Consider the following 101,019-nt stretch of genomic DNA (forward strand, 5'->3'; position numbering starts at 1 on the left):
AAGAATGGGATCTCGCTATATTGCCCAGGCAGGTCTGGAACTCATGGGCTCAATCTGGCCTCCCACCTCTGCCTCCCTAAGTGCTGGGAGTACAGGCATGAGCTACTGTGCCCGGCCAGAGCAAAATATTCAAAGCAAGCAGGAAGGAAATAGACAACATATAGAGGAACAAAGGGGTGACAACAGATGTCTCGTGCAGACAATACAAGCAAGAAAATATTGGAGAAGTAACTCTAAAGTGCTGAAAGAAAAAAACTCAAGCCAGAATTCTAGATCTAAGGAACATATCAAATATGAAGGCAAAATAACGAGTTTTCATGTGTACAAAAGCTGAAGGAAGCATACCAGCAGACTAGCACTACAAAGTCCTCTGGCAGAAGAAATGATACCAAATGGAAATGTGGAACCCCATCAGGGTTTCTCCCCTTTGGCACTGGCGACACTTGGGGCTAATAATTTATTGTGGGGGATGCTCAGTAGTATAAATAGCCTCACTCACTACAGCCCAGAAGCACCACAGCTCCTGTTATGGCAACAAAAATTGTCTCCAGATATGACCAAAGGACCCCTGGAGGGAAAAATCACCCCTGCTTGAGAATCATCATATTCGATGGATGATTTTATTTCATATTTTCCATCTCTATCCTTTTGAGCAATAATCAGAGAATTCCTAGGGCCAGTTCACGAATTCACTCCTCAGCTATACCTATTCTGCTCTTCAACCCACCTATTGGGGGGTTCTGAAAAAACAATAAACCTTATTTTTTAGGAGTTTTAGGTTCACTTGAAAATTGAGCAGTTACCATATATCCCCTGCCTGTGCACATGTACACAACCTCCTGCACTATCAACACCCACTGTGGTACTTTTAACAACTGATTAAACTTCATTGACACATCATCACCCACAGTCCATAGTTTACATTAGGATTCATTCTTGGTGTTGTATCTTCTGTGAATTTTCACAAATATATTACATGTATCCACCATTATAGTATACAAAATAGTTCATTGCCCTAAAAATTCTGTTCTCTGCCTGTGCATTTTTTCCTCCCCCAACACCTGACAACTCAGTGAGTTTTTAAACTTCAATTATTAATGTTCAGTATCTCTTTTCACTGTTTGTTCTTGTTTCATGACTGCCTATTTTTTTAAAAATAAAATACCCATTTGTCTCAAGACCTTGCTCTATCGGAGACCTACTCTGATAGCTCTATTAACTTTTTCCCTTAGGTGAGAATTCTATTTGGTGCATGTGCTATTGTGTCCGGAATTGGTGGGTTCTTGGTGTCACTGACTTCAAGAATGAAGCCTCGGACCCTCGCATTGAGTGTTACAGTTCTTAAAGGCGGCGTGTCCAGAGTTTCTTCCTTCTGATGTTCAGATGTGTTTGGAGTTTCTTCCTTCTGGTGGGGTTCGTGGTCTGGCTGGCTCAGGAATGAAGCTGTGGACCTTCGCCGTGAGTGTTACAGCTTTTAGGGCGGCGCATCTGGAGTTGTTCCTTCCTCCCGGTGGGTTCGTGGTCTCGCTGGCTTCAGGAGTGAAGCTGCAGACCTTCGCGGTGAGTGTTACAGCTCATAAAGGCAGTGTGGACCCAAAGAGTGAGTAGCAGCAACATTAATTGCAAAGAGTTAAAGAACAAAGCTTCCACAGGGTGGAAGAGGACCCCAGCAGGTTGCCACTGCCGTCTGCGGCAGCCTGCTTTTGTTATCTTATCTGGCCCCACCCACATCCTGCTGATTGGTCCATTTTACAGAGAGCCCAGGGCTCTGTTTTGACCGGTCGCTGATTGGTGCGTTTACAATCCCGGAGCTAGACACAAAGGTTCTCCAAGTCCCCACTAGACTCAGGAGCCCAGCTGGCTTCACCCAGTGGATCCCCCACCGGGGCCGCAGGTAGAGCTGCCTGCCAGTCCTGCGCCGTGCACCCGCACTCCTCAGCCCTTGGGCAGTCGATGGTACTGGGTGCCGTAGAGTAGGGAGCAGTGCTCGTCTGGGAGGCTCGGGCTGTGCAGGAGCCCACGGTGGGGAGGCTCAGGCATGGCGGGCTGCAGGTCCCGAGCCCTGCCCCGCGGGGAGGCAGCTAAGGCCCCGGGAGAAATCGAGCACAGCGCCGGTGGGCCGGTACTGCTGGGGGACCCAGTACACTCTCCGCAGCCGCTGGCCCGGGTGCTAAGCCCGTCATTGCCCGGGGCTGGCAGAACCGGCCAGCGGCTCCGAGTGCGCGGCCCGCCAAGCCCACGCCCGCCCACCCGGAACTCCAGCTGGCCCACAAGCGCCCTGAGCAGTCCTGGTTCCCGCTCGCGCCTCTCCCTCTACACCTCCCTGCAAGCTGAGGGAGCCGGCTCCGGCCTTGGCCAGCCCAGAAATGGGCTCCCACAGTGCAGCGGTGGGCTGAAGGGCTCCTCAAGTGCCGCCAAAGTGGGAGCCCAGGCAGAGGAGGCGCTGAGAGCGAGCGAGGGCTGCCAGGGCTGCCAGCACGCTGTCACCTCTCACTATCTTTATGGAGATGGCATTCCTCAAATGTCTGGCCGCTATGGGGCACTTGTGTTCGTATTAGACACATCTTGGTAGGTCATCTGTTGCATGTGTGACCAGTATACTTGGAATGGTGGTAGCTGCTGCTGCATGTTGCACCCTAAACTGTTTTCAGCTGGGCTACCTCAGCACCTAGGCTTCTATATGTTTGTACTCAATTCTTTCTGGGCATCACCAGCCACGTTGGACACTATCTTGTCTGACTCCACCACTACACTCACTATGTTCACCTGGAAACACAAACCTTATTGCTGCCTAGGTGGCCCAAGGAGTGCTTGGGATGAATCGTCACCTTGTCCATTGTCCTTGGGCTCCTATCCTTACAGCCTTCCAAACAGATTTAGAGAATGAATTCTCCCCATGCCTATCAACTTCCCTAGCCACCTTTACTCTTAACTTCATCCCCTATCGTCTCCTCCAGGACTTTGGCTTCTCTTTCTTGCATGTCCTGTTAGCTACCTCCCTTTAGCCTATGAACATGTTCAGTTTCTATTTGCTCTTAATCTTCTTCTTTTTTTTTTTTGAGACGGAGTCTCACTCTGTCGCTCAGGCTGGAGTGCAGTGGCATGGTTTCAGCTTCACTGTGTAACCTCCACCTCCCGGGTTCAAGTGATTCTCTTGCCTCAGCCTCCCCAGTAGCTGGGATTACAAGCATGCACCACCACATTCGGCTAATTTTTGTATTTTTAGTAGAGACAGAGTTTTGCCATGTTGGCCAGGCTGGTCTCGAACCCCTGACCTTAGGTGATCCGCCCACCTCAGCCTTTCAAAGTGCTAGGATTACAGGCGTGAACCACCACGCCCAGCTTGCCTGTAATCTTGTACGCCTTTTTAATTCCTCCTTTCTCAACCATTTTAAGAGTTGACTGCATTCTTGTTTCATATCCCATCTTTGCATTCTAACTTCCATGCCTCTCCCACAACTGAGACTTCTCTCGCTAGTTTATCAGTGCCTCCTAATTGTTACGCACAGTATACTTCGGATGGCCTCTCAGCCACACTTTACACTATTATCTGTCTTCTTGGCTTTTTTGACATTCCTTCTCAATTCCCTTTCCTCCTCTTTTGACTGTTCTCATGCTCCTGTGCATCCATGTGCTTCTTATATGTTAGTGGGCCCTTTGCTATTGGCTGCATTTGGCGAGAAATGAGCTGCGTTTATAGGGAAGAATGAGAGAGAATGAGTCCAGAAATGTGCAGATTTGCTGTGCTGGAAAAGTCAAGTTATTCTGGACCCCAACAGGACATAAAATAGAGAAAGCCAATGAAATCCAATTAAAATTCAACCTCTTGGCAAAGCATGCTTGAAACCGAACTTTGGCTCCAGCCACTACTTGTGTGAACTTGGGCAAGATGCCTTTCTGTGTCTTGGATTCCTCATATATAAATACCTACCGGACTGGGTTAATCATCAAGATTAAATTAGTGAACACACGAAAAATACCTAGAACACTGCCTGGCATAGTTCAAGGCTCAATTAAAGTTAGACACTATTATGCCAAAAAAAAAAAAAAAAAAACAACCAAAAAGCAAAAAAACAAAAAAAGTGACGGTAGGATGGCTTCATGAGAGTTCAGGGATTTTTGCTCATTTTTACCACTTTCACAACTGACTTTTCTTAATGGTTAGCGGGACACCTGAATGGTGGATGTTTACACTTGTGACTGTCTCACATATCCAAAGCTCAACTGTCTCAACATGTCCAAAGCTCAACCCATCATCTTTCCCTCTCCCGTGTTCCCTCTTACCTAGATAAAGGCACTAACATCTTCCCAGTCACTTGTCTAATAATCCTTGCTTCCTTCCTGTCCCTCATGCCCCAATTCCTATTTAACGGCCTAAACAGATCTTGAATTAATCTTTCCTGCGTTTCCACGCCCACTTAGAGTCCCTCATCTCTTGCCCTATTTTCTCAATGCCCTCCCATCCTCTACTGCAGATCCCCTCAAGTCCATCCTCGATGCGTGACTCTAACTTCACGCCATAGGGGACCTATGGAGCCGCTGCGACTAACGCAACAGCGGACCTGCTCATCACTGTCCAGGGCGGCCTGCGACAGACCCCCGGGGCCCTGGCCCTGCTGCCGCGGTCCCAGCACTTCCCCTCGAGGGTTCGCGGCGAACAAGGCCGCGCGGCCCCGGCTTTCCCGGAGCGCACGGTCCCGCGCTCATGCGGCTAGAGGGAGGCAGCCGCAGGACTGCCCAGCCGCCTCTGCTCCTCCGGTCCAGCTCAGGCCCCGCCTGCTCTTACGCCGACTAACCGGCCGCGGCCCGATGGCGGCCCTGCCCCAGACAGCCAAGGTCACGGGGCTCCCCCGGAAGTGAAAGTGCGGGGATCCGCGGGCCCAGGAAACGCCGCTCCCCGCACCCCGTTCCCGGGAAGCTCTTGTGACGCGCTAGGCCCCGCCCCCACCCGTCACCTGACCCCGCGCAGCCCCGCCTCCTCGCTGGGGGCTCGGCGGCCCTGTGAAGCGGGTGGATTGGCTGGGAGTGCTTCGCTCAGCCAATCCGGGCGCGCCCGGGCGTTGCGGCCCCGCCTCCTCTCCGGCGCCCGGGACTGGTAGCGCTCCGCGGGAAGGAGGCTGGAACCCCGGCAGCAGTGGCGCGGGGATGGAGGCGGCAGTGGTGCCGGGGAGGGATGCGCGGGCACCCGCGGCGAGTCAGGCCAGCGGGTGCGGGAAACACAACTCGCCGGAGAGGTGCGTGCCTTCAGGGGAGGGCCGGGGGGCGGCCGGCGCCCGTCGCCGTTTGTCCCGCGCGGGAGGACGAAGGGGGCTGCCGGCCGGCAGCTCTCGCGTGGGGCGTCCCGCGTGGGGATGTCCACGAGGTCGGCCTAAGTCAGGGATGCGAGCTTCGAGGAGGAGCGGGTGCGAGCTGTGGCCCCGGAAGGGCCCACGGAGAGGTGACTTTGGGACCGAAACCCGAGTGACTTCTAGGGGTGAGGTTTGCAGGTTCTGGAGAAGCAGAGCCTGCCAGGAAGACGGCACAGCAGATGCGAAGGGCAGGGGACTTGTCGGAGGTGACCCGGCAGAGCCCCTGAGCCCGGGAAGAACTTTGAGGTTCATTCGGAGCCTTATGGGGCCTGGGAGGTTGATCACGGGGCGATGCAATTTAAGTGTTTTGAAGGAGTCCTTCTGGCTGCTTTCTAGAAAGTAGGGGCGCGGGTAGGTGTGGGACGAGAGGAAGCCGGGAAGCCAGTTGGGGATCTTGTAACAACCTAGGAGGGAGATGTGTGCGCCCAGAAACGGGTGCGTTGGTAGGAAGCTGGTGCACTGGGGCAGGTGAAAGGGAATCAAGGGTTCTCCCAGGCTACTGGCCCAGCTGCAGGAAACGGGATGGCCACCGCTGAGAAGCGCGGAGACCTGGAGCACGTGGTGTCCACACTAGTTAAGTCCGAGAAGGGCAGGAGGCAGGGATATGAATTTTCCGGTTTGTGTGTCTTCTCTTTCCAGACCCCTCTTTTTCCTTTTTGTGAGCTCATTCGCTACCCATGCTTAGAATATGAGGGGTCCAGGCCTAAAGCACACACATTTGGCATTCTCCCTTGGTTGGAACAAAGTGAAGGGATCTGGGAAAATATCCCCTAGGGAATCAGTGGAGCGGGATTCCCAAGACTTTTTATTTTTTGGTTATGAAGCTAACAAAGTTGAGCCTGCTCATCCAATACTGATAGCATTTTAAGGAAGCAGCAAATAATGAAGCAAAGGAATGTGTAAAGTATTAATCTGAAATTCGAGCCATAGATTTGTTCAGCCCAGCAGCAGATTGAAGAGCTATAGTCGCTCAACAAACACTAGCTAGCCTAAGGTACTTTGGATGCTTATTTATAGGAAAGAAAAACAGATTTAAAGACACAAGCAAAGTCAAGCCGGGCTGGGGGATTCCTGGGACTATTAATACTAGTACCAGAGTGGTAAAGATTGGCGAGTCAAACTTGTCAAAGCCTTGTACCTATTGAGTGATTTTTTTTTTTTTTAATTGAGATGGAGTCTCACTCTGTCACCTAGGCTGGAGTGCAGTGGTGCAGTCTCGGCTCACTGCAACATCCACTGCCCGGGTTCAAACGATTCTCCTGTCTCAGCCTCCCGAGTAGCTGGGATTACAGGCACGTGCCACCACGTCCAGCTAATTTTATTGTATTTTTAGTAGAGATGGGGTTTCGCCATGTTGGCCAGGCTGACCTTGAACTCCTGACCTCAGGTGATCTGCCCGCCTTGGCCTCCCAAAGTGCTGGGATTACAGGCGTGAGCCACAGGGCACAGCCTGTTGAGTGATTTTGAACAGAAAAGATGCTTCATTACAACTAATGCACATTCTGTCCACACTCAGTGGCTTAACAGCCATAGTTAGTCATTGTATCTGGGTTTTCATGTGGATTGGTGTAAGCACTGTTTATTTAAAAACTAGGTAAATTAATATCAGGCAGGACTACTACTACACATTTTTCTAAAGGCTTTCGAAGGTTTTGGGTATTAGTAAAAAGATATACCGATAAATTTTACTTAGTGAGGGATCTTTCAGGGAATTTGTACTTTCTGTGGCATTTATTTTGTCATCTTATAAAAATCAGGCCCCTGCTGTGTGGCAACCATGGGCTTCAGCATTGGTGACAGGGCAGTGAGAAAAACAGAGCCCCCATGCCCATGGAGCCATACTTCTGTCACTCTATTAAGGTAGACAGTAAGGGAACAAGTCTAGTATGTCAGATGATGATGCTGCCCAGAAAGGAAGGAGGGAAGGGGACCTGGAGGCTGGGGAGGGAGGGACATAGGTGGCTGCAGTTTCGTGGGTTTGTTTGTTTTTTTTTTTTTTGAGACAGAGTCTCACTGTGTTGCCCAGGCTAGAGTGCAGTGGCATGATCTCAGCTCACAGCAACCTCCGCCTCCTGGGTTCAAGCAGTTCTCCTGCCCCAGCCTCCCTAGTAGGGCTAATGTTTGTATTTTTAGTAGAGATGGAGTTTCACCATGTTGCCAGGCTGGTCTCAAACTCCTAACCTCAAGTGATCCACCTGCCTTGACATCCCAAAGTGCTGGGATTATAGGCATGAGCCACCACACCCAGCCAGCTGTAGTTTTAAACAGAGCTGTGAGGCAGGGGGTCTCACAAGAGGACTAAGTTGGAACAAAGACCTGAAAAAGTAAGGTGGGGGCAAGGCATGTAGTCTTTCTGGGCAAAGAAACTGAAAGTGCAAGGTCTGGGGCCAAAGTTCACCTGCCCCGGGGAGAAGCCCAGGTCACCACGAGCCCCACAGGCCATCGCAAAAATGGGTGTGGGTAAATAAGGCGAACCTCTGATGAAGTTAAAACAGCAGACAGGAAAGTTCCCTTGGGAATGTGCAGCTGTTCCGCTCCTTCCATAAGGAAGAGGCCAGCGATCTGCCCTTTACAGCAGTCAGATGGGTAATCTGGGCCCAACAGACCATTAATCCTACCAAGGGGTAGAAAGAGTGTTTGTTGTTAGAGACTGGGTCTGGCTGTGTTGCCCAGGCTGGAGTGCATTGGCTATTCATAGGCACCATCATAGCTCACTGCAGCCTCAAACTTCTGGCCTCAAGAGGTCATTCCGCCTCAGCCTCCCCCGTGGCTGGGACTACAGGCACGATCCACTGCGCCTTGCTAGAAAGAAATTTTGAAAACCTAAATGAAAATCCAAGTCCTATCAATTATAAAAGAAATTGACAAAAACTAGATTATTAGAAATTATGCATATATTTTCCATAAGTAGAAATTATGCATATATTTTCCATAAGTAGAAATTATGCATACATTTTCCATAGGTAGTGCAGATCTGGAGATTCCCATGTGCAGCTTGTGGATGCCTGCAGTGCTTATGCAGAGGACTGCCGTGCCCTTGACATTATTTGCTCCTGCCGATGGGATAGACACAGAGCAGCCGTATTTCCCATATGCCATCTCCTTTTCCTTAATGGGTGTCTTTGCTTTCTTTCCTTCAGGAAAGTTTATATGGACTATAATGCAACCACTCCCCTGGAGCCAGAAGTTATCCAGGCCATGACCGAGGCCATGTGGGAAGCCTGGGGAAATCCCAGCAGCCCGTATTCAGCAGGTAATTCTAGAAGATGCATGTGTTCACAGATGGGAGATAATGGGGATGGGGTGCTCTTAGAGAAATTGCACACCCACATGTGACGGCTTTGTTTTGAATAGGTTTCTGTTAGCTGCAAATCTTTAGCTGTAATTTTTGATAGTTTCTTTTCTGAGAAGTCCCCATTTGTAAGCTGAGCCTTGTCGATACTGTAATCTTTAACCTTTAATGTTTAATCTTTAACATGCTGTCCTGTCACCCTTTCCCAGATGAGAAGGGTGTCTATTGAGAGTTCCTTGAAGTAGCAGTCAGTACCTATGGAGCACTTCACAGATCTAGCTCAGTCAATCCTTACAGAATTTGCAAAATACGTCTTTTAGGTCATCAGGATAACATATAATCCTGGCCCTTTTTAAAGATGAAAATTACTTTTTCATTAATTACTTTAGTTATGAATATTCTTATTTGTTTCCAATTTATTCTTATTGTAAGGTAGAGCATTAAATTGGAGGTTTTGGAGAATAATTTGCTTCAAGTCAGTTCTATGACAGAGTTACATTCTGTTTTTCAGACAGATGAGCAAGCTAAAGTCTTACCTTTCTTATTTAATGTCTATTAGGGATAATTAAGATAAACTATGTTAACTGTGGATTATGATGAACTAAAATAACTTCAAACAGAATATTGCCAGGCCATATGATTTAGTAACACTTGTGTACAATTTACAAGTTTAATATGTTCTCATATCCATTTGCTTATTAAACATTTCACAGCAACTTAAAGCCCTTCAGCTCAGATACTAGTCATTCATTAACTTATTTGTTGGCTTATTTGTTGATCTATTCTGGCTAATCTTCTGCACATTGCCTTGTATCCAGTCTCTCCTTTAGTAAAATTGAAATTTCTGACGTATTAAACTTGAAAATATGGAGAATAATTAAATGCCGATGACAGGCATTGTCTCCTGAAAAAGTCTGGGAATCGCTCTCAGGGAGAAATCATGTTCTGGACCTGAATGAAGCCTGGCAGTGGCTTTTAGGTTTCCTTGGTAGCTTTTGTTTCCACAAATTAAGAACCATAAACTCAAAAGTGTTGCAGTTCACTTTCTGTTGCTACTCAGATAGAAATGCAAAAGAAAAAAAATCAATTTATAGAGTGGTTTAATTATTTTCACAATATTGTTATTTAAACATTCTTTAATAATATTTAAATATTATTATTATGATGATGATTATTATTATTATTATTATTTTGAGACTGAGTCTCGCTCTTACCCAGGCTGGAGTGCAGTGGTGCAATCTCGGGTCGCTGCAACCTCCACCTCCCAGATTCAAGCGATTCTTCTGCCTCAGCCTCCCAAGTAACTGGGACTAGAGGCACGCGCCACCATGCCTGGTTAATTTTGTATTTTTAGTAGAGATGGGGTTTCACCATCTTGGCCAGGCTGGTCTTGAACTCCTGACCTTGTGATCCACCCACCTCGGCCTCCCAAAGTGCCGGGATTACAGGTGTGAGCCACCATGCCCGGCCTAAATATTATTGTCTAAAGTCTTTGAGGGAAATTTATTTTAAGGAAAATGTTGAGGATGTGGGGAAAGATTTTACATACCTAAGATATTTATCACAGTCTTGCTTATAATAGCAAAACAAACAAACAAAAACCCTGAAAATAAGCTCAGCATTCAAGAATTTTTATGAAAAATAAACTGTCTTCGGCAAAACAGAAGAAACCTAGTGAGCGTTGCACTGTTGTGCATGTGGAAGTCTCTTTACTGCCTGTTGCTGGAAGATAGCTGGTGCTCAGACCTCCCCTCCAGCCCACTGCAGTCACTACATTTTAGTAACGGAAGCCTCTGGAAGCTTCACCATATACCTGTGAGAAAAGGACCGTGAAAAAGGCAGTTCATCTCTTAGTATCATCATGAAAACAGTTTTGACTTTGTGGACCTCGTGAGAGGGCCTTGGGGTTTTGGAAACCGCTGACGTAAGCAGCACTGACTGAGCACCAGCTGTGTACTCAGCACCCTGCTGGGGGAGGGATGAAGCACAGTGCCCAAAATGTATTTGAGTTTTCGAGGCATTACTTTGTCCACTATGTGGAGAAGGGACCCTGGTGGGGGCCTGCTAGGAGAACATCACAGCGGTGGCCTTGGCTTGGCTGGTGGCTGGGCGGTGGAGAGGCAGAGTCAGGTTTGGAACATCTTTTGAACACAGAGCCTACAGCATTTGCTGGTGGATTAATTGGCGGGGAATGAAAAGGGAAAGAGCCCACGCTTTTGCCCTGGGCTGCTGAGGGATGGAGTTGCCATTTCCTGAGTGTATTAGTCTGTTCTCATGCTGCTAATAAAGATGTACCTGAGACTGGGTAATTTATAAAGGAAAAAGGTTTAACTGACTCACAGTTTCCCATGGCTGGGGAGGCCTCACAATCACGGAGGAAGGCGAAAGAGGAGCAAAGTCACGTCTTAAGTGGCAGCAGAGAAGAGTGTGTGTGCAGGGGAGCTCCCCTTTATAAAACCATCAGATTTCATGAGACTGATTCACTATCACGACAATAGCATGGGAAAGACCTGCCGCTGTGATTCAGTTACCTCCCACCGGGTCCCTCTGATGACGTGGGAATTTTGGGAGCTACAATTCAAGATGAGATTTGGGTGGGGACACAGCCAAACCATTATCACTGAGAGAGGGAAGACTGAGAGTGAGGGTGACAGTTTATTACGGTGACTTTTAGTGTCACCAAGAAAAATGATGGAGTTTTCCTAAACACCACTTAGGTGTTTAGGAAACTACTACTAAAACTGACATCTATACAGTAGCGTTAAGGAGCAGCAGAATTACTTTGCATATTTATTTTACCTCAGCTTTTTATATTTCTCTTTTTTATGATGTTTTGTAATAGTATATGTTTTAGTGGAGCCTGCTCAATTTTTTTTTTTTTTTTTAAATAAGACTGAATGGTCAAAAAAGTTTGGGGACTCCTGGTGTGTACACTAAGAATGGTCACTGAAACTTTCGGAATTCCCATGCCAGAGCCTTTCTTTCTTTGCCCCATCAAGCATGGTTGCTGTGTTTTCCTTCTAGCCAGTGAAACTGGGTGATGGCCGGATGCATAGCCCTGTTTGAAAGCAGGTGTGTCCCTGAGACAGTAACCTTTGTAGCCCAGGTACGCTGTGGGCGACATGCAAAATGAGATATGGCACTGGACTTCGTGTTGAGGTGTCATGAGTTCTGTTTTTGCTTATTTTTGTTGTTTGCAACTCATTTCATCCTTTCATTCTCCTCTCTTGATGAATGGGAAGCAAGGCAGATGGCCACAGCTTCCCTCCCTCTAGCATCCGGTAAGAAGAAAGCCACATCTTGGGGGATGTCCAGGTTCTTAGCCAGGCTCCCGTACTTGTTTCTGGGTCTCATGGAGTTAATAACTCTCAGTTTGGTCCCTGGTTCGTTTCTGTCTCGGCCGCCCCTTTGCCGGGTTGTGTCTAGGTTGTAGCATTTTGCTGTGCTCACATTAAGGGGCCAGGTTTTGTCTTAGAATGGCCCACGCAGACCTCTTATTCCTTTGTATTTGGTTGTCCTTTTAGATGCGTTGATTGAGCTTGGTGAAGCAATGTTAATGAATTTCCTTTTTGGTCCCTCAAGGAAGAAAGGCCAAGGATATTATAAATGCAGCTCGGGAAAGCCTCGCGAAGATGATAGGGGGGAAACCTCAAGATATAATCTTCACTTCCGGGGGTACTGAGGTAAAGCTTCTGAACACACTCACATTCTTTTAACTGTAAGTTATAATAAAATACACAGAAAGTGATTCCCTTTTGCTACATTTTCATTTAAAGAAAGAGTAGGCCAAGTGTGGTGGCTCATGCCTGTAATCCCAGTACTTTGGGAGGTCAAGGCAGGAGGGTTGGTTGAGCCCAGGAGTTTGAGACCTCCCTGAGCAACATAGGGACAGTCCATCTCTACAAAGAAAAAAAAAATTAGCTGGGCGTGGTGGTGTACACCTGTAGTCCCAGCTACTAGGGAAGCTGAGGTGGCAGAATCATTTGAACCCAGGAATTCAAGGCTGCAGTGAGCTATGATCATGCTGTTGCACTCCATCCTGGGCAAGAGAGTGAGACCCTGTCTCAGAAACAAAGAAAGAGTAATGTGTGGTCTTGCTATATTGCATACTAGCTCGAGATAATTAGTATATATCCTTTAAGTAAATTCCAGGTAGCCAATAGGATTTTTGTAATGTAATATGTAAAGTAACCTGCTTTGCATTGTTATTTCCATAAAGGTTTCCCCGTCATTGTTGCCCTGGAATCATTCCTTTTCATCCCTAATTGATAGATATTTAAGGACTTTCCAAGGTTTTGCTGTAACAGACAGTGCTGCACTTAATAAATATAAATAACCTTTATACACACTATTCTGTTTCACTGTGAATGTAGCTGTAGGAAAAAGTCCAAGAACTGGAATTGCTGGGCCACGGGGCTCATTTGGTAGATGTGATAAATGGCCCACAGTAGAGGTTGTACCAATTTATATTCCCACCAATAGTGGGTGGCTGGACAAAATACTCTTTATGGCAGATTTATAAAATGTAAAAATTCATAATATTCTATGCATATAACCAAACTGCACTTATACCAATACATTTATATAAATTCTTAAAAATTAATAATACTGCTTAACAATAAAACAGACATGATTGACTGGAAATGAATCTCATGTTTTTGAATGTTGGAAAACCCCAAATCTTTCAAAAGGTCCAACTCAGGAAGTTGAATTTCTTTGAAGCTTTTTTGATGTTAGCCACAAAAGAAATTAAGTAACAGAATTTGTTGCTCTGACCCTTACCTCAGCACAGTTTTTGTAAATGCTTTTTTTGCTGTATCTCTGCAGTCAAATAATTTAGTAATCCATTCTGTGGTGAAACATTTCCACGCAAACCAGCCCTCAGAGGCACACACAGGTGCGCACCACAGCCCAGTGAAGGGGGCCAAGCCCCATTTCATTACTTCCTCGGTGGAACACGACTCCATCCGGCTGCCCCTGGAGCACCTGGTGGAAGAACAAGTGGCAGGTGAGTGAGTGCAGGGTGGCCCCGGGACCAGCCTGCTGAGCTCCAGCTGCGAGGCGGGAAGTGGCCTGCGAGCAGAGCCCGGGATCCGCTGCGGAGATGTAGATTCAGTGTGCCACTCACTGTAACTCACTGGTCCTGATGGGGAGGCAGGCCCTGGCACCTTGGTGAATAGTTGCCCCTCACTGCACTGGGCTCCCTGGCTGCCCCTCTCGGTGCAGAGGCCAGTTGCCACAAGAGGGTCGGCAAGTGTGGCCAAACTTTCCCTTAGGAAAAACATTGAGAATGAATATGTAGAACTAGCCATTTGTATAACTGAGTGATATTTGAAACTTGCATACAATAAATATTTAAACTTTAAATAGTACGCCTGCAAATAGGCAAATGATGCTTGTCATTATTTGGTTTTCACCATAAAATCTCGGCTCCCACTCCTCTCACATGAAGGAAAAGGATGAAATAGACTTAAACTTCAGGTGTGAAGCCTGGAACAAGCGAGCTGCCGAACCTTATCTCAGCACCCATGACGCGAGGCCTCCTGCTGTGTGTGGAGAAGCGGAGTGAGGTGGTGCCCAGGTGCAGCAGCAGGCGCAGGGGCCCTCAGGGAGGAGGAGGCTCGCTGCAGCAGCAGTGGCCTTGTGGCTGTCACACAGCAGGGACAGAGCCACAGAGTCATAGGAAGTCCCAAAAGGGAGTGACATGTTCACCAGGTGTAGACCATTAACTTGTAAAAATGGGGCAGCCAATTAATCAACACTATCCTTGAAACAGATTTTCTTCTCAGCCTGAGTTTTCTTGTGTAATCTGTCTGGAAACCTGCAGGTGAATAAAAAGAAAATATTTTTATCTTAAAGATTAAGGTACTGTGGCCAAACTGCTTGGTTTGACTGTGAAGCCTTTTTTGGAAAAAAAAAAATTTTTGGCTGGGCGCAGTGGCTCAAGCCTTGTAATCCTAGCACTTTGGGAGGCGGAGGCGGGTGGATCACTTGAGGTCAGGAGTTCGAGACCAGCCTGGCCAACATGGTGAAACCCCATATCTACTAAAAATACAAAAATTAGCCAGACATGGTGGTACGTGCCTGTAGTTCCAGCTTCTGGGGAGGTTGAGGCAGGAGAATCACTTGGACCCTGGAGATGGAGATTGCAGTGAGCCAAGATCCATTGTACTCCAGCCTGAGAGACAGCAAGACTCCATCTCAGGGGGAAAAAAAATTTATAACATTCTCTCTGTGGTCTTACTTGAATGCTTGCCCATAGGTAAACATATTCACGTGAAGGATTTAGATCCCAAGATTTAATTTTTTACCACTTAAAAAAATCTAATTTTCTTATTTAAGTACTGTTAGTTTTTGGTACCTTTTTTTTTTTCTTTGAGATGGAGTCTTACTCTGTTGCCCAGGCTGGTGTACAGTGGTGTAATCTCAGTTCACTGCAGCCCCTGCCTCCTGGGTTCAAGCAATTCTCCTGCTTCAGCCTCCTGAGTAGCTGGGATTACAGGCACAAGCCACCATGCCTGGCTAATTTTTATATTTTTAATAGAGATGGGGTTTCACCATGTTGACCAGGCTGGTCTTGAACTCCTGACCTCAGGTAATCTGCCTGCCTTGGCCTCCCAAAGTGCTGGGATTACAGGTGTGAGCCACCTGAGCCCGGCCAGAGCCCAGCCTCTGGTACCTTTTTTTCCCTATCTTACCAATACAGAGAAGGGCAACTTAGTATACATTATTATTAGTTACTGTTATAATTAATTAACCTTTTGTTTAAAATTGTACAATTTAAAAAATGTATAGACATGCACGTGATGGAAATAGTTAAAATATTATAGAAAAGTATAAAGTAAAAAGTCTGCCAGGGTGCGGTGGCTCACGCCTGTCATCCCAGCACTTTGGGAGGCCGAGGCGGACAGATCACTTGAGGTCAGGAATTTGAGACCAGCCTGGCCAACATAGCAACCCCGTCTCTACTAAAAATACAAAAAAAATTTAGCCGGGCGTGGTGGTGGGCACCCATAATCCCAGCTACTCGGGAGGCTAAGGAGGAGAATCACTTGAACCTGAGAGGGGGAGGTTGCAGTGAGCCAAAATCGCACCACTGCACTCCAGCCTGGGCGACAGAGTGAGACACTATCTCCAAAACGAAAAAACAGAAGTCATTCTCCTGCTGCCCCTAAACCTCTGCAGCAGCAACCACTGTTACAGTTTGCCTTGAGTTTTTCTTGTGGATATTATCATTTTAACCACTTCCGGTTTAAGCTAAATAACTTAAAAACCTAACCCCCAGTTCTTGGTTTATCAACACAAGCATCCTCAATGTAAAAATGAGGGCTTGGACCTTCATAAGCCTTCCTCACGCTCCCTCTGTCTCCACACATCCCAGTGGATTTCTTGTATATCGGCTTTAATGAGCTATCATTCATCCACTGAAAGTGTACAGTTCAGCAGTTTTTAGTGTGCTCACCAAGTTGTGCAGCCATCACCACTGTCAGTTATAGAAAATTCTCACCAGCCCCAAAAGAAACCTTGTACCAGTTAACTGTAAATCTTCATTTCCCTCAACCCTAGGCTACCACTCATCTACTTTCTGTCTTTACAGATTTCCATATTCTAGACTCCCTTATGAATGGAATCTTATAATGTGCTCTTTTTGACGGGCTTCTTCCATTTAACATAATGTTTTCAAGGTTCACCCATGTTGTAACATGTATTTAATTCATTTTTTACAGATGAACAACATTTCATTGTCTATCTGTACCACATTTTATTTGTCTGTCAGTTGATAGACATTTAGATTGTTTCCATTTGTTGGCTGTTATGACTAATGTGACATTTGTGCATATGTTTTAGTGTATTGGTATGTTTTTATTTCTTTTGGGTTTATACTTGAGTGGGATTGCTGGGTCATGTGGTAACTATCTGACAACTGTAAGGTAACTCTGTTTAACCTTAAGCTTTGTTTTCCAAAGTAGCCGCACCACTTAGTACTCCTATTTGCAGTGTCATAGGGTTCCAGTTCCTCTATGTCTTTGCTGACATTTGGTATCTGTCTTTTTGATTATTGCCAGCCTAGTAGGTGTAAAGTGGTATCTCATTTTGGTTTTGATTTACAATTCCCTGATGGCCAGTAGTGTTGAGCATCTTTCATGTACTCATTGGCCATTTGTATATATCTTCTTTGGAAAAATGTCTATTAAAGTCCTTGCTCCTATTTTAATTGGATGACTTGTCTTTTTATTGAGTTGTAAGAGTTCTTTATATATGCTTAATACAAGTCCCTTGTCAGATAGATGATTTGTAAATATTTTCTCTCATTCTGTGGGTTTGCTCTCGCTCTCATGGTATCCTTTGAAGAACAGAAGCTTTTCATTTTGATGAAGTCTACTTTTGTTGTTGTTGTTGTTCCTTGTGTCATATCTAAGAAGATTTTGTCCTGCCCAAGGTCATGAAAATGTACTCATATTTTCTTCTAAGAGTTTTATAGTTTTAACTCTTACATTTAAATCTGTGGTACATTTTGAGTTAATTTTGTGTGTGGTGTGAGGGAGGAGTCCAAATTTACTTTTTTTGCATGTGGACATCCAGTTGTTCCAGCACATTTGTTGAAAAGACTCTTCTTCCATGGATGGTCTTGGCACCCTTATTGAAAATCAGTTGACCATAGTATGTGAGGGTTTATTTCTTGACTGTCAACTCTATTCCATTTACCTATATTTCTGTTCTTAGATTGGTACCAAACTGTTATGATTACTGTTGTTTGTAGTAAGTTTTGAAATAGGAAAGTAGGAGTTCTCCAAATTTGTTATTTTTTAATATTGTTTTGGCTATTCTGCATCTGTTGAAATCTCAAAAGAATTTTAGGATCAGCTTGTTAATTTCTGCAAAAAAAATCCAGCTAGGAGTTGATAGGGATTGAATTGAATCTGTAGATGAATTTGGTCAGTATTGCTACCGTAACAATATTGTTTTCCAATCTGTGAACATGTGATGTCTTTATAGTTACTTTAATTTCTTCCAGCAATTTTTGCAGTTTTCAGGATTAAGTTTTTGCACTTTTGTTAAATTTATCCTTAAGTGTTTTATTCTCTTGATACTATTGTAGATGGAATTGTTTTCTTATTTCATTTTTGGATTGTTCATTGCTAATGTATGTAAATGTAGTTGACCCTTGAACATCATGGGTTTGAACTCTGTGGGTCTACTTATATGTGGATTTTCTCCTATCTCCACTGTCTCTATGTCATCAAGATCAACCCCTCTTCTTCCTCCTCCTCCTCAGCCTACTCAGTGTGAAGATGATGAAGATGAAGACCTTTATGATGATCTGCTTCCACTTAATTAATAGTAAATATATTTTTTATTCCTTATGATTTTCTTAGTATTTTTTCTCTAGCTTACTTTATTGTGAGAATATAGCATATAATATGTAATATACAAAATATGTGTTAATCAACTGCTTACGTTATCAGTAAGGCTTCTAGTCAACAGTAGGTTATTTGTTGGTTAGGTTTGCGGGGAGCTGGCTGGGTGTGGTGTCTCACATCTGTAATCCCAGCACTTTGGGAGGCCAAGGGGGGGGATGGATCACTTGAGGTCAGGAGTTCGAGACCAGCTTGACCAACATGGCAAAACTCTATCTCTACTAAATATACAAAATTAGCCGGGAGTGGTGGCACATACCTGTAATCCCAGCTACTTGGGAGGCTGAGGCAGGAGAATCACTTGAACCCAGAAGGTGGAGGCTGTAGTGAACTGAGATGGTGCCACCACACTCCAGCCTGGGCAACAGAGCAAGACTCCATCTCAAAAAAAAAAAAAAGTTTTGGGGGAGTCAAAAGTTAGACACACATTTTCGACTACATGAGGGGTCCACATCCCTAACCCTCACATTGTTCAAGGATCAACTGTACAGTTGATTTTGTATGTTACTCTTGGGTTCTGCAACTTTGCTGAATTTATTAGTTTTAATTGTTAGTTTAGTTTAGTTTAGTTTTGTTTTTGTGAGGCAGTTTCGCTCTTGTTGCCCAGGCTGGAGTGCAATGGAGTGATCTTGGCTCACTGCAACCTCTGCCTCCTGGGTTCAAGTGATTCTCCTGCCTCAGCCTCCCAAGTAGCTGGGATTATAGGCATGTGCCACCATGCCCGGCTAATTTTGTATTTTTAGTAGAGGTGGAGTTTCACCATGTTGGTCAGGCTGGTCTTGAACTCCTGACCTCAGGTGATCCCCCTGACTTTGGCCTCTCAAAGTGCTGGGGTTACAGGCGTGAGCCACCATGCACGGCCTAATTGTTAGTTTCAGTTGGTTCTTTAATGGATTCCTTAGGATTTTCTGTATAGAGGGTCATATCATCTACAATTAGAGATAGTTTTACTTCTTGTTGTCCAACTTGTATTTCTTTAATTTTATTTTCTTGTCTAATTGCCTTGGCTAGGACCTCTTGTACAATGTTGAGTAGAAGTGGCCAAGGTGGATATCCTTATCTTGCTGGTGATTGTAAGGGAAGGTATTCATTCTTTCATAATTTCATGTAATGTTAGCTGTGGGTTTTTTGTAGATGGCCTTTATCAGGGTGAGGAAGTTCCCTTCTGTGCTTGGTTTGTTGGGTGTTTTTATCATGAAAGGGGTGTTGGATTTTGTTAAATGCTTTTTCTTCATTTATTGAGATGATCATGTGGGTTTTTGTTCTTTATTCTGTTTGTAATGTTGTATTACCTTAACTAATTTTTGAATGTTAAACCATTTAATCCTTTTCATATGTTTTTAGATTTGGTTCACTAGTATTTTGCTGAAGATTTTTCTGTGAATATTCATAAGAGGTATTAGTCTGTAGTTTTCTCGTGGTGTCTTTGTCTAGCTTAGTGTCAGGGTAAAATTTGCTCCATATAAATCATGGGAAGTGTTCCCTCCTCTTCTGTTTTTTGGAAGGGTTTATGAAGACTTGGTTTTAATTCATCTTTAAATATTTGACAGAGTTTGCCAATGACAACATCTGGGCCTGGGCTTCTCTCTGTGGAGAATTTTTAAGTTACTGATTCAGTCTCTTTACTTTTTATGGGACTGTTCAGGCTTTATCTCTTTTGAGTCATTTTCAGTTGTTCGTGTCCTTCTAGGAATTTGTGCATTTCATTTGTTATCTAATTTTATTGGCATACCATTGTTTATAGTAGTCTCTGGTAATCCTTTTTTATTTCTGTAAGATTTATATATCCCTTTCATTCATGATTTTAGTAATTTTATTTTTTTCTTTCTTGATCAATTTAGCTAAAGATTTATCTTTTTAAAAACTCTTTTTAAAGAACTAACTTTTAATTTTCCTGTGTTATTTTTGTAGTCTCTATTTTATTAACTTCTACACTAATCTTTATTAACCCATTTATGCCAGAGGTTGCAAGTTTTTTTGTGTGAAAAATCAGACCTTGGCAATAACCTTGAGCAGTAGGATATAAATAACTCCCACAAGCTTAGCGTTCCAATAATGGAACACTAGGCATAAATGGGTTCTTTCTTCCTTCTTGTTTTAGGTTTGGTTTGTTCCTTTTTTTTACATTGTCTTAAGGTGGAAGATTAGTTATGATTTGTATTTTTTTTTTTTTTGAGACAGAGTCTTATTGCCCAGGCTGAAGTGCAGTGACACAATCTCAGCTTACTGCAACCTCCACCTCCCAGATTTTAGCAGTTCTTGTGCCTCGGCCTCCCAAGTCACTGGGATTACAGACATGCACCACCACATCTGGCTAATTTTTGTATTTATAGTAGAGACAGGGTTTTGCCATGTTGGCTGGGCTTGTCTCGAACTCCTGACCTCAAGTGACCCACCCACCTTGGCTTCCCAAAGTGCTGGGATTACAGGTGTGAGCCACCATGCCCAGACATTTTCTCTTTTTTAATGTACACATTTAAAGATATAAATTTCCCTCTAAGCACTGCTTTAACTACATTCCACATGTTTTAGTACGTTGTGTCTTCGTTTTCATTCATCTCAAAGTATTTTCTAGTCTCCCTTGTGGTTTTTTTTCTATGACCCATTAGATATTTAAGAGTGTATTGTTTAATTTCCATATGTTTTTTAATTTCTAAGATTTCTTTCTGCTAGTGATTTCTAATTTTCTTCCATAAGAGCTAGAAAATACTTTGATTTAAATTCTTTAATTTTTTTTATTTTGTGGCCTAGCCATATAGTCTATCCTAGAGTATATGTCAAGTGCACTGGAGGATAATGTATATTCTGCTGTTGTTGGGTGGAGTGTCTCGTAGATGTCTGTTAGGTCTACTTAATTTGTAGTGTTATTCAAGTCTTCTGTTCCCTTGTTAAAATTCTGCATAGTTGTTGTATCCATTATTGAAAATGTGATTTTGAATGATCCCACTATTATTAATCAGTGGTCTGATTAATAGTTGATCACACTATTAATCAGTTTCTCCCTTCAAACCTGTCAGTTTTTGCTTCGTGTATTTTGGTGCTCTGTTGTTAGGTGCATATACATTTATATTTGTTATATATTATGGATGAACTGGTTCTTTTATCATTATAAAACGTCCATCTTTATCGCTGGTAACTTTTTAAGTCCCTTTTATTTTATGTAAGTATAGTCATTCCAACTGTCTTATGGTTGCTGCTAGCATAAATATCTTTTTCCATTCTTTTACTTTTAATCCATTTATGTCTTTAAATCTGACATGTTGTAATACACTGTAAGAGACATATTGTGGCTATGAGATTAATGATAGCCATAAGGCCCATGCAAACATCTTGCAGGGCTGACACTATGTGTCAATTAGCAGTATGACGCAACATGGTCTAGGGATTTCCAACCCTGGCTTGGTAATTTCCAGGAGGTAAGACCACCTCAGCATAGATGGAACTCTCATAAAGCATAAATACAAAGCTTACCCTTACCAAAATAGCTTAACTCCCTTATGGAAGAAAAACCTCGTAACTGACCTGGACTAAATACAAGATAAGAAAGGGGAAGAATCCCCAAAAATCTGAGAATGTTCTCTGGACAGAGACTTTCCCAGCCAGGCAGTCATCTGATACCTGAATGTATCTGACCCTTGGCACCTGCCTGTTCCTGCTAGCTATCTTGTAAGAGCACTGCCAGAATAAACTGCCTGAACATCACACAGCATTGAAGACTTATCTTTGATGTGAATAATACGAAAAGGGAAAAGTCACCTTTGGGGAAGGTTAACTAGGCCCACCCCAAGATCCCTGAACAGGACGCATGGGTCTCCTGTGGATTTTCTTTTTTTTTTTTTAGACAGAGTCTCGCTCTGTTGCCCAGGCTGTAGAGTGCAGTGGCACGATCTTGGCTCTCTGCCACCTACACCTCCCAGGTTCAAGCCATTCTCCTGCCTCAGCCTCCCGAGTAGCTGGGACTACAGGCACCCGCCACCGTGGCTGGCTAATTTTTGTATTTTTAGTAGAGACAGGGTTTCACCAAGTTGGCCAGGCTGACCTTGAACTCCTAATCTCAGGTGATCCATCCACCTTGGCCTCCCAAAGTGCTGGGATTACAGGCGTGAGCCACTGCACCCGGCCAGTTCTTTTTAAATCTAGTCTGACAGCCTCTGCCTTTTTATTAGATTGTTTAATCATTCACTCTTAATGTTACTATTGACATAGTTGGAGTACCACCTATATTTTCATTTTTTGTTTTCTGGATGTCTCATATATTTTTTGTTCTCTTTTCCCCCTTTACTGTTTTCTTTTGCATTAACGAATATTTTCTAGTTTAACATCAAAATTCTTTAGTGCTTTTTTCACTTTTAAATTAGTTATTTTCTTAGTGGTTATCAAGGGCTTACTATATATGTATAAACTTACCAGTATTTACTTCAGATTTTTACTAATTTAATTCCAGTAAGATGTAGAAATGTTACTCCTATACAGTTCTGTTCCTTCTTTTCTGTGCTTTTATTGTTATGGGTATTACATCTATATATGTTACAAACTCAACAGTGCATTGTTACAAATATCTTTTTTTTTTTTTTTTTTTTTTTTGGAGACAGAGTCTTGCTCTGTCACCCAAGCTGGAGTGCAGTGGTGCAATCTTGGCTCACTGCAACCTCCACCTTACAGGTTCAAGTGATTCTCACACCTCAGCCTCTCAAGCAGCTGAGATTACAGGCATGTGCGATCAGGCCCATCTCATTTTTGTATTTTTAGTAGAAATGGGGTTTCTCCATGTTGGCCAGGCTGATCTTGAACTCCTGGCCTCAAGTGGTCTGCCACCTTGGCCTCCCAAAATGCTGGGATTACAGGCATGAGCCACTGCACCCAGCCACAAATATTATTTTAGTTAATTTCCTGTCTTTTCTTTCTTTCTTTCTTTCTTTTTTTTTTTTTTTTTTTTTTTTTTTGAGACAAGATTCCACCCTGTCACCCAGGCTGGAGTTTGGTGTCATGATCACAACTCACTACAGCCTCAACCTCCCAGGCTCAAGTGATCCTTCCACCTCAGCTGCCCTAGTAGCTGGGACTACAGGCATATCCCATCACACCTGGCTAATTTTTTATTTTTTGTGCAGATAAGGTGCCCTTATGTTGCCCAGGCTGGTCTTGAACTCCTGGGCTCAAGTGATCCTCCTGCCTTGGCCTCCCGAAGTGCTTACAGGCATGAGCCACTGCACCTGGCCAATTTCATGTCTTTTAAGGAAGCTAAGGGAAGAAAGAGCAAGTATAGGTTTATAGATTTTGTTTGAGTAACCTTCTTAGTTGCCTTTTCACATTATCTTCATTTGTTCCATGGATCTGAATTATCATCTGGTGTCCTTTCCTTAATAGACAGTTCTGCTCCCTTCCACCTCCTTTGTGCTATTATCATGAAATATTGTGTGTTATAGCCCTACAAAATAATTATTTACATGTTATACAGTTGCTTTTAAATCAGTTAAGAGAAGCAATATACAGTTACACTGCCCTTTTTTTCCTTTATGTTTTTGAGACGGAATCTCTTTTGCTGATTTCGCGATACTTTCTGTGTCTTTGGCTTTCAACATTTTCATTATCATGTGTCTGGGAGTGAATGTCTTTGTGTTTTATCCTACCTGGAATTCATTGAGCTTCTTGGGTATGTAGATTAATGTTTTCCATCACATTTGAGACGTTTTCAGCCATTATTTTTCAGAGACCTTTTCTGCCACTTTCTCTTGCTCCTGCCCTTCTGCTACTCCTGTTTTCCATATTTGGTGCCTTATGGTGTCCCACATTTCTCTGAGGCTCTGTTTATCTTTCTCATGTTTTTCCTCTCTTATATTTGGATTTCATAATCTCTGTAAATCTACCTTCATGTTGACTAAATGTATTTTCTGCCAGTTCCAGTATACTCTGGAGCCCCTCCAGTGAATTCTTCATATCGGTTGTACTTTCCAACTCCAGGATTTCCTTTTGGTTCTTTTTCATAATTTCTCTCTCGTTTATCTTGAGGACTCTCTATTTGATGAGCCATTGTCATCATACTTTTCTTTATCTCTTTAAGTACAGTCGCAGGCAGTTTTTATTGCTTGTCTTTTTTCCTGCTTTTCCACACGCTGAAGATACCAGTTAGAATTTTTTTAGTTTTCCTGTTCCTGGGATTGCTTCTGTGTGATCTAGAATCAGTCATTTACCTGTTCATCCTGGTTTTTCCTCAGGCTTGGGAATCCTGGATTGTTCCTGTGGATGGATGAAGCATTTCATTGTTTGATGTAGGGGCTAGGGAGGGCTCATCTCCAATTCTCAATGCGTTTCCCCAGGAGGTGTCTCCCAGGAAGGGAGGGCCCACGGTGGGCTCTGCATTAGGTGGTGGCAGCAGAGCCCAGCAAGCCGCGTGGACCCCGCCCACTTTTCTCTGTGACTTCCCTGGACAGAGCTGCCTTTGCTTTGCTCCTCTGAGTCCCCTAGCAGATGCCTCAAGCTCCTCCCCCTTTTCTAGATCCTTCCCCCTTCCTGTGAGCCTGCCTTGTGCCTCTCTGGGCCTGTGGTGCTGTCTCAGCCTGAGGCCAGTGCCTCTGCCGCTGACTTGGTGTACGGGAGCAGGGAGTGCTCGGACATTGGGACACTGTCCTCTGCCGGCCTCAGTAGCTGGCCCTTGCCCTGCGCTTCCCGCTGTCCACCCTGAACTTGGGCGGCCACTGGATCCTTTCAGATTGGCCTTTAAGTGTTCTTTTCCCTGTTAATCTAATGCCATCGTCTTGCTACATTTTAGGGACTCCTCAAAATTCCTAGTCCACATACCCCACCCCACCCCTTTTTATTTGAGACAGTGTGTTACTGTGTCAGCCAGGCTGGAGTGCAGTGGTCTGATCTCCCTATGTTGCCAGGCTGGTCTTGAACCCCTGGGCTCAAGCAGTCCACCCACCTCGGCCTCCCAAAGTGAGCCACTGCGCCTGGCCAGATACCCTTTGTTGGTGTTGTTTTGATTTGATTCTTATTCGGAGAAGTAGCTGTTTTCTCTTTCATTTCAGTAGGATCCTGAGTGGGCAGTGGATACATTTGTTTTTCACCATTTTAAACTCAAAGGACTAAAGCTAAACAATGTAGTCTCCTCTGCTCATTTTCCATCTGCAGTAGTGAGACTCTCAGTGCCTGGGGCAGCCAGTGCCTGGCGCGTAGGAGCGGCTTCATCAGCACTGGCTTGGTGCCGAATGCGTGGCAGTGAAGTGCTGTGCGGCTAGGACCCTCCCCAAAAGCAAGAGCCTGCATCCCTGTTTCCGCTTCCCCTTCTGTCTCCATAGAAGCAGAAAGGCACATAGGTTCCACGACACCGATTCACTCACTGCAGCCACGTTAAAGACGCGTTCACACTGAAGCACCTGACAGTGACGCTGAGCCAGTGATGATGGGTGGCTTATATTCTTCTTTATAGTCTTCTGAACTTGGACAACAGTTTACTTTTATAGTTGTAGAAAACTGTTAAGCTCTGTTGGAATGCAGTTTTGAGAGGAATCAATTTGTGCAGCTCAGTTCAGTACTCATGTTTGTTTCCCAGCGGTCACCTTTGTCCCAGTGTCCAAGGTGAGCGGGCAGGCAGAGGTGGACGACATCCTCGCGGCAGTCCGCCCAACCACATGCCTCGTGACCATCATGCTGGCCAACAATGAGACTGGCGTTGTCATGGTGAGTCGGCCTTTGTTTCTCTTTAAGGAGAGCTCATGGGGAAGAACAGCGGCTTAGACTCATGGCGTTTCAGGTTTCCCAGCTCTGGCCTCTCCCGTTTCTCTGTTCACTTTGATGATGTTTGGCCTGTGCTCACTACTCCTGATTTCTGTCATTCAGTTTTCATCAGATCGGAGCAACATACTCAACTGTTTCCTTTCCCCGTCAGCCTGTCCCTGAAATCAGCCAGCGCATTAAAGCCCTGAACCAGGAACGGGTGGCAGCTGGGCTGCCTCCCATCCTCGTGCACACGGATGCTGCACAGGCCTTGGGGAAGCAGCGCGTGGATGTGGAGGACCTGGGCGTGGACTTCCTTACAATCGTGGGGCACAAGGTACGTCTGCAGAGGCTTCCTCCCTCTGTGGGCAGAGCCTGCTGCGCAGGTGGCTGTTTACTCCTCGGTCCGTAAGCCTCACTGCCCACCATGAACCAGGCCTTGGGGGCACTGCGAGGAGCAACATGGGATCCCTGTCCTCAGGAGCTTTAAGAGGGGAGCCCCACATGGCCAGCATGCCAGGACGAATGCCATGGCAGGGATGATGGGGGTGCCCAGCCCACATGGGGCAGGGTGGGGGCAGTAGACCAAGCTAGGGGAGGAGACATCAAGATCTCAGGGAGAGTAAGGCAGGGGGTTCGGCCAGGCAGTGAGTGTCTCTGCAGCGGACAGAGCATATGCAGAGGGTGTGGGGTGGAAGATGTGGGGACAGGAAATTATTGCTTTCTCTAATGTGATTTCAGATGCGGCTCCTCAGCAAAAACTTTGCAGCTATCTTTAAGGTGGGAGTATGGGGAAAATAGTTAACAGTGAAGACCCTTCTGAAAATTTTGCACATCTTTCTGGCAGCTTACCAGGGCCTGAGCTATTTTTAGTACTCAATTTTGAAGCACAGTCCTCAGCTGGTTTCCAAAGGAGTATCTGTGCTGGCCTGACACTGGCACTCCAGAGTTCTGCATTGTGTCAGCTGGAAACATGGAATCATTTGCAGGAAAAGCCCTGGCCAACCGCTGGTTCCAACCCCTCTCTATTTATGTGTTCTCTTTCTTTTTTTTTTTTTTAAACCTGTGATTCGTATGACTTGAGATCCTTTTACAAATTGTATCACATGATGTGCAGGGGAGAGCTGCCTGCCACAGAGCTGGGCACGAGAGTCTAGCACCTGCGCTGCCTCCTAGGTTGGGGTTCCACCCTGCCCCGAAGGCTTTTGTGACTCTGCGTGTCAAAAGGGGTGGCACTCAGAGGCGCCACAAGGAAGCAGCAGGACTGTGCATTGCAGAGCATTTCTCCTGTGTGCCCCTAAGCACGTAGCATGTATACAGAGTAGGTCCTTGGAAAGTTCTTGTTGAATAAATGACCAACTTTTCCTTCCAGTTTTATGGTCCCAGGATTGGCGCACTTTATGTACGAGGACTTGGTGAATTTACCCCTCTCTACCCTATGCTATTTGGAGGTGGACAAGAATGGAATTTCAGGCCAGGGTAAGGCAGAAAGTTAACAAAGTCTCTGACCTACTGACCGTGTCATTTGTAGAGCAGTGACATTGTAAAGAAACATGGCGCCGTTTCTTGGTCTCATGGAGGCTCTGTAGCATGTCCACACTGCTGCTCTGTCAGAACTGGCTCCACTGATTGATTTTACACTGAGGGCTCACAGGACCTGCAGTCTCTTTGGGAATGATTGAAAGCAATGAAGGAAATCTCTGTTTCTTTTTACTGCTCCAACGCATCCAATTCCCCTTGTAATTTTGGCCCAGACCACTGAAGAGATAACTGTTGGACCCTTCATGGCTGAGGCCTGCTGCTGTTTTAACTTCGGGGATCAGCAGGACCACACAGAAAAACTGGTCTCCTTTCTGATAGCTCCCGTGTCCCCTCTGTGTACAGTGACGTGTTAACTGGGAAATTAGTTGTTGCCCCCACCACACCTTTTGTTAGAAACTACTTAACAAGAGAGAGAAACAGAAACAGCGTGGTGGTAAGTTCCCCGGGTTTTCTTTTCACCTTGTGTATCCCACACTTAGTGCTGAAGAAGCCAGCAAACCTGATATGCCAGTAAGGGCAGACACAAAAATGCCCCAACCAAAGCCTGTCCTCTCTAGCCAGTGGACCAGGAAAGGAATGGCCTAGCAAGACAGAAAACTTTGAGACAACACCTGCTTTACTCCAGCCAGATGCTGCGGGGGAAATTGTGCTGCCACGCCTATCCACGCCTGCAAAGATGGAGTGGAAAACCCAGACTTCCACCAATACAGGCTGTAACAAGGCATCCCACACCCCTGCCAGGTGTGTCAAGAAGGCCAGGTAGAGAACCAGGACTTAGGCACCCCCACCATGGTGTCAGTAGAGACCATATCTCGGGATCTTGGACCCACACCTGTCAGTCACAGGGAGCGTCCTCCCATTGGGTGTCAACATCAGCCAAGTAAAAAATATAGACGTTGGCCAGGCACAGGCTCATGCCTGTAATCCCAGCACTCTGGGAGGCCGAGGTGGGCAGATCACTTGGGGTCAGGAGTTTGAGAGCAGCCTGGCCAAGATGGTGAAACCTTGTCTCTACTAAAAATATAAAAATTAGCCAGGTGTGGTGCCACACGCCTGTAATCCCAGCTACTCGGGAAGCTGAGGCAGGAGAATTGCTTGAACCCGGGAGGCTGAGGTTGCAGTGAGCCGAGATGGCAACACTGCACTTCAGTCTAGGTGACAGAACGAGACTTTGTCTCAAAAAAAAAAAAAAAAAAGAAAGAAAGTCAGGCACGGTGGCTCACTCCTGTAATCCCAGCACTTTGGGAGGCCGAGGCAGGCGGATCACAAGGTCAGGAGATTGAGACCATCCTGGCTAATATGGTGAAACCCCATCTCTACTAAAAGTACGAAAAATTAGCCAGGCGTTGTGGTGTGTTCCTGTAATCCCAGCTACTCGGGAGGCTGAGGCAAGAGAATCACTTGAACCCAGGAGGCGGAGGTTGCACTGAGTTGAGAGCGCCCCACTGCATTCCAGCCTGGGTGACAGAGAGAGACTCCATCTCAAAAGAAAAAAAAGAAACCTAGACTTCTACTTCCACTTCCACTTGGCAGTAATGAGTGGCATACCCCTTCTCCTGCCAGCATAACGTCAGAAAATGGCAGCCCAAACAGGAAGGTTGAATAAGATCCAGATTCTCATAAAGTAAGGCAAAAATGTCCAGGTTTCACGTGAAAATCATTCATCATACCAAGAACTAGAAAGATTTCAAATTGAATGAACAATAATAATCAATATACGCCTGCACTAAGATGATGATGTTAAAATTATCTAACAAATATTTTACAGCAGACACAGTAAAAATGCTTCAATGAGAAATTGTGAACACACTTGAAACAAGTGAAACAAAGGGTCAGCAAAGAGAAGGACAACATAAAAGAAGAACCAAATGGAAATTGGAAATTGTAGAACTAAGAACAGCAGCAGCCAAAATATAAAGCTCAGTGGATGGGCTTAATAGAAAAATAAGAGGACAGAGAAATCTATGAGCTGAAAGACAGAACAATAGAAATCCAGACCACAGAGAAGAAATAGAGTGGGTCTTCGGCCGGGTGCTGTGGCTCACACCTGTAATCCCAGCACTTTGGGAGGCTGAGGTGAGCGGATCACAAGGTCAGGAGATCGAGACCATCCTGGCTAACACAGTGAAACCCCATCTCTACTGAAAAAAAAAATACAAAAAATTAGCAAGGCTTGGTGGCACACGCCTATAGTTCCAGCTACCTGGGAGGCTAAGGCAGGAGAATCCCTTGAACCTAGGAGGCAGAGGTTACAGTGAGCCGAGATCATGCCACTCCAGCCTGGTCAACAGAACGGAACTCTGTCTCAGAAAAATAAAAAGAATGGGGTTTAAAATAGAGCTTCAGGGGCCTATGAGATGATAACAAATGATATAACATTCGTTTCATTGAAATCCCTGCAACAGAGAAAGATAACAGCCTGAAAAAGTACTTGAAGAAATAATGGCTAAAAAATTTCCTGAATTTGGCAAGAGACATAAACATACAGAATCAAGAAACTGAGCAAACCCCAAATAGCATAAACCCAAAGAAATCTATGCCAGAGACATATGATTAGACTTCTAAAAATGAAAGACAGAATTCTCAAAAGCAGTGAGAGAAAGATGACACTTCACCAGTAAGGGAAAAAGAATTTGGATGACAGTGAATTTCTCATCAGAAACCAAAAAGACCAGAAGAAAGGGACGCAATTGTTTTTCTTCAAGTGCTCAAAGAAAACCGTCAAGCTAGAATCCTGTACCCAGTGAATATATCTTTCAGGAATGAAGAAGTAATCAAAACATTCTCAGATGAAGGAAAACTAAGAATTTATCACCAAATACAATAGGCTTTCCTTCTCCTTTAGAGTTTTCTGAATTACGTTTGATAGCAGAAGCAAAAATCATAGCAATATCTGATGTGGTTCAAAATGTACATAAAGGACATATTTAAGATAATTATAGAAAGGTAAAGGTAAAGGAACATAAAAGGAGATGAGGTCTGTGCTTCACTGGAACTGGCAAAGGGACAACACAGGCTGACACGGTGGCTCACACCTATAATCCCCCTGCTTTGGGAGGCCAAGGCAGGAGGATTGCTTGAGGACAGGAGTTCAGGACCAGTCTGGGCAATATAGCAAGATCTCATCTCTAAAAAAATTTTTTTAATTAGCCGACATGGCAGTGTGTGCCTGTAGTCGCAGCTATTCAGGAGGCTGAGGGGGAAGGATCACTCGAGCCAAGAAGTTCGAGGCTGCAGTGAGCTATGATCACGCCATTGCACTCCAGCCTGGGCAACAGAGCAAGACCCTGTCTCTTTAAAAAAAAAAAAAAAGACAATATTGGCCAGGCACGGTGGCTCACGCCTGTTATCCCAGCACATTGGGAGGCCAAGGCAGGTGGATCACCTGAGGTCAGGAGTTTGAGACCAGCCTGACCAACATTGAGTAAACCCCATCTCTACTAAAAATACAAAATGAGCCGGGTGTGGTGGCGCATGCCTGTAATCCCAGCTACTCGGGAGGCTGAGGCAGGAGAATCGCTTGAACCTGGGAGGCAGAGGTTGTGGTGACCCGAGATCGCACCATTGCACTCCAGCCTGGGCAACAAGAGCGAAACTCCGTCTGAAAAAAAAAAAAAAAAAAAAAAAAAGACAACATTAGTTGGGCGTGGTGGCTCACATTTCTAATCCCAGCACTTTGGGAGGCCAAGGCAGGTAGATTGCTTGAGGCCAGGAGTTCAAGACCAGCCTGAGCAACATGGTGAAATCCTGTTTCTACAAAAAAAAAAAAAAAAATAGCTGGATGTGGTGGCACAGGCCTGTAGTCTCAGCTATGTGGGAGGCTGAGATAGATGGTAGGATTGCTTGAGCCCAGAACAGACCTCTAGCAAGACTGACCAAAAAAACAGAGAAATTACAACATCAGGAATGAAACAAGGAGTGCCACTCCAGTCCCTGCAGCCATCAAAAGGATAAGGGAATGCCACAAACAGCTCTACACATAGGAAGTTAACAACTTAGATGAAACTGACCACTTCCTCAAAAAACACAAACTACCACAACTCACTTGATATAAAATAGATCATTTGAATAGCTCTATAACCATTAGGAAATTGAACTTATAGCTTTAAAACTCCTCAAAGAGAAGTCTTCAGGCCCGGTGGTTTCACTAGAGAATTCTATCGAAGAATTGTTTGTTTAAGGAAGAATTAACATTTCTATACAGTCTCTTCCAGAAAATAAAGAGGAAGGACAACTTCCCAGTTCATTTTATGAAGCTAGTATTATCCTGACACTAAAACCAGATAAAGACAGTACAAAAAAATCCTTTACACACCAACATCCTCGTGAATTTTGATGCAAAAAATATTTAACAAAATGTTTACAAATAGAATTCAGCAATACATAGAAAGAATTATACACAGCTGGGTGTGGTGGTTCACGTGTGTAATCCCAGCACTTTGGGAGGCTGAGGCAGGGGGATTGGGATCACTTGAGCTCAGGAGTTCAAGACCAGGCTGGGCAACATAGTGAGACCCCTCTACAAAAAATAAAAAAATTAGCTGGGCATGGTGGTACACGCCTATATTCCCAGCTACTTGGGAGGTTGAGATAGGAGGATTGCCTGAGTGAGCCTGGGAGGTCAAGGCTGCATTGAGCTATGATCACACCACTGCACTCCAGTCTGGGTGACAAAGTGAGACTCCGTCTCAAAAAAATAAAGAATGATACACTGTGACCAAGTGGCATTTATTCCACAGATGCAAGGCTGGTTCAATATTCAAAATGCAATCTAGAGCCAGGAGTGGTGGCTCATGCCTGCAATCCCAGAACTTTGGGAGGCCAAGGTGGGTAGATCACTTGAAGTCAGGAGTTCGGGCCCAGTCTGTCCAACATGGTGAAATCTCGTCTCTATTACAAATACAAAAATTAGCCAGGTGTGGTGGCGGACGCTTGTAATCCCAGCTACTTGGAAGGCTGAGGCACAAGAATCGCTTGAACCTGGGTAACAGAGTTTGCAGTGAGCTGAGATGGCAGCACCACACTTCAGCCTAGGCAACAGAGCAAGACTCTATCTCAAAAAAAAAAAAAAGAAAGAAAAGAAAAAATGCAATCAAGGCAGGGCACAGTGGCTCATGCCTGTAATCTCCCAGTACTTTGGGATGCCAAGGCGAGAGGATCACTTGAGGCCAGGAGTTCAAGGCCAGCCTAGGTGAACTGCAAGACCCAGCTCTACAAAAATAAAAAAATTCAATCAATGTAATCTACCATATTAACAAGCTGATGAATAAAGAAGATACCATGATCATATTTGATGCAGCAGAAGCATTTGACAAAATTCAACCGTTCATGTTAAAAACTCAGAATAATAGGATTAGTGGGGAACTTTCTCAACTTGAAAAAGAACATCTACATAAAACCTACAGCTGACATCATGCTTAGTGGTGAAAGCCTGAACGTTTTACTACTGTGGCTGGGGAACAAAGCAGGGATGTCCACAGTCACCACACTTATCCAACATAGTGCTGGAAGTTCCGGTCAGCGTAGTAAGGCAAGAAAAGGAAGCAAAAGGCATATAGATCAGAATGGAAGAGGTAAAATTGTTTCTAATCAGATCACACAATTTTCTATAAAGAAAATCCCAAGGAATATACAAGAAAACTCCTAGAACTAATAAGTGAGTATAGCAAGGTTGCAGGACACAAGATAAACATGCAAAAATCTATCTTATTTTTATATAGTGGTAATGGACAGTAGACAGTAACATTAAAAATATAATACCATTTACAATGAAACAAAATTACTCAGATATAAACTAGCAAAATATAAAGGACTTATATGCTGAAAATAATACAATGTGGATGAGAAGAAGATCTAAGCAGAGACACATGCCATGTTCATAGATTGGAAGATTCTTCATACCAAAGATGTCAAAGATGGATATACAAGCCTAACAATTTCTATCAAAATCCCAGCAAGTAGATCAATGGAGGAGAATAGACCCAAACAGAAATAGGCCCATATGAGTTACGGGTGCGGATACAACCACAGGAGACGCAAATCAGTTCAGCCGATGAAAGTTAGCCTTTCAACAGATCGTGCCAAGGCAGTTAGACATCCATAGGCAAAAAATGAACCTTGACCCAAGTCTTACACCAAGCTTGTCCAACCTGCGGCCTGCAGGCTGCATGCAGCCCAGGGCAGCTTTGAATGTAGCCCAACACAAATGCATAAACTTTCTTAAAACATTGATTTTTTTTTTTTTTGCGATTTTTTTTTAAAGCTCATCAGCTATCGTTAGTGTATTTTATATGCGGCCCAAGACAATTCTTCCAGTGTGGTCTAGGGAAGCCAAAGCATTAGACACCCCTGTCTTACACCTCATAAAATAGTGTCTCAAAATAGATCATGAAATTAAGTGTAAAACATAAAGCAATAAAACCGTTTAAAAATAGGAGAAAATCTTCAAGTTCCAGGACTAGGCAAAGAGTTCTTAGACTTGACACCAAAAGCATCCATAAAAGGAAAAATTGATAAATTAGACTTCATCAGAATTTAAAGCTTTTGCTCTGGGAAGGACCATATTAAGAGGATGGGAAGATAAGCTAAATCTAGGAAAAAATATTTTCAAATGGCATATCTGACAAAGAAATGGTATCTAGAATATATCAAGAACTCGCAAAACTCAACAGCAAAAATAATATAAGAAATTCAATCAGAAAATAGGCAAAAAATATAAACAGACATTTCATCAAAGAGGAGACCCAGGTAACAAGCACAGGAAAAGATGTTCAACAGCATTAGTTATTGGGGGAATGCAAATTAAAACCACCAGATATCACTAACACCTATCAGAATGGCTAAAATAAGAATAGAGACACCACCAAATGCTGGTGAAGGTGCAGAGAAAATATCTATTGGTAAACAAGCAATAGCCGGGTCCAGAGGTTTAAGAAAACTTTGTTCAGGCAAACTTAAGAAATTAATGGGCCGGGCACAGTGGCTTACGCCTGTGATCCCAGCACTTTGGGAGGCCGAGGCGACCAGATCACGAGGTCAGGAGTTCGAGACCAGCCTGACCAACGTGGTGAAACCCTGTCTTTACAAAAATTAGCCGGGCATGGTGGCACGTGCCTGTAATCCCAGATACTCTGGAAGCTGAGGCAGGAGAATCACTTGAACCCGGGAGGTGGAGGTTGCAGTGAGTCGAGATCCACTGCACTCCAGCCTGGGCAACAGAGCCTGGGCATCTCAAAAAAAAAAATTAAGAAATTAATTATTAAGTTAATTTTTTTTCCTGAAAATAGGATAATGAATTCTGTTTTTCGGTTTGTTAGGTCAGAGTATGCAAGCCATTGTTTTTAGGGGTCTCTTGCCCATCTCCTGTGTGTGCACACACCCACACACGCTCACACGCACACACACACAGACACACCCCTCTTGTTTGCTGATGCCTGAAATGTTGAGAACAAAGAGTTCTCCCCTGTTCCATACTATACTGGTTTGGCAGTGAGGACTAAAGAGAGCTGTGCCTTGGGGCCTGCAGGAGGCAGAGTGCTTGCTTTGGATAGGAAAGGGGTCCAGATAGAACTGTCACAGTGAACACCCAACACGTCACCCACAGTGGGCCTCGTTGACCTTCACTGGGCCAGGGCAAGTGAAAACTTGGCAGGGGAAGTTTCTGGGGCCTGCAGCTGCCATTGAGATAGCCACATGGCGCGTGCTTAGGAAAGATGTAGCGTGAGTTTGTTTTTATCTTAACACAATGACTTTCATGGAGACAGGATTCCTTCCTGAGACATTTGTTTATTCTTGCTTAATCCCTTGTTTCTTACAGGACAGAGAACACCCCAATGATTGCCGGCCTTGGGAAGGTGAGCCCTGGTGAGCTTGAGGAGACGAGTTGATTGCTTTGTCATCAGTGTCCCCAGCCGCTGTAGTAGGAATCTGGGGCTTTAGGGAGATCATATTCGTGATCTCATAAGCGGACTGACGAGAAAAAGCCTAGAATCTGATTTATCAACCTGGAGAGCTGTACTTTTTCAGATCTGTGGATTAGTGGCACTTGTTTAGCATTTAAAAGGGAAAAACTCCTTGTCTCTGTCTCTTCTGACATGAGAAACAGTGATACTGTTACAGCAGAGGTGAAGCGTCAGGCCGCAGGTTCACCACTCCCAAAGGCGTCGGCAGCCCCCACACCATCGACGTTCTGTCCCCGACTGGTCTGTGGGGTGGCCAATCCAGCACCTGCCACCAGCCCTCCACTGGGGCCTGTCCTGCTTCTGCGACAGTAACCAGGCTCAGGTTTTGCTGTGCGAAGGCAGAGGTACTGGTCACACCTCAGCGTGTGCAGGCTGCTCCCTTACTCTGCAGGCTCTGCTCAGAGGCCACCACCTTCAAGCAACCCTCCATGAGCCACACCTACATTGGTCCTCCCATGTCCCCTGCTGTCACTCTCTATCCCTAACACTGCTTTATTTCCCCTATCTGATGTTTCTCTGTAGTGTGTTCAGATGTATGCGCCACCTCCTGCTTCCCCGAGAGCAGGGGCTTGGCCATGTCGGCCTCAGCATCCCCAGTACAGAGAAAGGGCTTGGCGCCCAGGAGGCCGGGCCTTGGGAAGAGTATGAATGGATTCCCTGTTACTTAGAATATTCAAAATTATTAATAGTGATAACTAAGGCTACATTTACTAGAAGGAAGAGTGTGTATTTGTTTGTTTGTTTGAGATGGAGTCTTACTGTGTCACCCAGGCTGGAGTGCAGTGGCACAACCTTGGCTCACTGCAACCTCCACCTCCCGGGTTCAAGAGATTCTCCCACTTCAGTCTCCAAGTAGCTGGAACTACAGGCATGCACCACCATGCCTGGCTAATTTATGTGTTTTTAGTAGAGACGGGGTTTCACCATGTTGGCCAGCTGGTCTCGAACAACTAACCTCCGGTGATCCACCTGCCTTGACCTCCCAAAGTGCTGGAATTATAGGCGTGAGCCACCGCGCCCGGCCGGAAGAGTGTGTTTTAAGTGGAGTCCAGTACCTGCTTGTGTTGACCTGAATGATGAAGTAGTGGTGCAGTCCACAGGCTTTGAAATACCCAGGGTTCAAATCCTGGCTCGAAGCTTCACTCACCATGTGCCTTGGGTCAGGTCGCTGGAACTCCCTGAGTCCTGGCTATCCCCCCTGCCAGATAGGAATCATGGTAACAGCTTCCTAGATAGAGCCTCAGCTCACAGTGCTTGAAGACCCCCAGCCCCAGCACCACACCCCCACTGGTTCTTCAGCTTCGCCCAGCCCAGACCCCAATGCTACCAGTGCTCTAGACAGCCCCCCTCCGCCGCCCAGCCTGGACTCCATCCTGCACATGCCCTCCCCAGTGTGCTTTCCCACACCCATTCCTTTCTGTCTTGTTTGCATGCTGGCAGCCCTTCCCTGCACCCCTTGTGGATCTGTCTGTCCGTCCCGTCACTGTGATGCTAGCCTGTGCTCCTGCCTTTGAACTTGACATCTCTGCTAGGCCCTGGCCCATCTCCTGAGAGACCCATTCCTCTGAGTTCAAAACCTGTCCCGACCGCTGTCCTCTACCCTCTGCCCACCCTGGGCATCTTCCACTATCCAGGTTCTCTCTTCTGAAGTCCAGGAGATGCCCTCAGTCCTTCCTTGTCATCGTCCCTGCCTCTCAAGCAGCACCTGTCCTGTCCTGTCTGGACTCCAGAATACACCCACTGCCGGCCTCATGTCCATTTTCATGGCCACCAACCCTAGACCAAGGGTCTGGATGCCTGCCATGGCCTCCTGGGGGCCTGCTGCTACCATTTGCCACACAGCCACAGAGTGACCAACACACAGGCCAGTCAGACCATCACATCCCTCCCTCAGAGCCTCACTGCGTCTGCCCCATGGCCAGGCCTGCAGGGCCTGTCGATCTGTCCCTGCGCCTTTACCCCCTCTGCACTCTCCACCCGCCACACCAGGCCCCTCTGTTCTAGAGTCAGAATGGCTGTCTGTTCCCTTCAAAGCCCTTGCTGGGATGCCATTCCCTGCCGTTGTGCAGCCATCTCTGTCACCACCCCACTTTGGGCCTGCGAGGTCCCTTCACAGCGCCCACTAGTGGGTAGGAGTCTGTTCCCCTCTTCCCCTGCTTTTGTCCGTCTGCCTCTCTGGGATGCTGACTCCTCGAGGGTTGGGATCCCTTTCAGGGCTGCTTTGCTGGGGCATCTCCAGTGCCTGGCGCTGTCAGGAGGTGCCTGGTGAAGTCAATTTCTGGGGCACTTGCACACCCTCCAAATGGCAGCACTCAAAAAATATGTCCTGTCTGTGACTGTCAGGAGAATGAGCAGTTTCAGGAAATGCCACCTGTACCATTGAAAGCTTTTTTGCCCTCCTTTGTTTTGCAAGAATTGTGCATCCACTCGTTGTGTGTCTGCCCCCAGGCCGCGGAGCTGGTGACCCAGAACTGCGAGGCTTATGAGGCCCACATGAGGGACGTCCGTGACTACCTGGAGGAGAGGCTGGAAGTGAGCGCAGCATGGGGTGGGCATCAGGAGGGGGAGGGTGTGTGGGGCAGGTGCCCAGAGAGAGGGGGCGTGGTGCTCCTGGACCCCAGGACCTGTGGGGATTGCAGCGTAGCCTGGAACTCAGCAGGACACAGTGAGGGAAGAAAGAACAGTGGCGGGAAGTACATGGGGATCTGAAACCCCGAAAGCAGGACCCTAGGCCAGGGGCATGATCTTTTTCAGAGACACAGGATCAAATATGCAGAGGTGGTATACTTCATGGTTTATGTGGAAGGTTCATATGTTTCCGAATATTTGGTTTTTCTCCTAATTAACTTTGCTTTCCATAGTCTGTACCCATAACTATTCTCGGTAGATGCTGATTGAAAAGTATGCACCTGCTGAGGTTGTGTTTCTGGAAAAGTCTAAATTTCAAACAGTTGCTGGTGGTGGTGGCTTTGAAGCTGTCACCAAATATTTCACTTATTTTTTTCAGGCTGAATTCGGTCAGAAGAGAATCCATCTGAATAGCCAGTTTCCAGGCACCCAGCGGCTTCCCAACACCTGCAATTTCTCCATCCGGGGACCCCGGCTTCAAGGTGACGGCCCCTCACCCTGGTCTTTCCAAGTGTGAGCACAGCTCCCGCGGTGCATGGATTCTGGTCCGAACCAGCGCAACTCCCACTTGCCCTGCCCTGAGCATGACACAGCTCGGGCTGTCAGAGGGCCTTGCTGGGGTTGCCAAGAGCAGGCTCGGGTGGCTGTGCTGTGGTCCATAGGGCTCTCGCCGCCGGCCCCTCCTCTCCCTGACGTGGCCCATTTTGCTGCTGCTGGGATGTGGACTGTGGCGAACTCTCGTGTCTGGCGTTAGCACCGCCCCAAAAGCCGTCAGGGAAGGAAGCAACATTAAATTCTAGACATTTGTCTATTTTGTTGGCAGTTTTTATTAAATATTTCATTAGAGTAAGGGAAAGGGGAGGCGATCAGTTTTAAAAACTGGCAGAGGCTGGGCACAGTGGCTCATGCCTGTAATCCTAGCACTTTCGGAGGCTGAGGCAGGCTGATCACAAGGTCAAGAGATCGAGTCCAGCCTGGCCAACATGGAGAAACCCCATCTCTACCAAAAACTACAAAAAATTAGCCAGGCATAGTGGTGTGCACCTGTAGTCCCAGCTACTTGGGAGGCTGAGACAGGAGAATTGCTTGAACCTGGAGGTTGCAGTGAGCCATAATTGAGCCACTGCACTCCAGCTTGGGCGACAGAGTGAGTGAGACTCTGTCTGTCTCAAACAAACAAAAAACAACAAAAATAACTGGCAGAGTAAGGATCAAGTGCAAATCTGGATTTCCTGCAACATCTGCCTCGGCTAGGAGCGGTTAGGATCACCCCCGTCCCAGATGCACCTAAAACCTGGTCTGCCCTGACTCCCTGAGAGTGGAAGTCCAGGTGACTGACCAGCCGCGTGTCATTTGGGAGGAGGTTATAGTGGCCCTGAGATCACGATGAGCTGCATCTGTAGACAAGTTTTTGACTTCTTAGAAGATGAAAGTTTTGCTTCTTTCTTCTTCCTGGATCACTCAGAGAAACCCAGCAGTCGTGTTTGGCCCATGAAGAAGAACCCGTGGGTAACCGTCATGATGGCTGCGTTCATGAGAACCTGGGCTGAAATGCGCTCTTGTGGGCAGTGAAGCCTTGGTCTCCTTGACCATCTCAGATTCCTCACCATGGAAAGGAGAGTTCTCTGTCCACGTTCCCCTTGTTCTGGGGTCAGACTTTGTGTCCAATGACTACCTGTGTTACTTTAAATGAGACAGAGGTTCTCATTTTATTTATTTATTTTTTGATTCAGGGTCTCACTCTGTCATCACCCGGGCTGGAGTGCTGTGGCGCAATCACAGCCCACTGTAGCCTTGACCTTCTGGGTTTAAGTGATCCTCCTGCCTCAGCCTCTCTAGTAGCTGGGACTGCAGGCACGCACCACCACACCTGGATAACTTTTTTATTTTTGAGATGGAGTTTCACTCTTGTTGCCCAGGCTTGAGTACAGTGGTGTGATCTCAGCTCACCGCAACCTCCGCCTCCCGGGTTCAAGCGATTCTCCTGCCTCAGCCTCCAGAGTAGCTGGGATTACAGGTGCCTGCCACCACACTGGGCTAATTTTTGTATTCTAAGTAGACACGGGGTTTTGCCATGTTGGCAAGGCTGGTCTCGAACTCCTGACCTCAGGTGATCCACCCGCCTCGGCTCCCCAAAGTGCTGGGATTACAGGCATGAGCCACTATGCCCGGCCTTGGCTCATTTTTAAAAAATATTTTGTAGAGATAGGGCTTCCCTGTGTTGCCCAGGCAGGTCTCAAACTCCTGGCTTAAGCAATCCTTCTACCTTGGCCTCCCAAAGTGCTGGGATCACAGGTGTGAGCCACTGCACCTGGCTGAAATTTTCATGTTAATCACATCAGCAGTCATTAATCGCTGTGCTTGTGAAAGAGGGAAATGCCTTCTGGCTTAATAGAACTCCCACGTGTCTCTACCATCCAGAACACAGGTGGAGACATGATATTGCCGGGACTGCCAGCTTGTAAGGAAGGAGCAGGTCAGGACTCCAGGTGTCTTAGCAGGCAGTTGATTACAAATGCGATTTTCAAGGCCAGCTTTGTGAGGCAGAATAGTGTCTGCGTTTCTGCAGCCAAGGGAGAAAGAAGTATTTTCTTCGGCTCCTGCTGTGAGATCTCTCCCCAGCTGCCAGAATGGCCGGCGCTGGAATTCCACCAGGTGGCACAGAGGGAGGGAAGCAGCCTGCGCCCAGCAGGACCCCGGGAAGGGAGAGAAGGGTGGCCTGACTGGAGCCCCATCTCAGGGGCATGTGCTCTGTCTCCACAGGCCATGTGGTGCTTGCGCAGTGCCGAGTGCTGATGGCCAGTGTGGGGGCCGCGTGCCACTCGGACCACGGGGACCAGTAAGTGCTCTTCACAAGCCCACTCCAGGGCATAGGGGTCCTCTGGGCACTGGGTGTGGTGGGCAGGCAGCAGGATCCGGCCATTGGGCCGCACTCTGGCTGGTAAAGGACAGCCCTGTCTGGGCCCTAGGAGGGGCAGAGGGAGGGCTTCCTGGAAGAAGTGACTTCCAAGCTGCCATCTGAAGGACTAGGACTTGTGCGGGAGAAGGGGGCTTCTCGTGCTCAGTTCTGAAGGCAGCGGGGGCAGGGCCTGGAGGGCCAGTGTGGCTGGGGCTGGGGAGGGCTGGGGCGGGCTGGGGCGGGGATGGCCCGAGTGTCAGTGCTTACTTAAACCTCACGGAAGTGGGAGCCCTGAGGGCCGTGGTGTGAGCAGACTCAGGTGTCAGATCAGCCATCTGCAAGATGCAGCAGAGATTCTCAGATAGCAGGGCCCAGGTGAGCGGGTGGGCTGCCTGGCAGAGACTGTGGGGTAGAGGGCGTGGGGCACCCAAGCAGCGGCCTGCTGGCAGCAGGGGAGAAGCGGTTCCGGGTCTGACCTGCTGAAAATGTGAGGCCCCTGTGGGAGGTCGGAGTGGACGCAGGAAGAACACTCAGGGCTCTGGGGAGAGAGCGGAACTGTAGCCAGCAGCACGTGGCCATCAAGGTCAGGGCGGAGGGATTGTGCAGGAGCACCTGGAGCGAGACAGTGGTGGGCCTGGCTCCAGCGAAAAGGAGGGGCAGGATGAGGCCCTTTGGAGGCGTTGGGGGAGGGGGGCAGGGGAGGAAAGGGGCCCGGGTGTGATGAGGGCAGGCCCCTTGACAGAGCCCACATCTCGAGCCTCCAACAGCTCTGCTTCAGGACGTCCCCACGCAGTCATCTGTTCATAGCTAGATACTGACTGGGTCCCTAGTGTCTGCAAAGCCCCGTGCCAGGTGCCATGAAGTTACCAAGTGGCTCAGGCGGGCCTCATGGGTGAGGCACTGTCTGTGTCGGCATCCGTGTTCTCCAGGACCTCAGACCCCTCAAGGACAGGAGAGCCCCTGGCCCCAGAGCTCAGTGTGAGAGGGAGGCAGTGTCACCTGGGAGTGCCAAGTGCAAGAGAACTCTGCAGGGAGAACGGGGCGACTCTGAGCCGCAACTTGATGTGGGTGGTCTTAGGGGTGTGCTTGGTCTGGGATTTCAACAGGAGGTGGATGCCAGGCGGGGCAGGCGCGCACCCGGGTGGGCAGAGCCCCACTGGGGGAGTGGTCCAGAGCAGGGGGGGCTGTGTCTCTTCCATGTGCCCTCAGCAGCAGCTGCAGCTCGGTCTCGCCCTCCCCAGGCCGTCCCCAGTGCTGCTGAGCTACGGCGTCCCCTTCGACGTGGCCAGGAACGCGCTCCGGCTCAGCGTGGGCCGCAGCACCACCAGGGCTGAGGTGGACCTCGTCGTGCAGGACCTGAAGCAGGCCGTGGCGCAGCTGGAGGACCAAGCCTAGCGCCGGGGCCGCCCTCCCCGCGCCGCTTCTAGGAAGCCCGTAGCAGGGCACCGAGTTGTCCCTCCAGTTCCCTCCTGAGGGCTGTGCCAGGATGACTGTCTCATGCCCCCTCTGCATTTTGTCCTGGAGTGCCTGCGAGTGTGCACCCCCAGTTTCCTTCCCTGGACCCCTGCAGAGCTCACAGGGCCCAGGACACCAACGCCGCATAGGACCGCCTGCATAGGACCGCCCACATAGAACCGTCCTCCAGTGGTGAAGCGGAAACACTTCAGCTTCATCCACCCTCCCCACTGGGAACTGGGCAAGCCTGTTGTGAGTGCCCTTTCCTGGAAGGTGTTTTTATCTGGAAGATAGAATCCAAGTATTTATAACTCATTGTCAGCCAAATGCTATCATGAACATAGGAAACTCGATTTTTTTGTTTTGATCATGGCCTCGCACATGCACCTTTCCAGAGTGGTTTCTTCTCAGGCCCTTTTTAGTCCCTTTCCAAAGCTGCCCTCACCACCCTGCTCCTCTGGCCTCAGTGCACAGTGGCCCCCAGCCTCGGCCAGGCCTGCTCTGCTCAGCGCCCACTGCCCACCACCCCTCCTGCTTCCCCAAGCCTGACCCTGTTCCACCCACTGGTAATCAGGGCTGCGCGCTTCCCCATCCACAGTCCCCAGGCCTTCCTGTCTTGTCCCTTTTGATCATTAACTCAGGGTTTCAGCTCCAACCTCGCTGAGCTGGTGGAGCTCTGGGTCATTCCTGGGGTGGGAATCGGATCATCCCTGACTCAGCTTTTACCTTAATTTTATTTGCAGAGGATTCTTTTCTCAAAATGCTCTGGCATTTGGACACACATCACATGTCGATATTTGCATAGGAGTCATTTTCAGTGGAATAACATTTTTAATGTGTGGTTTTACGGTTCAAGGAACTACATGATGATTTTGAGGAAACACTTGCCAGAAACTAAATTAACGAATAAAAGATTTCAGTGCCCGGCTTGGGGATCCTGTGGTTTCTCTAGTGGGCGCCGCGCTTCAGCATGAAGTCATCTGACGATCTGACGGAGCCTGTGGGGGAGACGCCAGGGGTGCAGCAGCCCCCAGGTCACCGTTGTGTGATGATGCGTTAGCCCGGAAATCCAGCTTGAGACTGTGTCTCTGGAAGCCCCTACAAATGTAATGGGTCCCCCATCTGCAGCTTCCCATTGCTGCCAGGAAGAGGCTGCGGTGGTCCTGACTTCCGTAAAGAAGAACTATGGATTGTCCAGAACAATTTGGAAAGGGGTTAAATGTACTTGGGCCCTTGGGGCTGCAGCCCAGAGACTCGGTCAGTGTAGTTGGAGAGGGGGCCGAGGCAGGGGCTGACACTTTCTCGCCTGAGAGGCCTGGACACACCCAAGTCAGGGTCCTGAGCCCGTCGCAGGCCCTGTGGAGCCACTGTGTCCCCAGAGATTCCTAGGAGCCTCCAGGGCCAAGGGCCGGGATCCAGAGGCGGGGCGCTCAGCTCTGTGGGTGTCAACACAGCCAAATATGTAGACCTACTGGGCACCCTTTACTTCAGACACACTGTGGTGGCAGCTGGGGGTCTGCCCTTCTGTGAGAATTGGGGGAACCATCTCCCAGGCCACTCGGGGCTCCTGTGAGAAGCTCAGTGGCGCGTGTCCTCAGCCCTCGCTCCGCAGATGAAGAGGCGGGTTCCTGCTGTCTGAACAGATCTGAGCAGCCTCAGAGCCAGCCTCCTTTCTCTGCTGGCCATACCCAGCCCTGACCTAGCCTGGTGTGGGCCTTTGCCTGTGCCCTGTACTCCATCCTCCCAGCTCCAGGCACCTGGCACTCTCACACTGTGGGAGTGGCTTGGGCAGGTCCTCAAGGCCTGTCCCCCCACCCGACCCCGCCCCGCCACCTCCCATCTGCCCTGTGGCGGCTTATCGGGTAACCAGAGCCGGCAGCTTCATCCACGTCTGAAACAGGAAGCCCCGGCCTGTGCATGAGTCGCCACCGAGAGCCCGGGCCAGAGGATGGAGGAGCAGCGGGCACTCGTGGCCGCCAAGGATGGGGATGTGGCGACATTGGAGCAGCTGCTGGAGGCTGGCGCCCTGGGCCCGGGCATCACCGATGCTCTGGGGGCCGGCCTGGTTCACCATGCCACCCGGGCTGGCCACCTGGACTGCGTCAAGTTCTTGGTGCAGCGGGCCCAGCTGCCCGGCAACCAGCGGGCCCACAACGGGGCCACCCCAGCGCATGACGCCGCTGCCACGGGCAGCCTGGCCGAGCTGTGCTGGCTGGTCCGCGAGGGGGGCTGCGGTCTGCAGGTGAGCGGGGATGGGGCAGCCTGGCTCCACGAACCTGGCTGGGGAACCAGGGAGGTGTGAGCCACGGAGGCTCAGAGTACTGGCCACCCCGGGCTCCACAGCCCTGGGCCCTTTGTTTCTCTTGGGGACTCCGTCAGTGGTTACCGTCTCTACCCCACACCTCTCAGAGCACAAAGGCTTGAGAGCCAAGAACACCTCCTAAATTTTGTTATCACCTCCCCTGCCAGGAAGCTGGGCGTTGCCAGCGGGGGTCTTGCCAGATACCAGGACCCCTGTCTCTGATCAGGCCTGGTCCACAGGGCCTGCCTCCCAAAGGGTCTAGAAAGGGATCTTTATAGAAGCACTGTGGGAACTTGGGCTTGAGAGCTGGGCGCCAGCCCTGGGGGACGGGAGTGAGGGCTGCTGATGGTGATCGTCTTGTCCGGAGCATTTCTACTGGGCCCCCCTCCCCTATCCTGCCTGCCCAGTCCCCTTTGTGCAGGCGAGGGCCTTAGGGCTGTCGCTCAGCCCTGTGGAGCTTTCAGGGCTGAGGGTGAGCAGGACTGACCGGCCTTAGAACGCCGCCCAGAGGTCAGAGTTGGGGTGGGGGCCGGTGGGGCCTGCTGAGACTACGGAGTGGGAAGGTTCCCCAGCACCTGGCTCGCCAGAGCACCTGAGAGTCCCGGCCCAGCATCCTGTTCCTGTTGGCCCTTCTGCCAAACCCAAGGGCAGCAGGTGGGAGCTGTGCCTGCTGGGGATCCATTCTGACAGGGCCCTTGGAGAAGGCCCAGGTCTGCTGGACCCCTGACACCTGTGGTGGGAACGCTCCCTGCCTGGCCCCGGGACCCTGTGGCCAGCGGAAGGGCACTGGGGCAGGGGACCAGCCAGAGGCAGGTGTCCTGGGAAGCCTTTCTGACCATGAGCAGAGTGGGTGGGTGTCTGCGGGCACCTGACTGAGTGGGAAAGGGCCTTCTCCACACTGCAGACAGGGGCTCAGGAGAGGGCAGGGTTGCCAGAGGTGGCCTCCCAAGACCTGGACCTGAGTCCTGGCCCTCCTCTCACCTCAGTCCCAGCAGGGAGCACCTCTCTCCATGTTGCAGGCAGAAACGGAGGGAAGGAGGAAGGAGCTGGAAGCCCCTTCACTGGGTTGCAGGCAATGTGAGCCCTCGCCCAGGGCCCACCTCTGGCAGCTGGCTCTGGCCTCACAGCCTACCCCCAACTCACTGACCTGCCTGGGGCTTGGTAGGACCAAGATGCCTCGGGCGTCTCCCCGCTGCACCTGGCCGCCCGTTTTGGACATCCAGTGCTGGTGGAGTGGCTGCTCCACGAGGGCCACTCGGCCACACTAGAGACCCGGGAGGGAGCCCTGCCACTGCACCATGCCGCCGTCAGTGGGGACCTGACCTGCCTGAAGCTCCTGACAGCCGCGCATGGCAGGTAAGGAGCCCAAAGTCCCGCCTGGGGGGCAGCCTGGGGCGAGCTGGCCAAGGGGAAGCTGCACCAAGGAGGGCCAAGAGGACAGGCTGGTGGCCTTTGAGGTAAATCCTGCAGGCAGGCGTGCTGTCACTGTGGGAGTGAGCTGGCAGGAGCCAAGGGCAATGAGGCCTCTACCCACAGGCCAGGCAGTGGCGGTGCCATGCCAGGGCCCAAGGGGACACAGGCCAGCGCTTCAGCTTGGAGAGTGGCTGGGGGCGGTGACGATGGCAAGATGCTGCTGTGATGCCCAGGGCAACTCTGGCCCCACCTGGGGGCATCTCGGGACCTAAAACAGCTGGGGATATGGGCAGCTGGCAACCTGTGAGGGCACCCTCCCATCACCTGACAGGAGTGGGGACTGTCTAGTGGACTTGGGGACACAGAGGCTGGAGCTGCCTCTGCACTGCCCCACCCCTGTGCTGGGACCCCTAGAGCCGGGCGCTGGCCTCTTCATCTCCGGGGCCCTGTGCCCCCTGCTGGAATTGGTGGATGGGCAACGAGGAAGGACCAGGGTCAGGACAGCCAGTGAGGCAGACGGCCTTCTCCCCACCTGGAAGCGCCTCCAGTCCTCGCCCTGCTTACAAAGGTCACTCTGTCATAGGAACAGGCCCTCCGCCTCCTACTGTCTTGGCTGAGGGCGAACCTTCCTGTCCCCCAGGGACCCACCTACCTCTGACCACGGCTCTTCTCTTTTCGAGGCAGCATCTCATTTTCCTGTCGCTGCCCCAGAGGCCTCAGTCCCCCACACCTGCTTAGCTCCAGGACAAGCCCCGACAGCTTGCTTGTGGAATCGGGTTCTCATTCCCGGGTGTTCCCGTCCTGGACCGCTTGGCAAAGGCCTTTGGGATTCACTTCTGTGGCTTTTCCCCAGAGTGTCCACACCACCCCCAGCCTTAGCTGGCCACAGTCTCTCTCAGACCCACACGGCTTTTAAAGAAGTTTCCACCATTGAAAACTGGGAGACTTGGGCCGAGCACAGTGGCTCATGCCTGTAATCCCAGCATCTTGGGAGGCTGGGGCTGGAGGATTGCTTGAGCCCAGGAGTTCAAGACTGGCCTGGGCAATGTAGCGAGACCTCCATCTCTACAAAAAATTTATTTAAAAATTAGCCAGGCATGGTGGTGAGTGTCTGTAGTCCCAGCTACTCAGGAGGCTGAGGTGGGAGGATCACTTGAGTCTGGGAGGTGGAGGTTGCAGTGAGCTGGGATTGTGCCACTGCACTCCAGCCTGGGCGACAGAGCAAGACCCTATCTAAAAAAAAAAGAAGAAAACCAGGAGGCTTCATGTTAATATGCGTACACACACACACACACACACACACACACACACACACACAAATGGGAAGGTCCTGTACCCCTGGCCTAGTTCCCACCTGGCATTGACCAGCAGCAGCCGAGAGGTGGCTGCCCCTGGCCAGACCATGCCCCCTCCAGTTGCCCCCGACCCACTGGCTGCATCACGGCCTGCTCCCAGCCACCGCGCTGGACACTGCCTGTTCCAACCCTGGATGCAGCGAAGGACACCTGGCAGAGTCCGGTGAAAGCACGGATCCTCTCCTGAGAAGGGCACCAAGGCATACTGGCAGCCCTTTGGGGCACATTCCACGAGGGAGTGGACCCTCAGCCTCTGCAGGTGCAGGGGACGATCCCTGTGTGGTCCAGGGCCAGGAAACAGACACCAAGGTCCTGTGTCCCCCTTGCTAGGAGCAGGGGAGAGGCTGCTAGGGGGCTGGTACTGGCAGGGACTTTGTGAGGGGAGGGGGGTTCAAACCCAGGTGCAAGCCATTGGACCAATCAGCTCCCAGCCTCTGTTTCCCCTCTGCCAGCTGAGGCCTGTGACTGGACTCTCCTCTGGGGTGGACCCTGAGTTGCTCAGATTCGTCTATCAGAAGTGGGGAGCAGGTGTGGGTGCTCGTGAGATCCCTTCATTACTACCCAGCTTCCCCTCCTGAGAGGGGAAGGGCCCGGAGGTAGAGGGTCTGGGACAGGGTGGCGTGGTCAGCAGGCTTGGTGGGAAAGCAGGCACGAGCCCAAGAGTTGACCCTCCCCAGCGATGCTGGCCCTGCCTCCACGCCGCCACTGCGACCCCAGCCCAGCCAGTGCAACCCTCAGCTCATCACAGGCTGCCACAGCTACCAGGCACCCAGCACCACCTGCCACAGGGCACAGGGCAGAGGGAAACCCCTAAGGGAGTCGGGGGTCAATCCTGGGCCTCCACTGGGACTGCTGAGAACCTGGAAGCCAAGACTGTGACCCCTCAGGTCTAAGAAGATGCATGTTTCAGACCTGGACCCAGGAGTCCCCAGAAAAGGACAGAAGGATAGGAGAGTGGGGTTGCACAGCCACCTGGGGGAGCAACCTGGAGGGGGGAACCCCGCAGCAGCAGCTGGAAAGCATGTGGGAAACTCAGTCATCACGGGCAGGGCCAGAGGGCAGCGGTGAAGTCCGAGCAGCTAAGGGATGGGCTCAGCCATAGGCAGGGACTGGGCCTCCAAACCCTCCCTTCCCTGCAGCAGCGTGAACCGGCGGACACACAGTGGCGCCTCCCCACTCTACCTGGCCTGCCAGGAGGGCCACCTGCACCTGGCCCAGTTCCTGGTGAAAGACTGTGGCGCTGACGTGCACCTTCCTGCTCTCGACGGCATGAGCGCCCTGCACGCTGCCGCCGCCCGCGGCCACTACTCCCTCGTTGTCTGGCTGGTAAGTAGGTGCCAGAGGTGGGAAGGGGACATCCAGGGAGTGTGGGCCCTCCAGCAAGCAGAGCCTGGAGCCTAGATGGGGGCTCCAGAGTGAAGTGGGGACACGCAGGGCTGTTGGAGCATCCGATGAGCTGGTCCATGGCTCCCGAGAACCTGCAGCCCCAGCCAGGCTGGGCCCCGGAAGTTTTGACCACCTGCAGTGCACTCTGCTCCGTGGGGTCGTGCCACAGCTCCCCTGGGGCTCTCCTAGTCCCTCTCTCCCTGGAAGTCCTGGTAGGCCTCCCTGGTGCTCTCACAGTTGGTGGTGGCCCAGCTGCTTTGTCTGCGCCCACACCAGCAGTGCCCAGTTCGGGCCACTCGGCCACTTGTTCAGGCCCTGCCGCCTGAGATCCCAGGCTAGTCCCCACCTTTCTCCACTTCTGGCCTCTTTGGGGAAGGAAGACCTGAGACCCCAGAGCAGAGTGGCTGAGGTTGGGGAGGTGCCATCTTCAAGGGGGTGCTGGGGACTTCCTGCCTCTACAACAGAAAAGCAGAGCAGGTGGGGCCTGTAATCACAGCTACTTAGGAGGCTGAGGCAGGATAACTGCCTGAACCTGGGAGGCAGAGGTTGTTGTGAGGCAAGATCACGCCACTGAACTCCAGCCTGGGCAACAGAGTGAGACTCCGTCTCAAAAAAAAAAAAAAAAAGAAAGAAAGAAAAGAAAAAAAAAGAGTAGGGGAGGCCGTCTTTGAGGAGGGGACTTGGGGGCAGAACTGAGGATGGACAGGAGACAGCCGGACAAGGAGTGGGGCCCACAGCAACTTCCTGAGGGGGGCACAGCTCATTCAGAGGCGGGGAGAGCCTGGCCCATGGGGCCCGGGGTGGGCAGGAAAGGCAAACAGAGGCGCGGGGAGGACTGGGGCTCTTTCCTGAGGGTCCTGGGGAGCCACGGAAGGCTCGGAGCCAGGAGCAGCAGGATCTGACTGGCATATTGGAAGGTCACTGTGGCTGCTGATGGAGAAGTGAGAGCTGCCCGCCCCCAGACCTCCCATGCTTGCTTGGGGCCTCCCGTCTCCTGGCTCCCACCCACTCAGCTCCAGCTCCTTCTCCAGCAAGCCAGGCTGGCTCTGCCCCCAGGGCCTTTGCATGCGCTGCACCCTGTGCCTGGCACACAGCTCCCCAGTGCCCCTGGAGCCTTCCCTGCCCAGCTGGTTTACCGGGGGGAGCCGCCTGCCAAGACCATCCTCACTCCTGCTTTCCTCCCCGCCGGCGCACCAGCACCGGGCACACGGCACGTCTGACTCCTGGCCTTGGTGGTGGTTTCCACTTGCTGGGGTGTAGGCACCAGGAGCTCCGTGGGTGCAGGACTTCGCCACCTGCTACGTTCCCCGCACCTGGCACGCGGTCAGGCTCGGGAGATGTTTACTGAACCAATGGGCAAGTGAAGGAACAGGGGGCCTGGTCCCTTAGGATGGTGCCTGCTGCTCACCATGGCCCTGAGGCCCTTGGGACGGGTCCCACCTGCTCACCGTGCCCCCAGGCACTCAGGATGGCACTGGCCTGCTCCCCGTGACCCCAAGGTCCTCAGGCTGGTGCCAGCCTGCCCACTTTGTCCCCAGGGCCACCTGAATTGGCCTCTAGCCTCCCTTCATGGAGACTATAGTCCCTCCCGGGGCCTCGCCTGCAAGTGCGCCCCTCCCCACCCCAGGGCTGCCTCTCCAGCTCATCCTGCTGGAGCGGCCTCTCCAGCTCATCCTGCTGGAGCGGCCTCCCCTAAAGGAGGCTCTCTGGACCTGGGTCCCACCCTGGCCGTCCTCCCTTTGCCCCTCCAGCAGTTCTGACCCATTCACTCCAGACCTCAGCCTCCCAAACTATGCCTGGCTCCTGGGATGAGCAGAAGCTGCACACAGCGGGCAGAGCAGCAGCAGCTCACCACGGATGTCCTGAGGGAGGGAAGCAGGGTGTCCACTGAGCCCCTGGGAATGTGCTGAGGCATGAGCAGCCCTTCCTGGGGAGAAGGCGGGCAGGCCTCGGGGTCTCAGGGCCAGAGAGGCCACTCCAGATGCAAAGGAGCCCCACGGCTGTCTCTGTTTCCAGCTCATTGTGCTTTGCCCTACAGACACTTCTGAGTACTGATGAGTCAGGAGCACCCTGGCTGCGCTAGGAGGCACTCACACCCAAGGTGGCAGGGGCTGCTGACGGTTCTGCTGTTCTCCCCAGTGGGGAGGCCTCTCTGTCAGGAAGGCCTCTCTGTCTGGGCTGCCATGGGGGCAGGCCCATGGCAGGCCCATGGCAGGCCCAGGCCCCATGGCTGTCCCAGCTGCACAGGTTTCAGCGAGTTAGTGTAGAGGACTGTCACCTGGCTGGTGCTGTGGACCAGAGCAGGAGGCCCTTCAGAAGGCAGATGAGGCCCCAAGAGGCAGGGCTGGCCTCAAGTCGCTCCAGTGGTGGTGGCCGGCAGGTCGGGGCCCCAAACCTCATTGCCTGGCTCGAATCCAGGCCCTGGAGGGAGGCCACAGGACCCACTGCTCCAGCAAAGGGGCTCAGTGCAAATGCCCAACAAGGCAGCGCCACCCTCGGGCCAAATGAAGTTCTTTCCTCCTCTGCCCCTCCCTCCCTCCCTTCTTTCCTTCTGTCTTTCCTTCATAGCAAACACATGTTTACTGTTCCCTAGGTGTTTTCATTTGCCATGATGTTTGCTTTCAGATTTGGGACCATGGTGTCTCCAAATTAAGCTACTGTGCTCACTTCATCCCCACCTGGACCCCAGAGGTCCTGCTGCCCCAGGGTGACGGGGACGCACATGCTGAGCCAGCCCTGTCTGGGATTTCCTGAGGTTGTACCCTGTGCCCTGAGAGGCACAGCCAGGGTCCACTTTCACTTCTGCTCCGAGCCCCTCCCACTCTGTGTGCCTCCTCCCTGGGAGGGTGGCTCCTCCCTCTGCTCCTTCTTCTCCAGGTCACCTTCACCGACATCGGACTCACCGCACGGGACAATGAGGGGGCCACGGCCCTGCACTTTGCAGCCCGAGGCGGCCACACGCCCATTCTAGACCGACTCCTGCTGATGGGTGCCCCCGTCCTGAGAGACTCCTGGGGTGGGACCCCCCTCCACGACGCAGCAGAGAACGGGCAGATGGAGGTAAGGTGGGTGCGAGGGAGACAGGGTGAGCAGTCACAAGTGCCAGCCATGCCCAGTGCTGTGTCACTGACCCTCACAGCAAACCTGTAAGAGTGATGACCCCCCTTTTACAGATGGGTAAACTGAGGCTCAGAGTGGCACCGTCACTTGCCCAAGGTCAAGAGCCCAGGGTCAAGTGGCAAGATCCAAGCTCTATGCTCTCGTCCTGCGTACCATGCTCCCTCCCTTCGCGCAGAAACTCCCTCGTGCCCAGTCAGGGCTTGTTCTTGGTGACAGTCTTCTCAGAACAGCCCTTGGGGCGGACCCTCTGCCGTGAGCAGCCTGGGAGCAGAGCTGTGGCAGGGGTGTGATGTCAGCCCCTTTGCTATTACCCGGATAAATCTTGGGGGCTCACATGGCCCAGCCTCAAGGACACGACATCCAAAAACCCCGCGTAGGCAGGGATGGTGTTCAAATGTTCAACAACATCAGAACCACACCCAGCCTTTGAGGGTGGGTGCAGCCATAAGCCGCTGGCCCTACACAGGTGCCCACCCGATGTCGACCTCATCTAAAGGCAAGGCCCCATCTCAGGAGAAAGCACACAGTTTACTTCTCCCCAGCCCCATCCAGTCCTGAGCAGTGTCGGGTCTGTTCACCTCCATGAGGTCTCCTGGGCTCAGGCTGCTCAGTCTGGAGCCAGAAGCGTGCTCCAGGCCTCTGCAAGGCTAGTCTGGGGGATTTTACGTGGAAGGGCAACCAACCATCGCATTCTGGGTCTGCGAGTCTAGACAACTGCTCCTAGCTGGAACCCAAGGTCTTCCTGGGGCCCCGGGTCACCCACTCTCAGCAGTGCCATTGAAAGAATCACACACGGTGCAGCCGCAGAGCCCAGCCATCGGAAGGCGCGCATTCCCTGCGGAGCTGAGCTTTTGGCAGAATGCGGAGGAAACCCAATCCCCGCTCCCAGCAGCGCTGCTGAAAGCATCTTTCTCTGAGGCCCCCAACTACCGCCCTTCCTCTCACCATCCCCCGTCCACTCAGCTCTGCACAACCCAGCTCTGTCTCCCCAGTCGCTGTCCCCAACCTAGACAGAGATAGGAAGTGGGGGGAGGGGTGACCCGAAGGCCCTGGGAGGCGTGTCCCTGACAGGTAGCTGGTGGCAGGAGGAGCTCGGCTGAGTGGCTCAGGCAGGCCCCCAGGAGACCTCGGCTCAGAAGGGGGCAAGTGGCCCCTGGCCAGTGGTTTTCAAGCTTTTTTAAAGCAGCAAAATCTTCTTTCAAATGAGATATTCGATAGGAGCCCAAGAAGTTTAATAAATCAGCTGAATCCTCAGGCTCCTCACCTTCCCTCTGTAAAAAGAAAATTACTCAAGCCTCAAAACAGAGACTTCTTCCCTTTAAAATTTCTTACTGTGGATTTCAAAACACACAACAGCGTGTCATCACCGTTTGCAACCTCTAACTCCTAGGCTCAAGCAATCCTCCTACCTCAGCCTCCTGAGTAGCTGGGACTATAGGCGCACGCCACCACACCCGGCTAATTTTTTAAAAAAATTTTGTAGAGATGGGAGTCTCACTATGCTGAGCCCAGGCAGGCCTCAAACTTCTAGGCTCAAGCAATCCTCCCACCTCAGCCTTCCAAAGTGCTGGGATGACAGGTGTGAGCCACTATGCCCGGCCTTTTCCTCCATTCTTGACAATTTATGTTAGTACAGTACATTTGTCACAATTAGTGAACCAAACTAGCACAGTGTTACTAACTAGAGCCCACACTTCATTCAGATGCCCTTAGCTTTTACCGAATGTCCCTTTTCTGTCCCAGGATCCCATTCAGAATGCTGTATTATATCTAGTTATCAAGTCTCCTTAGATGCCTCTTGGCTCTGACAGCTTTTTCCCATTTAAAAATAAAATGTCAAAACAATGAGTGGATCCTCCAGCAACCTCTAAAGAGGAATGATGGTTATTTTTAACAGGTTTTATGTTTCAGTATATCACATTAGTTATTCTTTTTTTTTTTTGAGACAGAGTCTCACTCTGTCGCCCAGGTTGGAGTGCAGAGGCTCGATCTTGGCTCACTGCAACCTCTGCCTCAGCCTCCTGAGTAGCTGGGATTACAGGCACGCACCACCACACCTGGCTAATTTTTGTATTTTTAGTAGAGACGGGGTTTCACCATGTTGGCCAGGCTGGTCTTGAATTCCTGACCTCAAATGATCCGCCCACCTCGGCCTCCCAAAGTCCTGGGATTACAGGCGTGAGCTACCGTGCTTGGCCTAGTTATCCTTTGAATGGTGTGAATTACACTAATTTTTTTCAAAATTGTTAAATTGTGATTAAAAAATACATAACATAAAATTTACCATCTTAGCCATTTTTGAGCATACACTTCATCAGCGTTAAGTCTGTTCACATTGTTGTGCAGCAGAATTTCCACAACTTTTTCATTTTGTAAAACTGAGACTCTATGGCCATCATCTAACAGCAATTCTCCATCTCCCTTTTCTCCCAGCCCCTGGCAACCAACATTCTACTTTCTGTTTTTTATGAACTTGATGACTTAGGATAACTCATATAAGTGGAATTGTACAGTATTTATCCATTTGTCTCTGGCTTAGTTCACTTAGCATAATGTCCCCAAGGTTCATCCCTGTTGTAACACGTCAGAATTTCCTTTTTTATAGCTAAATAATATTCCATTGTATGTATATACCACATTTTCTTTCTCTGTTCATCTGTTAATGGACATTTGGGTTCTTCTGCCTTTTGACTGTTGTGAATCATGCTGCCACGAACAGGGTTGTGTAAATATCTCTGAGATCCAGCCTTCAAATCTTTTGGATGTGTATACCCAGCATTAGAATACCTGCATCTACCCTGATTACTTTAAAATGTTACACCAACCTTGCATTCCTGGAATAAATTCAACATGACATATTATTCCTTTTAAATATAGCTGAATTCAATTTGCTAACATTTTGTTTAGGATTTTTGGCCTTATATTCTTGAGTAAAATTGGCATGGAATATCCTTTTTTTGTTTTATCCTTGTTAGATTTGGGTATCAAAATATGCTATGAATTAGGGAGTGTTTCCTCTTTTCCTATTTTTTGAGACATTTTGGTTATATTAGACTTATTTTTTTCTTTAAAGGTTTTGTGGAATTCACTAGTGAAATCCTCTGGATCTGGCTGTTTCTTTGAGGGAAGGTTTTTTATTACTAATTCAATTTATTTAATTATAGAACTACTAGGGCTTTCTACTTTTTATGTGTTGGTTTCAGCAAATTATATTTTTCTAGGATTTATTTCCTATAAATGTTCTAGGAATCAAATTTATCTAAGTTGTTAAGTGTATTAGCATGAAGTTATTTTTAATATCTTCATGATCCTTTATTGTCTGTACATAGTAATTTCCCCACTTTTAATTCCTGATATTGGTTATTTTCGTGTTTCTTTTTTTGTCTCAATCAGCTTCACTAGATGTTAGTCACTAGTTTTTCCAACGATCAGGTTTTAACTTGTTCAAGGTCCTCCAAAAAGCATTTAATTGTCTCCAATGTATGTTTGTTTTTTATTTCATTAATTTCTGCATTTATCTTTGTTATTACTTTCCTAAATTACTGAGATGGGTGCCTACTTCACTTACTTTTCAACCTTTTTTCTTTTCTAATATATTTATTGAAGGCTATACATTTTTCTCTAAGCACTGCTTTAGCTGTATCCCACTGTTTGATAATTATTCAGTTAAAAAATATTTTCTAATTCCCATTTTGATTCTTATTTGCCCTAGGGATTCCTTGGAATTATGTTTCTTAATTTCCAAATATGAAGGGGTTCCTTCCAGTTATCTATTTGTTATTAATTTCTGTCCAAATTGCATTGTGGTCAGAAAACATACTCTGGTGGTTTCAATCCTTTGATTTTTTGATAAGTTACTTTATTGCCCTGTGTATGGTCAATTTTTATCAACGTTGCATGGTTCTCGGAAAGACCGTAGAGTTTGCAGACTGTTCTCTACATGTCATTGTGTTCTTCAAATCTCCATAGTACACATTTTAGTTTATTGGATTTCAAATGGCTCAAGAGAAGTGTGTGAACATTCCTGGCTATTATTCTGGATTTGTCTGTGTTTCCCTATAATCCTGTCACCATTTGTTTTATATATTTTGAACCCCATATCTAGTCTGTTTTATCTGATATATGTACACACATGACTTTTCTTTCTATACTTATTTGATGGTGAAGCTTATTCGTACTTTACTTTCAGCCTTCTGAATCCTTATGTTTGCCAGTACCTCTGCTTAGCCATATGCAGTCATGTTTAATTTTTTTCATCAGCCTGACAGTCTTTATCTATTAGTGCATTTAGACCATCTATAGTCAGTATAATTACTGTTTAGGGGTTTATTTTTACTCTGTTATTTTGAGGAGATGTAATCTGGCTGCCTGGATTTTTCTTTATTTAAAAGTAGTAAGCACAGTTGTTTTTGTCTGTTAGTTCTCAGAGCTTTATTTCTATTTCTTTGTGGGCTGGGTCTTCTGGTTCTCATTCATGGTATCTTATTTCCTTGTATTTTTATTTTTGTTGGCGTACGCTGACATGAAAAATGAAGTGCAGGCATAACTGGAGGCCTTGGCAATATCTTATTTGCCTTTGCTGGGCACATGTGGGCCTAGGATCATCTTAATCCGCATTCCAGGCAGGAAGTTCCCAGGACCACCTCTATGATAGGAACCAGGGGCCTGGCTGACGTCTGGCTTCCATTTTCTCTGAGGGTGGAGCCCTTGGCCTACATCGGGAGGGGGTCAACCAGAGCCCCCACCCTTGGTGGAGCCCGCACTGTTCCTGGCTTCCCTGGTCGCCTGAGGCTGCTGGAGGAAGGCACATCATATAACTGTTCTTCCGGCGTCAGCCCAGGCTCAGAGCAAGGGCAGTTCTGAGTGCTGGGCTCCCCCACACCCCTCACCCGCCAGGCTTTCCTTTTCTCCTGAGTGTGGCTGGGTCACTCCTCTCTGACTTCTGTGTTACCTTACTGAGGCTGTCGGCAGGTGACTTTTACGGTGAATCCGTGTTTCATGTCCTTGGGCAGTGGGTTGTTCTGACCCACCTGGTTCTCTCCTCCCTAGAGTGGATCCATCTGCTCACCTGCTTTTCCACTGCTGTGGCCTCTGCACAGACTTCCAGACAGAGTTCTGTCTGTCACCACCCACCCTCTGCTGACAATCCCAGCGGTGATGGGGTCTGTCACTCTGGGAGAGAGGTTCCCTTCCTCCTCCCTATGGCTCTGTTCCTGTCAGGGCTATGCCCTCTCTCCCCAGCAGCATCTGGGGCCAGGTCTGACACTTGTCCCCCTTCGTCTGCTGTGACACCCCTCATACTCCTGCAGACCCCATAACTCCCCTCCTCCGCATCTTAGCCTCCTCTTCCCAGCAACAGCTCCTTGGGGATGCTCCACCTCCACCCACCCACACACCCACCACGTCCTGGCAGACCTTTGCCATTCCCCCAGCCCAGAGCCTCCGGGAGCAGTGCCTCTCTCCAGCGACTGGCTTCAGCCACCTGCCCCAGCCTCCCCAGCCCCAGCATCCTTGCACATCTGACAAATGCTTCCTGCTTCCTCAGCCACAACAGCCACTGGCTCAGCCCTTCTGGGCCTCCAAGAGCCTTCAGGCGTTATCTGGTTCAAGCCTCCCAGCAGACCCCCCGGGAAGGGGTGCCTGCACGCCAGATTTTGTGTGGCCCCACAAGCTCAAAATAGTTTTTCCCTTTTTAGATGGGGAAAAAGAAAAAGAATCACATCTCATGACACATGAAACATCTGAAGTTAAAATGTCAGTGCCCACAAATAAAGCCTTGTGGGCACCTGGCCACGCTATGGGTGGCAGCTTTCGCACCACAACCAGGGTTGCGTATTTGTGCCAGAGCCGGCGGCCCCCGGGCTGAGCTGCTTACTCTCTGGAGGGTAGCGCGGCACCCAGGAAGGCAGGCAGTGCACGGGCAGACACCCCAGTCCGCGGCTTAGAGGCGCAGGGTCATCATCCTCAGGCAGTGACAAGCCCTGTGGCTCTGCGGTTCTGGCGCCGGTCTTGCGGTGGTTCTGGCGCTGGTCTTGCAGCGATTCTGGCGCCGATCTTGGGACGGTTCTGGCGCTGATCTTGCGGCGGTTCTGGCGCTGACCTTGCGGCGGTTCTGGTGCTGACCTTGCGGCGTTTCTGGCGTGATCTTGCGGCGGTTCTGGCGCTGACCTTGCGGCGGTTCTGGCGCTGAACTTGCGGCGTTTCTGGCGTGATCTTGCGGCGGTTCTGGTGCCGACCTTGCGGCGGTTCTGGCGTGATCTTGCGGCGGTTTTGGCGCTGGTCTTTCGGACCTGCAGGGCTTCCAGGGAGCGGGGCTCTTTCCATCTTTTTGTCCACCTTCCCCTGGTGGCGCCGTGGCTTCCTCAGGCTGTGGCCACCTTGGAGGCCATGGAGCTCAGGGCAGAGGAGGGAAGGGAAGGGAAGCCCTCCAGAGAAGGATTCCCCCAGGACGAGGCACTCATCCTTGAGGTCTCGAGCTGACCTGCTAGCTGCACAGCTGGGTGTCGGTAGGGGCCAGGGGCGAGGGAGGCTGGTGGTGCCGGCCATCGATCAGTGCAGCTGTCCCTACTTTACAGACAGGCCCAGTTAGCTGGCCAAGTTCTCTGACCGGCAAGTCACAGAGCCAGATGAGCTCAAGGCCGCTGGACTTTGCTGCCAGGCCCCCTGCCACGCACGACAGCGTCACGTTGTGTTTACTCACGGCATGGCACACCTGCCGCTCCACGTGCATGCTGAACCTGTATTTATCTGTAGACAATGAACACTAATTGCATCTTTTATAGGTGAGGCACTGCAGTCCAGAGAGGAGCTGAAAATTCCTTTGGGGTCTCACAACTTTTTTGAGATGGAGTTTCACCGTTGTTGCCCAGGCTGGAGTGCAGTGGTGCCATCTTGGCTCACTGCAACCTCCGCCTCTCGGCTTCAAGCAATTCTCCTGCCTCAGCCTCCTGAGTAGCTGGGATTAGAGGCTCCCACCACCACACCTGGCTAATTGCTTGTATTTAGTAGAAACAGGGTTTCACCATGTCAGGCTGGTCTGGAACTCCTGACCTCAGGTGATCCACCCACCTTGGCCTCCTCAAGTGCTGGGATTACAGGCATGAGCCACTGCGCCCAGCCAAGGGTCTCACAACTTCTTACTTAGTTCAATTCAGTGTCACCCAAAGATGCTGAGGCCCAGCTGGTCTATCTCAGAGATAACGTTTGGGTCAAAGGCACAGTTTTGTGAACACAGCATTCGCCTAACTCAAGTTCGTTTTTGTGTTTCCCTAGTACTACAAAAGAGATACAGAAATGTTTACAGAATAAAGTACGGAATTCATTCTTGAGGTCCCCCGTCCCTCTCCCATCTGAATCCTTCACAGGCCAAGATGTCCTCTAGCCTTCCAGTCCTGTGGACTCCCTTCCCAGCCTCCTTCCCTCCCTTCTTCCTCCCCATTCCAATTACAAGAGCCCGTCAGGTACAAGGAGACAGGAGGGTCCTGGCCCCAAGTTGGCTGGGTAGGAGCATGCAGTGTGGCTGGCAAAGGTGGTGAGCGGCCTTGGTCAGGCATGAGCTGGTGCTCCGGGCTCTGGGGGGAACCTCATGGGGCCAGGAGGATGGTCCCACGGAGAGTGGGGCTGTGGCGGGAGGTAGCCCTGAGTCCCCGGGGCAGGGGCCAGTTGCTTGTCTCTCTGAGCCTTGTTTCTTCACGCGCATTGATCCACACCTCCAAGGGTGGCAAACATGGAAACTGGTTCTGCATTTAACACCTGGGCCATGGCAGCTGTGAGGGGTCTGGATGGGGCACCCTGATGCCTGTCAGCTCAGCACTGCTTCATATGCAGTGCCTGGTACTGTCTGGGCCAGGACGGGGTGGCTGTGGAATGAGGCTTGGGGGCTCCTAGGCAGGTCTCTGGAACCCCACGGCCCAGATTCAAGTCCTGCCCCTGCTGGGAAGGGCATCAGGGCAGCCTGCACCATGGGGCCAGGGGAGCGGCCTGCACAGGGCCAGTCCCATGGGCACCTGGTTTGTGTCGTGGTGGGTCACACGTGTGCCCTCCTCACTGCAGTGCTGCCAGACCCTAGTCTCCCACCATGTGGACCCCTCCCTGCGGGATGAAGATGGTTACACGGCGGCAGACCTGGCGGAGTACCACGGACACCGGGACTGTGCCCAGTACCTGCGGGAGGTGGCCCAGCCGGTAAGGCTCAGGGTCCCCAGCTGCCCTGGAGGCATGGGGGATGGGCCCAGACCCCAGCCAGGACCCCACTGCTGAACCTGCAGCACAGTCAGCTGGGAAGCTCACCATGTCCAACTCATACATGGCATCGGAGCCAGGAGCAAGGGCCTGGGTGGGACTGAGGCACCACAGGGCAGCCAGTGCTAGGGCCAGGCTGTAACAGGAGCTGTGACAGGGGCCAGGACAGGGGCCGTGACAGGGTTGGGGCCAGAGCTGTGACAAGGACAGGGGCTGTAACAGGGGTCAGGACAGAGGGCATGTGACAGGGCCTGGGGCCATGGCTGTGGCCAGGGCGTGGCCTGGGCTTGTGGCTGGAACTTGGCCAGGTCATGCCATTCATCTAGGTCACAGAGACCACATCTGTGACTCAAGAGCCTCCGTGCCCAGAGTTCCTCATGGGTGACGTGGGTGATGTATGTCAGACTGGGGAGCCCCAGAAGTGGGAGCAGAACCTCCCAGAGCTGATTGCAAGGCGGCCAACAGCCCTGCAGCAGCCGGAAGGCAGCAGATTCCAGCCCTGGCTCTCGTCTTTCAGCCTGGGACCCCACAGCCTCTCATTTCCCCATTTGTAAGGACAGGGATCTTGTCTATCCCACTGGTCCCCAGCCCCTAGAACATGACAGGGCTCAACAAGTGTTTGCTGAATGAACAAATGAGCAAATGGACAGAAAAGCAGGTGGATGCATGAGGGTGAGCAGAGGAGGGGATGGATGGGGAGGGAACAGACAGAGGAGGAATGAATGGGGCAGGGAGTCCAAAGGAGTGAAAAATGAGGAGAGGGATACATGGAGAGGGGAGAGCTCAGGAGGGTGGACAGAGATGGGCGGAAGAGAAATGGACGAAGAAGGGTGGAAGGAGGAGGGTGGATGGAGGAGAGATGGACAGAGGAGAAATAGATGGAGGAGGGTGGATGGAGGAGGAATGGATGGAGGAGGGTGAATGGAGGAGGAATGGATGGAGGAGGGTGAATGGAGGAGGAATGGATGGAAGAGGATGGATGGAGGAGGATGGATGGAGGAGGGTGGATGGAGGAGTTGGATGGAGGAGGGTGGATGGAGGAGGTATGGATGGAGGAATGGATGGTGGAGGGTGGTTGAAGGAGGGCAGATGGAGCAGGTGGATGGAGGAGGGTGGATGGAGGAGGAATGGATGGAGGAATGGATGGTGGAGGGTGGATGGAGGAGGAATGGATGGAGGATGGTAGGTGGAGGAGGGTGGGTGGAGGAGGTAGATGGAGGAGGGTGGATGGAGGAGGAATGGATGGAGGAGGGTGGATGGAGGAGGAATGGATGGAGGAATGGATGGCGGAGGGTGGATAGAGGAGGAATGGATGGAAGAGGGTAGATGGAGGAGGGTGGGTGGAGGAGGTGGATGGAGGAGGAATGGATAGAGGAGGTGGATGGAGAAGGGTGGATGGAAGAGGGTGGACGGAGGAGGGTGGATGGAGGAGGAATGGATGGAAGAGGTGGATGGAGGAGGGTGAATGGAGGAGGTGGATGGAAAAGAGTGGATGAGGGGAAATGGGGGAGGGTGGATGGAGGAGGAATGGATGGAGGAGGATGGTTGGAGGATGGTGGATGGAGGAGGAATGGATAGAGGAGAGTGGCTGGAGGAGGGTGGATAGACGAGGGTGGATGGAGGAGGAGAGATGGAGGAGGGTGGATGGAGGAGGAATGGATGGAGGAGGAATGGATGGAGGAGGGTGGTTGGAGGAGGGTGGATGGAGGAGGGGAGATGCAGGAGGGTGGATGGAGGAGGAATGGATGGAGGAGGGTGGATGGAGGAGGTTAAATGGAGGAGGTGGATGGAGGAGGGTGAATGGAGGAGGTGGATGGAGGACGTGGATGGAAAAGTTGGATGGAGGAGGTGGATGGAGGAGGGTGGATGGAGGAGGGTGGATGGAGGAGGGTGAATGGAGGAGGTGGATGGAGGATGTGGATGAAGGAGTTGGATGGAGGAGGTGGATGGAGGAGGGTGAATGGAGGAGGTGGAAGGAGGAGAGTGGATGGAGGAGGAATGGATAGAGGAGGGTGGATGGAGGAGAGTGGATGGAGGAGGGGAGATGGAGGAGAGGAGATGGAGGAGGTTAGATGAAGGAGGAATGGATGGAGAAGGATGGATGGAGGAGGTAGATGGAGGAGGGGAGATGGAGGAGGGGAGGCCTAGGGCAGTTACTGTGACAAATCCATCTAACCTAACTCAGTTTCTGCCACACCTCTTTTAGTGGCCACACCTTCAGGAAGGTGTTCTGAAATCACTTGGCCCTTCTTTTCAGGTGAGGGGACTGAGGCCCGGAAGGTGTCATCGCCCTCCACCCCCAAACCCTTTGTCTCCCCAAGGAGTTGCTGTGCCTCCTCTTCTCTGATGTGTCCCCTCAGAGCATCTGGGACAGAGCCACAGTCCCCCCCACCCCCAGCCCCTGGGGCCTGCCAGACACTTGTCACACTGCCACCACTGGGGCCTCTGTTAGCACTGACGGAAACCCACACCAGTCCTGCCATGCTTCACAGGTGGCTCAGGTGGCCTCCGGGGAGCACGGCTCTGCCCTGGTTTTGCCCTGGTGCAGCAGTTTCAGGAACTAGAATTCAGTCACTGTGGGAAGTCATGTATTTGCTAAATGATGTGCTTGCTAGATGTCCAACGGGTCCTGGTTCAGCAGAAGGCTGTCTTTCTGGCTTGGCTTGAGAAGGTGGTGGCGCTCTGCTGGCTTCTGCCACAGAAGATGGTGCTCCACGGCCCACAGCCCAGGAGTGCCGGCTGCCTGGGTCTCCCCACAGCTCCTTCAAGGCCGCTGGGTCAGCCTTGGCCTTTTTTGGGCCCCTCCCTGCACTTCCTGCCTGGATGGCAGCCAAGATTAGCAGGTGGGGAGAGCAGCTGCTCTGCAGGTATCCCAGCCTCCACAAGCCCCTGGCACAAGGGAACAGCCCCACCCAACCTCCTGGGAGTCTCTGACACTCTTCCCACCCCAGCCATTCTGGGATCCCATGCCTGGGCTTTCTGTCCAAGCAGCGCCTCTGCCTTCTGTCCCCAGACCCCGTGGTAGTGGGTTGCATTAGGCTCTTCACGTCCTTCCCACCCACAGTCTCTTCCTGCCCCCGCCTGGGCGCCCCCTGCCTGGAGCATGAAAACCCAACCCCGGGGCCTTCCTGGCTCCTCAGTCTGCAGCTTCAGGAGCCGGTTTGGGAGCTTGGGGTGGGGACTGGAGCCTGTCTCTGTCTTCTCCCTCTGGGAGGGTCTGGTGACAGCAGGGGGTGCTCGTCTCTCACCACTAGAGCTGTCTCCTCTCCAGGCCTCTGAGGGAGGGCAGGCTGTCAGCTGTGGGCCGGGGGAGGCCACGTGCCTGCTGCAATATTGATGGGAATGCAATCTGCAGGGGCTGCTCACACTGGCCGCCTCTGAGCTGGCCTCAGAACAGGTGGTGAGATCCATCATTTTCCCCATGACAGCACAGCCTGTATCTGCCCCCAGGAGACTTGTGCATTCCAAGAGCAGCAGCAGCTTGGGGAGCAATGCTGGACAGTAGTGCTGAGACCTGCCCTGTGGGAGGTGCCCCCTCGGTGCCTCCTTTGTGTCGGGTCTGTGGGGCCCGCCCACCTCGGGGTCTACTCAGGGTGCTACGGAAGGCCAGCCCTGCCCCTCCCTGGGCCTTGGGGCCCCTCTCCACGCAATGAGGGATGGGGTCTTGAAGGCCAGGGGCTGCCCTCGAGGCAGGCCCCCTCCCCTCTGCTAGCCAAGGAGCTGGGATCCTGGCTGTGGGGCTCTGAGCGCCCTGTCTGGGCAGGGATGGTGCATAGAACCCGCCATGCTTGGGGAGCAGAGCCTCTGGCATCTCCCATGGTGTCCAGGGCTGTCCCACTCACCCCCACCTGCCAGCACTGGTGCTGCCCTTCCTGGGCATGGGGCACTGGCAAGTTCTGAGCGTCTCTAAACCCCAATTTTCTCACCACAGGGTCTCTGTCACCCAGGCTGGAGTGCAGTGGCACAGTCTCAGCTCACTGCAGCCTCAGCCTTCCAGGCTCAAGTGATCCTCCCACCCCAGTCTCCCAAGTAGCTGGGACTACAGGTGTGTGCCACCACACCCAGCTAATTTTTGTATTTTTTGTAGAGATGGGGTTTGGCCATGTTGGCCAGGCTGGTCTTGAGCTCCTGGGTTCTAGTGATCCTCCCGCCTCTGCCTCCCAAAGTGCTGGGACTACAGGCATGATCCACCGCACCTGGCCCAGAGTCTTGCTTTTTGGGTAAAGGAGAAGCTCCTCCAGCACCCAATGAGGCGCCTGCCCTGGTGGGCCCTCGGGACAGGTGTACTCCCTCCCCTTTGGGCCAGAAAGGTACTAAGACATCTTTATTTTATATATGAGGAAACTGAGGCCCAGAGAAGGTGAGAGGCTCCCTGGGCACTCTCCTCCCGCTGGGAAGGCTGGCACCCACACAGCCAGTAATGGAATCTCAGCCATGGCACCTGGTGTCCGGCACCCATACATGGGCCGTGATTCTCCCCGACCAGGTGGCATTACAGGCCTGTGACCTGGCTCACCACGATGCTCTCCATGTATAATGCATGGAGCCTCCGCAGTGCTCAAATCTCACCAAAAACCAGGGACAGGGACAGCGGGCGGGGCCGTGGGGCCACATGACCGCCAACCTCAGGGCAACTGTCCAACGCTGGGATTCGGGGCAGCACATGCCTAAATGTTAAGACCCCAATGGACAGGACCCCAACATCTGCGCCTCCAGATCCCTGAGGCTCCATCGTGTCCAGGGCCTTCCTATGGGAGCCAGGGATGTGGTTACTCCCATTGCCAGGGAAACGCCACAGCCAGACTTCTCATCCCTGTTAAACTCAGAGACCATCCTAATACCGAGGGTGGCAGCAGCGTCGAGGTCTGAACCATGCCAGGTGCTCTCCGCAGTCCCTCAACTTTCCAAGAACTCTGATTTACAGGCGAAGAAATGGAGGCTCAGGGGGTGGCGTCCCGGGCTTCTTGTTGGTGAGGAGTGGAGCAGGGCTGGGCCACAGGGACCTCGAGTAAGGTCCCCCAGGCCACAGGTGCTGTGCTGGGGCCAGAGTTCGGTAGTCCCCTGAGCCCCAGACTAACTTTCACCTCTTTTGTCTTCCCCAGCATAAGAGGGCTGCTGCCATCCTGCCAAGCCCCTCAACTCTGCCAGGGCTGGCCCCTCCCCACTGACAGCAGGTTCCATCTCAGGGAGGGGGCTGAGGGCTCCCAGGCAGGGGCAGAGAGGAGGCGAGAGGCACCATCCCACTCCCGGCTCGGTCCTGGCTGGGCAGGGGACAGTGCGGGGGCATTGGGGTGGCCTTGCTGTTGAGGGGCCCACTCCAGGCAGGGCTCAGCCCACCTCTGTCGGTGACACCACTTGTGTCTGGCTTTTCTGGCCGTGTCTGGTCTGGAGTCTGACTCTGCCCCGCTTGAAGCGGCGAAGCCAGCCTCTCACTATGTCTTGAACGTGGAGAAAGACACCAGACTCCTGGGTCCAAGACGGAGGACCTTCCTTCAGCACGGCAGGGAGCACGCATCATGTTTTGTGGTGTTCCCTCACCCCCGAGTCCCAGGTGGTGCGAGTTGGGTCCCAATGGCAGCTGTGCCGCGTGGGTTCGTGTCTCCTCCAAGGACCGTTGAGTCTGGGGAACACGCCGTTGCTCAGCAGAGAGCAAGTCGCTCCTAGTCCCTCAGTCACTCCTTGCACGCACAGCCCTGAGAAGTGGCCCAGAAAGGACAGCCAGGCTTTGTGTTCTTGGTCTTTCCCCAGAGGTCGACCTCTGTGGTGTCCCCCACCAAGGAAGCAGCTGTTCAGGGGCACTGGAGGGAGCAAAGACTGAAGTCTCCAGTGAGACTCTCATCCCGGCTCCGCGGCAGCCCGGCTGTGGGGCCTTGAGAAAGCCCCTTGCCCTCTCTGAGCCTCAGTTTCCCCATCTGTGCCCTGGGAGCCGTACCGTGGGTGGGGCTGGGGATTCCACTGGGTGGTCTCTCTTCTCATGGGGCCAAGGGATCTCAGGTCCCCTTCCATCTCCCAGAGCATCCCCTCCCCTGCCCCTGCTCTGTGGAGAGTTAAAGCTTCCGTGGTAAGAGATCCCAAGCCCGCCTGGCCACCTGACACCTCGGCTTCAAATATTCATGTGACAACTCCCACTCCTGGGGGCGGCGGCCTCAGCAGCCCCCGGTGTCCCAGGACAGCTGTGCTCCCTGCACTCTGCAGTTCGCGTCTGAGGGCCTCCGGGGCTGGGGCTGGGCGGTTGCTCCCCAGCCCACCGTGCACCAGGGTTCCTGGGCTGTGGGCACAGATTCCTGGAAGGAGTGAGGTGCGTGGGGGCCGGGCAGATGGGCTTTCAGACTGTGTTCACTCCCCCGTGGCCCAGTGGGGTGAGGGTCCTGGAGGGGAGGTGGCTGAGGGGCCACCCAGCGTCCTTGCCGGAAGGCAGCCTGTGCCACCTTGTCCATGAGCAAGGGAGGCTTAGGGAGGCCAAAGATTTGCTCAAGCAGGGCCGGCTTCACTGCAGTCCGGCCCCAGTGCAGCATGAAAATGGGGGTCCTGCATTCAGAAAGGAGAACGAATTTGAAGGCAGAGACAGCCGTGCATTCGAGCAAGCTGCAGCATGGGTCCCTTCCCCTCTCACGACGGGCCCTGGGCCCAGGCCACATGTCCAGATTCGTGGCCGATTTGAGTGCTCTGCTCTGCCCACGGCTTTCACTAGCACTGACCCTGGAGCCCTGATGGCCACGTCTGGCTTCCAGTGCCCACTGGAGGGCAGGGACAAGAGCTTTGGTCTGACAGGCACAGTGGGGGAGGTGCCCAGAGGGACAGTGGCATGTGGCCCTGCTGGCTGGGGAAAAGGGCTGCCCATGCCCTCGGCTGGTGGGCACATCGGGGACCCCATCCTAGTCCACTGCCCTCCCCTCTCCTCACCAGGTCTCTCACGGGGCCATCCACCCTCAAGACACGGACAGGCCCCATGTCAGGGCTGAAGTTCCAGGCGGACCACAGCACAGGAGTCAGGGCAGTCGGGGAGGGGGGTGTGCAGGAGCGTGTACGTGCGTGTGTGTGCAGGAGAGTGTACATGTGTGTGTGCAGGAGAGTGTACATGTGTGTGTGCAGGAGAGTGTACATGTGTGTGTGTGCATACGTGTGCACACGTCTTTGTGAGGCCACAGGGCGCTGGGCACAGCTGGAAACCAGGCCCTAACCCAGTGCCTGGAGCCCCAGAGCTCAGCTGCCTCCAGAGGGAGCCTGGAAGCTCAGCTCTGAGATGAGGGTGGCCCACCCAATAGAGGCGGCGGTGGGCGGGGAACCAAGGTGGGGTGCCGGGAAGTGATGGCACTCAGGCAGGAGATGACCCTGAGACAGAACCCTGATCAAGGACCTGCCCCTCTCCTGCCGCCTCCTTACCTGTCCCAGCCCTTCTCAGATGCACAGGCTCCCCAAGGCTCGCCCACTGGGTGGTCCCGCCCCTGTCTAGGTGAGCAGGGAGGAGCCCACGGGGACCCCCACTGACCAGGTCCATCCACCCACAGGTGCCCCTGCTAATGACGCCCCCACCACCACCGTTCCCCCCACCTCCACTGTTGGCCACGAGGCGCTCCCTGGAGGATGGAAGAAGAGGAGGCCCAGGGCCGGGGAACCCCAGCCGTGAGTGCACAGCCCCACGTGGGCCGCCCGGGGCATGGGCCTGGGAGAGGGTGCCACTGGCCTCCCCTCCGAGGTCCTGGACCGGTGGGGAAGTCTACAGGCAGCCGGGCACCCCATCACCCTCCCTCCCCGGTTGCTTCCAGGTTTCCTTGACTGTCTTTGGTGCTTTGGAAAGGTTAGGATTAGCATTTTCTGTGGTGGGCACTTACAGTCACAGTAACTTATCCAGGGGTAAAAGCGGGGAGACGGGCCGCTTGGGCCCAAGCCCTTTGTGGATGGGCTGCTGTCCCTCAGACCCCAGCACACCTCGCATGCATGGGCTAGCAGGGCGAGCAACGGTCCTCACACTGTGGGCCACCACCATTAGGGGTCTGTGACCAGTGTGGAGTGGAGTGGAGTGGACTGGAATGGAATGGAATGGAATGGAATGATCAACAGGTGCCACAGGTAGTGAGGGCGAGCTTCCTCCACGGGCCCTGCTGCGGCCCTGTACTCACATGTGGGAGTGTGCTTCTGTGTGTGATTGCGTCTGTGTGTTCTGTGTGTGATACACATAGATACGGGGACCCTTCTCTGTGTGTGATTGTGTCTGTGTGTGATTGTGTCTGTATCTGTGTATGTTGTGTCTGTGTTTGTGTGTCTGTGTGATTGTGTCTGTGTGTATCTGTGTGTGACTGTTCATGTGTGTCTGTGTGTGATTATGTCTATGTGATTGTGTCTCTGTGATTGTGTGATTGTGTCTGTGATTGTGTCTGTGTGCATCTGTGTGTGATTGTGTTCGTGTGTGTGATTGTGTCTGTGTGTGTGATTGTGTCTGTATGTGGCGATTGTGTGTGTGTTCTGTGTATCTGTGTATTGTGTTTGTTTCTGTGCATGATTATGTCTGTGTATCTATGTGTGATTGTGTCTGTCTGTGTCTGTGTGATTGTGTCTGCGTGACTGTTTCTGTGTGTGTCTGTGTGTGATTGTGTGTCTGTGATTGTGCCTGTGTATGTGTGTGATTGTGTCAGTGTGTGATTGTGTCTGTGTGATTGTGTGTGTGTTCTGTGTCTGTTTCTGTGTGTGATTGTGGCTATGCATCTGTGTGTGATTGTGCCTATGTATATCTGTGATTGTGTTCTTGTGTGTCTGTGTGTGATTGTGCCTGTGTGAATCTATGTGTGATTGTGTTCATGTGTGTCTGTGTGTGATTGTGTCTGTGTGTATCTGTGTGTGATTGTGTCTGTGTGTGTGTCTGTTCTGTGTCTGTGTTTCTGTGTGATTGTTCTGTGATTGTGTCTGATTGTGTGTATGTGATTGTGTCTGTGTGTGTCTGCGTATGATTGTGTGTATCTGTGATTGTGTCTGTGTATCCATGTGTGATTCTGTGTGATTGTGTTTGTGTATGTCTGTTCTGTGTCTGTGTGTGTATCTGTGTCTGTGATTGTGTCTGTGTGTGTGATTGTGTCTGTATGTGTCTATGTGTGATTGTGTGTATGATCGTGTCTGTGTGTCTTGATTGTGTCTGTGTGTGTGTCTGTGTGTGATTGTGTGATTGTATGTTATTGTGTGTCTGTGTCTGTGTATGATTGTGTCTGTGTGTGTGTGTCTGTGTGTGATTGTGTATCTGTGTGTGATTGTGTTTGTGTGTCTGTTCTGTGTGTTTCTATGATTGTGTCTGTGTGTATGATTGTGTCTGTGTCTGTATGTGATGTGATTGTGTCTGTGTGTGTCTGTGTGGTTGTGTCTGTGATTGTGTTTGTGTGTGATTGTGTCTGTGTTGTGTGTATGTGATTGTGTCTGTGCATGTCTGTGTGTGATTGTGTCTGTGTGTGTCTGCCTGGCTGTGATGCAGACATGTTCTTCACTCAAGGCTGACACTGAAGTGTATGTTTTCATTGGGGCAGGGAGCATTGCGGGCAGCAAGGGAACCAGCTTTGGGGCCTGCAGAGGTGCGTTAGGGGCCGGTGACCTCCAGGCCTCAAGCCCTTCCCAGCTCCTCCCCTGCTGCAGGAGGGGCCGCGGCGTGGCCCAGGGGTGTGCCGCAGGCTCTCCCATCAACCAGGCAGGGGCGGTCCCCACTGACTCCCCAGAGAAGGTCCAGTGGGGCCCCCGAGGTGTTCCAGGGCAGGGCGGGCTGGGGTCAGCTCCCAGCTTGCAGATTGTTCAGGAGCTCAGCTCTGCCCCCAGGGCCGGATCCCTGAGGCTCTGGGTCTCTGCTCCTCAGCCCTTGCCCTTCCTGCAACACCCCCCTTCTTCTTGGCAGCCATGTCCCTCAGCCCGGCCTGGCCTGGCCATCCTTACCAGCCTCTTTCCAGGGAGCAGATGACCAGCCCGGCCCCTCCGAGGATCACCACCAGTGCCACGGCCGACCCCGAGGTACGTCCCCCACCCCTGCATTCCTGTCTCCCGGGGCCCCCAGCCAGCCTCCATTCCCATCCTCTTAGGGGCCCAGGGAAGCCCCCAGCACAGCCAGGCCTTTCCTGAAGGGTGGATGCCAGGCTGCCTGCGTCACTCTGCTGCTCTCAAGAACACCCTGAGTTCTGAGGAGACGGGAGTGTCAGGGCGACGGCAGCTGTCCCCCCACCACAGAAACACGGGACCCTTCTCTGTCATCCCAGATGGCTGCAGTGGCCCAAGCCCCTCTCCCTGACCTCTGAGCTCAGGGGTGCTCCGTGCCTGCTTCGAGTCCGGAGATCGCAGCAGCCATCCATGGGCAGGGCCCTGCTGCCACTGTCCTCCTCCTCAGGGCCTCGGCCAGCCCAGACCAGCAGAAGGGTCCTGCTCCCCCTTACCCTCCCTTTCCTGGGCGCCGGGCCCTTAGAAAGCCAGCCCAGCCTTTCCCTGAGTGGTACTGCAGATTCTCAACCACTGAGATGTTCGGTGGGAGTCTGGGAAATGCCACGCGGCGCTGCTGCCCGTCCTGGAGAGCTGGAGCGTGCAGAGCGCATTGAAGGCTCTGACAAGCCCTCTGCGGCACAGGATTGGCTGCCAGGCTTTGTCTATGTAGCTGTGCCCAGAGCACGTTTGCCCAGGGACACGGTGTGCTCCGCGAGCATCTGCTGGGCTTGTATAGGGGACGGGGAGGGACCTCTGGTTTCATTTCTCTGCCAACAATCCCCTCACACACATCTTACCCCACCCCCCTCCAGTCCCTCCCCTCTGAGGCCTCACTCTTAAGCTGGGGATGAGGGGGTGGAGTGCCGTCCGTGGCCCCCACTGTCCCTCCTCTCAGGGCGCCCTGTTGGCGTGCCCTGGGCGGAGCCAACCCCCCACGTCCTCCCGGATCTTCCCTCCACTCAGGGCCTGGGTCCCCTTCGGGCCTCTGTAACCCACCCCCTTCTGCACAGGGGACAGAGACGGCGCTGGCGGGGGACACCTCAGATGGCCTGGCCGCACTACAGCTGGATGGGCTGCCCTCAGGCGACATCGACGGGTTGGTGCCCACGCGGGATGAGCGCGGCCAGCCCATCCCCGAGTGGAAGCGGCAGGTGATGGTGCGGAAGCTGCAGGCGCGCCTGGGCGCAGAGAGCTCCACAGAGGCCCAGGTAGGCCCCGGGGAGGGGCGGGACCAGTGGGCGGGGCGGGGTCTTTTCCAGGTAGGTGGAAGTGGAAGTCAGGGCGACCGAAGCCCAGAACTGAATCCAAGACCCTGGGGCCCCTCTCCCCTGTGGCCTCAGCTGCTGCTTCCGCCGGAGGATGAAGTGAACCTGACCAGAGGACTCTGAGCAGAGCCCCTTCACCTGCTCTGGAGGCATGGGTCCCACATATCCTTCCACTTGGCGGATGTGTGGCACATGCCTGCCTGTGCCAAGCGTTGTTCTAGGCCCTCCTGGGCGCAGCGTCTAGCAGGGAAGACCGTGGCCCATAGGCGGGTGCCCGCAGGTGTGTGGGGTGCGATTCCCACTGCTGCGGAGAAAGCAAAGCAGTTGGGGGACTATGATATATGGGTGCTTAGGGCGCCCCCTCTGGGGACGTGGCCTTGAGCAGGGGCCAGAGGGAAGAGAGGGGGAGCCCTGTGGGAATTTGGGGCAAGCACCTCCTAGGCAGCGGGAACAGCCAGTGCAAGGGTCCTGAGGCCCGGCTGGCCGGGGAAGGAGCAGGAGGGAGCGCCCTGGCGTGGAGTGGGCGCCTGAGGTTGGAGAGGAACCTGGCTGGGATTATTGCACCTCTGTGAGGCCGTGGGGAGCCACTGAGGATCTGAGCAGAGAAGGGCTGTGATGTGCCTTGGATTTTAACAGGCTCCCCCGGCTGCTGTGCAGACAGCAGTTCAGGAATTGTGCCCTCAGAGGCCCACGATTTTGTCAGGACGATTGAGTTCTGCGCCCCCGGTCCAGTGCTGTCTCCAGCGCAATCCCGCCAGCCACATGCAGCCATTGAAATTCATTACAATTTAAGGAAAGTAAAAGTCCTGCCCCTCCGTCGCACTAGCCACCTGTCGTTTCTGTAGCCACAGGTGGCTCCTGGCTGCTGGAATACAGCCCATCTCCATCGTCTCAGGACTGTGGCACAGCCGTGTCTGAGGGCCCAGCCTGTCCTTGCCTGTTGGGCTGGGAGCCATAGGGGCTGGGAGCCATAGGGCTGAGAGCAGAGCAAGACTGGGGCAGAGCAGGTCAGGGGCTTCTGCCCTAGCTGGGAAGCCCTTGAAAGTCTTACCTTGGGGCAGGACCAGAGGCTCTGCAGAGATACTGAGAACTCAGGGACTTGGAAGCTAGGTGGGCTGATGGCGGGTGGGCGGGCTCACCCTGCCCTTCCTGTGCTCAGGACAACGGTGGGTGCTCAGGCCCCACGGAGCAGGCGGCCTGGAGGTACTCACAGACTCACCAGGCCATCCTGGGGCCCTTTGGGGAGCTGCTGACAGAGGATGACCTGGTCTACCTGGAGAAGCAGATTGCAGACCTGCAGCTTCGGCGCCGCTGTCAGGAGTATGAGAGTGAGCTGGGCCGGTTGGCGGCTGAGCTGCAGGCCCTGCTGCCCGAGCCCCTGGTCAGCATCACGGTCAACAGCCACTTCCTGCCCCGGGCACCCAGACTGGAGGTTGAGGAGGCCTCAACCCCAGCGGCTGAGCCCACAGGCTCTGCGGAGGCCTCGGAGGTGGCCCCCAGGGGGCAGCCCCTGCCCTTCTGGTGCAGCCACATCTCCCGCCTGGTACGCAGCCTGTCCCTGCTGCTGAAGGGCGTGCATGGGCTGGTACAGGGGGATGAGAAGCCGGCCACCCGGCCCCTGCAGGACACCTGCAGGGAGGCCTCGGCCAGCCCCCCTCGGAGCGAGGCCCAGCGCCAGATCCAGGAGTGGGGGGTGTCTGTGCGGACGCTGCGGGGCAACTTTGAGTCAGCCTCCGGCCCACTCTGTGGCTTCGACCCTGGCCCCTGCGAGCCGGGGGCCCAGCGCAGGCAGTGCCTGAGTGGCTGCTGGCCGGCCCTGCCTAAGCCCCACAGTGGCCTGGCTTCAGGGGAGCCCAGGCCTGGTGACACAAAGGAGGCCAGGGACTCCGGCATCAGCTGCAAGGAGGTGCCATCGGAGGCGGGCGCCGCAGCCGGCCCGGACCTGGCCAGCCTGCGCAAGGAGCGCATCATCATGCTCTTCCTCAGCCACTGGAGGAGGTCGGCCTACACGCCGGCCCTCAAGACAGTGGCCTGCAGGACCCTAGGAGCCCGCCACGCGGGGTTGCGGGGCCAGGAGGCCGCCAGGAGCCCTGGGCCACCCTCCCCGCCCAGCGAGGGCCCCCGGCTGGGCCACCTGTGGCAGCAGCGCAGCACCATCACCCACCTGCTGGGCAACTGGAAGGCCATCATGGCTCATGTGCCCGCCCGGCAGCTGCGGCGGCTGAGCCGGCGGCCCCGCGGGGCCCTGTCCCCTGAGCAGTTCCTGCCCCACGTGGACGGGGCTCCCGTGCCCTACAGCAGCCTCTCGCTGGATCTCTTCATGCTGGGTTACTTCCAGCTGCTGGAGTGCGACCTGCCGGCCGAGGAGCGGAAGCTGCGCCACCTGCTCTGTTTCGAGGTCTTCGAGCACCTGGGCATCCACGGCTGGGAGGCTGTGCGCGCCTTCCACAAGGCCGTGACCGACGAGGTGGCCGCCGGCCGCCGGGCCTGGACCGACGGCTTCGAGGACATCAAAGCCCGCTTCTTTGGCTCCAGCCAGCGTCCCGCCTGGGATACGGAGCCTGGCCGCAAGTCAGGCCTGACCCCGCTCGGGCCCCTGCCGCACGCCGCCGTCCCCTGCAGCGGCCCTGAGCCCACAGCAAAGCGGCCGGGGTCCCGCTCCCAGCAGAGCAGCTTCAACAGCGAGGACATCTGCGGCTACATCAACCGGAGCTTTGCCTTCTGGAAGGAGAAGGAAGCTGAGATGTTCAACTTTGGAGAATGACCCTACTGGCAGCCTGCTTTCCAGAATGTGGTTTGGGGGTGACTTGGGGTTTCTGTTTTCTTTTCCTTGCTCACACCCTTGGTGGCCGGGTGAGCCGGGCAAGGCTGCCTCCAGTCCTGCTGGTTATCGGAGGCTGCGGGACTGTTCTGTTGTGGCATGGTTCTCCTCCCAGCCAGGACTCGGACTCCTTCTCACCACTGCACCCAGGAAGCCCCTTGGCAGGCTCTGAAGTGAGGCAATGGGCCACCCCAGCCCAGGGCACCTCTGCCCAGCTGGCCCCCGAGACCTGGGATGCTGCCTGTTTCCCGCTTGTCCTTCCCCAGTGCCACCAGTTACCTTGGTGTCCTGTCCCTCAGTTTCCGTGGTGCTGGTGGTCTCGGCCACATCCACCTTTCATGTGTGTCTGAGGTGGCCCCAGGCCCTGGTCCTGCCCCTGTTTCTCCTGCTGACCTTGGGCCACACCCCTTCACCTCCTGTCTGTGAATTTGGGGGAGCTGGAGTGATTCTGAGGACAGATTCCATGGGCAGGAGGCCTTCCTGCCAGGCCATCCCTGCTGGTCACACACCGATGCCTGCCAGGCCAGTGCCCCAGCCCAGGGTTCTCCAGAGGCCCTGCTCCCTCAAAGGAAGGCTCCCCATGGGGCCCCTGTCCTCCAACCTGACCAGCCCCGGCCTAGTCGTGGGCCCCAGCAAGGCCGGAGAGCAGGGACGTGGGAGTAGCAGTGGCTGAGAGAGAGTCCCCCAGGCAGGGTGGCTGGCGCCCACTCTCAAAGGCTGCCGCACACAGAGGAGAATGCCGGCAGGGGTGGGCAGCAGCCAGACCTCGGTGGGGTGTGGATACTCCCTGAGGGCACCTGGGTGTCACCCACAGTACACCTCTTCACAGGGGCCTGGGTACTGGAGGGAGGGATACAGGAAGGGAGATGGATTCCGTCCTCGGGGGCTCTGGGTACTGCTGCCGAGTATCACTGGGCATGGTGCTGGGCATGGCTGGCATAGGGTGTGGCTTGTCCCCAGCTTCTGATGGCAGCCAGGAGAATGGGTCATCACCCAGGCTCTGGGGCTGAGGAGGGCGGGGCCCAAGCCCACAGGGACTTTGGAGGCGGGGCTCTGCAGCCGTGAGATGGCCCAGCAGGGAGTGGCAGGGAGGGGCGGCTTCAGGAATATTCCTCCTGGCATCCAGGCCCCCTGGGACAGAGGAGGGTGCAGTCAGGCGACAGGCTTGGCAGGGCTCCCCACCTCGCTCCTGGTTATTGTCCAGGCAGAACCTGGAGGGCAGCGGGCAAGCTGTTGGATGGAACAGAGAGACCCTCGCAGCTGACTAGGGCCCAAGGGGAGGGACACTCAAGAAGATGTAAAATTGGGAGGGGTGGTATTGGCCATTGGGGCAGGCAGGGCCGGGAAGGGAAGTAGCACTGGCCCCAGCCCTGAGCCAGTGGCTTTTCCCCAAGGGCCTACTCTGCAGCCGGCCCGCTCTGGCTTCCTCCACTGCTAAAGACCCTGCCGTAGAGCTGAAGCTGAACACGTGTTTGCTAAATAGATTCCCATTCCTAGCCCACCCCCTCTCTTGTGCTTGTTCACCCATCCCTGAGAGCCGCCTACGCCCTCACAGAGCCCGGTACCAAACCCGAGATGAGTCCTCATCTCAGCTCTGCCGAAATACCAGGGCCACTGTCCTTGGTCCCTCAGAGCCTCTGGTTTCTCATTTGCAGCTTGGGATGCATGCGGACCTCATGCTCCTGGGATTGTGGTGAAGGAGGACGCGGGTCCCACATGGGAGGGGCCTCTGTGCTGGGGAATCAGCATCGTCTCAGACACTCACCAACATGCAGCCAGCATTGCAGAGTTCCTTCTCTTTGTTTCTTTCTTCCCTTTCTTTTTTTTCCTTTCTTTCCTTCCTTTTCTTTTCTTTCTTTCTCTCTCTCTCTTTCTTTTCTTTTCTGTAGATTCAGTGGCTGAATCTACATATGTCAGCCACCATGCCCAGCTAATTTTTTTGTATTTTTTGTAGGGACAAAGTCTTGCTATGTTGCCCAGGCTGGTCTTGAACTCCTGGGCTCAAGCAATCTGCCCGCCTCAGCCTCTCAAAGTGCTGGGATTACGGGTGTTTCAGAGTTGTTTCTAATGAGCAGGGCACTGGGACCAGCCAGGAGCATCCTGAACACTGCCTCTCAGTCAGTGGGGCCCTGGCTCTTGGCCACAACACGCGCCCAGTGGAGACAGAGGAGGGCTGCTCCACCCAGTGCGGCCACTGCCCAGGGCTGGCAGAGGGCAAGGGGCATCAGGTGGGTCTAGGCAGAGCCCTTGGCTGGGGGCGTCAGAAGGTTTGGGCGCTGCAGTGTCTCCCGGGATCCCCTCATGCACCAGCTGCTGGCAATGTTGTTCTGAGGGCCCTGACAGACGAGGGGGCTGGAGGCAGGGGCAGCAGGCCTCAGGTCACTCCCTGGCCGAGGGTGCTCAAGAGAAAGCACTGGGCAGGGAGTCGGCCCTCCTAGCTCTGGCCGTCCCTGCCCACTCGCCGTGCCCTTGGGCAAGTCCTCCATAGCCTCCAGGCCTCAGTTTCCCAGCTGAGGAGCTAGATCAAGGCCAGCAGGGGTCCCAGGGACACACGCATCAGGGGTCCCAGGAGAGCCTGGGGTGGGATGCCAGGCGAGGGGTGAGGTGTGGCTCAGATCCCGGCTGGGCCCCTGGAGTGCTGCTGGGGTGCCCTGGGGTGACCCCTAAATGACCTTCTGCCAAAACCCTGCCTCTGGGGGAGCTGCCCCAGGGATTCTGATTCCCTTGGCCTGGGTGGGTCTGGAAAGCTGGGGTTTTAACACATTCCAGACGATTCTGATGCCCAGCAGCTGGAACCCGTGGCCCACCAGCAGCTCACCTGTGGGAAGCACGTGTTCCCGGGGGCAGGCAGGCACTGGCCCCTGCAACGCCACACTCACAGCTGTAGGGCCCGTTTGGTGCCTATAAATCTGTTGTTCAATTGACAAAAATCTCACTGAGGACCAGAGACGGCATCCACAGCGCCCTGGAGGCACCGACATCAGTGAGGCGGCCACGTGCAAAGCAAAGGCGCAAAGCCTGGGGGCTTCCCGATGAGTCAAAAACATCCAGGAGAAAGGGAGCCCCGTGTCCCCAGCCCATAGATGAGGGCAGGATGGAGATGTGGAAAAACAGAAACCCTCCTCAAGGGCAGTGCTGGAACCCCAGCTTCTCCCTCACAGCTGGGTCAATGTGCAGAGGGGCGGGCTCCCCGCATGTCAGTGCACAGGCTTAATGCAAAGCCCAGCTCATTTAAAAATTCAATGTCAGCCGGGCGTGGTGGCTTACGCCTGTAATCCCAGCACTTTGGGAGGCTGAGGCGGGTGGAACACGAGGTCAAGAGATCAAGACCATCCTAGCCAACATGGTGAAACCCCATCTCCACTAAAAACACAAAAATTAGCTGGGCGTGGTGGCGGGCACCTGTATTCCCAGCTACTCGGGAAGCTGAGGCAGAATTGCTCGAACCTGGGAGGTAGAGGTTGTAGTGAGCCAAGCTCATGCCACTGCACTCCAGCCTGGGTGACAGAGCAAGACTCTGTCTCAAAAACAAAAAACATTTTCAATTTCATCTCAGTAGGATGATATCGCTCTTTGTGAAGCTAGGAGTGATAACCTCCTCCTGTTTGTGGACGCTCAGGCTGTTTTCCATTTGGGACTATTACAACGAAGGTGGCGTCACCTGTGTGATTATTCCCTCAGAATAGATTCCGAGTGTGAAATCACCAAGTTAAAATGTGTAAGGCCGGGTGCAGTGGCTCACGCCTGTAATCCCAGCACTCTGGGAGGCCAAGGCAGGCAGATCACTTGAGGTCAGGAGACCATCCTGGCCAACATGGTGAAACCCCATCCCTACTAAGAATACAAAAAAATTAGCGGGGCATGGTGGTGCATACCTGTAATCCCAGCTACTCAGGAGGCTGAGGCAGGAGAATCGCTTGAACCTGGGAGGCGGAGGTTGCCATGAGCAGAGATTGCACCACTGCACTCCAGCCTGGGTGATAGAGCGAGACTTCATCTCCAAAAAAAAAAAAAAATTTTGTGAGTGAGCTCCCCTCTGCTGGGCTGGGGGCCTTCCAGCTGTGAGGACATCCCAGGCCAGGTCTGCATATCAGTCTGCCCACCTCTCGGGGGCCTTACAGCCCTGCACAGCACCTCTCACTCCATCTGGGGTGATTTGGGGCCTGGGTTCCATCGGGCTGTCCTTGGTTCCCTTTCACCAGCACTCTTACACGTCAGACGGCCCCTCCTTCCCTGCAGACTTGCCGTGGCACCGCTTTCTGTGCGTTGACTGTTGGGATTTGTTTATTCTTGGGTCAAAACCACCTTGTTTGATGGCACATTGTGCTATAATGATGACATCTTCGTATCTGAGATGGAAGCCCCCCACTGCTCTGCTGTTTACATGTTTTTGTCTGCTGCACTAGTGACCTAGCGCTGCATAGTCAACTGCCTGAAATCCAGAGTCCTAGAACAGCGCACACCCATGGTCACATGCATCATCTCTCAGTTTCTCCTCGGGAGCACGTGTGTGTGGTGGCTGCATCTCAGGATGTCTCACGAAGTGCTCAGCCCAGCTGCAGTCATCAGAAGCCTGGCCTGGGGCGGGAGGCTCTGTGGGCTGGGACTATAGGTGTGCACTGCCACTACTGGCTAATTTTTGTATTTTTAGTAGAGATGGGGTTTCACTATGTTGACCAGGCTGGTCTCGAACTCCTGACCTCAGGTGATCCACCCGCCTCAGCCTCCCAAAGTGCTGGCATTACAGGCGTGAGCCACCGCGCCTGGCAAAAATTCAAAATCTTCAAGTGCTGATCACATCAGAAACGCCCACAATATAACAAGGTGTAAGGAAAGGGCGCTGACCCACACATGCAGGCAGGCTCATTTTGACAACAGGAAAGAGCTGGAAGCATATTAATGGCGAATGATCTTTTACTGGTGACACTTTCTGCTTTTTATTTTTATGTTTTCCAAAAGGAACTTGTGTTATTTTTATCTTCATAAAAAGAAACAAGCGGTATATTTTTAAAAACTGCGCCACTCAGTAGCAATCTCTTGATGGAGGATCTGTTTTGCGCCCCCGGTGTTGAGTTTCCCAGACTGACCTGTCATCTGAGGTGCTGGGGCTCCGAGCCCCACAACGGCTGCTGTGAGGCCTCCACACTTGGCAAGCAGTGCTGTTCCCCGAGCAGAGCCAGCTCCCCGTGACAGCAGCCTGTCATCAGAATCCCCTGTCCTCATTTCCTCCAGCCCGAGCTGGGATTGCAAACAGGGGGGACAGTATGGAAACCCAACACTCTAGCACCCGCCCCATAGTGGTCCTGGACACAGAGAGTTGGGGTCCTCCATGAGGGTCCCCCACCCAACATGAGGCTGATGCCCAAGGCCAGGGGGAAAATCTTGGGACAGTGTGGATCATGAGCAGGGGAAGGAGCAGGAGCGGGGGCCAGGCTATGCTGGGCTGGGCTGGGCTGGGCTGGGCTATGGCTGGGCTATGGCTGGGCTGGGCTGGGCTGGGCTGGGCTATGGCTGGGCTATGGCTGGGCTATGGCTGAGCTGGACTGGGCTGTGGCTGGGCTACGGCTGGACTGGCTGAGCTGGGCTGGCCTATGGCTGGGCTATGACTGGGCTATGGCTGAGCTGGGCTGGGCTATGGCTGGGCTACGGCTGGACTGCCTGAGCTGGGCTGGCCTATGGCTGGGCTATGGCTAAGCTGCGCTGGGCTATGGCTGGGCTATGACTGGGCTATGGCTGAGCTGGGCTGGGCTACGGCTGGGCTATGACTGGGCTATGGCTGAGCTGGGCTGGGCTATGACTGGGCTATGGCTGGGCTATGACTGGGCTATGGCTGAGCTGGACTAGGCTATGGCTGAGCTGGGCTGGGCTATGGCTGGGCTACAGCTGAGCTGGACTGGGCTATGGCTGGGCTATGGTTGGGCTATAGCTGAGCTGGGCTGGGCTATGGCTGGGCTATGGCTGAGCTGGACTGGGCTATGGCTGGGCTATGGTTGGGCTATAGCTGAGCTGGGCTGGGCTATGGCTGGGCCAGGCTGGGCTGTAGAGGAAGCATGGACTCAGGGAATCTCTATGGAAGGTAACCCTGAGGGCACCTTGCAGACTTGGCAGTAATTTGTAGGTGAGCTTCCCCTCCATAGGCTGTGTGCATCTCAGGACCAGGAGTGGGGTTCTGTCTCCCTGGGGGCCACCTGGGCCTCTCTGGTCTGTAAGAGCATTAGGACAATCCCTAGTAGCATCAAGAGGCCACAGCCATACCCAGTACTCCCCAGTTCCTCCAGGTCGCAGCACACATGGAAATGGTCATACTGGTCAGGCCCACATGGCCGATGGGTAGAGGGCTGAGGGCTGAGGGCTTCTCTCCCATGCACCTGAAGTCCCTCAGCCACAAAGCTCTGCTCTGGCCATGGTGTGAGAAATGTCCAGTGGCCTCCTGGGTCCCCAACTTAACCCACCTCACTTTGGTCAGGGCCTGTGGTTCTGAGCCCAGTTCAGTCCCAGGCGTGAGGGCTTCCCCCTGCGACTATCGTGAACCAAGTGCTGGACGGGAGGCTGAGAGTCCACTGCTGTATTTTTAGATGACCCTGTTTCTTAGCCATCCTGGGCAGCCCCGAGGCCAAGGCCATGGGGTAGCAGGGCAAGGAGCCCCAGGATCTCCCCTATCTGCGCTAGCTGGGCGGGGCAACTGAGGGTGGTGCCTCCCCTCTCTGGGCAAAGTTTCCCCACTGCCACCACGGACCCCAAGCTTGGAAAGCCTTTGCTGACCAACCTGTGCTTATTCATGATAATCACATTTTCCCATGTGACAACAGAACAAGAGGACACATAGGTGCCACTGACATCAACAGCGAGGGCAGCACCTGTCGGTGTCCTGGCCCTGGGCTGAGGCTCTCTGCGACCCCGGGCCCCCACCACAGGCTCCACTGTCCCCACCTTGTAGACGAGGAAGCAGGTGGGGAAGCTGCATCCCTGCCCCCACCAGCCAGCCCAACCGCTGCAGCTTTCACCTGTCCTTGCCCTGGAGCCCTTCCTGATGTCTGTCCTAGGCCACAAGTCCCTGGAGGACCTCAGTGGGCTTTCTGAGCTAACAGTCACCGAGGAGCGGGAGCCAGCATCGCACTCCTTCCCCCACCAGCCCAGCCCTCACTGCCTGACCCTCCCCTCGCCCTGCAGACAGCGGCTAAAAATACCCTCCCCACGTGGCCACCAGACCAGCCCTGCCCCGCCCTGCAGGCCTCCGTGTCCCCTGGCTGCTGGCTAGGCAGTCCTGCTCTCTTGGGTCTGTGTTCTCAGCTTCGAGGTCCAGGCTGAGTGACAGGTAGGATCCAGGGGGCTCTGGGGCAGGGGAAGCAGAGAGGGCAGGGGGAACCCAGCCGGGAGCAGCGGGGAGGGTGGGTGAGGCCCCGGATCACAGCAGGGTGCTTCGGAGACGCCCCCTGGCCCCTGCCAGCGGCCAAGCCAGGCTCCTCAGGGTGGGGGCTCAGGAGACAGGTTTCCCTCTGTGTCCCAGCCGGAGAGGTGGGAGGGAGAGGCTGGGCCACCCCTCGGATGGCAGCCAGGGCCACTCGGCCACAGTCGCCAGCCTGGCTGGGTTCAGGCCTTTTGTTGTCCTGCCCACTCAGCTTCCTCACTCCGGGCCTGGGCAGGCACTGGGGTGAGGCTCTGAGACCCTCAGGAAGCCCCGACCCATGCAGGGACTGCAGGGTGACAGGTGTCAGCAGGCACCCCTGGGTTCCCCAGGGGAAGTGGGGGCGCTCACGCCTGCCGGCCCATCGCCCGGCAGCAGCTGGCCCAAGGGAGCACAACAATGACGGGAATGTGAGGCCTGCAGGCGGTGGCCCAGGGACAGCCCCGTCGCCTACTCAGGCCCCAGCTCATCTCCCGGCTGCCCAGGGAGGGCAGAGCCGCCTTCACCGGGGCCAGCGCCTCCTGGGGAGGGGCCAGGCAGGACCCCCATGCATGCAGTGTTGGGTGGGTACTTCGTGTACCGGCCGGGATGCTGGGGCGTGGGGCCCCGGCCGCCTGAGCTGCCCTGTGCGCGAGCCCGGGTTGGTCCGCGAGGCCCTGTGGGCTCCCAGGTGCTTCCCCGCTCTGGGGTCAAGAGGTGGCACCGGGGTCGGGAAGTCGGGGAGCCCTAGCTCCCACCGCCTGCACCTGTACCTGCACCGTGGCTGCCCGGGCCAGATTCTTGGCCTCCTGGTTCTCCAGCTGAGCTTTGTTATTTCCATGCCGCTGGCGTTCCCACGCATTTTGCACCTGTGGACGCGCAGCCGCTTCTCCCGCCCGGGATGGCCCGCGAGGCGCCCCCTAGCGGACGAACGGCCTCTCCGCTGCGCAGCCTTTCGCCCTGGGGTGACCCGGGTCGAAGGCTTGTGCACAGACTTGATCTCTCCTACGGACGGTTGTCTTAGGGTGCGATACCAGAAGGACATAAACCACATGCACATAATTACATGAGCCTGAAAGCGGCCTTGCTGACTTCAACCATGCGGGCGTGGTGATGCGAAACCCTCCAGGACGCTGCCTTTGGCTGGCCGTTTCTGTTTAACAGCCTCCACCCGGCCACGTGGAATGCAGGGTTCAGAGCCTGGGCCCCCAAGCCTAGCTCTGAGTTCAAATTCCAGCTCCACCACTTCCTAGATGTGTGATCTTGGGCAAGTGACTGAAATCTTCTGTGCCTCAGTCTCCCTAGCTGTAAAAGAGGCAATGATTGCACCCACCCTCCAGGACTGTTGTGGGGCTGAGTGGTGAATGCACAGCTTCTCTGTATGCTTAGCACGTGGCCTGGCACCTGGGAGCACTGCGGGAGCAGGAGCTGCTGCAGCCCCCAAATGGCCTCCCCAGCAATGTGGGATCTGCGACAGAGGATGCCTCCCGGGAGTTTGGGTGCCTCCGGGGCCCCTAGGAGGTGGGCTCAGTGTAGCCCAGGGTTGTGGATGAGACCCAGGGCCCCTAGGAGGTGGGCTCAGTGTAGCCCAGGGTTGTGGATGAGACCCAGGGCCCCTAGGAGGTGGGCTCAGTGTAGCCCAGGGTTGCGGATGAGACCCAGGGCATGGGTTCTTTTGCCAACCCTGTTCTGCCCTGAATGCCTGGCCATGGGTAGGTCTCCCACCCTCTCTGAACCTCAATTTCCTCACTGCAAATGGGAATGACACCTGCCCTACCTTGCAGGGTTCTGGGGGTGGCTTGAGGCAGATGGTGGGTAAAGTGACTGGCATATGGTCGATGCTCATCCTGTGTTTATCAAGGGATAGAAAGGGCTGATGGACAGACTGGATGGGTTGCTCAGGAGGTTGAGACCATCCCCACTTGGCTGACCCTGCTCTCTTCTCTCCTAGGAGCTCGGGCGGCTCCAGGCACTTCTTCCCTTGAGTGGGTGGACTACTGAGGTCCCCTGGGCACGGCATCATGGTGCGGAACATGGATGACCTGGATTTCCACCTGCCCTCTCATGCCCAGGACATGCTGGACGGCCTGCAGCGGCTGCGCTCTCAGCCCAAGCTGGCCGATGTCACACTGCTGGTGGGCGGCCGGGAGCTGCCATGCCACCGTGGCCTCCTGGCGCTCAGCAGCCCCTACTTCCATGCCATGTTTGCGGGTGACTTCGCTGAGAGCTTCTCTGCGCGTGTGGAGCTGCGGGACGTGGAGCCAGCTGTGGTGGGACAACTGGTGGACTTCGTGTACACAGGCCGGCTGACCATCACGCAGGGCAACGTGGAGGCGCTGACACGCACGGCTGCGCGCCTGCACTTCCCCTCGGTGCAGAAGGTCTGCGGCCGCTACCTGCAGCAGCAACTGGATGCTGCCAACTGCCTGGGCATCTGTGAGTTTGGGGAGCAGCAAGGGCTGCTGGGCGTGGCTGCCAAAGCCTGGGCCTTCCTGCGAGAGAACTTTGAGGCTGTGGCACGTGAGGACGAGTTCTTGCAGCTTCCTCGAGACCGGCTGGTCACTTGTCTGGCCAGCGACCTGCTGCAGGTGCAGCCGGAGCAAAGCCGACTCGAGGCCCTGCTGCGCTGGGTGCGCCATGACCCGCAGGCCCGGGCCGCCCACCTGCCCGAGCTGCTCAGCCTAGTGCACCTGGACGCCGTGCCCAGGCCCTGCGTGCAGCAACTGCTGGCCTCAGAGCCCCTGATCCAGGAGTCAGAGGCATGCCGGGCAGCCCTGTCCCAGGGCCATGATGGGGTGAGTGAGCGGCTGAGAGGCCCCCATCCCTGGGAAGCAGGGAGGAAAGCCCCAGAGACCCCACCTGAGTAGGGACAGAGTAAGGAGTGGACATTCCAAGGTGCACTCTGACCTTGCAACGCTCCTTGTTTTGGGCCAGTTCCCTATGAGGACATCACTATTCACCCTTCAAGTGCAGATCGTGCCTCTGTGTGTCACACCCTGGGTGCAAGGGGCAGGGGAATGTGGAAGTGGTAAGATCTGACTCTGTCCTGAAGGAGCCTGCAGCTCAGTGGGACAAGCCTGGAAACAGACCTCAGGCAGTGCGGAAGGGCCAAATACATGCCTAGGATGCATTCTGGGAGGGGCTGGCAGTCAAGGAGGGCTCTCTGGAGGTGGCAGCATCTGAGCTGGGCCTTAGAGGAGGGATAGGAGCTCACAAGGAGGAAAAGAGGGGAAAACCATCCAGGAAGGTGGTGCAGCTTGTGCACAGGCAAGGAGGTACAGACAGGCCTGGCAGTCCGCCCGAGCTTTTATGGGGTGCTACTTCCTGTTTGTGCTGGCCGTGTGCCTGGCAGGCATGGCAGGTCATGGTGGAGTGACAGGTCTGGGAGTGGCTGCTCGATCAGCTGCCGGGCACCCTGCTCAGGGGCCTTGCTCCGGGGCACTCCTTTAGGGCCAAGTCCAGGGACAAAGGGTGGCTCAGGCTGATGGTCCTCAGGCCAAGGGTGGAGTGAGTAGTGGGCTAAACCCTAACCCCTGTCCCCACTGGATTCCAGCCAGTCACAGAGCGCCCGGCCTCCTGCTGGAGCTGGCTTCAGAGCCTTGCCCGTAGGTGGTTACCTTGTATTCTAATTCCTGGCAGTGGGAGATCTGGGGGTTCTATATGTGGGGCCAGGGCGGATGGCTGTCGGAGAGCCTGGGGTCCTGGGAGCCCTAGGCAGTGACTGCTTACCGGCCGTTCCTAAGACAGCCAGCATTTCCCACTGAGCTGGGACACCCTCGTGCTGCCTGCTGGAGGCCACCCAGGGAGCACGGGCAGGGAGAAGCTTATACGTGGCACAGCGGACCTGCTGTGGGGTCGGTTCTGAAGGTGGTTCAGGAACGCCAGGAATGCCGCTGAAAGGCACATGGTGCAAGGAGGGAGCAGCTCGTGCACTCGGGCACGCGCCATCTCCAGCAACATGCATGCACACATGCGCACACATGCTGAGGCCTGCCCAGGACACGCGGGGGCTCAGGGCATGGGGACACATTGCTGTTGCCCTGACCCTGGGCTCCCCCCCACAGGCACCACTCGCCCTCCAGCAGAAGCTGGAGGAGGTCCTGGTGGTGGTAGGCGGGCAGGCGCTGGAGGAGGATGAGGCAGGTGAGGAGCCCACCCCCCGCCTTGGGAACTTCGCCTTCTACAACAGCAAGGCCAGTAAGTACCCCTCCTGCATCTGGGCCCACCTGCTGTCCCTCTGTCCCGGCGGGAGCCGCTGTGTCCACCTTGCAGGTGGAGCGAGTGAGGCTCACAGAGGACCCGGAGCTGTGTGAGGCCACTGTGAGGGGTGTGCTTGGGTGGGCCTCACCTGGGGGCTGCAGAGGAGCCTGGGGCACCCCAGTGCAGGGGGAAGGCTGGGGGGCACTGCTGTTCCCTCTCCCTGCAGCCGGAGCCCAGGACTCTGGTCCCTTTTAGGCCCTGGAGCCGGTGTACAGGGCTCCATGGTCCAGTCTGCACCCTGTGGGGTGGGCGGCCTGGCCACTGCCTCCTCCCCATGCTCCCTGCTCAGTGCACCTGCCGGGGGAATCGAGACCCCACGGGGAGAGTGGGGTGGGGGGTGAAGGGGTGCAGGCAGCTGGAGGAGTGAGAGCTTAGCTTCTGGATCAGCCCAAACGGGGTTCTAATCCCAGCCCTCAAACAGGTGACCTCACTCTGAGCCTCAGCTTCGTCATCTGTGAAATGGGCTCCTGCTGCTTCCTCACACAGTTGTAGGGAGCCCTGAAGTGGGCACTGAGGCCAGGTCTGCCATTTGGAGGGAAAGGAGTCATGAGGGGCCCTGCAGTGGCTCTGGAGGCCCCCTGCACTGGCCCCAGGAGGTGCTCTGGAAAGGGCTGATGCAGGCTGGCTGGTGTCGTGGGGCCACCAGGCAGGTTGCCAACCATCTCCCTGGCATCAGCGGCTGGCAGGCTCCAGGAAGCCCGAGGCCAGCTGTTCGGGTCAGGGGCTGACGAGAGGGGATTTGGGGCTGACGTCAGGAGGGAGCAGCTGTCTCTCAGACCTGGCTGGGAGGCGGGGACGCTGGCAGGAAGAGCCTGTTGACGGCTGGGCAACCCCCACCCTGGGGTGACAGAGCCATGAGTCACGGGGACACGGTCCCTGCCCACAGTGCCAGGCTCTGCTCCCAGGGAGACCTGGAATTCCGCATCTCCCAAAAATGGTCATAAACAGTAAACAGAGTCTTCCTAGGGGACATCCCGAAGGCCTGTGTCTCTTCCACAAACATCCAAAATATGTCCATTTATAGGACTTTACCATTTCCACATTTATTGTCTTGTCTTGATTTTCCAAAGCATTTTCTCATCTCTTGCCTCAGTTTACCTCTTGTAGCTCTGAGAGGCAGGCCTGACTTGGGCACACTGCTCTGCCCCACAACTCTAGGAACAATAATCCTAACAGCTGTCATCAGCTGAGCAGTTCTGTGAAGTCCCCATAGCTCCTGGGAGGCTGGGGTCATCCGCATTCTACAACAAGGAAACTGAGGCTGGGGTTTGCCTGGGGACACACAGCTGGGGCACAACAGCTGAGATTTGGACCTGCTCTGCCTGCTGCAGGTCCTGATCCCCTGTATGTGCCTGGCTGCCGGGAGGGAGGGAGGGAGGAAGGAAGGAAGGAAGGAAGGAAAGGCAGGCAGGCAGGCAGGCAGGCAGACAGGCAGGCAGGAAGGCAGGCAGGCAGGCATGCTGTTGGTGTTATCACCCACTAGTGACACCCACAGATCAGGCCACTTAACCCACACCGCATCTAACTGACAGACCAGACCCACGGGCTGAATGGTCCATTTGGGGTCAGTGGGGTCAACTGCAGGGTCAAGGTGAGACCCCGGCCTCCAAAGCCTTGCTGCTTCTCCAGGGGGCTATCCTGTGTCCACTCTGAGCGCCAGGCTCTGCGGAGTGGGTGGGGGAGACACAATGAGCCAGAGCACCCATGACCCCCTGGGCCCCCGTACCAGTGTCACCCTGCCCCTCCCTTTCCCCACCAGTGAGGGGGGCATTTCTGCACCCGGTGCATGGAAAGGCACCTGGGAAGGGGGAGTGGGGACCGCCCCAGCAGGGAACCTGGCAGTCTGACCCTTGTGCCTCTCTCTTCCTGCCAGAGAGGTGGATGGCACTTCCAGACTTCCCCGACTACCACAAGTGGGGTTTCTCCCTGGCGGCCCTGAACAACAACATCTATGTCACAGGTGGGCAGCTCGGGGACCCTTCCAGAGATGCCCTGCCCAGCCAAGCACCGGGCTCAGTGCAACTCCCCGCACTCCGTGGGGTCCCTGACGGTTAGTCAAGGCTTGCCGAGGCCTTTCCATGCATGTGAAAACAAGGACATTTAGAATCCGTGGTCACTCGTGGGAGCTGGAAGCCGCTTCTGTACACAGGCTAGTGTGTACCCACCCCTGCATCACACAGCTCCTTCAGGGCAGGCTCCAGACCTCCCGCTGAGTGCCGCGCTGGCGTGGCTGCTGCAGACCTTCAGCACGGGGCGCCACAAGGTTGCAGGCAGCTTCGTTCAGCGGGAAGCCCCAGGCCTGGGTGGTTGACCAGGTGTCTGTCTTGGTCCCCAGCGGGAGTTGTGTGATGTAGGGGTCACTTTGCTCTTTCCTATCTCAGAAATTGGGGTTCTTTGTAAGATTTGGGAGGGGACAAGCTTCTGCTGATAGGGGCTTGAAACCACTGATTTTGTCGTCCTTGTTTATGGGGGATGGAGGGACCTGGGCAGTCACACAGCTCGGTGAGCCTGGTCCCACCTCTGGCTCACCACGTTGGAGATCATGGCCTGGCACGGGAGGAGGCCCCTGGACATTGGTATCCACACCCCATTGGCCTGGCGCCCCAGCTGGTGGCACCCATGTAGACAGAACTTCTCCCAGCAGGTGGCTCTCGGGGCACAAAGACAGACACCTGGTCAACCACCCAGGCCTGGTGCTTCCGCCTGAAGGAGGCCTCCTGGAAGCCTGTGGCGCCCATGCTGAAGCCCCGCACCAACCACGCCAGCGCGGCCCTCAATGGGGAGATCTACGTCATCGGCGGTGAGGCCTTCCTCTCCCCTCTCCCTGGGGCCTGGTTCTAGCCTCTCATCCCTGCAGCAACAGGAACAGAGAGCCCCATGCTGGCCTCGGAGACCACAGAGATGCCGCTCCCACTGCCACCCTCAGGGCTTGCTGTCTGGTGGGGCGGGCAAGCCACAGGCCAGGGCTCCTGACCAGGTGGGCCATCGAGACCCACAGCCCGGGTGTCCTCCCTAGCCAGCTCCCATTGCCTCTGCTGTGCTGGGACAGCGACAGCAAGATGGTGACTCAGGCCCCAGGAGGGGTTCCTGCAGGAGCAGCCAGTGGGGACGGCCACACCCACCTGCCAGCACCTGCAGCTACAGCAAGGAGTCACCCAGGAGCCGTCACTGATTAAAGGAACATCGAAAAACAAAGTGTGGCCGGGTGTGGTGGCTCGCTCCTGTAATCTCAGCACTTGGCGGGGCCAAGGCAGGAGGACTGCTTGGAGGAGGACAGGGTCTCTCTATGTTACCCAGGAGTTTGAGACTAGCCTCGGCAACATAGAGAGACCCTGTCTTCCTTTTAAAAATTATTTATTTATTTATTTATTTATTTATTTTATTTATTTTTGAGACAGAGTCTTGCTCTGTCACCCAGGCTGGAGTGCAGTGGAGTGATCTCAGCTCTCTGCAACCTCCATGTTCCGGGTTCAAGCAATCTTCCCACCTCAGCCTCCTGAGTAGGTAGGACCACAGGTGCATGCCACCATGCCCAGGTAATTTTTGTATTTTCTGTAGTGATGGGATTTCACCATGTTGTCCAGGCTGGTCTCAAACTCCTGGGCTCAAGTGATCCACCCGCCTTAGCCTCCCAAAGTGCTGGGATTACAAGAGGGAGCCACTGCCCCCAGCCCATAAAAAATAAAAAATAAAAAAAAGTAGCCAGGCCAGGTGCAGTGGCTCACGCCTGTAATCTGAGTACTTTGGGAGTCCGAGGCAGGCGGATCATGAGGTCAGGAGTTCAAGACCAGCCTGGCCAACATGGTGAAACCCCCTCTCTACTAAAAATACAAAAATTAGCTGGATACGTAATCCCAGCTACTCGGGAGGCTGAGGCAGGAGAATTGTTTGAACCCAGGAGGCAGAGGTTGCAGTGAGCCAAGATCGAGCCATTACACTCCAGCCTGGGTGACAGGGTGAGACTCCATCTCAAAAAAAAAAAGGCAGGCATTGTGTCACGTGCCGGTTGAGGTAGGAGTATTGCTGAGCCTGAGAGGTTGAGGCTGCAATGAGCCGTAATCGCACCCCACTGCACTTCAGCCTGGGTGACCAAGCAAGACCCTGTCTCAAACAAAAAAAAGAAAGAAAAGAAAAACAAAACACATGTGGCCCAAAAGCTCTGTAGGTGATGAACTGGTCTTGAGGCCACTTCTAACGCCCCACCTGTCCCAGCTGTCCCCTTTCAGTGGCTACCGTGTCCCCAACCAGAGAGCAGAAAGCACCCAGGGCTCCCGAGCCCAGGGCTTGTGAGGTCCCCAGGTGCTCACAGAGGCCCAGGCCAGGGCCTGCTCTCCCCAGGAGGCGTCCCCATCACTGCCACACCCAGACTGTATCTGGGACTGGGAGGGAGCTGCCTACAGCTCCAGGGTCTCACAACCTGCCCTCCCAGGGCTGGCGTCCTCCATTCCAGTTCAGAGCACCCCAGGAAATGACTGCCAGCACATGAGGGGCCTGGGGGCGGGCAGCCTCCTGACAGCTCCCTGCCACCTCTTTCCCGAACATCGGCCCCAGCTCGAGCTCTGGAGTGGGGCATTTCTAGGCCCGAGTATCCACCCCCCACACCACTTCCTGGCCGGGTGGCCTTGGGAGCTGCTGGCACCTCTCAGAGCCTCAGCTTCCCTGTCTGTGAAATGCGGAGCGCACCCCACCTCCCACCACTTTGCTGCCTTACAAAGCCCCAGACCCTGAGTTTCCAGGCCTCCCCTCTCGTCCCCAGCCCTGACCTGCCCCCGCCCTCACCCCGCAGGCACCACCCTGGACGTGGTGGAGGTGGAGAGCTACGACCCCTACACGGACAGCTGGACGCCCGTCAGCCCGGCCCTCAAATACGTCAGCAACTTCTCGGCCGCCGGCTGCCGGGGCCGGCTCTACCTGGTGGGCTCCAGCGCCTGCAAGTACAACGCCCTGGCCCTGCAGTGCTACAACCCTGTCACAGGTGGGTGGGGCTCAGGGACCGAGGAAAGAGGACCACAGGCCCCTCTGACAGGCGACAGTCCGCTCGTAGTGATGGTGAGGATGGGGGCTCCTGAGGATAGACGGGGCCCGGGGTGGAGAGAGCCGGCAGCCGCAGGCCTCTCACAAAGAGGAGGGGATGTGGAGGAAGGCAGGGGCCCAAGGGGTCGGACACCCACTGCGACACCTCCACAGAGTCCCAGCGCAGAGGTGAGCTGCACGTCTGTCCTGCTCAGGCCTTAGGGCAACAGTGGGCTGGGGCTGGGGCTGGGGCTGGGGTTGGGGTGCCAGTGATCTGAGCCCAGCACCTGGCAGCTGCCTGGCTGTTCTTCTACCCAAAAGGGCCTCACGGGCTGGGAGTGCTGCCCCTGACCTCCGAGGCCTCGAGGCCCATGTTGGGCTCTGGACTCTGTGCCAGAGTTTCAGGCCCAGCACAGCCTCCCTGAGCTCTCAGCCGTCTAGCCCAGCCCTGGTCTCCAGTCCTGTTTCACCCTCTGGACAGTGTAGATGGTGGCGGGCCCTGATCTGAGGCGTGGATGTAAGGACCGTTCAAGAGACTGACTGGTGGGCCCAGAGTCCAGGCAAGGCCCACCTGGGTACCAGGCCCGGGGTTGGGGGCTGGGCAGGGAGGGGCCCCCAGCAGTCCCTAGTCAGGGTGGGGTGGGTGGGGCGGCAGCCAGGCCAAAGCACCCCCACCACAGGGAGAGTCCTGAGGGACCCCTGCACCCTCCACAGGCCCCTCACCTATGCTGCAGCCTTGTGAGGGGCCACTGTCCCCAGAGGGAAAGATCGAGGCTGGGTGAGAGGCAGGTGTGGGTCCCTCCCAGCTGCACCACAGGGACCTGCTCCCATTTTACAGACAGGTTCACTGAGGTTCAGAGAGGCACTGAGTCCAGGGTCCCTCAGAGTGGGGGACAGTGCCAGTGCCCGCCCTGGCAACCCTGGTGACGGTGGCCAGTGCCCGTGCCCCCCACAGATGCGTGGAGTGTGATCGCCTCGCCCTTCCTGCCCAAGTACCTGTCCTCGCCGCGCTGCGCCGCACTGCACGGGGAGCTCTACCTCATCGGGGACAACACCAAGAAGGTCTACGTGTATGACCCCGGGGCCAACCTGTGGCAGAAGGTGGGCCGCCCCCTCCCCCAACATGTGTGAGCCCCTGCCCGGGGCTCCTGACATCAGAGAGCCAGCCTGGGAAGTGAGGGATGGGGTGCCACAGAGGGCCCACTGCGAAGGGGACAGCGCAGGCTGGGGTGCCCACAGAGGGCCCACAGTGAAGGGGGTTGTGCAGGCCGAGATCCCCCCAGGTTACAAGGTGACAACAGTGCCCTGGCCCGAGTCCCCTTGAGGACAGGGGTGACGGTGATGGTGGGAGAACGTGGTTTGGGTTGCCAGCCACTGGTGCTCTGTCCCTGCACACCCAGCTTCCTACAAAGGAGTGGCCTGTCCTCCTTCTCAGGGAGAAAAACCAGGTTCAGCCGGAGGGTGCTATAGGGACCAGGAGGGAGGGGGTCCTCTGCCCCAGGGTGGCCAAGTTGGGGAGGGGGTTCCTGAGCTGAGGGTGAGGTGAGAGCCACCAGCCTGGGGGCTTTCCTGCTGTCCTCAGCACCATCCCACCATGGCTCGCTCTTTGACCATCAGTCCCTGAGGAAGGCGAGGGAGGTAGGCCTCTGGGCGGCCTCCCTGGTGAAGGGGACAGTGCCCAGGAAGTTGGGGATGGGTCTTGGCATCAAGCCAGATGCCCTGGGCCTGCCCACTGCCCCAAGACTCCTAGTCCCTGCAGGCTGAGAAGGTGGCACGCCTTCCTGCAGCCGCCCTGCAGGCTGCTGTCCGGGTGACAACAGAACTTCTCCAATCCTGCTGCCCACAGCTGTCCCCTGGCATCACTGCTCAGCTGACCCAGGGCCCCCATTACAGTGGTGAGACAGGTGCAGGGTGGGCCCTGCCAGGCCAGCGTGTCTGCCTGGGCCCTCCCAGCTGGGCCACACCCAGGCCTTCCTCCAGCCCAGGCCATTGTCCCAGGCTCAGGTCCCAGCACAGCAGGGCTCTGTCTTACCCTCTCCCGGCCTGGGTCCTCATCTCTTCCCTGTCTTCATCTGGAGGCCACAGACCGGCCTCCCACTTCCACCCGCCCGGGCTCTTCCTGAAGCCGCAGCTCTCTCCAGCCTCTGGAAAGCCGCCGGCCCTCACCCCACAACCCCTCCCGGGGCACTGCCAAGGCCATAGACTGAGCAGGGGGTGCAGGGGTGAGGCAAGGACACCCACAGTGGGCTGGTCTAGGCTTTTCCTGAGTGTCTGCCAGGGCTGAGCCACACCTGTCTCCTGTGAGACAGCGAAGCCTCAGTGAGGCCTCGAGTCAGCCCAGACCTCCCTGGGAGGCCTCAGGGCCCCCTCTGGCTGCAGGGCATGGAAGTGTCATCCCAAGGGCTGAGGTTCAGAGAGGGAAAGGGACCTCCCCACCAAAAGAAGGGTCTGAGGAGGCTGGAGGGGCTGGGGTGGGCTGCCCAGGGACTCTGCGCTCATGCCCGGGAGGGGATCTGGGCCAGGTGGCTGGCTGTCCTCTCTGCCACTCCCCCGACCCTGCTGAGGGCACCATCAGCCCTGCTCTCCGGCTCCCGCCCACCGGACACTAACCCGCTGAGCGTGCACAGGTGCAGTCCCAGCACAGCCTGCATGAGAACGGCGCGCTGGTGCCACTGGGTGATGCGCTGTACGTGACGGGCGGCCGCTGGCAGGGCATGGAAGGTGACTACCACGTGGAGATGGAGGCCTACGACACAGTTCGGGACACCTGGACCCGCCACGGCGCCCTGCCCCGGCTCTGGCTCTACCACGGGGCCTCCACTGTCTTCCTGGATGTCTCCAAGTGGACCCAGCCCTTCAGCCCCACCCAGGAGCACTAAACCAGGGCCGGGCTCCCCAGGGAGGGGTCCCCACAGCCACCCCTCATCACCCTGTGGAACGGCCCCTTTCATTTTCGCTTATTCGTTCACTTGGAGCTACCATTCCTTCCAAGCTGGGCTCGGGCCACCAGGGGTGATCAGACGGCATGGCTTGGAGGACACAGCCTTGGTCTCTGCGGCCACCACACTAAACTCCGAGCTGAGCAGTGACAAGGGCCTGAGTGTCGGACGCTGGCATAACAGGGACAGGAAGCTCTGCTGCCCCTGGGGTTCCCGAGACCTCAGAGTGGGGAGCCGGGGGCCGGGCCGGCATTCCCAGAGCTTGCGAGCTCCACTCCTGCCCCTGGACCCCAGCAGGGGCTTTTGGAGCAGTTGCATGAATGTGGGGTGAACACGGAGTGTCCCAGAAAGCTGAGGCTGCTGGGGAAGGCAGGCGCCGGAGATGGGGTCAGCACCAGGTCCTCGTGGGCCTGCTTCTGCCTAGCTCACAGCAGTGTAACCTTGGCCGGCCACCTCCCCTCTCTGGGCTTCAAGCTCCGCGTCCACCACACATAGGGCTGGCTGTGTGGGCTTTGGGTCCCCACTCAGCCTTTGCATGTTGGTGCTGTGTTTCTGCTTCTGTGGACAAAGGAGGCCCCCACCCATCTCTTGCACCCAGAGGGCGGTGCCCACAGAAGCACCAGGAAGGAGGGAGGCAGGGCGTGGGGCGGAGCTGGAGGGTCCCAGGGAGGTGAGCAGGAAAGACTGCTCTCAGAAGGGATTGCCTCCATCTCTTTGTGTCAGAACAAAGGCTCTTCATTAGAATGGAATTTCCCACCAGGGGACGACTCTTGGGTGCATTGGTGGCAGCCTCCTGAGGGTGAGGGGTAGCATCTGATGGGCCCCTGCCAGCACGCGCAGCCCGACTCCGGCTGGCTCAGGCTCCGAGTGGCTTCTCCCTCATCCTGAATGAGGCACCCATCTTTGTAGCTAAGGAGACAATGAAGGACTCCCCCTGGGTGCCCAGTGGCATGTCCTTACTGTCACAGGCTCCGCCCCGGGACATGGGGCTAGAAGTCAGGAGTCAGACCCGGCCAGGCACAGGCCCTGGTGTTGCCCCGGAGGCCTTGGGCAGCTCCCGTCTCCCGCCGGATCCAGACTTCCTCTCCAGGACCAGCCCATGGGTTCCTCCTTAACACCCCCTGCCCCTGGGGACCAGAGGGGCCTCTGACATCCTTGGGTTCGGAGGACGGAAACCCCTAAGCCTCTTGAGCTTCCATAGGTAGGGATCTGCTTTGCTCCCAGACCTGCCTCTCATAGCTTTTTTTTTTTTTTTTGAGACAGAGTCTCGCTCTTGTCGCCCAGGCTGGAGTGCAATGGTGCGATCTTGGCTCACTGCAACCTCCACCTCCCAGGTTCAAGCGATTCTCCTGCCTTAGCCTCTCAAGTAGCTGGGATTACAGGCACTCGCCACCATGCCTGGCTAATTTTTGTATTTTTAGTAGAAACGGGGTTTCACCATGTTGACCAGGCTGGTCTTGAACTCCTGACCTCAGGTGATCCGCCCGCCTCAGCCTCCCAAAGTGCTGGGATTACAAGGTGTGGGAGAAGTGAGTTGACCCTGGAGGGCCAGACAGAGTGGGGCCTCTGGGTGCTTCCAAAGGAACAAGAGCCCGGAGCTGAGGAGACCTTCGGCAGCAGATGGATTGGATGAAGCAAGGGTGAGGGTTTCTGGGGCCCTGGGCTCTGTTTCCATGTGGAAATCTGAAATGTTTTCTAGACAGTGATGGAAGGAGGTCAGCCAAAGGGCTGTTTAAAAACAAAGCCTCCATGTAAACCATTTCTGCAAGAATATTTTAAAATAAATAAAAATGAAACTGAACACATGAAATGTCAAAATAGGCTTTGATCACAAAGTAGCCAAAAGGGCGGCATGCCAGAGCAACGCCTGCTCTTCACCCCTGCACACCCTGCGGGAATATGGGCGGTCCTCGGGTGGAAGGCGTAGGCCTCTCCAGGGTCTGGCTCCCAGCTTTGGGGTGCCAAAGTGCACCTCGCCCGATCAGCTGGGCTCCTGATTCAGGGCACCATCGCAGCCTTCAGGGCACCAGGAGGAAAGGGGCGTCTGTTGGGTATTGAGGTGAGTGGCTAAGGAGAGTTTCACGACGGCCTCTCCCCATGCTGTGGGCAGGGTGAAGGGAGCCCAGTGGCTGGAGAGGCGTCCCAGGACAGCAGCAGCGGGGAGTGCCACCCCGTCTGTCTTGGGAGAAGGGAAAGGGCAGACGCAGACTCCAGGGAGCTGCTGAGAGAGGGCTTTGGCGGGGGAACGCAGCCACCACCCCTGTTGCCCAGCTGGGAGGAGGTGGCAGAGTCCATCTGCCCTCTCTCTCTCTAGCCTGCCCCGTCTCCCACTAGCGCCTCCTACAGGCCAAACCCAACCAGACCCCAGAGGAAAGAGAGGCCATTGACAGGCTGTTGTGGCCACTTGGGGACAGGGAACAGGTGGAGAAGGTGGCCAGGACACCAGGACGGTGGCCAGAAGGTCCGGCACACGTCACCCACTTGAGAGCTTTGCACGAAGGGACATTAATGCACTCACTCACCAAGCAACAGCCGTAGGGCAGCCAAGGCATCCCCTTCCATCATCAAAATCCAGGACAGCGAGGACTCATTAGAAGGCTTGAGGCTAAAAAGGGCTTCTAGAAAAGGGAGCACGTAGCCTTGGAACATGTGCAAAAGCCCACAGGGGTGTGTGGGTGAAACCCACCTCCCGGCCCCACGTGCTCATGTCCTCCAGGTTGGTGCATGTTGTCTTTCCCACAGAGGATGCTGGGTAAACTGAGGCCCCTCAGCCTTCAGTGAGCACACAGGGACCTCAGCCAGGCCCAGCACTGCCAACTGTGTCTCAGCTCCCCCAGGTCCTCAGGTAAGCCGGGGCCTAGGCATGCTTCCAGCCACTTCCACTGGACTTGAGTTTCCCAACACCTCGCAGACAGGCCCCTTTTGTTATCCGGCATCTTCTCTATTCAGGCAGGGACAGTGGTTGCTGGTATCAGGCCATTGACACCCTCATGTGACTGTAATTAAATGGACGGGTCACCTGACACTTTTCCATAGTCTGTGTAGACCATGACATAGCTTGGAGATCTGTCCCCTCCGAATCTCATGTTGAGTCTGTTGAGTCTGATCGCTGCTGTTGGAGTTGGGCCTGGTGGGAGGCGTTTACATCATGGGGGCGGATCCCTCAGGCATGGCGTGGTGCAGTAATGCTGGTGCGTTCACGGACAGCTGATCATTAAAGAGCATGACACCTCCCCTGCTCTCCCTTGCTCCCTCACTGTGTGACACACCTGCTCCCCTTCCCCTGCCACCATGAGTGGAAGCTTCCTGAGGCCTCACCAGAAGCAGATGCCGGCACTATGCTTCCTGTACATCCTGCAGAACTGTGAGCCAAGTAAACCTCTTTTCTTTATAAACTACCTAGCCTCACGTTTTCCTTTATAGCAAGAAAACAGACGGATACAGGCCACTACCCCAGTTGGTTGGGCCATCGTTGATCCAGCTGAAAGCATGTGTATGGATGGAGAATGTGCCAATGGCTTAAGGAGAGAGGGCACAGCCACGTACACAGGAAAGATGTCTGCACCTCCAGGGCTGTGTCGTTCACTGTCCCTTCCCAGTGCCCGGCGCGGTGTCGGCTGATTGGTCTGAAGTGTGGCTGCTTCTCCCGGGCTCTGCAGCACCAGGTATGTGGCAGGGCAGCCAGGTGTGTGGCTGTCACTGAGAGTGAGGCAGACTAGGACAGGAATCTCCATGGGGGAAGTGTCCTGTTTGGAACAGACCCCAGGAGCCATCGTGACTCCCTCAGAAGCCAAGACGATTTTGATCAGTCACATTTAAGAATGTGATTCTTTCCAAAACGGCATTGCGTTCAACTGGGAGGAGAGCTAAAGATGATTATTTTAATTAATCCATTAAAAACATGTAGACAATTAGCAGAAAACTCAAGAGACCCTCTGGGCAGGAGTGAGAAAGAACTGTCTCCCGAGAGACCCGAGACTGCCCACACACCCACGCAGGAGGCCACAGTGTATTCCGAGCGCTCGGCCTGGTGCCGGCATGTCATGGGAACTGCACAACTGCACAAATGCTCACTGAACTGAACTAAATCTGCGGGTTCTTCAGAGCAACTGACCTCAAGTTGTAGGGGCCAGACCTGGATGTGGTTTCATTTGATGGCTCCGTGACCTTGGGCCAATCCCAAGATCTGAGCCTCAGTTTCCTCATCTGTGCAATGGGGATAATCACACGATTTGCAAATTAGATGACGTCGTGGGCTTGCAAGGCCCAGTAAACAGTGAAGGCTGCCCGCCTGGGCCTCTGGAGGCCACACAACAAGCTGACTTCACGGTCCCACTGTTTTCAGGGCAGAGAGAGCTTTTATTCCCATGACTTCATCGGCAAAGGTCCTTCCTCTGGAGGAAGAGAGAAGAGTGGGAACAGCTTGGCTGCATCAGGCTGCTGGGAAGCCAGGCCCGGGCGGTGACATGAGGGCCCAAGAATGAGGATTAGATTTCAGCCAGGCGTGAAGGTGCGTGGGGGAGGCCACCTCCTGCTCCAGTGCTCCCCGTTCTGTGGCCACTCATTTAGTCCTTCCATCCTGGGATGCACTGGCTCACCCCGATGCCAGCCCCACTTCTGACCCATGGGCTACTCCTGCAGGGGGAGGCCCCCATTTCTGCTGCTCCTTGATCTGCGCAATTCTTTGCTGAGCTCCACCTTCCTCTGAGTGAAAGCCACTTTGAAACGTGAACACAGACACATGCAGGGGCCCCACCTGAAGACCCCCGGCCTCGCTGCTCTCTGCCCCCAACCCAGGCGGAGTCATCCCCTCAGGACAGTGTTACAGGAGGCTGCCCCAGCACCAGAACCGATTGGATTTGGGCCTCTGGCAGGGCCCATGACATCATGACGATTGTTCATTGTTTGGGAAAATAACTTTTTCACATGGCAACGGCTCCTGTCCTCAATGCTGGCCTGAAAGCTGGGGCCCCCCACTGTGAGGTGGAATGACATCACACCAGTATCTTAAGGGTAATGTTCCCCAAATCGGGGCGCCTCATCCCTGCGTGTCCTCAGTGTTGCCGACGGTGGCAGAACCTGAGCCTCACCTTCCCAGGGCTCGGGTGGGGCCAAACGGCATCCACCTTGAGCCATAGCTGCAGCCAGGGTGCCAGAGGGAATTCAGACCTGTGGGATGCCCATTCCTCACAGGGAAAAGATGGGGCTATGTTTTCTGCAGTAATGCTCCAACTCATCACGGAGCTCTTATTTCACATCAACTAGAATAGGAAGAACCCTAACAAGCCAAACATAAGGCTGTGAAGATGTAACCTGCCCAGTGGGCAGGAGGGCCTCTGCAGCCCCACGCCGGCTCTGCCCATGGGCTGCGTCCTGGGCAAGCCGCCCACCTCTCTGGGCTAATTGGTGGGGAATCGAATGAGGTGCTGGTGTGGATGAGCTTCTCCAGAAGCAAGAAGGTACCATTCACACAGCTGCAACTCCTGGGGACAGGAGCCCCTCTCTACCAGCAGAGTACAGGAGAACATGGCACGCCAGGGTCCTGTGGCCCACAGATACAGTCCCTCTGAATAAGTGAAACCGAATGAAACGTTAACACATTACACTGAATGTGCATGTCACATTGAGACATGTCATGACAAAGTTCCACACATCAGGCTTCTTAATAGACATTCCAACAGAACCAGACATGAAAACCCACCAGAGAAGCCCTTCACTCTTTGAGGGCCTTAAGACATCCCCCTCATATGCGTGATTTTGGGAGCAAATGTCCTTAATTGTGACAAACCTGCAGAATGTTTGCAGGTGAAATAAGTTCAGATATCTTGCTGGGCACATATGACCTAAGCCAGTGTTTCTCATATTTCTCAAATGTGTCTTAAAGACGTGCATGTTTTATAGGAATTCAAATGTTTTCATTGTATTGGTCTTTTTTTAAAAAAAAAATCATTTGTGGCTTTTTGTTGAGACGGAGTCTTGCTCTGTCACCCAGGCTGGAGTGCAGTGGTGTGATCTTGGCTCACTGCAACCTCCACCTCCCAGGTTCAAGCAATTCTCCTGCCTCAGCCTCCTGAGTAGCTGGGATTACAGGCGCTCGCCACCACACCTGGCTAATTTTTGTAGTTTTAGTAGAGACGGGATTTCACCATGTTGGTCAGGCTGGTCTCGAACTCCTGACCTCAGGTGATCCACCTGCCTCGGCCTCCCAAAGTGCTGGGATTACAGGCGTGAGCCACCGCGCCTGGCCCATTTGTGGCTTTTAAAGGCAGGACTTCCCTCTTGTGTCCTCACCTGCCATTGAAAGACATCTTCATGGAGTAAGTCCATGGGACTTACCCCTGCCGGGCAGATTCTCATGCTGGGCAGGGTATGTTTTTCTTTAAACGTCCTCCCCACCCAACTCTACACCATTCCCATATCCTATGGGAAAAGGGGTGGAATCACAGGGAATAATTACCTTCTGATCCCATGCTTTTCCTAAAGTATGAAGTATTTCCTGGTTTCCCCACCTGCTAGGCATGAGGCCAGCCAGGTGGAACATCGCATGAGTGGCCAGAAAAGGCAGGCGACAAAGGCCAGCTTGCATCTGAGGACGGAACCTGGCCCTTCCCCAAGCCTGGGGGGCACCACCTGCGGCTGCTGGTGCCCCTTTCAGTCCCTGCTGCCACATCCTGTGAACCAGGACAGGGTAAGGCCTCCTTTCCCCAGCGGGCTCTTCTCAAAAGAGGGGAACAGCAGCCGTCGGTGTGAGTGGGAGGTGCTTTTCCAGCGGAGCCTTCTCCCATTCTTTAACGAAAAGCACTGTGTACCCACCGGGGACAGGTGCCTCGGGGGTGGGGCAAGCGAGCCAAGTGTGCGACCCTCCTCGGCTTAGCGTCCAGTGTTGGGGCAGATAGCCAAAAGGGCATGCGATATAACAAAACCAGGGGTAGGGTGGGGCTGGGGCTGGCTCTTTCCTGGTAGGGCCGCCCAGAGGCCTGTCTGCCATCTTCTCCGAGGCCTGCAGGGTCTGGTCCACCTCTGGGGGCACTGACTCCGGTGGGCGGTGGGCAGCCTGGCTTCCGGTCTGGTCTGCCCCCACACCCCGATAGGGGTCAGTTCTCCCAGCCCAGGCCCCGCTCGGCCCCACCAGGGCAGGGCGGCTGTCTTGAGTTGTTTCTTGGCTCCCTGCGTCCTCTCGGTCCCGGCAGGTGCGACAGGTGGGGAAGAACAGTGAGTCCCTGCGCTCAGAGCACGCCAGCCATGGAGGGAGGGCAGCCTGGAAAGGGGAGTTCTCGCCTGGGAAAGGGGCGCTGAGAAGGGGCCGTGAGGGTCTCCC

At 53.7% G+C, this 101,019-nt stretch overlaps 3 protein-coding genes across 12 annotated transcripts; all 3 read left to right on the forward strand.

Moving 5' to 3' along the window:
• The first annotated feature begins 3,065 nt into the window (after positions 1-3,065).
• On the forward strand, positions 3,066-43,187 carry SCLY (selenocysteine lyase). Of its 10 annotated transcripts, none has more exons than XM_063648182.1 (12): positions 3,066-5,234; positions 8,489-8,601; positions 12,223-12,323; positions 13,468-13,648; positions 25,612-25,739; positions 25,948-26,112; positions 27,148-27,254; positions 35,134-35,180; positions 37,692-37,810; positions 38,286-38,388; positions 40,670-40,745; positions 42,047-43,187. In XM_063648182.1, exons 1-12 carry the CDS (start codon positions 5,146-5,148, stop codon positions 42,198-42,200), a joined length of 1,383 nt encoding a protein of 460 aa, XP_063504252.1. In that variant the 5' UTR covers positions 3,066-5,145; the 3' UTR covers positions 42,201-43,187. The 10 variants fall into 10 exon arrangements, with proteins under 10 accessions (XP_063504252.1, XP_054335381.1, XP_063504254.1 ...); XM_054479406.2 differs by having other exon boundaries at positions 35,134-35,170; positions 37,727-37,810; XM_063648184.1 differs by having other exon boundaries at positions 40,647-40,745; positions 42,047-42,117.
• An 862-nt stretch (positions 43,188-44,049) lies between these two features.
• ESPNL (espin like) lies at positions 44,050-75,606 on the forward strand. Its single transcript, XM_054479404.2, has 9 exons — positions 44,050-44,502; positions 45,728-45,918; positions 48,470-48,656; positions 51,594-51,776; positions 59,889-60,020; positions 67,586-67,700; positions 69,946-70,058; positions 71,030-71,227; positions 72,444-75,606. The coding sequence occupies exons 1-9, from the start codon at positions 44,209-44,211 to the stop codon at positions 74,046-74,048; spliced, it is 3,018 nt and encodes a 1,005-aa protein (XP_054335379.1). The 5' UTR covers positions 44,050-44,208; the 3' UTR covers positions 74,049-75,606.
• Positions 75,607-81,329: 5,723 nt separating this feature from the next.
• On the forward strand, positions 81,330-95,519 carry KLHL30 (kelch like family member 30). Its single transcript, XM_054479405.1, has 8 exons — positions 81,330-81,420; positions 83,441-84,284; positions 85,554-85,686; positions 87,623-87,709; positions 88,394-88,549; positions 90,536-90,724; positions 91,718-91,863; positions 93,390-95,519. Exons 2-8 carry the CDS (start codon positions 83,511-83,513, stop codon positions 93,639-93,641), a joined length of 1,737 nt encoding a protein of 578 aa, XP_054335380.1. The 5' UTR covers positions 81,330-81,420; positions 83,441-83,510; the 3' UTR covers positions 93,642-95,519.
• Positions 95,520-101,019: the final 5,500 nt, after the last annotated feature.

Source organism: Pongo pygmaeus, chromosome 11 (assembly GCF_028885625.2).
Source record: "Pongo pygmaeus isolate AG05252 chromosome 11, NHGRI_mPonPyg2-v2.0_pri, whole genome shotgun sequence".
Classification (NCBI taxonomy): domain Eukaryota; kingdom Metazoa; phylum Chordata; class Mammalia; order Primates; family Hominidae; genus Pongo; species Pongo pygmaeus.

What these genes read in the sequence shown, in the direction of transcription:
- KLHL30 (XM_054479405.1), top strand. Translation starts at nt 83,511, where the DNA reads ATGGTGCGGAACATGGATGACCTGGATTTCCACCTGCCCTCTCATGCC. An exon ending in TGTCCCAGGGCCATGATGGG is followed by an intron (nt 84,285 to 85,553) that starts GTGAGTGAGCGG and finishes TCCCCCCCACAG; the next exon opens with GCACCACTCGCCCTCCAGCA. An exon ending in GGGCCAACCTGTGGCAGAAG is followed by an intron (nt 91,864 to 93,389) that starts GTGGGCCGCCCC and finishes GAGCGTGCACAG; the next exon opens with GTGCAGTCCCAGCACAGCCT.
- ESPNL (XM_054479404.2), top strand. Translation starts at nt 44,209, where the DNA reads ATGGAGGAGCAGCGGGCACTCGTGGCCGCCAAGGATGGGGATGTGGCG. An exon ending in AGGGGGGCTGCGGTCTGCAG is followed by an intron (nt 44,503 to 45,727) that starts GTGAGCGGGGAT and finishes GGGGCTTGGTAG; the next exon opens with GACCAAGATGCCTCGGGCGT. An exon ending in GTGCCACGGCCGACCCCGAG is followed by an intron (nt 70,059 to 71,029) that starts GTACGTCCCCCA and finishes CCTTCTGCACAG; the next exon opens with GGGACAGAGACGGCGCTGGC.
- SCLY (XM_063648182.1), top strand. Translation starts at nt 5,146, where the DNA reads ATGGAGGCGGCAGTGGTGCCGGGGAGGGATGCGCGGGCACCCGCGGCG. An exon ending in ATGAGACTGGCGTTGTCATG is followed by an intron (nt 25,740 to 25,947) that starts GTGAGTCGGCCT and finishes TTTCCCCGTCAG; the next exon opens with CCTGTCCCTGAAATCAGCCA. An exon ending in ACCTGGAGGAGAGGCTGGAA is followed by an intron (nt 37,811 to 38,285) that starts GTGAGCGCAGCA and finishes TATTTTTTTCAG; the next exon opens with GCTGAATTCGGTCAGAAGAG.